We start from the raw sequence: 136429 nt of genomic DNA on the forward strand, positions 1-136429 counted from the left end.
CAGGCCAATGCTCTATCCGCTGAGCCAAACCGGCTATGGCTAGCAGGCTAATTTTTAAGGTGATAATTTTATATGGTCTGTGAATGTTGTTACAAATATCCAAATGGCCCTTGGCAGAAAAAGGATCCCCATCCCTGACTAAATTGTGAGTCTTTCTCAAAGGAGTTCCTTTATCTCACACAGTAGGTGGAAACTGGTAACTCTGTTCCTAGCAAGATAAACTGGCATCCTCCAAATGGCCAAAGTACCTACCACCCAAGTTCCTTTAGCCATTCAATGGGGGCATAGCGCCATCTTGTGGCCATGCTCAAACCACCTGTTAATAGGGTACAATTCCAGCATGTTATGTTAGGAATGAAAAGAACACTATATTCTGTCTACTTTTATTGACTTTTTTCCATACATTTAAAACAAAAATAGCACATGACAATAGCATCTTATCCCAAAGTTTCAACTCAGTTGACTGCCTCAGAGAGGCCATGAGAACTAAGCCACCTTATGCCTCTGAATAACTAACTAAAGATTCAAGTTACATTGCAAGTTCAAGTTTCTGCCCAGCCGAGACACACAGCCAATGATGAAACAACACGTTTCGGACTCCAGGGACTCCAGCTCTCGGCCTGTCTTATTTCTCAGTAGCTCTTCCTCTCTGATTAGGCTGAATCCTCCCGCTGGCTATCCTTCAGGGTGGGTCAAGGCCGAACCAGAGAGAAAAGTGCAGTCTGGCTCCACCATCACTGGCTAACAGCTGGCCAGCTAGGAAATCATCTCCATACAGTCTTTGGCCTCCACCATTTATCTTCCTCTCTCTTCTTCAACACTTGTTGCTATCACTTTTATGTAACAGTGGATTCAATGTTCATTCAGTTGACTGAAGGGTGGTTTGAGCCTGGCATATTTTCCTGAGCTAAAACAGAAGAAAACCAAGTACCTCTGTGGCCTTCCTGCCGTAAGATGAAGTGAAAAAGGGGAAAGCACGACTGAGAAGGGTAGTCCAATCCCCTCCCTGCCCCAGCAGGTTCCTCTGGCACTAGCTCGTGAGGGTACAAGGCAGATATTCTGGGGTCAAGGAGGTATAATGAGGGAAATGCATTTATTTCCCCCTTTTAAACTTCCCTGCTGCCCCCGTCTTTGCCTTCTTCTTAGCGGATCCCTTGGGTTCTGGCTCCTTGCGCTTAGCTGAAGAGAGGGAGCCGGTCACCTTGAAGAAATCTTCCAGGCGGCCCTGGGTGCTGCCTTGGCGACTCTTGTTCAGCCGCTTGACCCCGCTGCGGATTCGCTCCTCCGAGAACTGCTTTTCGCCGCACATGAACTTGACGAGCTCCTCTTCATTTGGCTCACTCCACTTCAGCTCCACGGATTCCGGGTCCAGCACCTCTGGCTCCAGGAACAGCTGCTGGGCCTCCTTGTGGAGCCAATTTTCTGGCACAGGGTACTTGTTGGGATCAAGTCGACGCACAATCTCCTCGATGCTCTTGTGCTTCTGGATGAGGTCCACGGCCCGCTTGGGCCCGATGCCCCGAATGCTCTCACAGTAGTCACTGCCCAGCAGGATGCACAGGTCCACAAACTGCTCCTGGTTCAGGCCCAGCTCCTGCAGAATCCGGCTCAGGTGAAATTCCTGGATGGGCAGCTTCTTGGCCTCGCTGGCGGTCAGGTGCCGCATGAGCACAGGGCTGCCGAAGGTCAGACAATCCATGTCCTCTGTGGCCGCAGCGTAGACTTTGCCAGCCTTCACCAGGGCTGCACAGCTGGCCTCTGCCTCACTGGGGGCATCGAGGTACGGGATGCCCATGAGGCTCAGTAGATGCTTGCACTCATCATTGTGTTGCTTGGTGACCTTCACCAGCCGCTTGGTGAACTTCTCCACATCCTCCTCGGCCCCAGCAGCCTGAGCCTGATGCAGCTGCTTCTCCGCCTCAGCCCGCCGCTCGCTGCGCTTGGCCAGCTCACCTGACTTGAGCTGCGGCGGCTTGCCGTCAAAGACATACACGGGCTTGATGCCATTCTCTATCATGCGGATGGTGCGGTAGAACATGCCCATCAGGTGGCTGGTGGTCTCACCCTCCTCATTCTGCAGCACATCCCCACCCTGGCGAACAGCAATCAGGAACTGATAAATGCTCATGGAGGCATCGATGGCCACCTTGCGGCCAAAGTAGCTTTTGATGTCATTCTCCCGAATGGCACTGGGGGCCACATCAGCAATCAGTTTGGCCAGGCCTTGAATACCCATAGCAGGATGGACAGCTGAAAAAGAAAGGCAAGTAATACAAGGAGGAACTTAAAGGATGAAAAAAAAAAAGGTTGTAATTGGTGCTATCTCAAACAAATTTAACACAACAAAAAGGAAACCAAGTCAGCAGTAGAGAAGATGAAAAGATGAAGAAAACAAGGTTTCCATTGGCCAGAAACTTACAGTCTAGCAAGGAACTCCATTCAATACTAACTAAGGCTTCCTGAGTATAACTAAATTGGGTGCTAAGAGGAATAAGACGCTGTTGAGGTCCTTAAGGGACTTAACATTTTGTGGATAAAGCAGCAACAGGACTAGCATGCAATAGGGGCTAAGCAGATATCTGCATCCGTATCATGCAAATCCAGAGTGTGTCTGGCCCAACTTGAGGAGTCCAGGGACCATAAGGGCAGAACTGAGGCCTGCAGGACCGGCAAATACTGGTTAGGGCCATGGCCGAGCAGCTCAGTTGGTTAGAGCATCATCCAGCTAAGCCAAGGTTGCAGTGCAGGTTCTATCCCTGGTCAGGGCACACACAAGAATCAACCGATGAATGCATCAGTATGTGGAACAAATAGATGTTTCTCCCTCATGCCCTTCTTCTCGCTCTAAAAATTACAAAACAAAACACAACTGGTTAGGCCAGTGGTCGGCAAACTCATTAGTCAACAGAGCCAAATATCAACAGGACAACGATGGAAATTTCTTCTGAGAGCCAAATTTTTTAAACTTAAACTTCTTCTAACGCCACTTCCTCAAAACAGATTCGCCCAGGCCGTGGTATTTTGTGGAAGAGCCACACTCAAGGGGCCAAAGAGCCGCATGTGGCTCGCGAGCCGCAGTTTGCCGACCACAGGGTTAGGCAAAGGAGAGATGAGACAATTACTAAAGCAACCACAATTCTGAATGTGTAAAGTGGTAAAATAAACACTAGATCCATCTTCTTGCCACATGTGAAAACATTTATTCTTTCCCAAATCATTCCTCCGCCTTCCTCCCCTAAGCAGCTGTGATGGTTAGTGTTCTGTGTCCGCTGGTCTAGGCTACAGTATCCAGTTATTTAACCAAACACTAACCCAGGTGTTGCTGTGATGGTATTTTGTAGATGTGGCTCACATGTGTCATCAGTTGACTTTAAGAAAGAGAGATTGCTCTCCACATGGCCGGTGCGTCTCATCCAAGTCATCTGAACAACCTCACCAGCAAAAAACAGGTTTCAGGAAGAAATTCTGCCTTAAGACTGTACCGTTAACTCCCGCCTGAGCTCCCAGCCTGCAGACCTGCCCCTGCAATTTTGGACTTGCCAACCCCTACAATCACCTAAGCCAATTCCTTCAAATAAGTCTCTTTAGGTTGCTCTGATAGGGGCAGAAACAGAAGGCTGGGGAACCAGCCAGAATTGTAAGAAATATTAATCCTGCTCTGTTAGCCGTCACTGTTTTATTCTGAGTAAAGAAGGAGCGTTCTAACCTGGCTGGCGGACGCACTTGGGACCTGGGCGCTCACCAGGAAACGAAGCCCATAGCCCGCCCCCCCGCCCCCCACATCATGGAGATGTACTTTGCTGCAGAAACCAGGATCGCGCGCCCTTTGAAGACCCCAGCCCTTGCATATCACTAAGCTCCCAGCCCTGTTGCATACCTGCAGGCCTTTGCAAACCTCCAGCCTGCTTACCTGCCCAACTGGCTACCTCACCGTGTACCCAATGTAAGCAGCTGGCTTAGGGGGGGCTGCAGAGCAGATTTCTGTGGATGACCTGCTGTGCTCTCCCCATACCGCTCATACATGAGTCAATCCCGTCTCTGCTTAATTGGCTCAAGTAGTGGCAGGCGGCCTGGACCCACGGGCTGTCCGGTTACAGATCCCGGACCCACGGGCTGTCCGGTTACAGATCCCGGACCCACGGGCTGTCCGGTTACAGATCCCGGACCCACGGGCTGTCCGGTTACAGATCCCGGACCCACGGGCTGTCCGGTTACAGATCCCGGACCCACGGGCTGTCCGGTTACAGATCCCGGACCCACGGGCTGTCCGGTTACAGATCCCGGACCCACGGGCTGTCCGGTTACAGATCCCGGACCCACGGGCTGTCCGGTTACAGATCCCGGACCCACGGGCTGTCCGGTTACAGATCCCGGACCCACGGGCTGTCCGGTTACAGATCCACGGGCTATGTACCTATCTGTTCTTTCCCGGAGCACCCTGACGCAGAGAGCAGCCCCGAAGAACGGAGTGATGGGCTTTTCCACACGCAGCACGGACCCCCCTTCCGTGTCCCCGCAGCACCTAGGAGCGCCTGCTTCCACCTCGATGCTGCCGGGAGTTTTAAGTCTTTCCCTCGTCTGCTCGCTCCACCACCACGTCAGGAACGTGCATTCCACGGCTCCCACCCGACCCCAGGCCCTGACCTCCTCGCTCCGCCCAGGGCTGCGTTTCCGGGGTTCAGGCCCCTTCACACCTAAAAAAAAACACCCTCACCATTATTACTATTATTTTTTTGCTCCTTCCATCCAAACCTGTGCTTTCCATCCACTTAAAATTTAAGAGTTTTGTGTGTGTCACTCAACGTCATCCCGTACCCACTGGGGGTCTGCGTCCAACACGCGACGAAATATTCCACCAGGCCTTCAAGTTGCTCCCATTCTTCCCTCCCTTTCGAAACGCCTAAGCGACCCTGAGACACCCCTTCTCACGAAGTGCAAGCACCTGGCCTGGCATCAGACCTTCCATGCGCTGGTTCCCAACCCCCTACAGCCTGGGCCCCGAGGGTGAGCCGGCGACCCTGCGACCCGGCGCAGCACCCAACGGCGGGGTCTGAATGTTACAGAGCGGGGATTTCTGAGCAAGCTTACTACTCCTGGTCCAGCGAGGCCGCGGACCCTGCCCCAGATGGAGCGGTCGGTGCGGACACCAGGCCAGGCCTTGAGATCCGGTCTCACGGCCCCTTCCCAGCACGTAGGCCTTCTTTCCCAGAACACGGTCAGCTTTCTGAAGAACAGGATGACCCTGTGAATAACACGGTCGCCAATGGCATGACGCTGACGTTGCTTGGGAAAAACTGTTTTGTCTCGGTTGCTTGCTCTGCAAAAACAGGATGTGGTTCATGCGCTTAAAAGCGGTCCGCACAAAGGGTCGGGGCTGCCCTCTGGACTCCCTGCGTGGAGAAAGGCAGAGCAGGCGCCCCACATTTTAATTTGGTCTGGACTCCAGGGGTCCTTCACTCAAGCTCGCTGCCCAACACTAAACAAGTGAGGTTTAAAGCTGCGTCTCATCCGGGATCTTAGCCAAAACACACGCGACCCCAGGAGGGGGAGTTACTGTCCTCTTTCTACAAATACGGAGGCTCGGAGCTGGCGCCACGGGCCCTGGTCCCACAGCGGGAAAGTGGCGGGACAGCACTCGCGCCCCGCCCCGCGCGGCAGCCGGCCCCCCGGCAGCATCCAGCGCACAGCAGGCCCCGCCGCTCTCGGGGACGCTCCCCACGGGGTCTCACCTGTTCTTGGGGGCGCGAGGGCTCGGCAGCTAGCGGCTGGTCCGGTGTCGCCCGGCACAGTCCTCAGTCCCGCTCTCGCTTCAGCTCGCCCGCGGGTCCCTCTCGCTCCACCGCCTTCCAAAGCCCGCGCTCCCGTCACGTGACCCGTGACGCACAGCCGCTGCGCACAGCCTCCTGGGAAGCGTAGTGCAGGCCCGACCGCTGGGCCAGCTTCTCTCACGGCAAACAGTCCCGGCAAGGTGAACGGACTCCCTCGGTGACCCTTCCTCACCCTTCTCCACCGTTTGCCCTCACTCCACCCAAAGTCCTCGCTGGCCTCAGCTCCCGCTCCACCCGAAACAGCGGGACTACACGTCCCACCATGCCGCGCGCGCGGGTGCCACTTCCTCTTCCGGCTGAGCAGCGCGCCGGCTCCTGCCGACGTGTTTTTCCGGTGGCGGAGTGGCAGACTACCCAGTGCCCGGCAAAATGGTGAGAGGGGTGAGGGGAGTTTGGAACAGGGCTGTGAGGAGCCCTCGGGGCCCGTCCCACACCCCTTTCTCTCGCAGAGGCCCCGGAGGCCCGGGACCCAGAGAGCGGGAGGCTCCCATATCCTCCCGCTTGGGCTGAGGGGCGGGGAAGGGAAGCCCCTGGCCATGGACTCCTAGGCTGAGGTTTTCATCTCGCCCGTTTTAAGGGGGGCGGGGGGCCGGGTGTGAGGTGCATTTAAAGAAAAATCTCTATTGTTGAAAGTATTACCTATGTCCCCTCTCTCCCCCCATTGACACCCCCCCAGCCCGCCCCCCGCCCCAGGTGCAGTGTTACTATTATCTTGGAGCTTTTCTCTCTTACTTGTGACCAAGCTGTTCTATCTCGACATTCTTCCCCCTGCCGAGCTCGCACTCACGCGACAAAGGCCTTGGGCGCATGTCGCCTTCCCGGGGGAGCACGGCCGACTCCCCTCCCGGCAGGTGGCCTTTCCTGGGCGCTCCCGCCACCTCGGTGCGGGCCTCTGGCCGCGCGTCCTCCTGGACCCCACTGGCACCTGCCACGCCTGCCAGCGACCACCCTCTGACGTGCCTCCAGCCCTGAAACGATGTCTATTCATCTTTGTATTCCCAGTGCCAAACACAGGGCCTGCAAATGGAAGCTCCATAAAAGGCAGCGATTGTCTTTATCGTGTGGGGGGGAGGGGGGGACGTAAATGTTTACCGAATTGAAGTCCAGTGTCTCTTGGAACAACGGGCCCAGTTTACTTCCCTGGAGTTGTTGTGTTCAGGGTTTGAGAAGCAGTGGCTGGCGGGGGACAATGGGAGGCAGCATGGGCACAGAACTGTATGTTCACAGCCCTCGTTCACAGGCATGACCTCATAATCGCCCCTAAACTTTGGGAAGGAAACAAACACCTGTTGAGCCACTAATTCTTTGCCAGGCAGGAGCCGGACGCTTGGACATTTGTCATCTTTCTTGAATCAAATGCACTGCGAGATGACGCGTGCCATTCAGTGGAGACAGAATTTTAACTGGTGTCTTCTGCCTATAGATCCTGAGATTCTGGGATAATATAATGAGAATAATACAGAATGAGAAGTTGAGATCATCCTGAGATTCCAGGATAATACAGTGAGAATAATACAGAATGAGAAGTTGAGATCATCCTGAGATTCCAGGATAATATAATGAGAATAATACAGAATGAGAAGTTGAGATCCTCCTGAGATTCCAGGATAATATAATGAGAATAATACAGAATGAGAAGTTGAGGTCATCCTGAGATTTCAGGATAATATAATGAGAATAATACAGAATGAGAAGTTGAGGTCATCCTGAGATTTCAGGATAATACAGTGAGAATAATACAGAATGAGAAATTGAGATCTGGGTACTAGTTCATGGTCCTCAGATGTGGGGGTCCCTAAAACTCCTAAAATTATAGGCAGACTTATTTTTTTTTTTAGAGAGAGAGAGAGAAACATCAGTTTGTTGTTCCACTTATTTATACATTCATTGGTTGATTCTCCCCACCCCCCCGCCCCATTGGTTGATTCTTATATGTGCCTTGACCAGAGATCGAACCCACAACCTTGGCATATCAGGACAAGACTCTAAGCAATAGAGCCACTCGACAAGGCCAGACTTTTTCTTACATGTGGTTTATCTCAGGCGGGGAGTTCATACGTTTCATTACTTTTTTTTTTTCATAGAGGGCAGCAGCCTCAGAAAATATTAGGGGCCATTCATTGACCCACCGCTAATTAGTCACCTTCTGTGTCCTAGCGCCTGACTCTGAGCCGCCCTTCGGTTTCATAGTGAAATGACAACGTGCCGCCGTAGTTTCAGATGCAATTGCTGTCACCCCCAAACGGCACCACTTGATGTTGGGGAAGGATTGCCACATTCCCCAGGCTGAGGCAGGCCGTAAGCCGTCACAGCAGCGTGAGGCCCCTTGACAGCCCCGCTCGGCCCCCAGGTTGCAGGCGTGGGATTCTTTCCCGGCTCTGATCTCCTGTGTGCCCCCAGGAGCTCGAGGCCATGAGCAGGTACACCAGCCCCGTGAACCCAGCCGTCTTCCCCCACCTGACCGTGGTGCTGTTGGCCATTGGCATGTTCTTCACCGCCTGGTTCTTCGTGTATCCTTGCCACTGGGCAGCGGGTGGGCCGAACTGGTGATGTGGGAAACGGAGGCAGAAACCATGCTGGGCGCACGCGCCCTGCCAGTATTTTCCCGGTGTGGGGACGGGAGGTTGAGGGAAGGCCGTTGACGCTCCCAGGGCAGGTTGTGGCCTTATTTTTCAAGTTCAGGTGAGCTCAGTTCGCTCCTCAGATTCCCAGGACAGGAAGCAGAGGGCCCGGCTGGACTAGAGGAAATACGGGAGTAGATAAAAGTGGTGTCAGGAGGGGTGCCCTCGGGTGCCAGGAGGTCTGAGGACTAGTCTGGCTCCACCGTTTATTTGGGTAAGTGACCTGACCCCTCTGGGCCTCATTTTCTTCCTGGGTGGTGGAGGAATTGCGTGCAGCAGCAGAGCCCGGGCCGCCCTTGGGCCTCTGCCTAGCTGCACCAAGCCAGACACACCTCCCAGAAGTCCACAGCCCATGCCTTTCCCCCGGGGTTGCAGTGGCCACGCTTCCTGCTCCGTGCAGTCCACCCCTTTGCTTCTCCTTAACCGTCCTGCAGGTATGAGGTCACGTCCACCAAGTACACTCGGGACATCTACAAGGAGCTCCTCATCTCCTTGGTGGCCTCGCTCTTCATGGGCTTTGGGGTCCTCTTCCTGCTGCTCTGGGTTGGCATCTACGTATGAGCTCCCACGGGTAAGAGCTGCGACGGTGGGACACTGGAGAATCCTCCCACGCCCACATCCCTGGGGTCCTCGGGCCTGCATGACCCCTTGGTTCACGGAGTCCTGAGTGGATAGGGACACCAGACACATGCGCCTCTTTCCTGCTCCTAATGGGGATTTGAGCCAAGTGCGTGCGACCTACTTTGTCATTCCAAATCCTGGACACCGCCCAGGGCCTCCATCTGGCTTTGGGATGTACTATGTGGGGCTATTCCCAGGGCGGTGCGTTTGCGTTCTTACATTCATGCACCAGCATCTTGGAGAGACTGCTGGGGAGTGGGCCCAAAGGGGGTCAGAGTCTGGGACTTAAAATTTGCTGCAAGGAGTACTGTTTCGATTAGGAATGTTTCGGCCACTGAAATAAACCCTGATTAAGTGAGGAAAGAAAAACGAATAATCCACCAAACAGGTCACGAGAATTGGCTCTGGTGGCTCAGCCTCAATGGCGTGTGCCCCTCAGCCCGTGCCCCGGGAGCACAGGGCTCAGTCAGGGAAGTGGAAATGAGGATCTTTGGTCTCCCTGTGACACCTCTCTCCTCTTTCAGGCTCCAGCCAGGCAGCTGCACTGAACCCTGCTTTTGTAAATTAATTTTTTTACTGTTGCCGGAGGTGTCCCGCCTGCTGCTCACAATAAAGGCAGATGTGTGACCGTCTCGTCGGGTGCTCCTTCTGCGGGTGGAGTGGGTGCTGGTGCCCGGACCTGCCTGACTTCCCCAGTCCGGCCCTTCCCTTTTCTCTCTGCCTTCCCGATGGTTCCTGCTGCTGGGGTGCCCGCTCTCCCTCTGAGGGCCAAGGGGTGTGGGAAGGCTCTCCTGTGGATAGGAAGGGGCAGGCCCACCCCCTTTTGTGGTTTCTCCAGGGACCCACACCAATCAAGTCTGCCCTGGGCCAGCCCCCTGCCCCACATGTAGCCACTCTTCTCTGGGCTGGGAACCCTGGCAGGGCTCAGCTTGTGCTGTAAAGAGGCTTTTCCCGAGGATGCCTACCTTTGACCCTGGCAGGGCAGCAGCAGTTCCCTGGGGTGTGGCCAGGGGAGGGGCCTGCTGCGTCCTGTGCCCAAGCCTGGCTTGAAGCTAAGAAGGACAGTGGGCTGCAACGCATCCATGTGGCGGAGGGACCCCAGAGACTCCGTCCAGGAGGTCCCAGCCCCAGAGGTGACTCCACCTCCCACCAGAACAATCTCAGAGCCGGGGAGGCAAGCGCAGGTACAAACCGCATTTATACATTTATTTATATACGTGCATTTACTTCAGAGGGAAAGAACAGCTCAGGGACAGGGAGCACAGGCCCAGGGCTGCTTCCCTCTGCCCACTCGAGTCAGAGCTGGTCCACGATAAATATGAGTCGAAGCTCAGGGGCGGGAACTGGGAGTTAAGGGGAGGGGGCGCTCTATGCACATGCAGGCTTTTACGGGGGATAAATGAGGGCCGGGGTCTTGTGCATGGAGAAGCCCTATGTACAGCTTGACGTTTGGGGGCGATTTAGCCCAGTGGCTACAGGAATAAAGGCCACGGGAGAGAGGGAGGGAGAGATGGCTGATGGGCCCCAGGTAGGGCACGGAGCCACGGCACCCACTCACCAGCACCGGCCAGGCAGCTGTCTGCTGCCAGCAGGCGGCCCGTCCCCTTCCCCTGAGGCCCTTGCACTTTACTGGGCTTAAGGCGACTTTGGTCCAAGGTTGACCCCCCCTCTAGCAGCTCGGAGCCCCTGCTTGGCCCCAACCCCTGCACTAGGGATCCCCTACCCCAGACGTGGAAACAGCCAGCTGCTAACCGGATTGGGGCTTGCTGTCCAGATGGGCTCCAGGGGGCCGTGGAGGGTCACTTTCCAGTTAAGGACTGAGGGGCCGAAGTCCAAGAACACAACCCCACAGAGGAAGCCCCAGAATCTCATGACAAGGAGCGAGGCTGAGTAGTTTAAAGGCATTCAGGGAGGTTCCCCCCACCGGAGGGGAGGGAACAGAGTAGTCCCAAATAAGGCTGGCCCGCACTGAGAGTGAGAGCCGTGTATATCCTATGTCAGAATGGGGCGGAGCACACAGGAGCGGGTGGCCCGGCATCCCTGCTAGCCCCCTCCCCCTGGTGTCTCCCCATCCTGAGGGTAAGTGCTTTGAGATCACAGCAGAAGGGGGCCCACCCGCAGTTCCTAGACTTTTTCAAGATTCAGGCTCCCCCTCCCCCACAGGCCTCTCATTTCGAGCTGAGAAGGAGAGGTAAGCGAGGGGCAAGGCCTGGTTCCCCAAACGGTGGCAGACCATCACAGAACAAGGACGTGCGGGCAGCCCCGGCCCCATGTCCGAACCGTGTCAGGGCTAAACGATTCCCACGCTCCTTCCACGAGCCCGTGTGGCTCAGAATTGCAGGCACCCACGAAGATGAACTCCGCCCTTGAGAGAAGACTTCTGCCCTCACCTAAGCCCTGCCCTTGATGTGGGGAGACGAGGCCCCCGGCAGACGAGGATGGAGGGAGGGCCGGTCCTGGTGGTCAGGAGCGGGACGGTGTGTCATGGGACCGGTCCGAGCCAGAGTCCTGTCTGCGAGCGTCATCCCAGCGCGCTGGCCCCTCTGGGCTTCCCGTCACCACCCTGCCACCCCGTCCTGGGTTAAGTGCATTTTAGGTTCATCCATAACAGCGGAAGCTCTGCATCCGCCATCTGCCAGGGTGGCTGCTGCCTTGCTGGGGTTCCTGCTCCTCTGCCCAGAGAAGGATGGGCCCGAGACACCACTGCGGGCCTGGGGCCCGGGCCCGCACCACCGGCAGCTCACAGCAACTTCCAGGACACTCCAGAGTCAAGGCGCCGAGGCTTACCTGGCCCACTGGCCCCGCTGGTTCGGCCAGGCACCAGTGTACATGGCACGTGGTCAGTCTCCACCCATCCGGGCTGGCGGCCGCTGCCCTGGCGGGCCCGGAGCCACGCTCAGGGAGAAGAGACCTCCGGGCCAAACTTCAGGCTTCAAGTGCAAGCCCAGCGTAACAGTCAAACCCCAGAAGTCCACCTCCTGGCCACCCCTTGGGGAGCAGCTTCGAGGGTGAGGGCTGTCTGCCCTCCACTGGCGCAGGGTCCCAGCCAAGTCTCAGCGCTGCAGCCGAGCCCCCGCCGATCGCAAAGGCAGGCCGGCCCTCGAGGGCCAAAGGGAGCTCCCGGCCTCGAGTGGGGAGGCAGCGAGGGTGGGCTCCAGGCAGAGCCCCAGGCCCCCCCCTCCCCCCCGCCTCAAGGCCCGGAGCCGGCCCTCCCACCGCCATGTCCGCACAGAGGGCCCTGCGGTGGGAGCCAGGCGTGACCAGCAAGAGCAGCAGCTCCAGTGTGAGACCAGTGTCCCCGGCGGAGGCCAGGCCCAGCTCCGTCGGGGCAGTGCCCGCGGGTGGCGAGCTGGCAGCACAGGCTCCAGTGTAACAACCATCCAGTGTGGGGGCGCCCGGGGCCGGCCCTGGCGGGGGCGCCTGGGGGGCAGCTCAGTCGCACAGGCGGTAGAAGCGGAAGTAGTAGTCCGTGGCCAGCGGGACCGGGGCCTCCGCGCTGCAGTTGGCCTGGCCCTGGGTGGGAGGGCGGAGGGGCTGCATGGGGGGGTTTGGGAGTTGCAAGGGGGGGAGGCACCCCGCCCCCCGCTGACATGTCCTGACACCGCCCCAAGTCCTGCCCTGAGCTCTGCACCCGCACCCCCACCCCCGCCCCATCCCTCCCCCAAGCCCCACAGACACGGGCCTGTGCTCACCGGCAGTGCCACCTGGAAGTGGTAGGTGAAGTCACGGAAGGACAGGATGGTCACTGGCCACTGGTGGGAAGTGCCCTGGAGAAAGGGGAGAGTCAGCACAGGCCCTGCCGCCTTCGTGGCCAGCACGGAGAGCAGCCGCGGCTCCGGCAAGTCTAGGAAGGGAACCGCATCTCTGAGAGATGGGAGGGAGCAGGGTGTGCTCTGGGGCGCGAGGGCAGCCACTCACTGTGCCGAGCACCCACAAGTCCCCGGCTGCCTCCTCCCGTCCCCTACCTTACCTCCTGCCCACGGTGCTCGGGGCACATCCAATAGTTCACTGACCCGCCTTCCTACACCAAGGAGGCGGCGCTGCTGACAGGCCAGGAAACGGTGATTTGCCCCAAACCACACGGTGCAACGTGGCAGAGCTGGACCCCAGACCCAGTGTGCCATGCTCTGTCCCTGGCAGGGCAGCGGGAGGCCCGGCGGGGGCAGCTGGCCCAGCTCCGCCCCGCGCCTCCGGCTTCGCCCCTGCAGTACGTGTGCCCAGGCTGAGCAACGCGTCCACTGAGCGCCCTGCCAGGCTCCCCCCACAGCGTCTCGTGCTGCCCCCCCTGGGGCCGCAGGGCCTGGGCCTCCTGGGCTTCCCCCCATGCAGCTTTCTCTGCACGTCTGTCCCCCACGCCGCCCCGCACAGCACTCTGTCCCCCACGCCGCCCCGCACAGCGCACTCTGTCCCCCACGCCGCCCCGCACAGCACACTCTGTCCCCCACGCCGCCCCGCACAGCGCACTCTGTCCCCCACGCCGCCCCGCACAGCGCACACTGTCCCCCACGCCGCCCCGCACGGGGCCTGTGAGGGGTCCCAGTGCGTGTTTGCGAAGGCTGAGAAGAGCTTCCCTTAACTTGTGCTGAGTCACAGCTGCAGGTCACGGCCAGTGAGGCAGGGTCCCGGCCACTTGCTTCCAGAGCGGGAGGGAGCCGAGGGTCTTCCCCAAATCCAGATGGAGCTGGGCCCCGTCCCCAGCCTGAGCTTGAGGTCCAGGCTCCCAACACACCACGCCCCCCGTCCCCCCTGCCTCCAGACCTCTGCACCTGCTGCTCTCCTCTGCTGGGACTCTGTCCCAGATGGTCCTTCAGGTCTCACTTAAATGAACATGACTTTTTTCAGTGGCTGACCTGACCTGAGACCAGACGAGGTTAGCTCTCCCTGCCATGGGCTCCCAGGGCTCCCTCCCTGTCCCTGTCCCTGCCCCTGTCCCCGCCCCTGTCCCCACCACTGCACCCAAGTTGATCCTCGTGGGGCCATTTTCTTCCTAGCGCTCTGCCAGGGCAGGAACGGATCAGAGCAAGGGACAGAGAGGCTCAGCCGTGCATGGTGCGCACACACACCCTCCCCCACAGAGGCCCAGCCCCCAAGTGTCCCTTGTGGAGATGCCTGCACTCTGGCCCCGCTCCCTCTCCTCACCCATTTGGGGGCCCTGTTGTGCTCTGGGGCCCCCAGCTGCCCCCTACCTGGGTGTCCTGGTGGGTGTGGAGGCTCTGTGGAAAGCCCCCCTCCTCGCACGGCGCCTCCGACCTCAGGCTGCACAGCACCACGGACACGGGGAACGAGGAGCTGCAGGAGGCCCGGGTAGCAGGGAAATGGGTTCCCAGCGCCTCCGCCCAGCCTCCTCCCCGCCAGCCCTCCACTCCACCTCCCTGCCCCGCTGGCCCAGCCACCGAATCCTCACAGCCTGGAAACATGCTAACCGTCAAGGTCCCAGAAGGCTCTCCACCCCTCCCACCCACCATCCTGCACGGTCCTCAGGCCCCTGCGGCGGCAGCCCGTTCTACAGATGAGGAACGGAGGCCCAGGGAAAGTTAGCGGCCAGGGACCGGGGTCTCCCCTCCCCCACGCCGCACTCACTTCATCTGCAGGGTCAGGCTGAGGTGCAGGGGGGTGCTGCCACTGACAGGGATGTGGTAGGTGAAGTTCCCAGGCCTGAAAGGGCAAAGCTGGCTCCTCAGCCCCAGGCCACACCCACAGCCTCACCCCATGGACTCCTTAGCCCCCAGTCTCCCTGGAGCCCCTCGGGCCTAGCCAGGGTCTGCGTCGCCTGGTGGGGGAAGTTCCCGAGTGGAGCAAGGGCTGGCTATGTGGACGGAGGGAGCCTGTCCCTGTGGGGCGGGGAGCCAGCCCACCTGCAGGCACCGCCCGGAGCACAGTACTGGGCGGTGATGGGCATCGCGTTCTCCAGCAGCTGGATGGAGGTGAGGGCAGGCGCCGAGTCTGCAAGGAGAGGCGGGGCTGAGCATCTACCCCTTGGGGTTTCTCGGTCACTTTGAACTTCAATCTCAGCAAGCCACAGCTTCTCAACTTCTTTCCTTTAAGCCACAACACCCGTCAAATGGAGGAACCCGGTTTAACAGCCTCGGCAAGAAAGGGTTCCCCAGCTTTGTCTGCTGCAGGGTTTGGGGTTTGGAAAAACAGAGAGCCAGGCCCCGGAGCCAGGCAGGTTGGAGTCATTCCAGCTCTGCCGCTGACGGGTCACCCGGCCCCTGAGGAGCCACTTCCCTTGTCTACGCCTGTTTCCTCATCTGGAAAATGGGGGCAGTCCCTTCCTTGGGGGAGGGCTGTGAAGATTCAATCGGCGATCCGCAGGCTCCCTGCCGGATCCCTGGCTCCTTGTAATGCTCAGCAGAGGCCTGCTGACTGAGCTGTGCACCCAGACTCGGGTGCCTGGGCTGAAACCGGGCTGGGCTGAGAGGTGTAGGGGACAGGGCAAGTACCTGCTTGGCCCCAGGGCTGAGTGGGCAGGGGGACCCCTCGGCGGGCCCGGCCATGGATTCGGAGGCTGGGGCTGTTCTTGGTTTTGCCCTGCCCCCCCAGGAAGGGGACTGAAGGACTGGCCACAGGCTCCAAGCTCTTTGAATGCTTGGAGTGGCCGATGCCATTGGCTGCCAGGCCCCAGGACTTGGCTCTGATGTTGGTGCCGGGCAGCGGGGCCATCGGGCTGGGGTCTGTGGACAGAACCGGTGCAGGCTCAGAAGAGGGGCTGCCCAGCTGTCTCTACAGCCCCACTGGACTCTGGGTGACCCCATCTGTCTCTTGGTCCCCCCAAGGCGGCCCGCCAGTCTTTTCCAGAGCCTCCTTCTGGGCTCCAGGAGACCCTCCCACCAATGGCCTGTGGGGTCTTCCTCTGGACTCAGTTAAAAAAAAAAAAAAAACCCAACCCCAGCCCTGGCCCCAACAGCCATACCTGAGTGGTTAGTGGAGGGGCTGGGGCTGGGGCTGCGACCATGGCTGGGGTCAAAGCTGGGGCCAAGACTAGGGTGAGTGGCAGGGCCTGGCGTGGGTGAGGAGCAGCAGACGATGGGGCAGGGGGGGCTGGAGCACAGGTCTAAGGTGTGGATGGCCGGTCCTGGGGCTGAGTGGGTCAGGCCGGTGGTAACTGAGGAAGCCAGAGGCTGTATGAGCCGGAGGGGGCAGCAGAACCCCCCCACCCCGCCCCCTGCAGAACACAGCCGCCTCCCCCATCCCACCTGTCCAGATCCGCCCCAGTCACGCACCCAGCAGCAAAGAGGGCCGTGCGCCTGGCAGCCCAGTGGTCACGGGCGACTGTCGGAGCTGAGTGGTCCCAAAGCTCTGGCTGGCCCTGCTGGGGAAGGGTGGGCCGAGCTCAGAGGGGCTGGAGCTGGTGGGGAACCTGGGAGCCCCCGAGAAGCAGGAAGGGCAGGAGGGGGTGGGCGGGGAGGTGGAAAGGAGCAGGAAGAGGGCAGCCGGAGCCAGAGGCGGGAAGGAGGGGCTTGACCCGGACACGTACCATGGGCACATGGCCTCGCTCCCCCCCGGGTGCTGGGGCCGGAGCAGGGCCAGAAGACAGGAAGTGGACACGGCAAAAGAGCTAAGGGCAGCAGAGAGGAAAAGGGGGGCCAGGCGCGATGGAGAGAGAGAAGACACAGTCAGAGACGGCCCAGAGGCTGAGGGTGACAGTGGGCAGACAGAGCCCAAGGTCCCACCCTGGCCCTCCTTCCCTCCACCCCAGTCCAGCCTGGGCCCCGCCGATGCCCTGGACTCTCAGAGGCCCGGCGACCTGGAGGGGCTCTGGGTAGGCCTGAGAGAAACATGGGTTTCCGCAGGGAGTGGAAGACAGCCGCCCCCCTCCAGGGAGGCCCTCCCTCCCCCTCACCAGCCCCCCACGGGCTGAGAGCCTAAGCTGGAACCCCTTAGAGGGGACAGCCTCCGTGGCTCCCCTGACCCCGGGCTGCCCACCACAGCCCCTCCTGAGCTGGCGGCTCAGCAGACACCAGGCCTCCAGGGACATACCCATCGGTCTCTACCAGGTCCTCCTCGGTGCGCAGGCTCAGCACGTACAGCGTGGACATGGACACCACGCTGGGGACCACGGGGAAGGGCCATGGTTAGAGCTGAGCCAGGTCTGGGGCCCTCTCTCTGGGGCAGGGACTGAGCTCCCAGGGGATGTCTGTAACGGGTCTCCCAGCCCCAGGGGGACAGGACAGAATGAGGCAGCCCACCCCCTTCCCCAGGACCTCAGGGACTCTCCCAGGCCACGCCTTCCTCTTCCCCAGGCCACGCCTTCCTCTCCCCCAGGCCACGCCTTCCTCTCCCCCCAGGCCAAGCCTCCCTCTTCCCCCAGGCCTGGGCCCTGCCCCAGCCAGCCTGCAGACAAGTCACCTGAAGGCCATGACCACCACCAGGGCGATGATGGTCCCCTGCAGGAAGCGCTGGCTGACGCAGGCCTGCTCCGGGACTACAGACGGCGGCTGAGGAAAAGGGAAGAAGCAGCAGAGGCCCAGACTTAGGGAGCCCATGGTCTTCCCCACTGGGGTGCTGCTGGAGGTAGGGGTGCAAGGTGGGCTCATTCCCATGGGGGCAGAGGGAGAGGAAGGGAAAGCAGGGCTGGGCGGGCTAGAGGGTCAGTGAGCCTGGAGAGGGACAAGCAGGAAAGGAAGCTGTGGGGAGGGGAGGCCCCGTCAACCTACCTCCCACCCCACCCACCTTACCTTGCTGGCCACCTTGGGGGGCCTCTTCTTGTGGGGGACGCTGCCTGCCCGGCTGAACTGGCTCCCTGTGTGGCTGCAGCAAGAGGGCCAGGGTCAGAGGCGGCCCTGGGGCGCGGGTCTGCCCTCCCCCGCCCTGCGCCCCCACCTGAAGGCGCCGGAGCTGCCGGTGGACTTGAAGCTGTCCAGGCGCCGCAGTTTGGCCAGCTTGTGGCTCCAGCGCTCCAGCTCGTCGATGCGCGTCTCCAGGTTGTCGGTCAGCTTGCACAGCTCCTTCACGGCCCCCACGTTCTCCATGAAGATGCGCTCCTGGCCAGGGCACAGGTCAGTGTTGAGGGCGTCCTGTGCTGCCTCGGGCAGCCTCCCGGCCCGGCACCTGGGGCAGGCCCTCCTGCGGCCTGAACTGCCCTCCCCGCCCCGTCAGAATGCCCGTCGCCCAAGGCCCATGCGCGCCCCTCTCCCCAGGAACAGGGAGCCTCACACGGCAGCTCTTAATGGTGCAGCCGAGGCCAAAACGTGCTGCAGGCTCCTTGGAGCCCAGCCTCTCGCCAGGGCAGTTCCAATGAACCTCGAGATACACCGCGTTTGGGCCGTGCAAGAGCCACGAGAATGACTTGGGGGCCGCTCTGGCTGCCGCCTTCCGCAGAGGGGGAACCCCGGTGAGGTTCCTCTGGCCCCGCCGCTCAGCCAGAGCGGCCCAGCCCACCGCCCCGCAGCCACCCTCTGAGGGCGTGAGAGGGGGCTGGGCCGCTCCTGCTCGGCACTGAGCCAGCCTCCTTGGAGGGGTGACCCGCCTCGCTGCCCCGGGGGCGGCCCAGGCTCCCCCTGGCTGCAGACCTTGTTCACCACCAAGAAGTTCTCGATGGTCTTCCCGTTGGCGAAGACCACGGCGCCCGCGTCCTTCACCGCCTCGGGCAGCACCTCCTTCACCTCCTGGGCGATGACACCTGGGGAGGGCGGGCCAGGTGTGCGTGGAGGGAGGGGCCTCATGGAAGGGGGCGCGGCTGAGGGGCGGCGGGGCGGGGTTCCGGGCGCTAGAGATCTGGGCTCCGAGGAGCCTGGAAGCAGGGGCGCCACCGGCAAGCGTTCGCAGGTGGCGGTTCCAGGGGCCAAGGTGTGGGGCTCCCCTGGCTGGGGGGAGGGGCGGTCCCTGGGAGTGAGAATACCAGGGGAGGGGGCAGGGATGGGGGGGTGAAGGCAGGGTTCATCCAGGGCAGAGGAGCGGGGATCCCCGGGCACGATTCCCCCCACTTCCAGTGTCCAGGCGGGAGGCCCCCGGGGCTGAGGAGGAGTTCCAGGAGTCAAGGGGAGGGTTCCCGGAGGGGTTCCCGGGAGGAGGTTTCTAGAAGACCCGAGCAGCATTCCGAGAGGACGGGGCAGGGTTCCGGGGTTCCGGGTTCCCCGGCTCCAGCCTCAGTGCGCGCAGGCGGGCCTTACCCGTCTCTGGCGCCGAGGCCTCGATGCCCGCGGTGGCGGCGAACTCGGGCTTGTATCTGTAGTGCACCAGGCGCATGCGCGAGATCCTCTTCAGCTGCTCCGTGGTGTCCACCTGCGGGGAGCCAGGCCTGAGCCGGAACCCTCCCTCCTGGCCATCGGGAGCGCCCCGGAGACCAAGAGGCTGCAGGGTGGAGGGGAGACCCTGCTTCCCGGATCCCTGGGTCCTGAGATCCAGGCTCAGCCCCCCCACTTCCCCTGGGAGCTCCCCTGTCCTCACCCCCAGCCCCAGCCCCACCTCCTGCACGTGCTCCTTGGCCCGAAGATCCGACGGGTGCATGAGTGAGCCCATGACCTTGACGTTGCCGTGCACGACCAGCGCCTCATCAGGACGGTCTGTGTTGATGCCCACACGGCCGTGGTGGAAGACTGTGTCGGGGACCTGTGCCCGCTGCCACAGCACGTCACTGTCGCTCTCAAACTGGCCTGGGTTGGAGGCCTAGGCACGTTGGGGTTGGATCCATCAGTGGGGTGGGGGTGGGGAGACCTGCAGCCCCCTGGGAAAGGGGGCACCCCCTCCCCCGCCCCTCCAGCTCCGCCCACGGCTCCTCACCTCACTATGCCTAACCTAAACTGCCCCTCCCATTGTGGCTTGGTTACCTGTGGGACTTCAGGAAGCCCCCAGGCCTGTCCACTTCCACGCTTTAGGAGACACAGGCCCAGAGAGGGTGGGGCCTTGCCCGAGGCCACACAGCCAGGGCCCAGCAGGACCAGCACGGCAGCCCCTGACTCCCCAGGACCCTGGGATTTCTCCCGGGTGCTTTTCTCCCAGCTCTGGGGAGGGGGGACCCCTCAAGCCCCTGGGGGGAGGTGGCCCTCACCCGCACGATGATGCGCTCCGAGATCTGGGCGGCCAGCGTGTAGTTCTGATTCTGTGCGTGGGCCTGGAGGGCCACCACCAGCATGAAGTACCTGCAGCACATCGCAGTCTTAGCGGCCCCATGGCCCTGCCCCCGCCTCTGCCCCCCGCGCCCCCCCCCCCCCAGGTCAGATGCACAGTGCACAGCACTGCCCCCTCCCAGGCTCCAGGCACCCCAGGAAGTGGCATGAACATCCCACCCTAGAGGAGGAACCTGAGTCTCCACTAGGGGGCGGCATTTCCCCAGGGCCCACAGCGAGGCCCTGCAGAGCGGTCCCTGCCCAGGAGCCAGGCTCCTGCGCTCCCATCCTTAGTCAGCCAGGGGCTGAGTTTCAGGTTCCTGGTCCCTATGACGGGTCGGACTGTGGGCGCTGTGCCTGGCATGCCACATGGGCGGGCGGCACCTTCCTGGCCGCTGCCTCAGCAACAGGGGGCTCCGGGGCGGGGTCCGGCCGCTCACCTCTGGTCAGGGTTGGGCTTGCCCTTCTTGCGCATGTTGTTGGCGGTGGTCTCGCTGAAGTGCAAGCGCCCCACAGTCACCTTCGTGACCTGCTCAGGGGGCAGACTGACCCTGCGGAGAAGGGCAGGGTGCTCAGGGGCTGGCAGGCAGGGGGCTGGGAGAGCCAGGCCGCAGGGGGCACCCAGGTATGGGGAGTGGACATTGTGGGTGCCTGCCTAGCCCCCCTCAGCTCCCAAGCCGGCTGCGGGGTCAGCCCTCCCAGAGGCCACCCCCAAGGTCAGACACTCACGTGACCGGGTTGAAGGGCCGCTTGCTTCGATCCGACTGAGACTGCTCGATGTTGATGGACTGGTTCAGGGCCTCTAGCTGGGGAGGAGCAGGGCCAGTGGGCCCTCAGGGCCGGGTTCCCCCCCTGCCCCCCCGGCCTGGCCCCCTTCACCTCTCAGCCCAGTCCGGCCCAGCTCGAGCTCAGGAGGAAACAGAGGCACCGCCTCCCCTCAGCCTGGCTTCCCCATAAACTCGGGTCCCTCTCCCACACAGCCGCACCCCAGACCCCCACCCACACCCCTGCTCCGCCTCTGTGTGCATGCTGGGGCAGACACACTCCACCGTCACCTCATAGCCCCCAGTCCACACCCACACGTCCCCAGCCTGAGCACACCCCAAACCGGCCTCCACAAACACCCTCACACCCAACCCATCACTCCAGCCCCCTCCCATGTCCCCTCGACGCCCCCATAGGACACTGAAGGAGACACACCCTGCCCCCCTCCCTGCCACACCCCCAGGGAGCTCATGGGCTCAGGTTGTGCTGGGGAGGGGTCCTCGGGCGGGGCCTCTAGGTCAAGGTGGGCCTCAGGGCAAGTCTCCTAGGACCGTAGCAGCGGAGTGGACAGTGGACGGTGAAGGCCAGGGAGCAGGCAGCCAGGAGAGGGGGTGGGATGGCGCTGGGAGGGTGGCCCAGACCCGAAGGCCTTTGTGGGCTAAGCTCAGAAGTCAGGGCTTTGCCAGGAGGGCATGTGTGTGTGTGTGTGTGAGTGTGTGAGTGTGTGTGTGTGAGTGTGTGTGAGAGTGTGTGCGTGTGCGTGTTTGTGAGTGTATGTGTGAGTGTGTGTATGAGTGTGTGAGTGTGTGTGTGTATGAGTGTGTGTGAGTGTGTGTGAGTGTGTGTATGTGTGTGTGAGTGTGTGTGTGTGTGTATGAGTGTGTGTGAGTGTGTGTATGTGTGTGTGAGTGTGTGTGTGAGTGTGTGAGTGAGTGTGTGTGAGTGTGTGTGTGAGTGTGTGTATGTGTGTGTGAGTGTGTGTGTGAGTGTGTGTGTGAGTGTGTGTGTGTATGAGTGTGTGTGAGTGTGTGAGAGTGTGTGTGTATGAGTGTGTGTGAATGTGTGTGTGTGTGAGTGTGTGTGTGTGTGTGTGAGTGTGTGTGTGTGTGTGTATGAGTGTGTGTGTGTATGAGTGTGTGTGAGTGTGTGTGTGTGTGAGTGTGTGTGTGTGTGTGAGTGTGTGTGTGTGTGAGTGTGTGTGTGTGTGAGTGTGTGTGTGTGTGAGTGTGTGTGTGTAGGAATGGGGAGTGTCATGCCCGCCTGGGCCTCGGGTGGAGCCCGAGTGGAAGTTGCTGTGGACACGCAGACAAGGAGGGGCATGGCCTTGTCCAGGGAGAGGGGACGGCAGAGTCTGGTGCATGACCAGGTGGGAGCAAGCGGGCCCCTGATTTGGGGCCTGAGCCCCCATTCCTGAGAAGGGAGCCCTGGGGAGGGGGCGTTCATTTCAGGCGCGGTCAGGAGAGGGGGACTTAGCTGGGGACACAGACCTGGGGTCAGGGTGGAGAAGGACACAGGAGCCCCACGGTTCAGGGGCATCCCCAGGGGCAGGACGGAGGCGGGGCGGGGGTGGGCGTGGCGTGAGGGTCCCTCCCTTGGCCGGGCCCCACACCTGCCTTCACGCCGTGCAGCTTCAGGTAGAAGCAGTCGAGGGGCTTGAGGCCCTCGGGCGTCTTCACGAACTTGGGCTCGCCCAGCATGCCGATGTACACCGTCACCTGGAAGTGGTTCTTCTTCTGGCACACGAACGCGTCGTCGCCCACCGAGAAGTTGAAGCCCTTGTCGGCGTCCACGCGGTAGGTGAGCATGGGCCTGGAGCGGGCAGGGCAGGTGCTCACGGGGGCCCCAGCCGGGCCCGGAGCGCCCGCCCCCCCACACGCCGACGGGCCGATTTCCTACCCTGAACCCCAGACCACGGGGCTGCCCCCACTTCTCCGAAATGGAAACTGAGTCCCGGGAGGATTTGGGCTCAGGCCTGCCACCCCCTCAGTTACTATTCTTTCCTCTACGTGCCTGGGACCAACCACCCTGGGGAGGCGGGAAACAGGGCCAGAGACCTGAGCCCCCCAGATGGGAGGGAACTCCTGGGGGGCTTGGTGGCCCCTCACCACACTCGACTCCTCCCCAGAACACTTCCGAAGCCCCCGCCCGCGTGGGAGATGGGCTGAGAGGGGATGGTCTGCAGAGCCTCACTGCGGCTGACAGCTGGTAGCCATGGAAACGGTGGAACCAGGCGCCAGGAGCTGACCCAGCCCCTGCCCACCGGCTCCCTCCGGCCCCCAAACATCCTCATTCTGACTCCTGTATGCCCGGGTGGGGACGAGGGGCACTCTGGGCAGCTGGACCCAGCCTCAGTTTACCCATCTGTTGCTGAGAAAGTGTTCCAAGTCCGTACCCTTTGGGGGACCTCCAGGTGGCAGGCAAGAGCGATTACAGGGTGGCCCGCCCTCACCCAAATCCCTAGGCACAAGCAGTGCCCCCATGCCCGGTGCCTGCCTGGAGGAAGCTGGGCAGGGAGAATGGCTCCAAACAGTGGGAAAAGGACTCTGGGCCTGTACTGTCTACAGGAAGGCCCAGGGCTCCCCGCTTCTCCCTCCCGGGGTTCCGCCCACCTGACTGTGCCAGGGAAACACCCAGGAAGTGCCCGGGCCACACTGGAGCCTCGGCTGCCAGCTTCCTGGCCTTGCGACCTAGGGTGGCAGGGCTGGCACAGAAGTAGGAGTGGGGGTCTGCACCAGGCCATAGGGGCTGGACCCCCAAACACCTCCCCTCAACCCTGGCAGGGTCCCCAGGGCCCCTTCAGCCACGGGAACAACTGGACAGGCCCCCAGGCCTGAGGGCTTCTGGGTGGGAGTCCCACAGAGGCTGGTCTCAGCTGTGACAGACCCTGCCCGGGCCTGGCCCTGTCCAAGCGAGTTGGGGGGGCCACACTTCCGGCCCTCACAGGCCCCCGCGGGAGCGAGGGGAGTCCCAGTGCTCCTGGCCAGGCCGGAAGCTGAGCCAGGTGGGTGCTGAGGAAGGGCTAAGAATCCAGGCAGCCTCTGACCAGGCTCCCCCACCCCCCTGCTCCCCCCCCCCCACCCCATCCCTCCTCCAGGGAGGGTCTGCGGGATGGGCCTTGCTAACACAGCTTCCTGCTACCTTCCAGGAATGCAGCAGGAGGAGGTGGGGGGGGGGCAGGGGGAGGAGCCTGACTCGCCCCTCCCTGGCAGACACCACCTTCCTGAGGAGGCCTCCGGCTGGCCCAGGAGTCTGGAAGCCCCAGCACCAGCCCTAGCTCTGCCCTGAGCCTGTCTGCTCTCCTGCCAGCGGGCCACCTGGCACCCAGCGTGCTCCCAGGCCCTGCTCTAGGCCATGGTGCCAGGATGGGGGGCCCCAGAGGGCCGTGTGGCCAGGAGGGGGGAGGCGCACAGCTCACGCACAGCTCCTTGTAGTTGGCATCGTACAGCGTCGCCCACTTGTTCTGCTGATGTGGTTGCCACTTGATGGACTGGTAGTTGGGGTCCAGGTAGGAGCCACTGAGGCTGTCATTGTCCTGCAGGAGACCTGGAGGGGGGAACGCTATGTGGGCCCTGCGCCCCACTCCCCAACTTGAAGGGCCGCCCCCAGCAGGGCCCCGCAGGCCAGCCATGTACCTGGCGAGGGGGCACCTGGTGGGTGCCAGGGCGGTGTCTGGACCCGGGCGATGCTGAGAGGCAGGGAGCCAGGGCCCGGTGAGAGGGGGCCCTGGGGAGGCCAGGGCGGGGAGGGGGCTCGAGGCGGGTGTGCAGGCAGGGCTGTCACGGTCCCAGGCTCCTGTTTGATCATTCCGTTCAGCATCTGGGCATTGAGGGTGCTGGGGGGCGATTCGGAGTGCTTCCTCTTCTTGGAGGGGTGTGTGGGGAGCCTAGAGGGACAGAGGTGTGCGCCATGGGGGGGCTGGCTCCCCCTGAGCCCCTCCCCCCCGGCAGGGCCCAGCCTCCCTCTCCACCCCGTTTCTGCCGGATATGCCCAGCCCGGAGGACACCTCCTGCAGGAAGACCCCCCGGCTTGGCCTTCGCAGAGCTCCCCATCACGCTGTGCTGTCATTCCCTGGTTCCGTCACCCCGTCCTACCCCCGAATTGTGGAATCCAGATGGCAAGAGCCACACCGGACTTGCCCGCGTGTCCCTATCGCACGGCAAGGGGCCTGGCACATGGGGGGCTCAGAACCGGGGGAGTGAGGAGGCAGGCCTCGGCCCAGGGGGTGTGCGGCCTTTCACCCCACTGTAGCCAGCTCCTTCCACTGTCACCCAGTGTCACCCTGTGACACCCCAAGGGGAGCCTCTGCAGAGCACCCCATGGGCCACAGAGGCAGGAAGGAGCGTTTCTTGGAACAGGGCTGAAATGTGGGGGTGGGGGGGTGCACAGCACCCCTTCTCCCGCTTGACAAAAAAGTTTTGGCAGTGGAATCTTTCCTTGAACTAAATCTCCCAGGATATCACCGTGTAGCCCGGCCAGTGTCGCTCAGGGGTTGAGCGTCGACCTATGAACCAGGAGGTCAGGGTTCGATTCCCAGTCAGGGCACAGGCCCGGGTTGCAGGCTTGGTCCCCAGTGGGGGGCGTGCAGGAGGCAGCCGGTCAATGAGCCTCTCTGATCATTGATGTTTCTCTCTCCCTCTCCCTCTCCCTATTTGAAATCAATAAAGATCTATTTTAAAAAAATCTCAAACTGTAAAACATAAAAAGGCAATTCTGCAGGTTGGAGGCAGACCAGGGAGCTCGGGTCCGCGCCCGGCACCTCCTCCGAGCCGAGGACCCCATGTAGCTGGGAAGTCACTGGTGCTGGGGAACAGCACAGCCCAGGTGCACACCTCTGCTCCGACCTTCCCGGTTCCGTGACCTGGAGCCCAGGTCCCCAGGCGGACAACGGGCGTGGCCTGCCTGCCCCACCAGGCAGTCGTGAGCCCTTGGCCGTGGCTGGAATACCTGCCAGCTTGCTGGGCACAGGCGGACACATGCGCTGACCCCATGTCCTTGGGCCTGAGCCTCCTGCCCTTCCTGGGTTTGCCCTGTCCCCACCTCCACCTCTGTCCTGTCTGCTGCCCCCTGACCCCCCACCTCATCTTCCCACCCGGGGAGGGGGGAGCCCCGTCTTACTCAGCTCCGTGTTGCTGCAGCAGCTGGTGCAGCATCTGGGACTGCTGGGTGTGGTGCAGGTCGGCGGGCACCAGCCCCTGCCCCATGGCAGCGTAGGGGGGCATCGGGGGCTCCGCCTTCATGTACAGGTCTCGCTGTAGGACGGGGTAGTGAGGTGGGGGTGGCGGGGGCGGTGGGGGGCCTGGCAGGTGTCCTGGGGGTGGGGGCAGGTGCTCCAGGCGGGAGGGCCCTCCCATGTGGCACAGGGTCTCGGGGGTGATGGTGCGCAGGAGGTGAGGGTCTGCGGAGAGAAGGGGGCAGGCATCAGACACCTCCCCGGGCACCAGCTCTCCCTGGCCTGGGTCTCCCCATTCCCGCCCCTCCTGGGGGCTGCCCTCCCACCCAGCCCATGTGGGAGGAGGGCTGGGCAGCCCCAAGGCTGGCCACTAGAGGCCTGGGCAGGGAGGCAGGCCTCGGCCCAGCGGGGGTGCGGCCTTTCACCCCACTTTAGCCAGCTCCTTCCCCTGGGCCCGGCTGGGAACCTGCTCCCTGGGGAAGTCCCACATCCCCAGCTCCTCCCTGGGCCCCAGGAAGGAGACTCCGGAGACCCCCAGGGTAGCCCTGTGGCAGCGTCCTCCGGGGGGCAGCCCCCCTACCAGGCTCCGGGCCAGCACCCCGGCCTGAGGGGGGAGGCCAGCTCCCTTTGTTCCAGGAGGCATTCCAGAGATGTCTTTGGTAAGATAAACAGAACTCTTGACCCCTCTCTGGGCGTGGGGAGCCTGCTGGCCGTGATCCTTCTGCCTCTGGCCACCTGGGGGCCACAGCACCCCAGCACCCAGGGCGAGGCGGGCCTGGCGGCTGGTGAGGCCTTCCCAAGCCGTCCACTTACCGCCGAAGGGCGCATCCATGATGGCGCCGGCGGGCAGGCGGTGGCATCGCCGGAGGGACACTCGCTCGGGGCCGGGCCGGGCTCCCCACCCGCCCGCGGGGAACAATGGGCAGTGCCGCCCGGAGTATTTGACCAGCGATAATCTGGCCCGTGGGGCCGCGCGGGGGCCCCCCCCTCCGCACTCCCGCCCGCCCTCCGATAAGGCCGCCCCAACCACTTGCCCCAACCCCGGAGGGGGAGGGCGGTGCCCGCGGGACTCACCGTTCACCTGCGGGGGGGAGTAGGCCTCGGAGCCCGAGTCTGGGGGGGAGTCAGGCAGCGTGCTGCGGGAGAGGGAGGGGTGTCGGGAGGGCAGCTCCTCTGGGGGAGGGCCCAGAGACCCCGAGGTGGAGGCAGCCAGGTCTCCTCACTCCCACCCGCGGGGCATTTCTCTGCACCCGCACCTCGGGGGGCCTGGCAGTTGTTGGGGGGGGGGGGTGTCTTGAGCTCTTGCCCAGCACTGCCTCAGACCTACTGGGCACTTGGGGGCCCGTCACCCCGTCCCTCATGATGGCGTAGGCATTCAGGGCTCTGTCCCCAGGAGAGGGCCCTGCCCTGCCCCCCTTCCTTTGCCCACTGAAGCCCCCACTTCCTGGAAACGCAGGGCCCTGGGCGCTGGGAGGGCCGGGGCTGGCCCACCAGGGCAGGTGTGGGCGGGCAGGGAGCCAGCTCGGCTGGCCTGGCCCTAGTCCTTTCCTGCAGGTTCGCTTTTATCAGCAGTTCGAGCAAAAGAACAAACTCAACCCCGAGAGGTCAGCACGTCCTGCATGAGGCCTGCGCTGGTCAGGGGGGGAGCGTGTGCCCCCCGGGGGTCCAGTTCCCTGGCCATCCCTGGTCCCCAGCTGGGAGAGACTGCCACCGCTGTGCCAGCCACAGGGACACGGCCTGGGCGGACCCCAGGGTGGCCACGCTCCTAGACACGCCACCTGCCCACTCCCACAGCCACGCGAGGAGGCCAGACAGTGCTGAGGGACGGGGGGCCGACCCTCCCTGCGGCCCCCGCTGCTGACCAGGCCCCTCAGCCACGCACCGGCCTCCCCGTTGGCTCCCTGCATCTCCTGACAGCGGCCCTGGGTGTCTCCAGTGGGTCGGGGTCTCTCACACCCTCCGACCCCCGCATCTGAGGCCCCGAGCCCACAGCCCACGAGGCCTTCCTCTCGACTCCTCCTCGGGGCGCTCGTCAGCCCGCCTCGCGGGGGCGCAGGGATGTACGACGCCCTCCCCATCTAGACGCGGACCCACAGCCGGCGGGCCCTGCCTGTCCTGTTTACCTTCTAGAACACAGCCTGGCGGGGCGGGGCAGGAAGGGCCCAGCCAGAGTCCCGGGGTGGCTCTGGGCAAGGCCTGTCCCTCCCACTAGAACCCGAGAGGACCAGCGGAGCTTCCCTCCCGGCAGTTCCTGGGCCGGGGGCGGGGGGGGGGGGGATGCGGGGGGTGAGCTCACACAAACAGGATGGGGTCCAGCAGCGGCACTTCTTACACCTTAGCGCTCCCCCCTCCTCCCGTCCCTTCGGGGTCCGTGGCTTGGCCCTGGCCGCCGGGCCTCCAGGCCTCGAGCCGATGCCTGCCTTCCGCAGCTCAGCCCTGACCCCCAGCTCGCCCCTGCTGTCCAGCCCCTGAGCCCCAGCATGCCTCCCGGTTTCCACAGCACCTGGAGGGGGCATCGGGGCGCACTTACAGAGAAGACACCGGGGCTGACCCAGGGGGTGAGGCCGGGACAGAGCACTCCATTATTTCCCCCCCGAGACAGGGTCCCTGCCCCCGCCTAGGAACCCCAAGACCTGCTCCCAGGCCCTCTGCAGAGCGCACGCGCCCTGACGTCCCCAGGAACAGGTGTCTGGGGCTGCCCTGGCGTCCGGCTGGCTGGGCTGGTGGCCGCCTGGAACCTCATCACAGCCAGACCCAGCGAGCCCCGAGTCAGGCCGTCGCTGGGGACCCTCTGACGTGGGGCGGGAAGGTCTGGGAGGCGGGCTCGGGTGGCGCATCAGGTCCCACACCTGCACATCAGCCAGCTCCCTGCAGCCACAGCAAACGTGGCTGAGCGCACGACGGAGTGGACGGGGCCGGCGCAGTGAGGGGAGTTTGCGTGTCTGCGTATGTGCACATGTGTAGGTGTGTGTGCACATGTGTGTAGGTGGTCCCGTGAATGTAAACAGTTGTGCCCTCTGGTCTCACCCCCTCCTGTCCACTCTCCACACAGCTCTCAGAGATTCTCCTAGCCCCTCCGTCAGCCGCACCCCTCCTCTGCTCAGAGCCCTGCGTCCCTCCTCAGCCCGGCCCTCGTCCTACCTTCCTTACCTGCCCACTGGGCCGCCCGACCACCACGGCCAGGCCTTGGCCAGCTCCTCCCAGGCCCACGGCCACTGGCCCCACGCCCTGCCTGCCCCGGGGCCCTGCTTCTAGCCCACCACACGCTCCCTGCCCTCACTCACCCTGGGGCATAGGGGGCCTTGGGCTCTGCCTTGATGGGGGGCCCAGAGCCCCCCAGGAAGGGCTTGGGAGCGGCGCCCATGCCATTGTTGTTGTTGCAGTTGAGCGGGGCGCTGTAGCTCGGGGGAGGGAGGGGGCCATGGCGCCCCGGGGAGGGTCCACCCCCAGGGGGGCTCAGGTGGAGGACCCCGCTGGAGCCCGGGATGGCCGGCTGCCCGTGGGCGTAGGAGGCGGCACTGGCTGGAGCAGAGATGTCAGGGAAGCAGCTGCGGAGAAGGGGGGAAGCTCAGCGCCAGCCAGGACCCGGGGCCCCACCCGCCAGGCAGGCTGCAGGGGTCAGCCTGTCCCGGGCAGGGCTGTCACCTCCCAGGCAGAGGCGAGGCGGGAGGCAGGGCGGGGGCGGGGGGGGCGGTCCCGGCCACTCACAGGTCGGAGGCGTCCTCCTTGCTGATGTACTCCTCCAGGATGCTGGTGTCGATGTTGGAGGGCTCCAGGCCCCCGCTGAGGTCGTGGCCTGCGGGGAGGGGCAGACGTGAGCCGGGAGGGGTGGGTGCGGCTCCCCGAGACTCCTGGGCCTCTGGGCCCAGCCCTCCAACTCACCCCAGGAGGGGTGTCCTCCCCATTCATGTGCACCCCTGTGGGGCAGAGTCCCTCATCGCCCACCACCTGACACCCCTCCCGGGAGGCACTGACCACCCAGCCCACAGGGCCACCTGGAGTCAACAAGGAGGGGCGGGACCGGAGCGCAGATCAGGACAGACAGCCGCTTGCTGCCCTCCATCCCCCTCCCCAGCGTCCTCACGGGAGCGGGCCCTCCGCTCATCGGCAAAAGGGGGCAATCGTCCCCCTGCCCGTGGGGGCTGTGAGGAACTAGATGCCCAGTGGACGCCCGCCACCCCGGGGCCCTGTCCTGCCCTGCTCAGTAGCCGGTTCCTGCCCTGCTCCTGATGGGCACCCGGGAGGGAGCATGCGGCCTGGTAGGTGGACCACACATCCTGGCGGGGTGGGGGGGCCCATGGGCTGGGGGAGCCTCCTGCACCCCACAGCCCAGCGGGAGAGGCAGTGGGGATCTGAAACAGCAGTGCCCAGCTTACTCCCACTGCACATGCCCCTCACCCTGTAACAGGCTGGGGTGCTTAGCCCCGGTGGTGCATAGGTGAGAGGCGCAGAGAGGGAAGGGCCCTGGCTTCGCAGCGGCAACACGATGGCGGCCTGGGCTGGCTCTCCACCCGCCCTCCCCCGGCCCCCCCCCCCCCCTGCAGGGAGGGCTGCTCCGAAAAGGCGGCCCATGCTCCCTGGCGTTGGCGGGGAGGTGAGGGGAGGCGCTGGCCTCTCCCCTCCCAGGGTCACCTTGCGGGGGGAGCCAGAGGGAGGGGTGATAAGGGGGCTGACGTGGGAGATGCGTCAGCCCCGATAATGGAGGGCGGCCCCACCCACGCTGCTGGCCTGGGCTGGCAGCCCCACTGAGGCAGAGGCACCTCCCACAGGCCCCGGAGCTGCGTCTGGGCTCTGCACCTCACGTCCCCCCGTGGGGAGCCCTGGGAGCTCAGACGGGCCCAGGAACAAACCCTGGCTCGCCGACGCCCCGCTGGGTGACACTGGGCAGGCCACCCCCCCTCCGTGCCTCAGTCTCCTCCCGAGGAAAATGGGGACAGGAACAGCGAACATGTTCCAGGCTCATTTTGAGGGTGAAACCAGTTGAGGGCTGTGGGGCGCCTGGCACAGAGCGGGTGCTCCGCAGACGGAGCGGCTGACCTCACTTCCCATTCCCAGAGGCCTGGGGTCCCCGGGAGCCCCCCGCCCGGCTCCTCCCTGGCCCTGGCCGGCATTCCAGGAATGCTGAGCCCCGCTTAGGTGATTAATGAGGGCTAAGCCCTCCGGGGAGTCACGCGCTGCCTGGGACAGGCCCTCCTGCTGCCCCCCCCCCCCGCCCCGGCTCACCCAGGAACCAGGGACACCCACCGAGCTCGGCCAATGGCCGGCAGGGCCCCATGTGGCCAGGGCAAGAGGACCTAGAACCCCTTCTACACTCTGCCACGCCCCCCCCATCCTTCCCTACTGACCAGAGGTCCATTGACTGAGCACCTACTGTGTGCCAGGCCTGCTTGGAGCCAAATACATGAACAATCACAGGAGCTCATTGCATGCAAGCACCTGCAGGCTGGTCATGGCCGTGCGGCCACCTTCCCCACCTGCGACAGTGACGGTGACCGTGATGGTGACGGGACAGATGGCGACACGATGGCTCGCCTGCCTGCCTGCCTGCCTGCCTGGCCCACACCACGCTCCGTGCTCTGTGGGTTTACCTCCCAGTCAAGTCTGCAGACCTGATGGTATCAGCTTCATTCCCTTCGTCCAGAGAGGGCAAGCCCCAGTGCAGGGGCCTGAGCACAGGGGGAAGGTGTGCTTGGTGCTCACTGAGACCTCCCCGCCATCCTGGGACCCCCACCTGATGGGCGGGGGCGGGGGGCTCGGGGGGGAGGACCAAACACAGGAGATGGAGAGGGAGCGGGCACAGCAGGGCACCCTCCCCCGGGCCGCCCGAAGCTGCAGGTCTGAGGCTGAACTTGGAATCTGCAGTGAATGATGGGGTGACGGAGTCACGGTGTTGCTATTTATAACAGGCCAGGCCCCTCTTTCCCTCCCCCTCTCCCCGGCCAGGAGTGTTCCTAATCACCCCTAATCCTCCTGCCCACCTCCCCCAGGAGAGGGGGGCCGCAGGCAGAGGCATCCTGGGACCCTAACGAGAACCAGATGTGGTTGTGGGGAGGAGAGACCCTCCGTGCCAGGGGCCGGGTGGACGGAGGGGGGAGGAGGGAGCCCCTGGGGCAGGACGGGATGGGGGTGGGCCCGTGGGTCGGAGACAAGATTGAGGTTTGGGGGTTGCTGGGCCTCCCGAGGAACAATGACCCCACATCGTCTCCTTTGCTGGAAGCCCTTGAGGCCGCCTGGTTTGCTCCCCACACAGCCTGCCCGGCCTAAAGGGTCCAGCTTCCAGGCGATGCCCCCCGCCTGCCCCCCGAACCGCGTTACCGATTTCTAACCAAGCATTCCAGGAGGAAAGGGTGGGGGTGGGGATTCCTGAGGCTGGGGTGGAGGCCCCAGGAACCCAGGAGGAAGGCAGGGCCCCTGGGCACTCTTGGGGGTCCCCTTCCCCCATGGTTCCCGAAATAGCCCTGGAATATGGCTGAGCCAACAGCAGATACCTGTCAGCAGGGAGCCGTGCCTCCTGCCGATCTTCCAGACCTCCCTGGGAGGCCGAGAGGCTGCCCCGTCCCACGGCCAGAACATGGTACCACCAGGTCACAGCAGCACCGGCCTCCCCTTCTCCAGCCCTCAGCCACTGCCCATGCTCGCGGCCCAAGGCCTGGCAAGGTCGGCCCTGCCTGCCCACAGCCTCCTCGCCTGCCCAGTTTCCTCGCTGCAACTCTCCATGGTCCTGCCCCTGCCCCCTTCTGGCCCGGGACAAACCTCCCCGCCCGCCCCTGCCCCGCACCTCAGGCCCTTTTCACAAGCCCCAGAGCCCCCTCCTCGGCGCGCTCCAGGTTGGGCTAAAATGGAAGTTCCTCCGAGAGGCCGTCTCTGCCTCCGCCATCCTCCTGAGCGCTGGCCTCCGCCATCCTCCTGACCGCTGGCCTCCGCCATCCTCCTGAGCGCTGGCCTCGCCCATCCTCCTGAGCGCTGGCCTCCGCCATCCTCCTGACCGCTGGCCTCCCCCATCCTCCTGAGCGCTGGCCTCCGCCATCCTCCTGACCGCTGGCCTCCCCCATCCTCCTGAGCGCTGGCCTCCGCCATCCTCCTGACCGCTGGCCTCTCCCATCCTCCTGACCGCTGGCCTCCGCCATCCTCCTGAGCGCTGGCCTCTCCCATCCTCCTGACCGCTGGCCTCGCCCATCCTCCTGAGCGCTGGCCTCTCCCATCCTCCTGACCGCTGGCCTCTCCAATCCTCCTGAGCGCTGGCCTCCCCCATCCTCCTGACCGCTGGCCTCTCCCATCCTCCTGAGCGCTGACCTCTCCCATCCTCCTGAGCGCTGGCCTCCCCCATCCTCCTGACCGCTGGCCTCTCCCATCCTCCTGAGCGCTGGCCTCCGCCATCCTCCTGACCGCTGGCCTCCGCCATCCTCCTGAGCGCTGGCCTCCGCCATCCTCCTGACCGCTGGCCTCTCCCATCCTCCTGAGCGCTGGCCTCTCCCATCCTCCTGAGCGCTGGCCTCCGCCATCCTCCTGAGCGCTGGCCTCTCCCATCCTCCTGACCGCTGGCCTCCGCCATCCTCCTGACCGCTGGCCTCTCCCATCCTCCTGACCGCTGGCCTCTCCAATCCTCCTGACTGCTGGCCTCTCCCATCCTCCTGAGCGCTGGCCTCGCCCATCCTCCTGACCGCTGGCCTCTCCCATCCTCCTGACCGCTGGCCTCTCCCATCCTCCTGAGCGCTGGCCTCGCCCATCCTCCTGACCGCTGGCCTCCGCCATCCTCCTGACCGCTGACCTCTCCCATCCTCCTGACCGCTGACCTCCGCCATCCTCCTGACCGCTGGCCTCCGCCATCCTCCTGACCGCTGGCCTCCGCCATCCTCCTGACCGCTGGCCTCCGCCATCCTCCTGACCGCTGGCCTCTCCAATCCTCCTGACCGCTGGCCTCCCCCATCCTCCTGACCGCTGGCCTCTCCCATCCTCCTGAGCGCTGGCCTCCGCCATCCTCCTGAGCGCTGGCCTCGCCCATCCTCCTGAGCGCTGGCCTCCGCCATCCTCCTGACCGCTGGCCTCCGCCATCCTCCTGACCGCTGGCCTCCGCCATCCTCCTGACCGCTGGCCTCCGCCATCCTCCTGAGCGCTGGCCTCGCCCATCCTCCTGACCGCTGGCCTCGCCCATCCTCCTGACCGCTGGCCTCTGCCATCCTCCTGACCGCTGGCCTCGCCCATCCTCCTGACCGCTGGCCTCCTTTCTCCTCGCTCATCAGGCACAGGCATCACAGGCGGGCGGCGGGTCTGCCCACTCCCACAGCTCTCACTCACCGAGTGGTCACCGCGCCCAACGCCACCACCCACTTGATACGACTCATCCTTAATTCTCATGGCAGCCGTACGGGGCAGGTGGCTTTCTTGTTCTCCACTTTACAGACGAGGAAACGGAGGCTCAGGGAGGATGAATGTCCTGACATCGCTGGCAGATGAGGGAGCTGGGCTGTCTGGGATCTCCGGATCTAAGCCTTCAGCAGGCACGCAATAAATGTGCATGGAACGGACGAGCAAAGTGGCAAGCAGGACCCCGGAGCCAGGCCTGTCTGGGTCTGGGGACCTCCGCCCGGCAGGCCACACTGTGGTGGGAAGCCAGGGCTAGACAGGGCCCCTCCAGGTACCGTCCCTGCCCTGCTGAGCTGTGCACCCCAGATGCTTCTCATTAATTAGGTCCTTTATTACCTGCTTCTAACAGGATCCAGACCTCGGGACGGAGCCCCCGCCCTCCTCTCTCTCCCCTCCTCTAAGGCCACTCAGCTGGCCAGAAGGGGACTGAAGGGACATGAGCCAGGTGCGGGATGAGGGCGGCTGGGGGCCCAGGTGGTCCTCTGCCCTGGACCCCTCCCTTCTCCCCCTCCTCGTGCTCATGCCCACCCCCTCCCCACCAGCTGTGGCCACTGGCTGAGTCTCGGCCATTGTCCTGGGGGACGGGGGAGGGTGGGGACCCGGCACAGTGGGTGGCTTGTGCCCTGCCCACACCCTCCCCCCTGCCCGTCAATGGGGCACTTGTCAATTCATGCCCCAAACATGGCGGAAATCCCGTCAGCCACGTGGCTGCGGGCAGGGCAGGCCAGGGCCTCAGGGTGCTGGCCAGGCCTCGCTCACCTGAACCTGAGGCCCAAGCCTGTCCCCCGCTGAGTGTCCACCCCCGGTGTTGGGATCGGAGGGCCGCCCAGGCCCCAAGCAGTGGCAGGAGGTCAGGGTAGCAGTGGTCAGGAGACTGCCCACCTTGGCATCCCCATGACGCCCTAAAGCAGTGGTCCCCACATGCGGCTCGCGAGCCGCGGTTTGCCGCTCTGTGGACTAATGAGTTTGCCGACCACTGCCCTAAAGGACCCCTGGGGTCGAAGAGGCCTGTCTGCCAAGGGTAGCACCACCCGCGTCAGAGCTGTGTGACCCTCAGCGAGTGACCTGGCCCCCACGGGCCTGGCTTCCTTCTCTGGGACGGTGGGAGGGCGCCTACCCCGGGAGGCCATTCCTCAGTCAGCGGGCAGTGCTGTTCCCATCTCTCTCGGGACCCCATCTCCTTTCCTACCCAGCCATCCCGCTGTCCCCCAGGCCTCTCCCCTCTACTGCAGACTGGCTCCGGGAGCCTCTGAGGGGGACCTGCCCCTTCCCCTGAGCCCCTCTGAGCCCTGGCCAGTCCCATGCTGCTGCGCACAACACAGCCCCGCCGCCAGGCCTTGGTGCTAGCCATCCTGCCCGGGTCAGCCTCGGTGACTGCCTGCCCGCCCCAGCAACCCCTCCTCCACCACCCCAGTCACAGAGGGCCCTGGGGCTAAGGGTTCATCTCCCAGTATGGACGGAGCTAAACTAGTTCACACCGGGACAGGGCTCAGTGGTCTCACCTCCCCGGCTTTGGATTTTCTACCTTTATTAATAGGATCCATGATGACTCTGGTACCTGCTAGCTGCCCCCTGTGACCAGGCTTCTCACTTAAAATGCCTTCAGGTCAGATCCTTGACCTTGGAAGCCACCCTTTGCATCCCTGCGACAGATCCCTTCACCTAGGGCTGAAGGACAAGGATGCAGCTCTTGAGCCATGGCCAGCAGGTCCTTAAATCTAAGCCACCGTTGTCTCTGTTCCCTCCCAACTTCTTGTTAAAAATGCGGGAAGGTCCTGGCTGGTTTGGCTCAGTGGATAGAGCGTCAGCCTGTGGACGGAAGGGTCCCAGGTTCGATTCCAGCCAAGGACACATGCCTGGGTTGTGGGCTCCATCCCCGGTAGGGGGCGTGCAGGAGGCAGCCGATCCATGATTCTCTCTCATCACTGATGTTTCTCTCTCTTTCCGTCTCCCTTCCTCTCTGAAATCAATAAAAATATATTAAAAAAAAAATGCGGGAAGATTCCCGCATTCTGCACCACCCTCCTCCAGGGAACCCGGAGTCTCTGGCTGCCCTTGGGATTTAGCTGTGTCCTCCTCCCCCCGCCGCCACACGGCTGCCACCCTGTCGTCCGGTCGACGCAAGGCTGAACTCACAGTCCCAAGATGCTCCCAAGCCAGGTCCCATGGCACTGACCCCACTGCTGTGACCTGTTCTCGGGGAACCCACGTTAGTCCCCGGGTCCTCTGCTTTGCTCTGCGATCCCCAGCCCTTAGCACCCCATGATGCCCGGGGGGGCCCTTGGAGTCCACAGGGCTGCATTAGTTCCTGCCTGAGGTGCCAGCCCTCTCCCACGGGGACCAGGAAAGGCAGGCCAGAGAAAGGCCCCTCCCCTCAAAGGTGGGACACAGACCCTGCAGCACGGGGTAGGGACAGGTCTCCATCCGTATCCCACACACATGTGCGCACACAAGGGTGTACTCCCAGCCAGGTATCCGCTGGCACGCACATGATTGTGTACATACGAACACACACATATACACGGTGGCACACCCCTCCCACACTGACACACACATGTCCACACCCCAGCATGCTTCATACGCGCTCTTTCATCTCAACAATTATTTGTTGAGCGTCTGCCACGTGCCAGGGACAATGCGAGGCCCTGGAGGCACAGCAGTGAACACGATAAACCAGACCTGCCCACGCGGAGCTGACATTCCAGAGGCAGACTGACATGACAGGTCCGTCAAGTCCATAGCGGTTTAGCAGGTGACAGAGGGAGCGGGGCCAGGGACCGGGAGAGTGGGGAGAAACGGCAATTCTAAGTAGGAAGGTCAGGGCAGGCCTCCCCGGGCAAAGATGACAGTGCAAAGGTCCTGGGGCACGAGCATGCTTGTGCATGTTCACATCTCAGCACACGGCACAGGCGTGTACACTCGTGCACACAAATGCACACGGACCCTAAGGCAGGCCCAGGCCAACACACCTCCCTGTCGTCTCCAGCCGGAGCCAGATCTCACTGAGCAAACTCAGTGTCAAGACCCCCAAGTGCCCTGACAAAGGCAGCCCCTGCCAGGGGGTGGGATCGCCCTCCTCCCACCCAGGCCCCAGGCCCCAGGCCCCATGAGGGAGACCCGCGAGGGAGACCCAGCAGAGGGAGAGGAGAGCACAGGGGCCTGGGAGATGAAGAGGGGAGGGAGGGGAGGCCTCGAGGGAGGGAGGGAGGGAGGGAGGGAGGGAGGGAGGGAGGGCCCTCAAACTCCACAGGGAGATGGAGGCTGTGGCTATGCATTACAGGGGCTGGGGGGACCTAGGTCCGATGGAGGAACTTTCCCACGATGTGGCCTGGAGGAGGGGGGACAGGGTTCCCTGGAGCCCCGGCCCAGAGTCCAGGCCAGTGGGGACCGGGACCTGGGTTTTGCCCTTCCTTCCCTTCCTACTCCAGGCCTTGGCACCCCTGGGGTCTCACTGCTTATGTCATACAACCTTGACCTTCTGAGTGAGGGTTCTGAGGCCCAGAGTTGGGTAAGGGGCTGGGCAGAGTCACCAGCACAGCCATCTGCGCTGATCAGGACCCTCAGCACGGCACCCAGGAGAGGCCCCGCCCTGCCTCGCTCCAGGCTGGCACCCAACTGTGAGTGGCCACAGGCCAGGAGACCCAGGGTCCTGTCCCAGCTCTGCGGCGGCCCCCTGCGTGAGCCTGACACGTCACCTTTCTCTCTGCCTCAGCCACCCTCTGGGAAATGAGAAGATGCCACCAGCCCCTCTCTGAGCTCCAGGGATCCTGGGAAACAACATATGCAAAAAAGACAAAGGACGTCAAGCCCCTCCCCCCGTGCCCGCCAGCCCACCCCCCAAGTTCCAAATCTCTGAGGTGAAGGGTTCGCCAGGAGCCAGGAGCAGGCACCAGGAGCAGGCAGGGCCAGACCTGTCTGGGAGCATGCGCAACAAGGCCGACCCCTCTCCTTGTTAGAAAACGCAGCCCAGCGAGGGTGGGGGCTTTCCCAAGGTGCACAGCACCAGCCAAAGGCCCCAGCCTACCCTGCGGACCAACGAATCCTCCAAGTGAGGCCACGCTAGGGTTACTGGGGGGCCGCACTCCCAATCCAGCCTGACTCTGCGGAGCGTTCCTCTGCCAGGCACTGTCCTAGGCGCCCCCCAGGCCCCCGTGTACCTGATCAAAATGCTGAGAGGCAGGCGCTGGGCCCACAATTGCACCCCCATTTTACAGAGGAGAAAATGGAGGCACAAAGAGGTGTGGAGATAGGCCCCGAGAAGGAGAGCGGTGAGCAGACCCGGGAGCAGACCCCGCAGCTCCCCCAGGGAGGCCTCAGACCGTTACCTCATCTGACCCCTGCCTGCAACCCAGGGGCTACCCCCACGCACTGGCAGCAGGGGCTGGAGACTTTGGGGTGGGAGAGGAGCCCCCCCCCTCCGCCAGGCACACCCGGCTGGGAGGGACACTGAGGCCCAGAGGGGGGCAGTGAGGAGGAGGAAGGTGGAAAGGAAGGGCAGGCGGCTCGTGGGGCGGGGCCGTCCCGTTAATGATTCAGTTAATGATTTCTGCTCCTCCTTATCGGGAGGGCAAAGTCCAAGGGCAGCAGCCAATCAGGGGCCCCGTTGGGCTGTTACCCAGCAGCCTCTGCTGTCAGGGCCCCCCAAGTCCTGTAAGCCCTTGGGAGCCGGGGAGTGGGGGCCAGGTGCCCAGGAGGAGGCCATTCTGCCCAGAGCGGCCTGTCTTTCTCCCCAACAGCCTGCTTGGCCCTGCCTAAGACCCAGGGACCCTCTGCCAGGCCCCGGCTCAGGAGAGGGCCAGGGCCAGGGCCAGCAGGTGGGACACGGCGGCTCCTCTCCCCTAGGCCCTCCTGGAGGGCTGGCTTCCTGGGGTGCCCCCACCCCGCCTTTGTTCACACAGCCATTGTTGCTTCCCTGAGAACACTTCCTGCCCCCCCTCCAACTCCTGTGGTGCTGGGTGTGGGGGACAAGGGGATGAGTCAGCCCCCCCCTTCCCCCTCCAGCTGCACTCAGGACTGAGGGGGGTGGGGCTGGGACAGGAGTCCCCAGGGGCCCTGGGTGGGCCTAGGAGGCAGCTCACCTCATCTCCTTACGAGTCAGGGGTTTGGTCGCCTCCCTCTCCACCTGCTCCTGGGGGCGCAGTACCACCCATCACCCCCCTCCCCTCCCGCCCCAGCTCAGCCCCAGCCTCCCGTCCAGGCGGGATCCTCTCCTACAGTCACCGGTGGTCTCCTCGAGGCCTCCTCCTGCCCTGTGGAGGCCTAAAAGGGCCACCCTCCCTCCCCCACGGCCCTGGTGGCAGGGGAGAGAGCAGGGGCTGGTGTCAGCTCTGCCTCACACTGGCCAACCCCCTTCTGTGGGCCCCTGGGAAAGGGGGACAATGCTAGCCCCACCCAGGGCTGGGTGAAGGGTGGCTCTCCAACCAGGGTCCTGGTGCTCTGGGGGGCGGGGGGCAGGCCCTGTCTCCAGTGTATATATCTCATCAAGAGGACAAAGGCAAAAAAAAGACAAGAGCATCTGTCTGTCTGGCGGCCAAAAAGAGTCCCCTGGGAAGTCCCGTCTCTGGTCCAGCACACCTGCTCGCGCCAGGAGGGCCTGTGGGGCCCAGAGGAGGAGTTGCCAGGCCAGGGCCCCAGCGGGTCCAGAAAGAGGGGAACACTCAGCTCTCACCTCCAGGCCTGGCGGGGCTCAGAGGCTGCGCGGAGGGCCCCCAACCTCTCAGAGGTTCCCCTCGTCTCTGAGGCTTCCTCCACACCCGCCTGCGCTCACTCAAGCCCACGAGCCCCTCAAGTCAGGGCCAGCCCCCTCCTCCTGGGCTGAGACAAGGCTCATCAGAGCCACCCCTCCTGCCTTGTAGGCGGGGGAAGGGGTCCAGAGAGGGTGAGAGTTCCGCACAAGGTCACACAGCTCTCGGTGGCCGAGCCTTCACCAGAGCCTCTAAGGTCCTACTGGGGCCTCTGGCTGCCCTGCCCCGGCCCTAACCAGGCTCTGGGCGTTCCAGGCCCCAGCCGGTCGGTCAAAGCAATGAGCCGCCGCAGCCCTGTTACCTGCTGGGAGCCAGTACATCCTGCCCGGAGGGTGCCCTCTCTGCCGGCCTAGGGGCGACTGGAGCCTCGTTCCAGGGGATTAGCAGGGTGGTCACGGGGGACCCAGCTGTACCAGCCTCGAGGGCCGCCCTGCCCCAGCCTCCCACCCGAGGCCCAAAGCGCCTTAGCCCTCAGCCCACCGCCCCGGGGCGGGCACAGCGTGGCCCACCCACACGGGCAGGACCAGGACATATGCCTGATGTGCCCAGAGCGTGGGCCATGCCAGACGAGGGGCCCCGATGCTCCCCAGAGCAGAAAGCATAGACCCTGCCCCCTATACCCACTGTCCAGGGGAGAGGCCAAGGCCGCACAGGGACCAGGTGAGAACGCAGGTGCCCCAGCCCCGCGTGCGGGAGGACACGCTGTTCCCACACACTCAGACCACGCACGCACGGCACAGGCGCGAAGCTCGGCTCCCACCCCGCCCTTCCACCGAACACCCACGAGCCCGCCCAGGCCCCGCCGCTCCCTGGAGCTCCCTAACACCCACGCTGGGTCCATGCACCACTGCCCACCTGAGTCCCTGCCGGGCCGTCCCCTCCCGCATGGCCCCGGAGACCCCTGCCCTCAGCGCCCACCCCACCTTCCCCGTCTCGGCCTCCGGGAACCCTCTCCCGCCCGGCTCCCTCAGCCCTCCCCACGGGCAGCCCACACCACCCTGCTCCCCACAGACATTCTTGAGTCTCCTCTTATCTCTCCGGAGGGAGCAGCACAGCCTCCCGCCAGTCAGCCGCATGGCTGAGCTGTGGCGTCAGACCCCACCCCCACCCCCCACCCAAAGCCAGGAGGGAAAGTTTGGCTCGGGAGCCAGGGAGCCAGGCCAGCCAGGCCCATCCCTCTGCCAGGGCCCAGAGGCTTGGGGATATCTGCAGGAAGCAAGGGGGCTTGGCCCATGGGCACTAGCGGGCTCAGGGCACCCCTAGTCTCCTCTTCCTGACTCCCCGGGAACCCCCACCCCCCATAAAGCCCGGAAGGCTCCTAAAGAGTGAACAGTGTCTGGGGAGAACGAGACCCCCTGGGGCTGATGGGGGGCCGCCCAGGACTCTCAATGGCCCAACCCCTCCATCTGATCTAGTGAAACGGGACGTGGTGGGGTCCAGGGGTGTCGGAGCGCCCGGCATCCCAGCAGGGGATGCCTGAGGCCTGGGGGCGCCCTTGCCTGGCCTGCTCAGCACGCAGGGCGGGGGGGGGCAGAGGCTGCTGCCCCCAAGTCACCAGAGGGAGAAACTGAGGCAGAGAAGGGCCGTCTTTTCTCCCTCATGGGACCTGGGGTCTGGGCGCTGGGCTTGAAACTGGGGTCCTGATTCCAGGCCCATGGCCCTGGTCACCCCTGCCTCCCAGGGGCAGGTCCACACCCATGGAAGTTTCTGGATCACTGAGTTCTGGGTTCTGAATGCGCTGAGGAGCAGGGTGTAGGCTTAGGGACTGGGGAGAGGCTGGGCTCCCCAAGTTGGTGGAGAGGGTCTGGCCAGATGCTCGGTGAGGGTCTGAGCCCCAGGGTGGGCTGGGACATGCCAGCCTGCACCTCGGCCCCCGCCCCCCTTGGCCCCATCCCTCTTGAACCAGCACCCCCGAGGGGCCCGCTACCCTGGAAACGGAGAGGGGAGGGGTCAGATGCATGAGACCTCCAACACCATTGTGTGTGCGGGAGGGGGGGGAGAGGGGGGGAAAAAGTATTGTAAGGTGTGTGTAGACCCCAGCCCTGGAGGGTCCTGACAGGCTCAAGGTGAGGGGGTGGGGTCAGAGCAGGCAAAGCTCCAGGGACAAGGGGCGGGCAACAGAGTCCTGAGGAGCCTGTGGGGGGCAAGGGGGGGCGGCTGGCAGGATTCAGGTCACAGTTTTGGGAGGGTCTCCGCGTGGAAGTGGCTGGCAGTAGGAACACCAACTCAAGGGGGGTCCCAGCCTAACGGAGAGCATTCCGGGGTGGGGGTGGGGGGTCCAGCCCACTGAGGATGCTGGGGAAGGGGTCCCAGCCCCGAGTAGCCGAGGGGGAGCTACTAAGGGGAACTGCAGCCTTGGGGGAGGGAGCATCCTTGCAGAAGGGGGTGGTGGTCTTGAAGGGGGTCCCAGTCTCAAGGGAGTTAATGGGAAGGTCCCTGGGGTCTGGGCACGGGGCTTGAAACCCAGGCCAGTGGTGGTGTGGGGGGCCAGCTGAAAGGCACCCCAGTGGGCGCGTCTCTAGGCGCTGGTCCCAGCCTCTGGGGGGGGACGCTAGGGGCTGGGGTGCCAGCCTGAGACATGGAAGATTCCAGCAAGTGTTCTGGGGGTCCCGGCCTGGGTGAGGCTCCAGAGAAGCACAGGAGGGGGTCCCCAGACTCTGGGTTGGAGGTATCCGAATTTGGGGGTTGGGGGTGCTGCAGGTCCCGGCAGGCATGAAGGAGGACCGAGCATGGACGGGACACAACTCCAAAGTTGTGTGTTATGGGGCCGGGAGCCGGGAGCCCAGATCAGCGGAGGGGGGCAGTGCAGGGGGCCCCAGCCTAGAGGAGGCGTCCGGGGGTTCCCAGAGGTGAAGGCACAGTCGGGGTCCCAGTCCCCGGGGAGGTGAGAGGGGGTTCCCAGCGCGAGGTGGAGCGCCCCGCCGCGCCCGGTCCCTCACCTTCGAAGAAGCGCTGCAGCGCCTCCGTCTCGTCCACCACCTCCATGGCCGCCTGCCCGCGCGCTCCGCCGGCCCCGCTACAGCCCGGCCCGGGGGCGCGGCATCGCCGGCGCGGCCGCGCGACAGTCCCGGCTCGGCTCCCGCTGCCGTCCCGCCGGCCGCTGCCCGCTCGTCCCCCGTCCCGCGCGGCCCTGGCCCGGCCCCCGCCCTCCCCGCGCGCCCCGCCCGCCCCGCCCGCCGCGCTCTGCGCCCCGCGCCCCCTGCCGGCCGGCCCGCGCCGCAGCCCCCGGGGACGGGACGCGCGGCTCCCCGGCGGCGGGCTAAGGGTCCTTCCCGGGTCGGGGTGCGGGGTGCGGGGTGCGGGCGCCTTGGCTTCGTGGGTGAATGTAAGGGCGTGCGGGCTGGACTGGGGTCGCCGCGGCTGGGGCTGTGTCAGCGGCCACTCCTCGGACGGGGTTGGGGGGCGGGGAGCGGGGATCGCAGGATTCTGAATCAGGTTTTCAGAACCAAACCCCGGAGACACCCTCCCTTTCCTCTCGTTACCCCAGCTCAGCAGCAATGACCACAGCCTGCATTTAGTGAGCAGGTGTGAAGGCCGCCTGTGCTGAGCGCCAAGGAGACGCGGTTCCTGCGTGTCAGAGGAGGAAACTGAGGCTCAGGGCCAGCAAACGGAGGCCCGGGGGCGCTGGCACAGTTTCCTGTGAGGATGGACTCGCCCCTGTGCTGGCCGGTGTGGTAGCCGCTAGCCACGCGTGGCCGCTGGGCAGTGAGATGTGGCTATTGGGGTGGCTGAGGAGCGGGCGTTACCATTTTCTGTCTTTGTAACAGGTTCAGGTTTCGGAAGTCGTGTGTGGCTACAGTGTGGCACAGCACAGGCCTAAGCGTTTCAAGGTAACGAGGTCACCGCCAGCAGCCTTCAGAGCCAGACCCTGCGACCCTGGACGCTGCCCGCGGTCACTGCCGCCCTGAGTGGTAGGCTGAGGCCGGAGGGTTTCCCCCCTGGGGAGTCCTGGGTAAACCCACCTCTCTCACTCCTTCCCTCCACCTTGGGGCACTGCCTCATCTCTCCTGCCCTGCTGCACGGCCCCCCTCCTCACTGATCCCCGCAATCTTTCCAAATCACTTTTTAAAAAACGCAAATCAGATCATGTCACTCCTTTGCCAAAACCCGTGGTTTCCCTAAACCTCTAGCCCCGGTTCCCAAGGCTTCGCCGGGTCTGCCCCGGTCGGGACCACTGACCTCGGCCCCTACCTTTCTCTCCAGGGCCCACTAAGTCTCAGCGGTCAGGTCTCAGCTCCCACAGCACCCCTCTGACCCCCTCCCTCCCGCAGCTGCCCTCAGCGAGGCCTTTCTCTCTCGCCGTGAGAGTTTTATTTGGTGTTTGTTCTGCCTCTAGAACAGGCTCGAGGGTGAGAGATTGTTCTGGCTTGATCGTTGCTGTAGCTTCAGCACGAAGCACATACCTGGCACACAGTAGGTGCTCAATAGATATGAGTTGAATGAATGGACAACAACATTTTCTTTTAAAAAAATATTTTTTAAAATTGATTTCAGAGAGGCAGGGAGAGGGCGAGAGATAGACACATCAGTAATGAGAGAGAATCCTTGATCGGCTGCCTCCTGCACGCCCCACCCTGGGGACCGAGCCCGCAACCTGGGCACGTGCCCTGAGCGGGAATCAAACGGTGACCTCCTGGTTCACAGGTCGACGCTCAACCACTGAGCCACCCATTCCTGCCCGGCTGCAAGTCAGAGCAGAAACACCCGTCCCACCCCACTCTGTCCTACCCCATGCTGTCCCACCCCACTCTGTCCCACCCACACTGTCCCACCCCACGCTGTCCCACCCACTCTGTCCCACCCCACTCTGTCCCACCCACACTGTCCCACCCCACGCTGTCCCACCCACTCTGTCCCACCCCATGCTGCCCCACCCCACGCTGTCCCACCCCACTCTGTCGCACCCCACTCTGTCCCACCCACACTGTCCCACCCCACGCTGTCCCACCCCACTCTGTCGCACCCCACTCTGTCCCACCCACTCTGTCCCACCCCACGCTGCCCCACCCCACGCTGTCCCACCCACACTGTCCCAGCCCACGCTGTCCCACCCCACTCTGTCCCACCCCACGCTGCCGCACCCCACTCTGTCCCACCCCACGCTGTCCCACCCCACTCTGTCCCACCCACACTGTCCCACCCCACGCTGTCCCACCCACTCTGTCCCACCCCACTCTGTCCCACCCACGCTGTCCCACCCCACGCTGTCCCACCCACGCTGTCCCACCCCACGCTGTCCCACCCACGCTGTCCCACCCCACGCTGTCCCACCCACGCTGTCCCACCCACGCTGTCCCACCCCACGCTGTCGCACCCCACGCTGTCCCACCCCACTCTGTCCCACCCCACTCTGTCCCACCCCACGCTGTCCCACCCCACTCTGTCCCACCCCACGCTGTCCCACCCCACTCTGTCCCACCCCACGCTGTCCCACCCCACGCTGTCCCACCCCACGCTGTCGCACCCCACGCTGTCGCACCCCACGCTGTCGCACCCCACGCTGTCCCACCCCACTCTGTCCCACCCACGCTGTCCCACCCCACGCTGTCCCACCCCACGCTGTCCCACCCCACTCTGTCCCACCCCACGCTGTCCCACCCCACGCTGTCCCACCCACGCTGTCCCACCCCACGCTGTCCCACCCACGCTGTCCCACCCCACGCTGTCCCACCCACGCTGTCCCACCCCACCCCACGCTGTCCCACCCCAAACAGAAACTGCGGCCCAGCGGCGGGGAGGATCCTGGGGCAGGCCAGGATACCCGCCTAGCCAGCCTCGAGCTCTCGGCTCTGCCAGCCAGGGGCCCCCAGAGCAGGTGAGTGGGGACGAGCTGGGCCGCCCGGAGGGGCTGGGGTGAGAGCCTGGAAGCTCACCCGCTGCCCCTGCCTCAGTGACCAGCCAGGGGGGAGGGGCGGCCGGTGCCTGAGCCCCAGATGTGGCCCAGTCAGCAAGCCCGTGGTGGCCACTGAGGAGGGTCAATGCCATGACAGTTCTGGGGCTGGGGGAGGGGTGCCAGGCGGTGGGTGCCTCACAATGAGGTTTTGTCCCGGGGGCCGCAGGCTGTTGCGCTTACATATATAGAATGGGGTTTTGCTGGAGGCCCCAGCTGTGTGTGTGCTCCCCCCGCCCCCAGGGCAGGCCCAGGGGGGGAGGCCACACTGAGGCGCCTATTCTTTGGCAGCCGATACACCCCAGCCGATACACTCTCCCTCTGCAGCCTCCCTGAAGACAATTGTTACTCTGCCTCTCCCCACCGGCTCTGCCTCCCCCCCACCGGCTCTGCCTCCCCCCCACCGGCTCTCCCCCACCGGCTCTCCCCCACCGGGCAGGCTTGCCTGCGGCGAAGGAGACACCCCCTACGCAGTGCAATTTTTTTTTTTTTTTTTAAAGAACTTATAGGCCAGGGGTGGGCAAACTTTTTGACTCGAGGGCCACAATGGGTTCTTTTTTTTATTTTTTTATTTTATTGATTTTTTACAGAGAGGAAAGGAGAGGGATAGAGAGTTAGAAACATCGATGAGAGAGAAACATCGATCAGCTGCCTCCTGCACACCTCCTACTGGGGATGTGCCCGCAACCAAGGTACATGCCCTTGACCGGAATCGAACCCAGGACCCCTCGGTCCGCAGGCCGACGCTCTATCCACTGAGCCACACCGGTTTCAGCGTAATTTTAAAAAATGAACTTCTTTTAGGAGTTGCCTGGACCCACGGGAAAGCCAGCCCCTTTGAAAGCCGCCCCACCCACGGGCCTTTCAGCCCTGTCCCACGTGGGGCCAACATGGCCGTCAAAGGGCCGTCCCCCTGACGGAGCCTTGCCCCTGTCTTGGTCATCAAGGGTGGGGTACGGGAAGATGCGCGTGTTTCACTCCCAGCACCCGCCTCCTGAGGCTGGGTCATGGTCTCCGGGGAGCCCTGAGGTTGGACGGGGCAGGACGGAGCCTCCCGTTAATCCCCCGGTTGCTGGCCTGGCTGGGGGTTCAGGCCCTGCCATCTTCTCCGACTCCACGAGGCCACTGAGCAACTGTCCCCAGGGGTTTTCAGCTCTGGGCTTGGGAAAAGGGGTGGCTGGAATGACCCAGGTTTGAGGGCTCAGCCAAGAGTTACAGCTACCATCTCCCAGCTCACCCAGCTGGGGCAGGGCGGGGGGGGGGCGGGGAAGGGGGGAAGGCCAGGGGCTGGGGCTCGTGAGGGCACCCCAGGGAGCCTTGCATCCTTGCATGGAGGAGGGGCCCATCCATGGAGAGGAGTCCCTATCGCACCCTCGCCCCACCCAGCCACAAGGAGTGAGGGACCAAGCACGCGGCGAGGCGCGGCTGGTGCGCTGTCCCTGGTGGCTGGCTCGCCTTCTCCAAGGCCTGCCTCCTGGTCCTTAGAAGCCGCATCTGTAAACCAGCCCGTCATTCCCCCTCACAGTGCAGGCCAAGTACCGGGGAAGTGATGGATCAACGGTATTTTCGACGATTCCAGGTCCAGCCCCAGCGCCCAGCGCTGGCCTCCTGTGGCAGTGGGGCCAGGAGGAGGCAGCGGACAGAAGGCAGGCCTGGGAAAGGGAGGCGGGGACTCAAGGGTTAATGAGTAACCAGTGGGAGGCCAGCCCAGGAGGGGGTGGGGCTCAGTCCACTGGCCAGGCCTCCCTCCCACAGGCCTCCTGGCCTCCATAGGCCCTCCAGCCCCGGCATCCACCCATTTGACAGAGGAAGCCCCAAGGGTGGTGAGGGGGGACCCAGACAGTCAGTGAGGCCAGGGGCACTGCCTCCCTTGACTAGGGTGAGGGCATACCTGGGTCTGGGGGGCCTTAAGCTCTCGCTCACCTTCCTCGCAGGTGAGGCCTTCCGAGCACCCTGAATGGGCACTGGGAGGCAGCGTGCCGCTCCTTCAGGCTCTCCCAGAATTGTCCCTCCTGAGACCCTCCCTACTCCACACTCTGCTGTGTGACCGTGGGCAAGTCACAGCCTCTCTGGCCCCCAGTGGCCCCCACTCTGCCCCACTAATTGAACAGGCGAATTTGCAAACCAAATGAGACTATAGGGTGGGAAGAGCCTCTGAAAACCATTAGGGGAGGGTGGAGGCCGGAGTCCTAGGCTGGGCCGTCTGGGTTCTGGTTCTAGGTCTGACCCACCACCTGAGTGACCTCGAGCAGGTCCTTGCCCTTATCTAGCCTTAGTTTCCTCTTGTGCTCAGAGGCCTGAGTGACACAGGCACTGTTCTATCCCTCTGCGCCCACCTCTCCCCGCCCCCCCCCCCCGCCCCTTGCAAGTAGGGTCACGCTGGACTCAAGGGTCAGGGGTAGGAGGTTGTACCGTGTAAGGAAAAGGAGAAGGTCAAGGTTGGGTCACAGCTTGGCTGGGTCAGTGCCTGGGCCAAACTCTCCCTGGGGGTGAGACTGACTGGAGGAAGAGCGCCACCTGGTGTGTGGAGAGGGCAGGACATGGGGCTGGCAGGAGGCCAAGGTGCCTCCCCTACGGGTCCTGCAGCTGCTGCTCCCCAGGTCCTACTGTCCCGCAGGCAGGATGGGTCGGGTTCCCTGGGCCGGGCCAGGTATTTTGCGTGCTCCCAGGGGAGCCATCAGAAGCGACATGGGGGGGGGTAGCAGTGTCCCCCTCCCTTGCCCTAGCTCTCAGCATTGCGGGGAGCGGGTGGCACTGTCAGACCAGCCTGGCCCTGAGCAGCTTACTTACCCTCTTTGAGCCCCAGACCCTCTGGGGGAGAAAAAGGGGCTAAGAAGCTCCCTCTTCCCAGGGGGTCAGACAGGCCCCTGGCACTCACAGGGCAGGGCCCTCCTGTCTCTCAGCCGCTCGGTGCGGTCCTGGATCAGGGCTTCGGCAGGGCAGCAGCGAGGGCCAGATGTCCCCCCCGTCCCCGCCCCCCGCCACTGACCTCAGCCACAAGCCCCCGCCCCCACCCCCCCGCTGGGAAGAGAGGTCACTCGAGCAGCCAGCGTGCTTCTACATCCAGTTTATACACAGTCTATACAATGTACAGAAACCTTTATATACAGACGTATTTATAGAATAGGCTATATTAATTTGTCTTTCCTTTGTACAGCAATATTAGTTTGGATCTTTCATACATTAGGTACAAAAAAGTCACGGGAGAATGGCACGTGGAGTGCGTGTCGGGGAGGGGGCCCGGCTGCTCGCTATCGATTGCATATGGAGGTCACCGGTCACCCAGGCCCCCGGAGGACAGGCCAGCCGCGTGGCCGGGAGAGCTTGTGCTGCGGGTCTGGGGAACAGGGTGGGGGGGGTCAAGCTGAGCCGAGCTGGGCGGAGGGGGGTGGCTCAGACCCCCCAAGTGTGACGTGGGAGGAGGGCAGAGACACGCAGCGGGCCACCCGTCAGGTGGGGGCAGGGTAGGGGTGGGCTGGCCCCGGAGCATCCAGGGCTGAGTCCGAGTCTGCCCCGGTCCCAAGCCTGTAACCCTGTGTGGCTGCAGCCTTGGGGTGGGGAGTCTGTCCCTGATGGCTCAGTCCTGGGCATAGGTGGGCGCCACGCCCCTTAGAGGTCTCGGGCCCACCTCGGTGGAGGAGGAATGGGAAGGGCAGACCGAAAGGCTCCCGGCGACTGGCCAGGGTGCCCGTGGGAACGTTACTCTGATTTCTGCCTCGTCTGTTTTCACACTCTAAGGGCCACCGAGTCGTCTTGCTTCTGTGAGGGCCTAGGCTATGCCAGCAGCGGGCCTTCAGCAGGGGCAGGGGCAGGGGCAGGGGCGGGAGCCGGGTGAGGAGTTGGAGTCACAGAGGGAGGGAGGCCCAGCTCCCTCCAGGTCTCTGTGCCCGTCGGTCAGGGTGGCCAGGGTCCCAGGGCAGGGTCCGGGCCAGTCCCAGCTGTGAGCGGGGTCAGGGTCGTGGCACAGGCCACAGGTACCAGTGATCATGGGATGGGGAGCCAGGCTGACGGGAGGCCAGGGGTGGGGCCAGAACGGGGGGAGGGTTATGCCTCCGAGGAGACGAAGGCACAGCGGATGTCAGCGCCTTGGCACATGTTTTCCAAATCAGGGGTCAGAGCAGCAGGTGAGACCAGGAGAGAACAGGCGATGTCCAAAACTGAGCTCCCCTGCGTCCCGGCCCCATCGTGGCAGGTGGGGGAGGGGGGGCAGGCAGGCGGGTGGGCACCCCAGCGGCCCCTCCCTCAGGAACGGCGCGCATCCATGCACATGCACCCACGTGTCCCACGCGAGCATGCACAGCCCCCCACTCGGCCTCTGGGAGAAGGCTGGCTCTCCACCTCCCCTGCATCTTCAACCAAAGGGGAGGAAGCGCTCGGGGTGGGGGGGGGGGCTGTGGAGGCCCCAGGCTAAGCCGGGCCAGCCCCAGAGCCCCTGACCCAGCAGTGAGCCGGTGCCACCATGCCCCACTCTTGGTCCCACTTTCTGTCAACAGGACACGGGCGACTGGAAGGAAGAACGCCCAGGCAGGCGAGGGCGCAGGCCAGCGAGGAGGGGGGGCGAGGGGAGTGGAAGGTGTCAGGGCCTGGGCTGCCTAGGCATGGGGGGAGGTGAGGTGGGGGGCCACACGGGACCCTAAAAGGAAGAGGGGTTGGTGTGCCCCTTCCCCCCAGGGCACTAACTCAGCAGCCAGGGGTGCCCTCCATCAGGACCCCAGGGGTAGAGATGGGCTGGGAGGTAAGGAGCAGGCGGGCAGGCCTGGGTGCCCAGGACCCATCCACAGAGGGGTCAGCGTGAGGGACACCGAGGAGAGAAGGGGCGGTCCTGACCCCACCTCCTCCAGGCCCCTCCAGCCGCCCGCCCCGCCCAGAGGGGCTACTGAACACATGATTGAGGAGGTGGGGCTTGCAAGCCCAGGACACACCCTCAGCCCCGCCCAGCAGCTTCTGTAAACATACACAGCACTGCAGGCCCCCGTGGGGGTCGCCCAGGGGCTGGCCAGCAGGCACCAGGTCTGGGGGCGGGGGGGTGGCCAGGACAGATGCCAGCCTGGACCACAGATGAGAATATGTGGGGGAGGGCCGCTCTTCCTCTTGGCCCTGGGAGAGCAGCAGAGGGCAGTGAAGGGCGTCCGTGTCCACTGCCTGTCCTGGAGTAGGGGTGCCAGGAGGCCGCAGGGTGGGCAGGTGGCAGGGCCCCAGGCTCTTCCCCACTCCTCACCCCTCCCCTGTCTGGAGGGCCCAGATGCCAGCTGCCTTGGCTCCGGGGGTCCTAGGCTGAGGTAGGGACATGGACCCCCAGCTCAGCAGCAGTGCCCCAGGCCTGAGGCTAAACTGGCCCCTGGAGCCCGAGGGGCCTCCGGCTCTGGCGCAGGCACAGGCGCTGGGGGGGGGGGAAGGGGGCGCTAGCGTGCCGAGATGGCCAGGTCCTCCTGCTGGGCGGGGCCGGCCCCGCGGCCCGGCGGGGTGGGAGTCCGGATCTTGTCCAGGCTGCTGAGGCTTGTGGGCGTCAGGTCCATGAGCTCCCCCGAGGAGCTGAGCGGGAAGGAGGGCGACAGCGAGATGCCCGAGGAGGGGTCGGCGGAGCCCGCAAAGCGCCGCGGGGGCTTGGGCACCAGGTTGGGCTCGAACTGGGCTCGGAGCAGGATCTCCTGCTGGCTGGGCGACTTGGGGCCCTCGGCGTAGTCGCTGGTGGGGCTCTCGGGCACCACCGTGCAGTACAGGTCCTGGAAAGAGCTGCTCTTGCTGTCCAGGTTGAAGAGGCTGTCGATGAACTCGGCGAACTCCAGCACCTGCGGGCTGGGCGAGTCCCCCAGGCGCCCGTTGTGCAGCGCCAGCTCTCCGCGGGGCGCCGCCCCGCTGCCCCCCTCTTCCTCCCGCTCCTGGGCCGCCACGCTGGGGGGCCGCTCGGGGGTGGCGCCCCCGCTGCCCGGGGCGGCCTCCAGGGGCTGGGTGTCCTGGGAGTGCTTGGACAGGGAGTCGGCGGCCAGCAGCTCGGTGCGGGAGCTCAGGGACGGGTTCTCCTCGGGGATGGTGGGGTCGATGTAGAAGAGGTGGCCCTCGTCGCGCTCCAGCACGGCGTGCAGGCTGGGCGAGCCGCGGATGCTGCGGAAGCCGGAGGAGCGGCGCGAGTCGAAGCTGTACAGGGACTCCGTGTCCGACAGGCTCTCCATGGTGGCCAGCGGCGCCCGCCGCGCCTGCAGCTCGGCCGCCAGCCGCTCCTGCGTGGACAGCAGCAGCAGCTCCACCGGGTCCTGGCGCGCGGCCGCGGCTGCAGCCACTGGGGACAGCAGCCGCCCCTCCGAGAAGCCCTCCAGGCTCATCTCCGACTGGGACTTGCTTCTGCAGAGGGCAGGGCAGGGAGGGGCGAGACTCAGCGGGGTGCAGAGACTGACCCCCCAGCTCCCTGGCTGGAGGGAGCCTCGGGAGGGGTAGAGGGCCAAGTTCATGTAGCCGCTGTTGAACTGTTAGGGGCAGGGACCCTTTCAAAAGAACGACAAAAACTCACGAGAACCCAAGACAGAAAAAGGGCCGATGCTGAGTTGAGCCAGGGCGGGTGCCCTGCTGGCCGGAGGCCCTGGGGAAACCGGTGCTCTGTCACTGCACGGATGGGGGACCCTCTGTGCCCGACCCAGAGCTCTATCCCTTCCCCCTCACACTGGAGTGCCTCCTGCCTCGCCCTCTGCTGGGCGGGGCCCTGGAGCCTCTGGGCCTACACAGGCTGCAGGGAGTGAATGAAGGTGGGGGAAAGGGGGTGCAGCAGTCACAGCCGGGAGAAGGCACACGGCCCCTCCTCTGGGCACGCGCTGCCTCAGGAAATGCGTGGAAGGCGGAAGGCGGGGAGAGATGCTCAGAGACCCCATGGGGCCGGGGATCAGCTGATCACCCTTCTCATCAGCCTCTTGGCCAGATCGGGGCCCTCCCTGGGCAGAAAGGGTCCCAGAGAGGCAGGAGGATCCCCCAAAGAGTGTGACTGTGGGGGGGGGGGGCGTGTCTGGGAGCATGTGTGCACGCTCTGTGTGCACGTAGAGTGTATGCACTAGCTGTCCACCTGTCACCCGCCACGCGTATCTGTGTGACTGGGTCTGGGCACCGGCGCAGTCTGTCATCCCCGAGCAGGGCTGCCTGTCCAAGCATGTCCTCGTGTGTGTGTATCGGCCTCTGTCTTGGTGTGTGTCCTACACGGGACTGTGTCTGCGTGGAGCTGTGTGCGCTGAGCGCTGCCCGTGTCAGCTGCAGTACAAGTGCTTAACCCAGCTGTGGGCAAACTACGGCCCGCGGGCCGGATCCGGCTGTTCTATCCGGTTCTCTTGCTCTCCCCTCTGCTCCTTTACTTTGAATTTATATTAGTTCACACAAACACTCCATCCATGCTTTTGTTCTGGCCCTCCGGTCCAGTTTAAGAACCCATGGTGGCCCTCGAGTCAAAAAGTTTGCTCACCCCTGGCTTAACCACACATGGGTGAGTACATGGGAGGAGGTGGGTGTCCATCTGTCTGGGTCTATATGGGTCTGAGTGAACCTGTGTGCTTGTGACCAGGGGGCCGTGTGTCCTGAGATGCCCACTAGCCCGTGTGGGCTTCAAGATGGCAGGCTGGGGGGCCGTGGCAGCGAGGCAGAGGGACCGGAGCCGAGGGGACAAATTCGCCCCTCCCAGCGTGTGTGTGCAGACTCTGTGAGCACGCGGGCTCGGTCTGTGCACGGGACACCTATGGAAGCACACTCCGGGCCCCGCACACCCCCCCGGGCCAGGGCTGGGTGGAGGGTCACCTGGCGCTGCTGTTCCGGTGGTCTGCGGGGGGCAGCTCCAGGGCGAGGCCGGCAGGCACAGGTGGCCCGGTGGGCAGTGGCTGCTGCTGGAAGATGAGCTCCGGAGTGAGGTCCACCTCGGTGGGGCTCACCATGACCTTGGCAGCAGAGAGCAAGGCCGTCTTCCCCTTGTTGTAGTTCTCCAGCACCTGCGACAGGACGGGAAGCTGGTGGCGGTGGGCAGGTGACGGTCACATGTGGGGTGGGCAGTAGGCCAGGCCGCTCAGGGCTGCGTGAGGCCAGCGGGCCCCACTCTCCCCCCCGCACCCCCCCCCAGGTCCTCCCCGCTCCAGGAAGGCCTGGACTGGCCCTGCGACCGTGCATCGCCCCAGGACCGAGTTTGCCTTCCCTGTGGCCAGCCTTCCGGATGGCGCTGGGCCTGCCCCTGCTTGGCTGTGGGTCAGTGCCCGGTGGCCTCCAGGGCCTCCGCTGCCTTAGGGACAGGTCCCTGGGTGTCTCTTCAGCTCCTCACCACGGGCCACGTGGCCACGTGACAGTGCAGGGTGCAGAGGCCAGGACACGAGCCGGCTCTCGCGCCCCCCCCCCCCCCCACAGCCCTGCTGGGGGTGCAGCTAACTCCTCTGAGCACCCACACCCCCGCCTGCAGCCGGGGGCCGCAGATCCAGCTCGCGGGCGCTGCGGCTGAGGGGGTCCCGCCCGGCGCCCGGCCTTACCTTGTTGAGCCCCTCCATGACCACGTAGGGGAGGTGCTCGTGCAGCATGGCCGGGGAGATGATCACCTCGTTGAAGGCCTTGTTGTCGCCCCAGATGGCGAAATACGTGGGCTCCTCCTGCTCGCAGCAGCTGAGGGGCACCGGTCAGGGAGAAGCTGAGGGGGGCGGCAGCCTGGCCTTGACCCCCTGCCCTGGCTCTGCTCTCTGCCCTGGCTTAGCAGGGGCGGGTGGACCCGGAGGCCTCAGGCCCGCCTGGCCAGCGGGGCTGCGTCCTTGCTCCTGGCTCTTGTCTCGCTCTCAGCACCCCCCGCCACCCCACTCCCAGCCTGGCTAGGAACATGGACCCCCAACAGTGGCCCAGAGAAGCTGACCGTGAGCCTCAGCCCGGCCCCTACACAGCCTTCTACATGCTTGTGACTGGGCCATCCTGCCCCCCCGCCCCCGGCAGGACCCAGCTCACGATCCTGGGCTGGAGGACCCGGGCCCAGCCCTCTATCCGAGCACGGGAGAAGCCAAGTGCTTGCCCAGCCTCTTCTCTCTCCTCCACCCACCCCTGCTCACGGCTGTCCGCCACCTAGTCCCGGAGGTGATGCCACGTGACCACTGAAGTGTGAGCTGGCAGGCCCTCAGGGTGACCCCTCCATGGCATCCACTTTTAAATGGACCAAACGTTGGGGGGGGTGGGTGGTTTGCCCCGGGGAACACGAGAGGAGCCTGGAGTCCTGCTCTGGACCGGCCTTGGTTCTCTTCCAGGGGCCGAGGCTGGGGCATCCCCCACTGTGGGTGCCCTGGGCCATCTGTCTCCCAGCCTCCACGGCCCCTTCCCCGGGAGGACACGGCCCCTGCCCTGGTCACCGCCGCCTCCCGCCGCGGGCCTGGGCGCCGCCTACCAGCACTGCTCCGCGGGGTGGTTGTGAACCACGTGGATGATGCGGCCAGGCGGGTAAAGGGGGGTGCTCGCCGACAGGGCGATGGTCAGGTCGCTGGGGTGAGTCCAGAGCCGCGTGTTGGCCAGGGTGGTCACCTCCACCTCCTCGGGCAGCTCCGACTTGGGGATGCACTTGGTGGCCCCCACAATGATTCGCCACTGCAGGCGGGAGGGGGAGACGGGACAGCTGAGCAGCGACGGCTGGGCGGGCGGGGACGGAGGAGCTCAGAGGGAGGGCTCACAGGTGACAGGTGGGCAGAGGGGAGGGCAGTGCCCACCCGAGGAGGCAGGGTCTGAGCTGGACGGCAGCCGTGACGGCCACAAAGCCGTCAGGGGCAGACGTAGGAATTGTTGAGGTTCCGGGGTGGAAAGGCCCTGGAGGACCAGCCACCCCTGATCTAGCGGGCGGGGAACAGGCCCAGCGAGGGGGAGGCACTTGCCCAGGGTCCCTAAGTCCAGTCCAGCGCACCTGCTGGGCCTGGCTGCCTCGGGCTGGCTCTCAGCCCCGCCTCCAGGCCTGACAAGTGCCCAGGACGGGGTCTAACGGGGACAGCCCACATCCAGCCCCACAAGCGCCTCCAGGCAGACACGGTCACTGAGACTTCACTGCCTGGCCCACCTGGCCCCTGGCCCCCGTCCTGCCTGCCCGAGGGCGAGGGGCACCGAGGCTGGGAAGAGTGCCACCTGGGCTGAGACGGCAAATGGGCTGAGGGCGGGGGGCACAGAGGACCCGCTGGTCCAGGCCGCCCCCTGCCCACCTCGGGGTGCAGCCCCAGCACTCCCACCCTGCCTGGCCAGCCGGCACTGCAAGAGCCCCCGGGTCCCCCGAGACCTGAGGAGGGATGAGGAGGGGCCGGTCACCTCCCTGGGCCGCAGCGGAAAATCGGAGCAAGCTGCACCCGACCCCGGGGGAGCGCCCGCCTGCCGGAGTGGGGGCCACGGGCGGCTTTGGAAGAGGCCTTCCCGCCCCACACGCAGCCTCGGGGCGGGGGCAGCGGGGGGGGCGGCTTTCTCCTGACTCTACTGGTAGGCAGCTCTGCAGGCAGGGGCCGGGACCCAGGACCCGAGGCTGGACTCTGCCTCAGTGACCACTTGTGGTGTGAGCAAAAGCAAGTCCCTTGCCCGCTCATGGCCTCAGTTTCCCTGTGTGCACCAGGCCGGCAGGGGGGAGCTCTGATGACCTGAGGGTCCCGCATGGCCGGGGCCACGGTGCTCTGGGCGGAGGCACAGGCGGGGCACACGTGGCAGACCAGGTGCCCAGAGCCAGGGTGCCCGGTGGGGGCGAGGCAGGGGCAGGGGCTCACCTTGGGCTTGGTGCTCCTCTGCAGGACATCCAGGAGCTGTCTGCGGAAGCCCTCCAGCTGGGACAGGCCGATCCTGGAGAGGAATGAGACGGTCAGCCTGGCCTGGCCCGAGGCCGGGGGCGGCACAGGGGGAGGGGCAGCGGGGGCACATGCCCAGCCGGGAACAGGAAGGCCAGGCTGTCAGGGTCGCAGGGTGGGCGGAGGGCCAGGCCAGGGAAGGGAGGCCAGGCAGGTGGGTCCTCCAGGCTGGGACACCTGAGGGCACGGAAGGGACTCTGGCGCCCCCTCTCCCTTGGGGAGACAGGCATCTGAGGGAGGGAGCCCTGGAGCCCAGGTGAGGCCGGGAGGAGGGAGAACAGCCCAGGCTGAGGGGAGAGGAAGTAGTGACTTGCCTGGGGACAAGGTCTTTGCCCAGAACCACTGCCGTCACGAATTCCTTGGAGTACTCCATGGCGTCCTCGCTGCAAGGGAAGCAGGGGGGGGCTCAGGTGGGGCAGGGGCTCAGGTGGGGTGGGGCCTCAGGTGGGGCAGGGGCTCAGGTGGGCGGGGCCTCAGGTGGGGCGGGGACTCAGGTGGGGCGGGGGCTCAGATGGGCGGGGCCTCAGGTGGGGCGGGGGCTCAGGTGGGGCGGGGGCTCAGGTGGGGTGGGGCCTCAGGTGGGGCAGGGGCTCAGGTGGGCGGGGCCTCAGGTGGGGCGGGGGCTCAGGTGGGGCGGGGCCTCAGGTGGGCGGGGGCTCAGGTGGGGCGGGGCCTCAGGTGGGGCGGGGGCTCAGGTGGGGCGGGCCCTGCCCCAGCACTGTGGGGGGGGATTGTCTAGACCAGGGGTGGGCAAACTTTTTGACTCGAGGGCCACAATGGGTTCTTAAACTGGACCCGAGGGCCGGAACAAAAAAGCATGGATGGAGTGTTTGTGTGAACTAATATAAATTCAAAGTAAAGGAGCGGAGGGGAGAGCAAGAGAACCGGATAGAACAGCCGGATCCGGCCCGCGGGCCGTAGTTTGCCCACGGCTGGCTAGACTCAGTGCCCCCTGGGGAGTGCACAGGGGCCAGGCTGCGCTGTCTGCTCCTGCCCCACCCTTCCTGCCAGCAGGGCTTTGCCCGAGGTAGATCTGGGGTGCCCCTGGCACTTGACAGCCCCCGCCGCTCACCAGGCCCCCACTGACCAGAAGCAACGGCCCATCAGCCCCAGCCCGAGAACCCCGGGCCCGCAGCTCACCTCAGCAGGCCCCCGGGCGGGGAGTAGGCGAAGCACTTGAGGGTTGGGTACTGGGGGCGCAGGAGGAAGGAGAGGATGGCGGCGGTGCCCGCGCCCAGGGAGTGGCCCACCACAATCAGGCCGTAGTGTTTGGTTCCGCGGCCCTGGCGACCGAGAGAAGCTGAGAGCCTGCCCCCACGTGGCGCGCTCGCTGTCCGGCCAGGACCACGCGGCCGGGGCGTCTGCCCAGGGGCCTGGGATGGTGCCTGTGCGGCGGCCGCTGGGGCAGGACGAGCCAAGCTGGGCCCCCAGAGCGACGTCTGGGGAGACTGTCCTAACAAGCCCTCACGCCTCCTTCAGAGCCTGCTCAGCGGCCACCCTTCCTGACTCTCCGGGAGACTTCCCCCGCCCCCGCCCCGGACATGGCACCTGCACGGGGAACGGCCTTGGCGTGAGGTGGCCGCTCCCTGTTGGAAGCATCTGGGCCAGGGGTGGGCCAACTTTTTGACTCGAGGGCCACCATGGGTTCTTAAACTGGACCGGAGGGCCGGAACAAAAGCATGGATGGAGTGTTTGTGTGAACGAATATAAATTCAAAGTAAAGGAGCAGAGGGGAGAGCAAGAGAACCGGACAGAACAGCCGGATCCGGCCCGCGGGCCGTAGTTTGCCCACGGCTGATCTGGGCCCCTGCCCCACCCCGGCGCTCCTCACCAGGTCTCTCCCGAAGGCCTGGGACAGGACCATCTCCTGCTCCAGCTTCTTCTTGATGTACTCAGCCGAGAGGACCATGCCCTGGGTGAGGAGGGACAGAGGTCGGTGCTGGGGGAGGGCTTGGCGGAGAGGGAGGCCCCTCAGCGGCCAGCAAAACCACAGTGACCAGCAGCTCGCGACCCTGTCCTGCCCACTTGCCCCTTTTGGCCTCATGACAACCTGGCTGTTGGGCTGGTGGGCCCTGCACGACGTTGATCCCATCTCACAGACGGGAACACGGAGGCTCAGAAGGGCTGTGTGTCTACAGAAACCAGTGGGATCTCTTCCCAGCTGCCTCCTCCGGCTCTTCTGGGTCAGGACCCAGGCCAGGCAGGACTGTGGGGTCCCGGCCAGGGAGCCCCAATGGACCTTCCAGCAAGCCACACCTCTCTGACCCATCTCTACCAGTGAGCCCAGCCAGCAGGGAGGACCCCACCCCAGCAACAGGACAGGCCCCCGTGCTGGCAGGGGAGAGAGCCGGGGGCCCCGGGGCCCGCGAGGCGGCACCTTGTGTCCCAGCCAGGTGCCGTGGTGGCCCTCCACGGGCAGGCGCTCGGCATCACCGGTCAGGTCCGTCAGGGCGTCCTGGGGAGAGGGGACAGGCACGGGCGGGTTGAGGCCAGGAAGAGGGAAGCGGCATCCCTCAGGGGCTGTGAGGGGTCCCCAGTGGTGGGCAGGGAGCCGCAGGCAGCATACCTTGGGGGACAGGGTTCCCCGAATACTGATCACCACCTTTTTCTTGTCATGGTCCACCGCCACGTAGAAGGGGGTTTCGTACACCTGAAGGGAGGGTGGCTCGTGAGCCTGAGCAGCCCTGGGCTGGGGCCAGACTCAGCAGGTGCCCTAAGCACACGGCCTCCCGGCCAGGGAGTCTGTCTCCACCAGCCACTGGCCCCCCGCCCCCCACAGCCGTCCTGGTAGACCCCTCCCCAGGGCCTTGCTGCTTCCTCCCGGATTCCTTCTCCCGAAGGCTGAGGCTGGGGAGCCCCAACCCCGGGTGTGGGGTTGGGGGTCCACTCCCTAGCCCCAGAGGGGGAGTGGGGCGAAGGCCCACCTCTGTGCTGCCCAGCTAGGGGAGGTCTGCTGCCCGGGGCACAGCGTGGGCCCCCCGGGCCCCTGGCCGCCTGCCCGCAGCCGCCTGGCCCAGCCCGCCGGCCCCTCACCGCGTCGTGGCAGGAGGTGTAGACGATGTCTACCGCCGTCAGGTTCTCGTCCAGGAAGTGGCGCCGGATGGCAATGGCGTTGCAGCCGCAGCAGTTGTCTTCCTCGATGGTGACGCCAGGCGCAAACCGGGGCCGGGAGGGGCACAGGCAGCACCTGGGGGGTGCCAGGGGCTCAGGGCAGGGACCCCGACAGAGCAGTCCCCTCCGTCACCCACTCTGGAACCCGCTCTCACGGCCCCGTCCTCCCAGGCTCCTTGCAAAGTTCCACGGGACAGTCCCAGGCTGTCTCCCCTGGCCTCATTGGCAGCAGCTGACCTGTGCCCCCCGGTTCCGCCCTCCCCGAGGGGCCCGCTCTCCGGGACTACCTCCCCTGCCACAGCCTCCGAGGCCCGTCCCCTCACCGAGGCCCAGGGGTCAGGCTGGCCTCCCCTCCCCTGGCCACGCCAGCTCCGGCAGGGCCTTACCCAGTTTCGGGCTTCGGTGCCACCTGTGCCCACGAGCGCGCCCAGGTGCTCCCATTCCCCGCCCACGGGGTCTCAGCCTCTCCAGGTCCCAGGCCCCGAGGGCTCCCTGCTGTCCCCCAGCCCTGCTGTTCCTCCCTCAGCCCCATGCCTGGGGCCCGGGGTCCCCTCCCCACCTCACAGCCCATGCCCAGTGGTCAGCACAGCGGCTCGCTCCACCTGCAGATCCGCCTTGACTCTGCCCGCTCTCCCTCGCCTCCGCCCCTGCGCCTGCTCCCGCCACCCTGACCTCTGTCTCGGGGTGTCACCCTGGCCTGCCGGTCTCCCTCATCTCCCTCAGCCCCCACCTTCTCAATCGGCGGCCAGAGTGACCCTCTCCGATATAAGTCAGACCAGCCGTGGGTCACTCCACCCCGAGCCAGACAGCGCTGCGCCTCTTGCCCAGGGTAAGAGCCGGGCCCTCCCGGCGGCCGGGGCGCTGCCTCCCACTCCCTGTGGGCACGTGGCCTCCTGGCCGCCCTCGGCCGTGTGCGCTGTGCTCCTGCCTCAGTGTCCCCGCACCCACGGCCCCCTCGGCCTGAAACACTCTCCTGGACCCTGTGTGGCTAGACGCCTCGCTTCCTTCAGGCCTCGGCTGGGATCTTATTTAGGGTGCGGTCCACCCTGGCCCCTCCCCTAGCACAGCCGCCCCGCAGGCGCTCCCAGGCCCGGCGTCCCCACTCATCCGCTCCAACGGGCTCTGCTTCCCGGCTGCGCACTGTCTGGCCTCCCCACAGGCCACCAGGCTTTGCTCAGCGTCAGCGCTGTCTCCGGCACCCAAACAGGGCCGGGGCGCACCTGAGGCTCCCCCCTGGGAAGGGTGTGAGCAGCGGAGCTAGGCACCCAGTGGGGTGCAGCGGCTCCTCAGGCCACCAGAGGGCGCCAGCACCCAGCAGATGAGCCGAGAGCCGGGCGAGCACGTGACGGCGCCTGCCAGCTGTCTGCGATGACAGCTGCGGGTTCATGAAGAAGCCGAAAGCTGAGGATGTTCGTAAGAACGTTTGTCTGCACTCGACCGCTACACGCTCCCCAAGGCGGGGAGGCCTTGCCCAGAAAAGCCGGGTGCAGCCCAGTCTCGGGAGCCACGGTGACCCCCACAGTGCACCCTGAGAGTCCCCACCCCCTGTGCCAGGCCCCAGCCGGGATTCACACCCGGAACTGTGGGATCCCACGGCCACGAGCTTCCCCCCCACAAGGGCTAATGCAGAGCTGGGGCGTCAAGGCCCAGAGAGGGCGCGGAGGAGAAGCAGCGCAGCTTCGGGGCGGGGTGGGGGGCGGGGGGCAGGCCAGGGCCCAGCTACACGGTCCAGCCCTCCGCAGGGGCGGGCCGGGGCAGTACTCACGAGCAGGACCTGGCCAGCTGGCAGAGGCCGCAGGCGGGCTTCCGCATCAGGTACATGGGCCAGCCGTAGGCGGCCAGCGCGAACAGCATGTAGTAGCAGACCTCCTTGTAGCGCAGCATCTCTTGCTGCAGGAGAGGAGGCAGTGGCTGGTGACCTCCTGACCTCACACCGCAGCCTGGGGCCGCACGCTGCAGCCGCCCCTCCCCCCCCGCCCCCCGCCCCCGCCTTGGAGGAGGGACCGCTCCTCCAGATAATTGCATTTTCCTAATTATCTCCGTGCAACCAGGGCACGCACCCTCCCGGGACCTGTCCTGTTGCTCCGGCCTCAGAATGAATGTTTTGGGGACAGAAAAGCACTCGGGGCATCGGGCCGATTTCTGTGCCCCGTTTCCCAGTGAGGGAAGAGGGGGAGGGGAGTGACCAGCACCCCCCCTCGGCAGCCAGGCCCTGGACCCTCTGCTGGGGGTGTCCAGGCCTTGAGCAGCGGGGCCAGCCCTGGATACTAGATGCTGGGTGACCAGACACGTGGCCGACTCTCTAACTTGATGCACTGAGTCACTGGCTTAAAAGGGGCAGGCGGGGAGATTGGCATCTCTCTGGGCAGACTGGCATCTCTCTGGGCAGATTGGCACCTCTCCGGGCAGACTGGCATCTCTCTGGGCAGACTGGCATCTCTGGGCAGACTGGCACTTCTCTGGGCAGACTGGGGTCTCTCTGGGCAGACTGGCACCTCTCTGGGCAGACTGGGGTCTCTCTGGGCAGATTGGCATCTCTCTGGGCAGACTGGCACTTCTCTGGGCAGACTGGGGTCTCTCTGGGCAGACTGGGGTCTCTCTGGGCAGACTGGCACCTCTCTGGGCAGACTGGGGTCTCTCTGGGCAGACTGGCACCTCTCTGGGCAGACTGGGGTCTCTCTGGGCAGACTGGCACCTCTCTGGGCAGACTGGGGTCTCTCTGGGCAGACTGGCATCTCTCTGGGCAGACTGGCACCTCTCTGGGCAGACTGGGGTCTCTCTGGGCAGACTGGCACCTCTCTGGGCAGACTGGGGTCTCTCTGGGCAGACTGGGGTCTCTCTGGGCAGACTGGGGTCTCTCTTGGCAGACTGGCATCTCTCTGGGCAGACTGGCACCTCTCTGGGCAGACTGGCATCTCTCTGGGCAGACTGGCATCTCTCTGGGCAGACTGGCATCTCTCTGGGCAGACTGGGGTCTCTGGAGAAAGGTGCCAGTTGGAACCCATGCCTAAGGCCAGGGCTGTTGCTGTCAGCCCCAAGGGCTGGAGGAGACAGAAGGCACCAGTGTCCCCGCAGAGCAAAGCAGCGCCCGTGCCCTGGCTCCCCCGGGGCTGGGAGACGTCTGCGCGGAGAGGGGGTCAGCGGGGGATGAGTCACCCTGAGCAGCGAGAAAGGTGTCCCTGAGTCAGCGCCCAGAGGCCGGAAGGAGCCTGGGCTCTGTCTGCCCTTCGGGAATGAGCTGGACCCGGTGATCACCCTCCTGCCTCAGAGCCCCCGGCTACGGGGCGGGCGGCGGCCTCTGCCCGGTGCAGGTGGGACCCCAGCACGAGGCCCTCGGGGCCTGCCCCTGCCCCTGGGTGCTGAGCACTGCCAGGCATGGCAGCGGTCACAGGGGACACAGGCCTGCTTTGGGGGGTGGGGCAGACGGAGACCCGAGCTTTCCCAGGGGCTCAGATGCCAGGCTGAGTCCTTTCTAGCAGCATCCAGGCTGGCACCACCGTGTGCTGAGACCCGGTCTCCGATGGCTCGCTTCCCCGCCACCAGAGCTCTAGGCAGAAGGTGTGCCCAGGGGAGCAGGCGCAGGGGTCAGGGACTTGCTTAAGGTCACGGCACCGGGGGCTGGCGCACAGCCAGGTGGCCTGCTTGGGGGGCAGAGCCGGCTGATGGCAGGGACGCCTGTTCCCTGTGCCACACACACTGACTGGCTTCCACCAGAGGCGCTGGGGGAGGGTCTGCTCCTGGAAGCGGGACACCCAGGTGCCACGTCAGCTGCCTTTTATTTTACTTATTTTTTAAATATATTTTTGTTGATTTCAGGGAGAGAGAGAGAGAGAGAAGCACCTATGATGGGAGAGAATCACGGACCGGCTGCCTCCTGCACACCCCACCCTGGGGATCGAGCCCGCAACCTGGGCCTGTGCCCTGACCGGGAATTGAACCGTGAGCTCCTGGTTCACGGGCTGACGCTCCACCGCTGAGCTGTGCCGGTCGGGTCGGGCCAGCTGCCTTTTATGACGACAGCAATGACAGCGACAAGAGGAGCCGCTCCCTCTGGGAAGGGCCGGGCGTCCCGCGCGTGGGGGAGTAGACTCAGCAGCATCAGCGTGGAGGAGGTTCCGGGGGACGGGGGACGGGGGCGGGGCCGCGAGGAGGGGCCCTCTGGGGGCTCAGGGGATCGGGCTGGAGCAGGCGGCCTGCTCGGGTCACTCCAGCAGAGGGCGAGGGGGGCGCGGACAGCGTGGCGTGGGGTGGTTCCGACTCACCGAGTTCTTGAGGTCGAGGTACTTGGTGTTTCTGGTCACGGGCATCCCCGACAGGAAGGCCAGGATGTCATTGTTGGCCTGAAAGACAGGCGTGCGAGGGTGGCTGCGGGGCCCAGTGCTGAGAAGGGGGCGGGCGCCCCGCTCTGCACCCCGCCTGCTTCCCAAGGGCCCGAGCCACGGGTGCGTGGTTTCTAGCTCGCCCGTGGCCTGGCCTGTTTCCTGAAGCCCAGGTCCTGTCCTGTCTCCAGCTGCTTCCCTTCCACTCACAGCGTCATCCCCACCTCTTCCTGGGCACGGCGGGGGCGGGGGGTGGGGATGCAGGAGATGCTGGGAGACCCTCGCTGGGGCTGGTGCCGAGTCCAGGCCGGCGGGGGAGGGGGGGGAGGGGGAACATGTTTTGTAGGAGATGTTGGGAGACATTCCCTGGGGCTGGTGTGTTGGGGGGTTAGGGGGGATGGAGAGGCTGAAGCCAGCGCTGTGTCGTCCATTAGCTCCCAGGGTCGGAAGTCCCTGTGGCAGCCCGGCCTGGGAAGCAGGCCACATGGCCCAGCGGAGGGAGGTGGCTCAAGCAGAGCTGTGAGCGGTGGCTGCAGGCAGGAGTCAGGAAGGAGGGGTGGGAGTTCCAGAGGGTGGCCTCCAGGGCCCCGGAGGAGGAGGGGGGTGCAGCAGCAGGGGCGGCAGGGAGAGGCCTGGGCGGCGGGTGGCGCGGGGAGGCCGCCGGGAGGAGGGCTGGGCGCTCACCTCGTCCAGCACGGCGTTGCGTTTGGCCCGCTGTCGCTGCCGAAGCAGGACCAGGCCAGCAATGATGTCAGAGGGCACGATGTCCAGGTCCCGGAAAAACTCAGCAAAGAGGTAGGCGATTTCCGAGTAGGCATCCTAGGAGGTCCGGGGAGGCGGGCGGGGGCGGGGCAGCAGGAGAGAGGACAGGAGACGGGTGTGACTCCCCGGGCCGGGGTGTCTGCTCGGCCGGCCTGCGCAGTTCGCCCTGGCTCCTGGTGGCACCAGCTGGGCCCGACCCCCGACCCCTGCGGCCCTCTGATGTGAGCCTCGGGGCCTTGCCCTGGCCCCGCAGACAAAGCCTTTGCATCTCCACGACCGGCCCTCCAGTCCCGGCTCCGAGGCACTCATGCCTAGCCCGCACAGGTGCCCCTGGAGTGTCCCCTGCTCTGTCCCCACACACGGGCACCAAGGCCTGAGCAGCCCGCTGCTTCCCCCTCCAGCTTTCTCTCCAGCAGAGAAGCCACACCAAGCCCCCGCCTGCTTCCTCCCCGAGGCTACAGGCTCAGCCTCCCCCCTTCCCCATCCCCCTGCCCCTGACTCCCCTGCACGCCCTGTCCTGGGACCTGGCACGGGACGGCCCTGTGGCTCCTCCTGCCTCACTCTGAGCTGGAGTCCGGAACCTAACCTCGTCCCTAACCGGTGAGAGGCTGTGGTGGCAACCAACGCGGGGCAGCTGGTTTTCTGTCGTGGGGTTTCTCTCTCTGGCACTTGCGAGGAAAGAGAAATCAAGGATTGCAAACTCAAACGCCGAATGGGGCCCAATGGGGCTCCAGCTACGACTCCGCGCCGGCGAGCGGCCACAGCTGCAGACCCACACATACAGACGCTTCCACAAACGCCGCCGGCTTTAAATGCTGGCATCCGGCTCACGTTTTTATTTTTTCAATTGTTACTTTTCAAAAAATATATATTTGTATTGATTCCAGAGAGGAAGGGAGAGGGAGAGAGAGATAGAAACGTTAATGATGAGAGAGCATCATGGATCGGCTGCCTCCTGTCCACCCCACACTGGGGATGGAGCCCACAAGCCGGGCGTGTGCCCTGACCGGGAATCGAACCGTGACCTCCTGGCTCACAGGTTGATGCTCAACCACTGAGCCACACCAGCCCGGCCTATTCAAGTTTCTTTCTTTCTTTTTTTAAATATATTTTATTGATTTTTTACAGAGCGGAAAGGAGAGGGATAGTTAGAAACATCGATGAGAGAGAAACATCGATCAGCTGCCTCCTGCACACCCCCTACTGGGGAAGTGCCCGCAACCAAGGTACATGCCCTTGACCGGAATCGAACCCGAGACCTTTCAGTCCACAGGCCGACGCTCCATCCACTGAGCCAAACTGGCCAGGGCCTATTCAAGTTTTTAAACAACGCAGCACGCCCTGCCCTGGACCTGACCCCGGGCCCCGGCCATGTTCTGCCTTCTCCCCAGCCTCCAGCACCAGCCCTGACCCCACGTGGGCCCCTCGCGGGCTCCCTGCCCTCTGCATGGCCTGCTGTGCACCAGGCGCTGGGCCGTGACCCTCCGACCCCCTAGGCCCGTGGGGGTGCTCCCCACCCATCAGGGAACCTGGGGGGGGGGCGCTTCCTTACACGTCATCCCTCACTCGGCAGCTCCCAGGGGCTGCAGGTGGGAAGAAGCCTGTCAAGGCTTCTGGGGCTTCCGTGGAGCACACCTGCTTCTGCTCGGGGAGGAGGCGCCTCCTGACCTCTGGCCCTGCCTCTAACTAGCTGTGGGACGCTGAGCAAGCCCCCACCTCCCGATCTGCAAATCGAGAGGTGGAAATAGATGATCGCTAAGGGCCCCACCGGAGCTGGCAGCTGGGCCTCAGGACCACCTACCGCTGGCCCGGCCCCCGCCACCCCCCCGCAGCCCCTGCCCCTGGCAGGTCTGCCCTCGGGTTGCTCCTCAGAGCGCCGGGCGGGCGCAAAGGCTGACTGCGTGCCTGGACCGCGCCGAGCACTCCCGGCTCCAGCGGGAGGGCCTTGCGAGGTGCCTGCAGCTGCCCCCGCTGCTTTCCTGTCTCCGGTGGCCTGCTGTTTGAGTATGTCTTCTCCTAAACTAGACTCCGCTCCCGGGGGTCAGTGAAAGATCCTCAAGTCTTTCTGTTCCCTCCGCAGAGCAAGGGGCCAGCTGTTCCCACGCGGGGGGCTCCCAGGAGCAGGGCCGGGCTTAAAACCCAGCTCCTCCTGCCAGCCCTGCCCACCCGCTCTGCCAGCCAGCAGACGGGCCCTTGGCCGCGACCTCCTGGTACTTACTGACTGCGAGTCCTTCGTCCGGGTGCAGCAGAGAAACACTTTGAGCCGGCGCGACCAGCTCGTGGCCTGACCCTCCTCTAACCGGTGCCTGCGAAGGTGGAGAGAGTGTGTGAGGCCCCAGGGCTGGCCCGGCGGACCCAGGGCCCAGACATTATGAACACAGGGTGGCCTGTTCCCAGGACCCCCAGAAGGGCTCCCTGACAGCCAAAGCTGGGTGGCCAGCGTCCCCTGCGGGGACTCCCGCTGGCCTAAGACGGTGCGCCAACGGCCCGGGCAGAATGAACACCACATGCCTTGGGGGCTTCGGAGCTGGGAGCCCCCACCTGTCCCACAGAGCTGCTTCCCCTCAAAAGGATTTCAGCCCAGCTGGCGTGGCTCAGTGGCTGAAGGTCCACCTATGACCCAGGAGGTCACGGTTTAATTGCCGGTCAGGGCACATGCCCGCGTTGTGGGCTTGATCCCCACTAGGGGGCATGTGGGAGGCAGCTGACCTGATGATTCTCATCATTGATGTTTCTATCTCTCCTTCTCCCTTCTTCTCTGAAATCAATAAAAATATATTTTAAGAAAAATTAAATTTAATTTAAAAAAGGGTTTCAGATACATTCTCTGTACTTGGGGGAAGTCTAAGGGCGGAATGAGGCTCTGAACTTCTCGGCCCCTTGGATCTTTCACAGCAGAGGAACAGGCCCAGCCTCCCCTGCACGGCTGGCCTGGACCACTCCCCCCCCCTCCCCGTCCCAGCCCCCAGGTCTGGCAGCTCCGACGGGGAGGCAGACATCCAGGAGTCTGCATCCGAAGGCAGAGCAATGGCCAGTTACCCACGGGGGCCCTTCCAACGCTGGGTGCCCAGAAGTCGGTCTGTTTTGAGCATAAAGAAAACAGATCTGATATTAAAGTGCATCTCCAGGCTGACCAAGAAGGGACTGGCTTCTTTTGTGACATGTGCCCTCCCGCTGGCCCTGTCAGAGCCCGCTGGGAGGTGGCCCAGAGGGGAAGGCGTGGGCCCTCCAGGGGTTAGAAAGGGTGCACGGAGCTGCTGGCCCTGGGACCTGCCAGCCCTGAGGGACTTGGGCAGGCTTACACCCGAAACCAGTGTCCCACCTGCCAGGGGCTCGTTAAAGGGAGAGCATGCTGCCAGGCTGGCTCCCAGGGCATCCTGTGTTTTTAACCCTTTCTAACCTAGCGGGGGTTTCAAAGCTTCGAAGAGAATTTCCTGCTGGGTGTGTCTGTCTCTGGCCGGAGCCAAGTGCTGACCATCCCTGCGCTGCAGTACTTTCTATGTCCACCAGGGGGCAGATGGAGCCGGGGACAGGTTTGGCCTAATGCGGTAAGTTAGGCAGCAGAGGCCAGCCTGGGTGAGAGAGAGATACACCAAATCCAGACTGGAAAAAGTCCACAGACCAGCGCTGCTCCGCCCCGGGACTCACTCAAGTGAAGGAGGACCGATACTCCTTCAGCAAAGATCAAAGGTCAAGGCTCCAGGGAATCACCCACCTCCCAGCCCTCACCAGACGGCACTGGAAGGAGAAAGGGCAGGGGCTTAAACAGCTCCCTGATTTCCGGAAAGTGAATTAACCTGCGGGTGAGCACAGCAGGGCCCGTGTGCACCCCCGAGCCTGGAGGCGGATGAAGGGCGGGCGGGCTTGACAACGGCCCTGCTAGAAACACTGCCGGTTTCAGAGCCGAGGGAGGGTGAGGGAACAGCCCAAGAGGTGGGCACGCCAGCCAAGCCGTGGCCTGCCGCCCAGCCCCACCGAGAGCTGGAGAAGCCGCAACAGGACGGACCTGTGAGCTCCGTGGCCTCCTGCTCGCCTCACAGGCCCAGAGGCCGCAGGAAAAGGCTTTCCAGCCGAAACGACAGCCACTGCCAACCCCCATCTGCAAAGGCCTCGGCTCTCCTGGGCCCCACAGGCAATTACACCGAGTCCCGGAGAGGAGATTTTTATCTGGGGCCCCAGGAGCCCAGAAACCAGGTCAGGTGGGGGCGTGCGCTCAGAGTGAGCACACGGGACGGGACAGGACGGGACGGGCGCTGGCCGCCAGCTGCACTGGGGCCTTGGCTCCAAGGCCTGGCATCTGGGGCTGGGAAGTGGCTGCCCAGGCCTGGGTGTGCCTCTGGCTGCAGGGCTGAGCTGACGTGGAGGGCCCGAGGGAGCGGAACGTGGAGGCAGGAGGGTCGGGCGGAAGATTCCTGCTGAGCTTGGTGCCGGGGCAACCTGCCGCCCTGGCTGAGGGCTCCGACCCCACTGCCCTGGGCTGGAGGTGTAGTGCCAGTCTGTGCCCACCAACCTGACCTGGGCAAGGGACCTGCCTCTGGGACTTCTACTCCCGTCTGCAGAATGGGACTCAGCTGGCCCAGGGTTGGTGGAAGGACGGATGGTGGAGAAGGCAGGGCCTACCTCTTGGCAGAAGCTCCATGAACAGGACCCACCCTGGAAACCCCTCTCTTTTCCTTTCAATAAATACGAATTACTGTGACCCTGGGTGCCCGCCCTCATTCTCTCCCCCACGGCACAGAAACACTGTGTAAAACACACCCCCTCCAGGAAGCCCTCCTTGATTGACCTCCTGCAGCCCCTTAGTCCTCGAGGCAGCCCAGCCTCGTGGGTGAGAGCAAGGGCTCTAAAGCCAGGTTGCCTGGGCTTGGCCCCAGCCCTATCACATACCCGTGGAGTCACATACTCAGGCCAGTCACCTGCCCTCTCGGGCCCAGTCTCGTCCTCTGTGTTATGAGGATGATGGTATCAGCTACCTCCTGGAGCTGTTAGTTCAGCTGTACGCCTGGCTCGGCTGCCACACGCCTCCTGCTATCCCTGTCGCAGTTACTGGCACTGGCCTCAGAGAGAGGACGATGATGGCAGCGGCTCCCACTGACCGAGCGCGAGCTGCATGACCACTTCGTACATATTCTCTCGCTTTTACGTCGCATGACAGCCGCGTGCGGCAGGGACTAGCGTTCGTCCCACTTGATGGGCCAGGGAACTGAGGCAGGGAGAGGCCAAGCCCATGGCTCACGGCCGGCGGCCCCCAGCCCCACCCGAGGTCGCGGCGCAAGTCCCGCCCGCCCCCCGGGCCGCTCACCGGAGGTTGTAGGTCCGCAGGTTGCGCTGCCTCCTCTTGGTGGCCCGCAGCTTGACGAAGGTGCGGCCCGTGGGGTCGAAGACGCAGAGGACGGTGATGCAGACGCTGAGGATGACCACCCAGTTGCAGACGACCATCCCTGCGGGGCAGCGGGAGCACGAGGCGCTGGGACCCCCCCCCCCCCCCCCCGACGCACCAGCTCTAAAGAAGGGACGCTGGAGCCGCCCTGCCCCCCGCTGCCGGGCACCCACCGCAGCGAGCTCAGAGGCCCGGGCTCAGGCTCTGGCCGGGTGGCCGCCCCCTTGCCGGGCCGTGACCCCGAGGCCCATCCTTGGCTCAGAGCGGGCGGCTCTGCAGATGCTGAGGGGCCCTCAACTGCTGCCCCAGGCCAGGGTCCCCGAGGTCGGTGGCAGACCACAGGATGAAGGCCGCGCCCTCACAGCACCGCCCCTTCCTCCCCGTGGAGCCCCAGCTCCTCTGAGGCCTGTCCCCCCGCGCTCGGGGCGCTGACGTACCGAGGGTGACGTTCTTGGCGGTGAGGTCGTTGCAGGAGGTGTAGTACTGAGTGAGCCAGACGATGCCCACGATGGCGTAGATGAACTCGATCACCAGGATGGCTGGAAGACAGCAGGCCCGGCTGAAGGAACCTCGGCCCGGCCCTCCCACCACGGGGCCCCAGCCAGCTGCCCGGCGGGGGCAGGGGACCCCCCACCACCGCCTGCCCACAGGCCTCACGAGGAAGAGACTCAGGCAGCGTGGCTGTCTGCTCCGCTCGCCCTGCTGTAAGGTGGCCTCAGGCCTCGATGCTCCAGAGAAGGAGACTGGAAAGGCGGGTGGCGAAGAGGCGTTGCCCTGCCCTTTCAGGATTTCAGAATTACTCCCCTGGACTCTGGAATCAGACGTATCTTAGGCAGGTCACCTAGTGACTAGGTCTATCCGAGCCTCTGTTTCCTCATCTGTAAAATGGGTGAGCAGGGCTACTGCCTCACTGTGTGAGAACCAGATGAGTGTTCATTGCAGGGAAGCTGCTATTTCCCCAGGAAGAGGCCTCTGGCGCCTGCGGCAGGAGGAGGCAGCCCTGCAGCCGGCCGCTCGAGGCACCCTGCTCAGGGCGCTGAGCCCCGGCTGAGACGGGGTTGGGGGGCGGGAGGGGGGCGTGGATCGGCACTGGGAGCTCCAGGTGGTGTGCAGGAGGAGGAGGAAGATGGCAGGCAGCTCCAGCCAGCTCTGCAGGCAGCGCAGTGTGGCAACTACGCCCAGGCTTTGGAGCCAGGCAGCCTGGGGTCAAATCTCAGCTCTGACCCCTGTACCCGGAGGTGTGCCCCCGCGGGAGTGGGGGAGCCGCCGGCCCAAACCCTCGTCTGTAAAAGGAGACTAACCCTAGCTCCTCCGGAGTAAACCTGAGGGAAGGGCTCACAGTTCATAGACTGTTCGCCAGGGACGAAGAGGGAGCCCAGGAGAGGGACAGGGGCGGGGGGCGGGGGTCTCCTGGGAACTGGCTGGTCCAGGCCCCCCGAGGGCTTTTCCCAGGACGGGTGTTTGGGGAGGATCCCAAAGCCACCGAAGAGACGCCTGGACCAGGCCGGGGACTTCTCTGTGAAGGCCAGAGAGCAAGTCCTCCAGCTTTGGGGTCCTATGGCCGCCGCTCCACTCCGCTCCGCCGCTGTCCCTCGGAAGCAGCCGGAGACAAGAGGCACGGAAATGAGCGAGTGTGGCTGGGCCCCCGTAAAACGTTATTGGCCAGAACAGACGGCAGGCTGGGCGTGGCCCTCAGGCCGGGGTCTGGCCTAGAGCGTCAGCCCCGCAGCCTGCTGGGCCCCCCGCACGTGCCCGCGGACGCCGGCTGCCCACGGCGCACAGGACGAGGGTGCGGGCGGGGCGTCCGGAGCAGCCCCCCACCGCGCGGGCGGCCCTTACCCAGGCGCACGTAGAGCACGTACTGCATGGACTCGCGGGGCTCCGTGTAGAGGATGCCGCCGCGCATGCTCAGCCAGATGATGGCCATCTCGGCGATCATGCAGCTCAGCAGGATGCCGAGGTAGCCGCGGCCGTGGTCCACCAGGTTCAGGGAGCAGGCCTCGTGCGGGCTGTAGACCAGGCCGAAGAGCACCACGGACAGGATCACAAACCTGGGACACGCGTGTGAGAGGGCTGGCAGCCTGCACACTCCCGGGCCCTGCCCGGCCTGGGCGCGGCGGGGCGGGAGCCCTGTCCACCCTGCGCCCAGTGCCTCTGAGGACCGAGGACAGAGAGCCCGGCCTCCGGCCCCGGGAGACGGCGGCCGCCCGCCCAGTGCTGGGCTCAGGGCCGGAGGGGGCCCGGGGGGGGGTGCTCCCCATGCCCTGTGCGGGTGTGCCCTAAGGGGTGTAGGTCTCAAGCACCTCCTGTTGGGGGCTGGGAGCAGGGCAGGTCAGCACAGAGGCTGGGAAGCCCCCTCCTCCCCTTTCTCCTCCCCCGTGCGGCGTGGCCCGAGCCTCACCAGGTGGTGTGCAGGAGGAAGAGGAAGATGGCCGGCAGCACGAGGTCGTCGCTGCCCACAGACCAGCGCCGCCGGAACACCACGATCCCGGGCATGGCTGGCAGCTCTGCGGAGGCTCAGCAGGCCTGGCGCTCACCTCCTGAAAGAGAGCAGAGGGCCCTGTGGCTGCCTGGCCCCCCCAGCACCCAGGGCCCCCAGCACCCAGGGCCCCCGGCACCCAGGGCCCCCAGCACCCAGGGCCCCCAGCACCCAGGGCCCCCACAGCACCCAGGGCCCCCCAGCACCCAGGGCCGCCCGGCACCCAGGGCCCCACAGCACCCAGGGCCCCCCAGCACCCAGGGCCCCCACAGCACCCAGGGCCCCCACAGCACCCAGGGCCCCCCAGCACCCAGGGCCGCCCGGCACCCAGGGCCCCACAGCACCCAGGGCCCCCCAGCACCCAGGGCCCCCACAGCACCCAGGGCCCCCACAGCACCCAGGGCCCCCCAGCACCCAGGGCCGCCCGGCACCCAGGGCCCCACAGCACCCAGGGCCCCCCAGCACCCACGGCCACCCGGCACCCAGGGCCCCCCGGCACCCAGGGCCACCCGGCACCCAGGACCCCCCGGCACCCAGGGTCACCACAGCACCAGGCCCCCCCTAGTACCCAGGGCCCCCACAGCACCCAGGGCCCCCCGGCACCCAGGGCCTCCCGGCACCCACGGCCCCCTGGCACCCAGGGTCACCACAGCACCAGGGCCCCCAGCACCCAGGGCCCCCGGCACCCAGGGCCCCCCAGCACCCAGGGGCCACCACACTCTGGCCAGGTGTGCCCAGCGACACAGGCCTCTCTTCCGCTCCCCCGCCCCAGCCCAGAGCCTTCCAGCCCCCCGAGATGCTGACCCCCCTCTGGGCAGGACCCACCTCTGCCCCGTCCACCCCCAGAGCCAGCATAAAGGACCTCAGCAGCCAGACGGGCTTCGCTCCTGAGGGCCCTGCAGCCTGAGACTGGCACTTGCCCCTCCCGGCACCCAGGACCCCCTGGGGTGACCCCAACAGTAACTGCTCAGCCCCATGCAAGGCCTGGGCTCACCCCCTGCCTCCCCTGCACGAGACCAGGAAGCTCCCCAGCCCTGACCTGGCCCCATGCTCGCCGTTCCGGGGTGGGGTGGGGGCTACCCAGGTCAAGCATGAGACGGGCAGGGCAGATCGCAGGCTGAAGGCCTTGGGCGGGGGCAAGCGTGGAGGTGGGAGTGCCCAGCACACAGTAGGTGCTCAGTAAACAGACGCTGAATTAGGTCTTCCGTTTCTTCCTTTGCCGGAGCCCTGTGAGCATGCTCCATGACTCGGTTTTGCACCACCAGAAAGAACTGCCACCCTCAGCCTCCCCTCTTGGTGGGGAAGGACATGGTTGAGATTCGGGGTCAAGAGCACGCCTGAGGCACCCAGCACCTCTGCTGGGGGGGCGGCGGCTGAGCCCTGCAGGGCAACCCACCCTCCCATGCCCACCCTGAGCCAAGCAGCCTTCACTGCCCGGTCCTAACTCTGAAGTTAGAGTTCAAATTAGCGAGGGACGCTCAGGAGGAGCACCCAGGAATCCGGGCCCCATCCCTAGGGCCGGGGGAACCAGGGTGGGGGAACAGCTGGAAGGCTCCCAAGGGGGCTGGTCCAGGGGCTCCGAGGAGGGACTCCAGGGTGGCCCTGCGTCCAACTGTGCAGGGCAACCCCCGCTGCAGAGGGCCGGGTGCCCCGCTGGCGGGCGGACAGCTGCCCCGGCCACAGAGGCTTACATGGCACCTGATCCTCTCCCCGTGGCGGCTCCTGGGAAAACGAGTCTCCTCGGAGACCAGCATCACTCAGGAAGGAAGCGGGCAAGTCTCCCCCAGCGGACGGACACAGCCCTCGGGGTGGGCCGGGGGGAGCGGGGCCGCCGCGTGGCCAGCCCAGCAGGTCCCCATCTCCCTGCCGGTGCAGCCACTTCATCCAGCTGCTGCAGGCGGCTGCAGGCGAGCGGGCGGCGGGCCGGCTGGCGGGCTCGCTGCTGGGGTCGTGCCTACTCCTCCCCCCACCCTCAGGAAGTGACATCATCCCCCTCTCTACAAGGAGGAGCCGGAGCGCGGATTCTGGGAAGCAGGGAGAAGGATGGGGAGCACAGAGCCACGAGGTGGGGAGGCCGGGGGGGCCGGGGGCCAGGGCTCCAGTGGTGTGTCTGTGACACGTGGCCGGCAGCACCGGCTTTGGTTAGAAAGGACTGGAGCGGAGGGGCTGGGACACCGGGGGTGGCAGCAAGGCCAGGGTCTGACACAGCTGCCCACAGCTGGGGTCTGCCACCCGTCCTCCACAGCCCCGCTGGGTCTTCGGTGGAGTGTGGGGTGGGGCTCAGGGCCCCCCTCACTCAAAAGGAAGGACTGGGAGGGCTGGGGCCAGCAGGAGCCAGGGCCTCCCAGCAGGCGCTCTAGCTCCACCCCCTGCTCTAATCAGGACGGCTCTGGTGGAGGGAGGACCCCTCACCCCCCAACCCCCTGGCAGCACCAGCAGCTGAAGGTGAGGGCCCGCCCCTGCTAGCAGCCCAGAACTTCCTGTCCTCAGGTGTGCCCCGGAGACCCTTCCCAACTGCCTCTCGCCCCTCCCTCCACCTTGTGGAGTCCAGAATGATGAACATTCCTTAAAGTCACACACACCATCCTCGCACCCCTCTCGAACTCACACGCAGCCCCACGCGTGCACACGGCCACGGCCTCCCTGCACTCGGGTGGGAGAAGCAGGGCCAGCCTGGCTCCTGTCTCTGCACAGGTGGCTGAAGGTCTGTGAGCCTCTCCCCGGCCTGAGGGCCCAGGGCCAGGGCCAGGGCCCACCAGACCACGTGGAGCCCGTGGGTGCCCTGTTACAGACCTGGGGCCGCGCCCTGCCCCTCTGGCCCGCACCTGGGGACAGCTGCAGAATCCCACACACAGGCCTCCTGGCCTTGAACCCAGGCGCCACCACCCACGAATGTGTCACTTACTAGTCGTGACTCAGTTTCCTCATCTGTCGCTTATCCCACCTGCTAAACGTTCTGGTGAGGACCCCCCGGGAGACGTTCCGAGAGGCCCTGGCCGCGCTGGCAAATGCCAGCGCCCGTCCCAGGGTCTCAGCGGGGGAGGGGGAGGGGGAGGGGAGGCCGAGGGAGAGCGCGAAACCCTGCGGGGCAGCTGCCCCTCCCCTGCCCGGGCCAGAGACTCTCCAGCTGGTCACCCACAGGCCGTGGCCCGGGTGCGGGCGCCGGGCCTGTGCTGCTGCCGGGGAGGCGGGGACAAGGCCGGGCCCTACAGATCCGAGCGTCTCAGGGCTGCTGTTTTTAAGGGCCTGAAAGGCGTCCTTTCTCTGGAGACCCCGGCTCTTCACAATGCGGGCCTGTTCCCCGCTGGGGATGTGATTTCATCTGGAGGAAATGTCTCAGGAGGGGGCGGGGGGGCAGAGGCTGCTTCCTGGTCTGGGGCTGCCACGCACCATCTGGCTCTCCTCGCCCGCCCGGGGCACAGGGTCGGTGCCCTCCAACAACCTCAGCGGGCGGGCACTCAGCCTCCCCCTCCTAACCCCGGGCCAGTGGCACTTCCAGGGCAGGCACGGTGGCCCCTCCGTGCCCCTGGCTGAGCCCCCAGCCCAGGCGAGTAGGAGTGAGGTGCCAGGAGCCCCCTCACAAGGATGGGATGCCTGGAGCGGCCCCCTCCACCAAGGCCAACCTCCCCGATGGGGACTCGGGCCCTGGGTTAAGTGTGAACCACTCTGGGAGTTCCTCTTCCTACAAATGCAGTCTTCCTAAAACGCACACGAGCTTCCCCCACTTTTCAAACCGCCCAGCCCCGTGGCCTGCGGGGGGAGTCCAAGCCCCCAGGCCCTGGCTAAGGGCCGCCATCACCTGCTGGCAGGCTGTGCAGTCCCGGGCAGGTGCCTTGCCCTCTCTGAGTCCTGGAGCTGGAAAATACTCCCCAACCAATGGGGCCAGACCCCAGCACAGGTCCTGCCCTCAGCCAGCGGGTTCCTGGCTGGGGCGGTGCTCCAGCCCCTCACACGGCCCCACCCCCTTTCCGGGCTGCCCCCCAGCTTGCTGCTCCCTACAGTCACCTCTTTGGAGGGTTCTGTGCTTTGTTTACCCAGTTCCTCTGCCGGGGAAAACCCTACACGTCTTTCTAGACGCGCCAAGGGTCACCTCCTCTTTGAAACCCTCCCTGACAGCCCCCAGGCTGAACAGGCTGCCCCTATGGGGTCCCAGGACCCTCACTCCAGTGCAGCCCTGGACTCGCTGTCTTACGGGAAACTCGCCCGTTCTTGCTGCCCACTCCTGCCCCAGTGCGGCCGAGGGTCCCTGGGGGCCAGGGCCTCGCACGTCCTTCATCCTCACACCCGCTCTCGGGCCCCTGGAGTGTGAGCACACCCAACCTCCCAGCCGGCCCCTCTGCTCCTAAGCAGCCTCCCTCGGCTGCCCTGCACCCCCTCCTCGCCCTGACGCATCCCCCAGGCCCCCTGAGGCACTCCCTTCCTGGATTAAGGGTCCCCCTTCGCTCACACTCTTGGCTCTTGGGGAACACGCCACCCAGTGCCTCCCCAGCCTGCTCAGGGCGACCACCTGCCGCCTCGGGCTGCCCTAGGGCTTCGGTGTCCTCCTCCGCAAAGTGGGGTGACACCCCCCACCCGGAAGGCTGTAGGGAGAACTGGCCGCGATGATGTTCCCGGCTGGCAGACCCCAAGCCTCTGTTTGCGGTGACCGTCACTGACAGAACTCTGAGACGCCCTGTCAGGGGGACCTGTGACCGGATGCTGGGGCCTGAGGTGCTGCCCGCTCACGACCGGCTCTGCCTGAGGGAGGCCTGGACTGAGCAGATGTAAGTCCTGCCTGGGAAACACCCCCTCCCCGGGGGCTTGGGGACTGCTGGCTAAAGCACCCTCGTCCCCTCATCCCAAGGTCCCCTTGTGCTTGGCCCTGGGAACAGATTTCAGGGAGAAAAGCCCTTTGGCAGTGGGTCCCAGCCGCCAGGGACCGAGAGGTCGCGGGGAGGGCAGAGGGCGTGGCTCTGTCCTCCCTCCAGATGGCCCCGCACAGGGTTCTGGCCACGGGGGAGACGGCAGGCCCCCTGGCTCGCCTGCAGTCCCCGGGGCCCACGGGGACAGGCTGCTGTGCAGCTGGGAGAGACCCCAACAGAGCCCCTGCCAGCTTCCAGGTCAGCCCAGGACATTTCCCACCGGGGCCCGGGGCGGGGCTGGAGGGGGCGTCTGAAGGGATGACTGCCAGGTGCAGGCCACAGGGATGTGTCTGACATCAGCCGCGAGCCTCCTGGGTCCCAGCCCTTCCATCCTCACAGCAGCGACGCCGTGCAGCGTCACTCTCACGCCACACGCTCTAAATACGGACTGTGGCCCTCGCCCGTGTGGCTCCGTGGATAGAGCGTTGGCCTGTGGACTGAAGTGTCCTGGGTTTGATTCCCGGTCAGGGCACATGGCTGGGTTGCGGGCTCCATCCCCAATAGGGGGCGTGCAGGAGGCAGCCATTCAATGACTCTCTCTCATCACTGATGTTTCTATCCCTCCCTCCCTCTCCCTTCCTCTCTGAAATCAATAAAAATATATTAAAACTAGAGGCCCGGTGCACAAAAATTCGTGCACTCGGCGGGGGCTGGGGGGGGTGTCCATCAGCCCGGCCTGCACCCTCTCACAATCCGGGACCCCTCGGGTAGGGTTCCTAGGCCTGGCCTGAGATCAGGGCCCCCCACAGCTGCCACTGCTTGCCATCTGTGCAGCGCTGCCCCCCCCTACCCGTGGCCTCCCTCTGCAGGAGACAGGCTGGGGTGCAATGGCTTGGCTGGCCTGGGCCTCCCTCTTTCTTTGCTTGGGGGCACGGCCAGCCCTGCAAGGGGCCGTCTGCCTACCTGATCACCCCAAACCACTCTGCCTGCCTGCCTGATTGCCCCTAACTGCTGGTCTGCCTACCTGATCACCCCCTAATCACTCTGCCTACCTGATCTCCCCTAACCACTCTGCCTGCCTACTTGATCACCCCTAACTGCTAGCCTGCCTACCTGATCTCCCCTAACACTTGCCTACCTACCTGATCACCCCTAACCACTCTGCCTGCCTGCCTGATTGCCCCTTACCGCTTGCTTGGGGGTGGGGCCAGCACTGACTTCTGGTTGGTCAGCCTCTGGTCGGTACGACCCAGGGTTTTTATACATTAGAATAATAAATAAACACATACATACATAAATAAAAACAGACCGTGTCTGAGTCCTGGCTCTCCACTCACCGGCTGCATGGCCGCCGGCACATTCCTTAACCTCTGTGCCTCGGGCCTTGTTTCCAGAATGGGACTAAGACAGCCTCGGCCTCGGAACGGGCGTGAGGGTTAAAGGTCACATACGTAAGGCAGCACCTGCCACGCGGGCAGTGCCCAGCAACGCCGGCTCGTCCATGTGGCTACTATTGAAGGATGAGGGGACCGAGGCCCGGAGGCTCCGGCCCGACCTCCCGAAGAGCAGGGGGCTGAGCAGGAGGCACAGGGATGCCCCCCCGCCGAACGCAGGAATGCCAGAGGGGCCTCAGAAACCGCCAGCCACCCCCTCGTAGGCATGAGGAAACCGAGCCCCAGAAGGCCCCAGAGGCCCGGCTTTCCCTGCCGAGAGTCCCCGAGGCCCCGAGCCGCCCAGCGCCTCCCTCCCCCGCCCGCCCAGCCCCCCTCCCCCCGCACACCCACTCGACTCCCCGAGAGACACACCATGAACAGTGTCACCCCAGGGAGCCTGCGCTGGGATCCGCTCTCTCACGCTCTCGAAGACGCATGGCTCTCTCAGAAGGAAGCCGGCAGCATCCACGCGCTCCCTCGCCGGCGATCAATCTGCAAGAAGGCAGCGCGTTGGGGCGGTTCAGCCACCTGCGCCGGCTCCCGCCTCCGGCCAGGCAGCTCCCCATGCCCATTGCGCTGTAGCCCAGCCTCCAGGCCCAAGTCCACCTTCGGGGGGGGGGGGGGGCCGGGCCCCTGCCTGCTGCGGCCGATGACCCGGCCAGGTCTAGCCACGCCCTAGAGCTGTCAGTCCCCGACCAAGAGCAGTGTCCCCAGGCCAGAGAGTGGCCGCCCGGCCTGGCCTCAGTTTCCTCTTCTGAGGGAGGAGGCGCTGGGGCTGATGGAGGCTCGTCCTCCTGTGAGTTATCAAACGTTAGTGTTTGTTTGTCCCCACAGCATACGGCTGTGTGCGCCTGGTAAGAACCACAAACAAGGAGAAGGGAGAGTGTTAATGTGAAAATCAATGAATCTCAGGACAGAAACTCAGCAATTAAGGCAGAAGGTTGGGGGGTCCATTGGAACCTATTGCGCACGGGCAGGACAGAAAGGGGGTGCTTGAAGTGCACCTGAAACTCTCAGCAGATCCGGGCTTCCTGGCGGCCAAAGGGAAATGGGAAAGTGGGGGGTCTGCAGGGCTCTTTCAGCTGGGGGGGGGGTGTTCTGAGCCTTGCTGCCCTGAGGGGAGGGCCCAGAACTCCATCCCCAGGATGAATGCGATTCCACGGAAAGCTCCCAAAATGGTGGCAGCGACAGGCCCTGCTGCCTGCTGGGCCCCCTCGGCCCGTCTGAGTCCGAGTGTTTCTGTGCTGGGGGGGGGGGGTGCATCTAACGGAGGGGGGATTGACCGCAGTGAGCTGGGCCCCCTCGGCCCGTCTGAGTCCGAGTGTTTCTGTGCTGGGGGGTGGGGGTGCATCTAACGGAGGGGGGATTGGGCCCTGGGCAGGCGGTGGGGTGAGTGCATCTAACGGAGGGGGGATTGACCGCAGTGAGCTGGGCCCCGGGCAGCTTGCTGGGCAAGTGGTGGCCCTTGGAGGCCACCCCAGCTGAGTGGGCTCACCAACAGGCCCTGCTGGCCCACGTGGGTGGGCAGATGGCTCCTCTCTCTTCAGCAGCGTCCAGGGCGCCGGCCTCGCTGGGGTCGAGCCCCTGTCTTGCACTTCTTAGCGGCACGGCTGGTGACCTCTCTCCGAGGGAGGGGCTCACACACCGTGGGTCCCAGGGGGATGGGGGTGGGGGACAGCTCAGCCCACCTGTAAGTTGGGGACCCTGACCTTGTGCCACCTGTGCACCGGTCAGTTACCCACCATGCCCTGGGCCATGTCGAAGCCCTTCCCAAACGGGTCACTCCATCCCGGTAACCGCTCCGTGGCCGGCACTGCTCGCACCCTATTTCACAGACGGGGTGCAGGGAGCGCCTGGTCACACAGCCTGGTCGGAGCCTGTGTCTTAACCACTGCACGCTGCCTCTGGGGAGCAGGGGGCAGCGAAGTGCCTGCTTCTGAGCCCCTGCATGGGTTTCAAGCACCCCCTGTGGCGTGAGGAGGCGGGCCGGATGGGGAGCTGGGGGAGTGTGGGTGTCCTGCCATTCTGCAGGAGGGAGACTGAGCCCAGGGGACCCCACGGTGTGTCACGCGGTGACGGGCTGTGGAGCCGGGAGAGAGCGCAGAGTGAAACTCTCCGAGGGGTGCTACCCCGGCCTCACCGAGAGAGAAACTGAGGCTCAGACGGGGGCAATGTTTGCCCAAAAATCCCGTGGCAAAGGCTAGGGCGGAGCCGGGACTTCCACTTGAGAAGCCTCTGCCGGGAGGCTGGCTGCAGGCCCACACGTGCCGACAAGGCCCGCCCGTCCCCCCTCCCCGATCGCCCTTCCCCTCCCGGGTCGGTGCTCCGCTCAGAGGCTGCGCTCTGCAAGCCACAGGAAGGGAGGAGGCTGCGAGGGAGGCGACAGAAAGAACGCAGGCGTGGGCCGGGGCCACATGTGCCACCAGCCTGTGCCCGGGCGCGTGCAGCCGAGTGAGGGGCCGAAAGCTGTCGCTTTTCTCGCATCAGCTGTGCCCGAGCAGAAGGCAGAAGGCGAGCCTGCCCGCGGCCGGGGCCGGATTTCAGCTACGGACGGGCCCTCACGCACCCAGGCCGGGGGCTGCGGCCGTGCGCCCGGTGTGGCCCGCGCAGGAGGCGACGCCCCTCCCACATGCTGCCCGCCGCCCCCAGGGTCTCGGACGCACAAGCAGCTTCCCCACAATCCCCGCCAGGATGGCCTGGAAGCCCGGGAGACCCCTCCTGCGTCCCTCACGACAACCCTGTGGAGGGTATGGCTGTTCCCACATCACAGATGGGAAAACTGAGACGCCGAGAGGTCATATAACCTAGCGGGTGAGGGCCAAGTCAGGCCCCGGAGCCAGGTGTCTCCGCGTGCTTGCTGGCCAGAGCCCCCCCTCACAAACGAGCAACCTGCGGGCCGGGCCCCAAGTCCCGAGGGGAGGACGAAAGGGAGGAGCCTCGACTCCCGGGACCATGCCTGCGGCCGCCCTGGGCACAGCACAGAAACAGCTCCAGCAATTCATCTGTCACCTGCTTGTTTTTTTTGTTTGTTTTTTTTTGTTTTTTTTAAAATATATTTTATTGATATTTTACAGAAAGGAAGGGAGAGGGACAGAGAGCCAGAAACATCGATGAGAGAGAAACATCCATCAGCTGCCTCCTGCACACCCCCTACTGGGGATGTGCCCGCAGCCAAGGTACATGCCCCTGACCGGAATCGAACCCGGGACCCCTCAGTCCGCAGGCCGACGCTCTATCCACTGAGCCAAACCGGTTTCGGCAACACCTGCTTGTTTTTAAACAATGCTTCTACAGCATCACTACACGCTAGGGACTGCAGCAAGCCGCTCGTGGGTATCACCTCCTTCAATCCTTCTACAACCCTACGTGGCAAGTGCTGTTCGTATTCCCTTTTTTTAAAAAATATATATATATATATATTTTATTGATATTTTACAGAGAGCAAGGGAGAGGGAGAGAGAGCTAGAAACATCGATGAGAGAGAAACATCCATCAGCTGCCTCCTGCACACCTCCCACTGGGGATGTGCCCGCAACCAAGGTACATGCCCCTGACCGGAATCGAACCCGGGACCCTTCCGTCCGCAGGCCGACGCTCTATCCCCTGAGCCACACCGGTTTCGGCCGTATTCCCTTTTTACTGTTGAGAAAACGAAAGCGCAGACAAGGTAAGGGACCCGCCCAAGGTCGCAGCCAGTGAGCAGCAGAGCCGGCCCGTGGGACGCCTCGGTGCCCCTCGTCCAATGACCCCTTCCCCTGACGCTCCAGCTTTGCGTCTCACGCGGCCTATTTCCCACTCGTCCACAACGAGTAGAGCTCGCCATCGGCCACTGGCCCTGCCACGGCCACCAGCCAACTCCCCAGGAATCAATTGGGGCCTTTTGTTTCCTGCCGCTTGCTCCGGAGGGCGGCCGGCTGCCGGGGAGGAGGAGGAAGGGCCGAGGGCGGGCGGCGGGACCTGCCCTGGCAGCCAGGCTGGGCCCTCCCGGCCCCAGAGCCTCCGTCCGGGGGTTACCCCGGGCACGCTCAATGGGGCTGGCATGGACCTGGTTCTGATAGCAGAAGGGGTTCCCTGGTCCTGCCAGGCCAGGTGTGGTTCCTGAATTCCCCTTGGAGGCCGTTTGTTTTCCTGAACGAGGAACGGGCCTTGTCCCTCACTCACGCTGTACGGGAGGGCAGAGGTGCCCTGGCACAGCGCAGAGGGCACTGCCCGGCCACCTGAGTCTCCCAGCCCCGGACCATTGCATCCTGCCTGGCGTGGGGAGGGCGCGGGCAGGCGCGGGCAGGCACCCGTGCTGTGTTTGCTTCTCTTCGGGCCGCGTCCTCTCTGTGCCGCCGCCGCCCGTGGTCTTCTCCTGTCCCCTGGTGCCCTAACACGTCCTGACCCCCATCTTCCCGGGAACCTTTCCTCTCTTGGATTCTCAGACCCGGACGGGGTGGCCATCCCAGGCACTCACTGCTGTCTTTCCTCGGCCCTGGAGTGGGGCGGCCCCGGGTTCGAGTCTGGGTCCCTTACTGCTAGTTGTCTGTGACCTTCACTTCTCGGAGCCTCAGTTTCCTCATCTGCAAAATGGGACAATGAGGGTACCCACTTCATGGGGAGTCATGGGAAGTAAATGAAACAATGCACAGCAAACACTCAGCTCACAGGAAAGTATTAGCGGCATCACTGTTATTTATTAATCATCTCTCCTGGGGGGCGGGGGGCGCGCAGACCTTTTCCTCGCCGCACGGAGCCCCTGCCCGGAGGTATGGCAGCGGCACTAATCTCTATGATCGGAGTCACCGCTCCCTGACAGAAAGGCTCTCTGTCTGCCTCTGGTGACCAGGCTGACCCACGCCTGCCTTCACCCTGGCCTCACCCTGGCCTCACCCTGCCTTCACCCTGGCCTCACCCTGGCCGACCTGCACAACGTCCTGACCTACCTTCTCGGGCAGGGACGGCCTCATCTCCTAGGAGCCCACCTGGCCGGCCGAGGCCCCACCCGCCTGCGTCTTTAATCCACACGAGCCAGTGAGACGGGAGTCACCTTCCCACAGGCCGGCCCAGACCACGGAGCTCCGGCACAAGGCCATGTGCGCCTGCCAGCATGCCCCACACCTGTCTGTGTCTCTGAGTTTCGGGGTGTCAATGCGGGCCCCTTCCCCGCCCAACCTCTGCATGCTCCGAGGGGCAGAGGCCCACTGCGTGTGGCCATCTGTCTAGTCCAGCATCCTTCCCCCACTGCCAGCTTCCCCAGGGCCTCTGCTGTCCTGCCAGCACCTGCGGGGAGCCCCCCGCCCCCGGGCCCCCCCACCTGGCAGGCAGTGCGTCTGCAGTTCTCGCAGCTTCCCCAGAGGAGGCAACACCTCCTGGAGGAATTGGCACCTTCGACTTCATTAGGGCCCCTAACGAGGCCGTTAATGAGGATGCTACATGGGCACAGCTAGCCGGAAGCCTCCCCTGGGGAAGCCCTACCCCCACGCCCAGCGTACCCTGTGCCATCAGGGCCCGGTCCTGTTGCGCCTCCGCGGGGTGCTGGCTGGGCCTCGGGGTCTGGCCCGCGCTGGGGAAGGTGCCTCCCGGGCTCCGGAAGGCTGCATGTGCCTCGGGTCCGCGGAGGGGCCGCCTGGCCGGGCAGCACGGCCATCTAGGGCACAGGCCCGCCGCCCGGGCTATCGGGTTTCACGCTGACCATTCCCTGGGCATCGCAGAAGCAGGGAGGGATCGAGTGACTTCGTAACGCGAGCTCCTTCCCAGGGGAGGAGGTCTGCGGTTCCCGGATGTGACAGGAAGGGCGAGCATCCTGTGTCCCCACGGCCATGGGTGGAGGTGGGCACGCGGGCCCGGCCCCGCCCTTGGTGGCCACTCTCGCCTGTGCCCCAGGAGTCAGTGTTTTGAGGATGTCGGTGCTCCTCAAAGCGGGTTCCTGGGGAACCCCGGGGCACTCCAGGGGAGGGGTGATGGCCATAGCTGAGGCGGGCAGGTGTCGGTCAGAGCCGCTGTCACCGGTTGCGCTCACTGGCGGTCCCTGTGACACTGAGTTTAACGAAACAGCCTCCGTACGTAACCGTGGCCGAGAGGCGCTGGACGGGCTGGCCGCTCAGGCCCATTCCGGCCTGACGTTTAGAGTTGCACCTGCTGTTGTAGTTCAGGTTGGCTGACGAGAGCCGGCGCGACACGTGTCTCCTGGCCTGAGTCACACGGCAAAGGGTCATAGGAAACACCGAGTCAGGAGCGTGGGGACCGGCGGCCAGGGACTGACTGTCACTAGGACCACCCCGTGCCCTCCCACCCCCTGAACAGGACCGGCTGGCCCCAGCACAGCCAGCACAGGCTCCGAGAAGGGTGGGGCTCAGAGGCCCTCTGCCACCGGGGCGGGGGGGGGGAGGGGAGACAGTGCAGGCCCAGCTTTTTCCTTGTGCCTCTGTTCCGCACATGGGCCGGCCTTCAAAGGACGGCGGAGAGGCCGCGTTCGAGGCCGAACCGGCTACCGCTTCCCCTTCTCTCTAAACGGATGGTGACGGCAGCGCCTCCCGGCGGCGGTGGCAGCGGGGCTGCCCCGAGGACACAGCAGCTCCAAGCGGCAAAGTGCCGAGCGCAGGGGCCGGGCAGCGGGGGCCGGAGCACGGGTTACCGGACACACGCGTGACACTTGTAATTAATAAATCCCTCCTGAGAGCACGTGACGGCTCCCCGATGCTCTTTAAATAAGGGTTAAAGCTCTGACCACTGGCCGCAAAGCGCGCCACTCACCGCTGCCCCGCTGGTCCCCGCAGCAGGCGGGCCCACATCCCGTTCCCATCTGGCCTCCTACCTGCTCCCCAGGCAGGCAACCCGGCTTTCCCGGTCCAGGGGCTCCCACTTCAGGGGCTCCCCCCCCCCCCGGGAAGCTGGGGTCCGTCCCGCACGGCCTTAGGCCCCAGCCCTGGCAGGCCCACTCCCCGCGCCCTCCTGTGCACCTGCCTCAGAGGCTCTGCTACATGCAGGCTCCCACAGAGAAACCCTTGGCCTCCCTGCTTCCTTCCCACTCAGAAGGGCGGGGAGCGGGGGCCTGGAGGACTTGGGAACAGAGACTTGAAAAGGGGGGACGAGGAAGGGAGCCCAGGCCCCCACGATGGGGAAAGCCCATCAGGCCCCTGAGGAGCCATCCTCCGCCTGTTCGTGCCTCGACAGGAGCGCGGGGCCACTCGGCTCTGGTCGGTAAAGGCTGACCTTGCGCTCGCGTTTGCCTGGCGTCACCTTCCGTCCCAGAGGCTCACCCCCATGGCTCGGGGCCCAGCGCTGTCATGCTGCCCCGTCTTCCCAGCCTGTCCCCTGGTGGGGCAGAGGGTGGAGCCGCGGCCACAGGCCCCGCACAGTCCCGCGGACCACGGGCTGGGGTGCTGCCCTCCAGCCCCGAGTGGCACTGGAGGAGGTAACAGGTTTTTGGCAGCAGCTCCCCCCAGCCAGCCTGGGGCAGGTGCCCGCGGCCCCATTAAGTGCGCCCCGCGGCCCCATTAAGTGCCTGCAGGCTTTCCGCTCACCCCTGTGGCTCCAGGGCATGAACCTCTCAGCAAGAGCAGACGGCGCCACGGAGCGAGGGCACAGCCCGGGCGCCGGGTGCTAATGGGATGCCCACGGGGGCCGAGGAGACAGACAAGGTCCTGGCCAGACTGGCTGAGGCAGAGGCGCCTGCAGGCAGAAGGTGGCACCTGGCCTCCTCCGGGGCCTGGCGAAGCCGCGTGACGGCACCTGCTGTCTCGGCGCGAGTGGGGTGAGGGCGTCGGCGAGAGCCGGGGGACCTGCGGGGCTGCCTACGCCGCAGCCCCTGCTGGCTGCTCCACCCTCGCTGGCCGCTGGCTGCTATAAATACCACGCCTGCGTCTGGAAGCTGCAGGAGGTGACCTAGAATTGTGGGCTCTGGGGCCCCCTGGGTGCCCCTCCCTGCCCGTGTCAGACCAAGCCTGCCTGACCAGAATACCCCTGTGCCTGCCAGGCCCCCCGCACCGGGCGGCCGTGGCCAGGAAGGCTCAGCACCAAGGCAGACGCTGCGGGTCCGACCCCCCAGTCTCCTCCGAAGGGCACTTCCACCGGCTCGGGCACGTGCTGGGACGCAGGGTCCCTGGCAGCCACAGCCGGGCCGGCCTGCAGAGGACAGTCGCCCAGGGCTGTGGGCTTGGCCCTGGCCGCCCACGCAGCCTCCTCCAGCTCGACCGCAGGGAGGGGAAGCTCCAAGCCACCGATCCTCCTCCCTCCCCCGCCTCCTCAGCCCCTGGTCCCCGCTAGAGGCGACCTGGTTTCCAAACTTGTCATCTCCCGAGCAGCCTCCCTGGGATGTACTCCACTTTGACAGAGGCCGGCGAGGGTGCTGGGCAGCTGTTCCTTCTAGGGGCCGGCTGCCGAGTGAGCCCTCCCTCCTCCGGAGACCCAGACAGGCCCAGGCCCCCCCAGGCTCGGGCTGGTCTGGCCTGGGAGGTGACCCTGGCAGGGTAAGGACGCCGGCCATCCCCTGCGGCCAGGGATTGGGTGCAGGCTTCCGACTTCGGGCAGGGCCGGGGTCTGAGAGGAGAAACGGCTGGAAACAGCTGCGGGGCGGGCCCCGGTGGTGGGAGCACAGGTGAGGTCCAGTTAACACTAATGTGCGCACGCAGCCGCTCTCCAGCCATCCGACACATAGCACAGTGCCCGCTCCGCACCAGGGGTCCCAGCAGTAAATGAGAGCGATGAGGCAGCCCTCACGGAGCCCAGAGGCTGAGAGAGAGGCTTCGAGCTCACCCTCAGACAACAATGAACAATCCGGTGATGTGTGCTCGGCAGGGGGTCCCATCAGAGCCTGAGTGGGGAGGGGAGGGGAGCTGCCTGAAGATGGGGAGCAGGCGCTGAGACCTGAAGGATAAGCGAGCAAAGAGCCACCTCAGTGGGAGGGTGTGGGAGGGCCTGGGAGGACGGAGCGAGGACCAGACCAGCCGGCAGGCAGAGGAGGGCCCGGGCGGACAGGCTGGGGCGGGGGGGCCTGAGAGTCCGGGGTCTGAGCTTCGCCCCGAGGACAACTGGAAACTGCGGGCCAAGGCGGGCAGCAGGGTGGAGAGAAGTGGGGGCTCAGACCGAGACGGGCAGGCGATGGTGACAGGTGGGCAGGCAGCGAGGGAGAGGGCGCTGGCAAGGACGCTGCACCCAGGGGCCCTGCCGCTGGACAGGCCGAGGGGCCGCGCTGGCGTCTGCCCTGGTGCCCTGAGAGGCCAGGGCCCCCAGGCTCCTGGAGCACCCCCTGCAGGCAGGGCCCTGGCTCACCCCATCCTGGGGGGGGGACGCCGTGAGAACGTGCTCCCCCAGAGTTCCAGTTCAGCCCGATCTCGCCCTCAGACGTCCGGCAGCCACCCGTTCAGGGGTGGTCCTCGGGCTCTGCCCCCACAGCCGAGGGGTCCCCATAATGAGCTCCAGGCTGGAGGCATTGGCCCTGAACACCGAACTCCCTTCGCTTATTGCCACCAGCTCTGCCCGTGAACGTGACCACCGAGGCACCGGAGCCCAGCGGGGATCGCAGAGCTGATGCAAACCCAGGCGGGAGGGGCTGGAGCTGGGACGGAGGGGGTCCCTGTCTGCTGTCACCGCACCCCCATTTCCAGTCACCCCACCGAGTTCCCTGCTTACATCACACCCCTCTGTGGGCCAGCCCGCCGCCTGCCGCCGCCGCCTGGCTCACCACCTCCATCCCGCACCTGCCCTCGCACAGGCCAGGGTCCTGCCTCAGCCCCGCCCGCAGGCCTCCGTCCCCGCCTCACGTGGCCGGCTCTCTGCTGTCACTGGTTTCTCGCCTCACGCCTCACGGCGGCCCTGTGACCTGCTGCTGGACCAGGGGCCGGCCTCCACCACCTCCCCAGGCGCCACCTGACACTCTCGGCTTGTCCAGGTGCTTCCTGTGCCCCCAGGGGTGGCTGCAGGGCAGGGGACCCGCCTGCCTTCTTCCCTGCTGTGTCCTCAGGACCAGCAGGTCAGGTGCCCACTGGGTCTGTCTGAGGGGCCATGTCTGAGCAGAGCCTGGGGGCCGGGGTCCTGACTCCTGTCCTGGGCCCTTTCCACGCCTCTGCTGCCCCAGGCCCCATCCGCGCCCCATCCGCGCCCCATCCACATCCCATCCGCGCCCCATCCACACCCCATCTGGGCCCCACCTACACCCCACCACATCCCATCCAGGCCCCATCCGAGCCCCATCTGGGCCCCACCCACACCCCATCCGCACACAATCCGGGCCCCACCCACACCCTATCCGCACCCCATCCGGGACCCATCCACGCCCCATCCGCACCCCATCCATGCCCCATCCACACCCCATTCACGCGCCATCCACGCCCCATCCACACCCCATTCGCGCCCCATCCACGCCCCAACCACACCCCATTCGTGCCCCATTCGCGCCCCATTCGTGCCCCATCCACGCCCTATCCACGCCCCATTCGCGCCCAGCTGCACTGCTCTCTTGCAGCACTGCCACCCACGGAGCTTCGCGGGCGCCCGGCCACCGTGCTGTGGGTGAGGCAAGGGAGAAGTAGGGTGTCTTCACCTCACTGAGGGGGAAACGGTGGCAGGAAAGGGGTGTGGGGTGCTTTGCCTGGGGTGACACAGTGAGCAGCGGGGCCCGGACCGTGACCGGTCATCCGGGAGGTCCTGCCGCCTGAGGGGCTCCTGCTGGCCCCAGCCCGCGCCCTGGTTCCCCGCACCTGTAGGAGGGTGGCCCGTGTCCACCTCCCGAAAGCGCGCTGCTGCGGGGAGGGAGGCCTCCCTGGGAGAGCACACGGGGCCTGCTCCAGGCACAGCCGGCTCTCCAGCCTCCCGTGCACCAGGTACAGCCGGCTCTCCAGCCTCCCCTGTGCCAGGTACAGCCGGCTCTCCAGCCTCCCCTGCGCCAGGCACAGCCGGCTCTCCAGCCTCCCCTGCGCCAGGGCGCCCCGTGGGGCCCGCGGCCTCTCCCTGCGCCAGGGCGCCCCGTGGGGCCCGCGACCTCAGCGAGGTTCGGCCAGGCTGTGGGTAAGAAGAAAGGAAGGGCCTGGGAAAGTGACTTCCCATCAGAGCCCCGTGTCTTCACCCTAAGATACGGGTGTGGCCAGCGATGTCGGGTTCCCCTGAGGTTCACTCTGTCCCCCCTGGATGCCCAGCGTGCCAGGTCTCCATCCTCTGCCTCGGGAACACCATCTCACGAAGGCCCAGAGACACGGACGTCACCGCTGCGGCCGCCGGGGGGTAGGGGGGGCAGATGGGCAGGAAACGGCCCAGTGTCTTAAGGGCACCGACTTGAACCAAGTTCAAAACCCAGCCCCTCACGGACTTGCCCGTGACCTCGGGAGTCTCTGCGCCTCGGCTCCTCTCCGGACCATGGAGCCAGGCCCCGTGGCTGCCCCCCGGGCTGCGGGCGGGGCACTTGGTCCAGGGCCTGTCCTCCAGGCCCTTCCTCCCATGACCCTGATGTGCTCTCTGCCAACTTCCTAGGCCTGCGAGGAGGACAAACAGGACACGCGGAGGCTCCGCGGGAGGAAAGCTCTGGAAAAGCCTCAGCAGTGAGATCACTTCCCTTGAGGACGGAGCCTGGGCTTCCATACTCCTGCCCCCGCGGCCGCGCCCAGATCCGCCAGCTTCCCTCCTCCTCCCGCTCCCACCTGCACAGCCAGGGGCCGGGGAGAGCAGGTGGCACCGAGGCACGCCACCCCAGCATCTTCCTACCAGGGGCCGAGGGCCGGGGGCGGGCTGGACCGTGAGGGCTGGAATCCAGACCGCGGCCTGCTCCCTGGCAGCCCTCAGGGCCCGGAGGCCACATGAGATCATGTCTGGGAAGGGCCAGAGCTCCGCAGAGAGCACAGGCAGAGGGGCCGCGGGGGACGAGTATGCATCCCCGCGCTCATCCATCAGCGCCTCGGTTTCCTGCGGGGCAGACTGGGCACGCGTGGGGCTTGGTGCCGGGGGGGGGCCCGGGTTTGTACTGGGCTTGGCCACTGCTAGGTGTGGACGAGACACGGCCTCTTGGGGCCCCCATTCCTGTGAAAGGGGATCAGCAACACCTCAGTGACGCTGGTTAACGCGCGGCACAAACAGGAGCGTCTTCACCCGCAGAGCGGAACGCTGAGGCCACCAGCCCCACAGCGTCACTGCGCGGAGTGACCGCTGGGTGCCCCCTGCTGCCGGGACCGGAGGCCGAGCACGGGGCTGGCTCACTGCTGCCCAGGCCTGCAGGCGCGGGTCCACCCCAGGTCCGCATTCACCCCTGACCGGCAGCAGGAGGGAGGCTTGGGGGCCCGGCGGCCACAGGGACTTGAACCAGAGACCGTCCTCAGGAGATCAGCGCTCCCTCCTTCCATCTCTATCTCGCTCCGGCGCGGAGGTGCTGGCGGCCCTGGGCCCCACCTGAAGCCAGAGGCCCCCTCGCCAGGCCAGGCTGCCTCCCCAGCCCACGGCCAGCTCCCGAGGGCCAGCATGGGAGCGACCAGGCAGTCCCGGCAGCTGTGCCCAGGCCTGAGCGATGACAGGCTCTAGGCTGCCCTCTGTCTACAGAGCTCTTCGCCCCTGGAGGGCACGGCCTGCCTCTTGGCGACAGCCTGCTTGTCCCCGCAGCTGGTCTGACATCCACCAAGTGGTGGAGAGACCACACCAGCGCAGGGAGTGTGCGGAAGACTGCGGTGCAGAGCAGGGTGGACACCTTGTGATCCCTCGCCCTCCCAGCCCAGAGCCACTCAGCGATGCTAACTGACCGCAGGGGGCGCTGCGGGGGGGGGGCGGAGGTGCCGTCCCTGCCCAGCGAACGCAGGCCTCTCCCTGAGCGTCCCGTCCATCCTCTCCCCTGGATGCCAGGTCCCCTCGGCCTCCGTTCACCTAATCAGCTCCCATCCGCCCTGAGGGCCAGGCCCAGGGCCTCCGGGAGCTGGCAGCACCTTCCCTGGCCAGTGCCTGGCCACGCAGCGGAGAGCTCCGTGGACCCGGGAGAGGATGCTAGAGGCCACTCCCAGGAGGGCAGGCCGAGGGGCCAGGGGCCGAGAGGAAACGGTCAAGTCCCCGGGGCTGATTCATCTGAAAGAGGGTGGCGGGAGGGGCAAGCAGTAGGGCTGGGAGGGGCGGGCCACGGACAGATCCAGGAAAGGAAGCGACAGATGAGCCTGGGCTGGGCCGTGCGCTCCTCCGCCCCTGGCCACACAAAAGTCCCATTGATGCCGCCCCGCACCCCCACGCCCCGGGGCCAGTGCCCAACACAGGCTCTGGGGACTCCATGCTCCAGCCGGCCATCCAGCTGCCGCGGCCACTGCTGCTCTGGCACGCCAGGCACGCCAGGCTCGGCGCTGCAGTCACATGCCCTGCGTGGGCGAAGCCCGGCTCTGCTGGGGCAGCACGGGGGACCACAGGGTGGGGCCCTTACGGGCAGCCCGGCCCGCCTTAGTACCAGCGGGAAGCCCCAAAGCAGGGGCCCACCTGCCTGCCACCCTGGGCCAGCCCCACCCATCTCCCTGGAGGGCAAGTCCTTGGGCAAACAAGGGGCCGGGCTCCGGAGGCGCAGCAAACGCAGGACTGAGAAGAGCAAACACCACAGGACAGCACTCAGCTGCTGGGTGGCCTTTCCGGCAGCTGCCACGGGGCCCCGGGGGGGGGGGGGGGCGCGGGGGCCCGACTTGGCCTTCCCACTCCCTCCGCCCCTCAGGGAGGAGCCTGAGTGTGAGCGGAGGGGGGGCAGCGATGGAGAATAGGCATAAGTCTGTGCGTAAGTGGGGGCTTAAGTCCTCAGGGCGCCAGGTTTCCAGGCTTGGGGGCCGCCCCCACCCCTGCACTGAGCTCCTCTGGGGACAGGGCATGTGCCCCTGCCGGAGGCTGCTGGGAGGGTCAGGCCAACCTGGGCCTGGCGCCTCTGTTTGGCCACGTCCTGGCTGGCGACTCTGAACAAGTCTGGGGACCCTGGGGTCAGGGATGCCCACGTGGGTGGCCCTTGCAAAGGTTAAGTGGGACGGGGCCCGTGTGGGAACAGTGCAGAGCTTGGCCTGATGGCGGTCTCCATGCACGGATGGATGGATGCTCTGTCCAGAGCCGCACAGATGAGGGGTGGGGCCGGGGCAGGGCACAGCACGGGGCAGCCCTGTGGGAGTGGGCACCACACCCTCCCAGGGCATGTTCACTCAGCGGCTCTGTGGCCCCTGGCCCTGCCCCCAGGGGAGACTTCTGAGCTGCGGCTGCACCAGGAGGGGCTGCTCCACCAGCAAGAGTTACTCCACCAGCAGCGGCTACTCCAGCTGGCCCCAAACCCGAGGCAGCCATGAGCCAGGACCTAGAATGCTCTCCAGCTGAGAAAGGCCATGCCTCATGGGCCCCGTGCAGGGTGTCTGCTTCAGGCTGACCCCGCCCCTCATGCAGCCAGAGGGCCGTGTCCCTTCCTCGAAGACCCCACCCTGGGGTGGGACCGGCTGATGAGGCAGCACGGCCTCGAGCTGCTCCGCTGCACGCCACAGCCAGCGCTCTGCATGCCTCAGTGCCTCCGCCTGGGCGGTCTCTGCACAGAAAGCCTTTCGAACGCTTGCTCTCCGGGGAACTCCTCAGCCTCCAAAAGCCGGCCAACCCTCCATTCCTGCCCAGGAGCCCTGGTTCCCCGCTGGCCTGGGCTCCCCGAGGGCGGGGCCCTGGTTCCCCGCTGGCCTGGGCTCCCCGAGGGCAGGGCCCTGGTTCCCCGCTGGCCTGGGCTCCCCGAGGGCAGGGCCCTGGTTCCCCGCTGGCCTGGGCTCCCCGAGGGCAGGGCCCTAATTCCCCGCTGGCCTGGGCTCCCCGAGGGCAGGGCGGCACCCTGCCCGTGCCATTGGAAGCCTGCACAGTGCCCGGTGCCTAGCAGCTGCTCAAGAAATGCCAACCAGGCCCTGGGACCGGCTCCTTGTTCCTGTGAGATCGGGAGGCTGGCCCGTCGGGCCAAAGAGACGCGTGTGGGAACCGGGCAGGACGGAGCTGCCCTGACGAGGCAGGTGGGGCTCGAGGTCTTCTCTCCTTTGCCAACTGCCCGCAGCCCGAGCACCCAGCCTCACCAGGCCCAGGCGGCGCCGGGGCCGGCCCGCGGCCTCCCCATCTCCAAAGGCAGATCCACAGTGAACAGGAGGGCGGGCCCAGGGAAGTGCCACCGGAACTGCAGGGAGAAAGGGCGTTGCGCTGCCATCTGCTGCGAACAAGATGTTTGCAGAACACGCACTCCTCAGCTCTGAGGTCTCCCAGCCAACTCGTGGAGGGTGGGCCGCCCCTCCGCAGATGGGAGCTGGCGGCTCAGCCAAGCCTGGGCGGTGCCAGGGCCTCTCCTGCCCACCCAGACCCCTGTGCTCCGCTTCTCAAGCAGACATGCCAGGAGGCCAGCCTAGGCCGTGAGCCTCATTGCCTCTTTCAGGAAGCCCCCCACAGGCTCTGAGGAGCCGGCTCCACGATAATGATGATGATAACACACATAAGGGTGATAATAAAGGTAACCCACCACCTGCCAGAAGGCCCTGAACCAGGAACTTCCAGCCATGACCTCCCCGTCATTGCCCAGGGAGGCGGGAGGAGGGAGGAGGGAGGGGGGAGGATAGAGGAGGGAGGGGGGAGGATAGAGGAGGGAGGGGGGAGGATAGAGGAGGGAGAGGGAGGGGGAGGGAGGAGGGAAGAGGGAGGGGGGAGGATAGAGGAGGGAGGAGGGAGGAGGGAAGAGGGAGGAGGGAGGAGGGAGGAGGGAGGAGGGAGGAGGGAGGAGGGAGGAGGGAAGAGGGAGGAGGGAGGAGGGAGGAGGGAAGAGGGAGGAGGGAGGAGAAGCCACTGGGGCCCATCAGGAGAAGGTGCTAGTCCAGGGGTGGGCAAACTTTTTGACTCGAGGGCCACAGTGGGTTCTTAAACTGGACCGGAGGGCCGGAACAAAAGGATGGATGGAGTGTTTGTGTGAACTAATATAAATTCAAAGTAAAGGAGCGGAGGGGAGAGCAAGAGAACCGGATAGAACCGCCGGATCCGGCCCGCGGGCCGTAGTTTGCCCAAGGCTGTGCTAGGCCCTCCTCTGTCCCCTCGAGCTGGGGGGTCCGTAAACCGCAGGAGAACACCCAGGTGGGAAGGAACCATCTGGGCCTCGGAGTCACACATGCTCATTTTAGGGCAGAAGGTGAAAGCCAAGGAGGCAGACGCCAGGCCCAGGCCCCAGCGGCTCCTGCGCAGGGCTGTCCCCGGTCCCTTAAAGACAGTCCGCCCCTGGAGGACTGAGGCGTGTGGGCCCTGCCAGGAGGGCTATTCCTCGCCCACGCCGCCTGTTCGAGCTGCCACTCAGGACCCACCGTCAGCCTCAGCACTCCTGACCGCAGCAGTGGGCCAGCTGAGAGCCGGGAGGGAGAGGGCCTGCCCTCTTGGCTGGGCCCCCAGTCCCGTCACTCAGAGGCCGGGCCCACGGGCCACATTCCTGCCCCAGCTGCCCTGGCCTGTGCCTGCTCCTGGAGGGATCGGTGTGGCCGATGGGGCCAGACATGCTTGCAGGGGGTCAGGCCGCCTCCTCATCGGAGACCCGGGAGCTGCCCTGGGGCACCCGCCAACAGAAACAGGCCGGGAGGGTGGGGAGGGGCTGAGAAGTCTGCCGGCCATGACCTAGCCACTCAGGGTCCCAGTGTCCCCCGGGGGGGCTGCCGGCCCCTGCTATTCCCGCCTGAAGGGGTCAGGGCGACTCTCCCTCCCACTGGCAACAGGAAGGCAGGGCCTCAGGCGACCACCCAGAACTGTACACCCCGCCGCTCTCCCACTCCGGGTGCCCACACAGCTCTGCTGCCGCCTCCGCAGGCCTGCCTGCAGCCTGCATCCACATCGCTGTCTGCTCGTCCTCCCCAGCCCCACTCCATCGCCACGACACCCCCACCCTGCTGCCGGCTCCTGGGCGCCCAAGCTGCACAGGCGGGTGTGAATTCCTCCAGGGGAAGAGCCCACGGTTGTTCCTTTCCCCAGGGGCCCTGGGCCCCACTTCCTGCCTCGCAGCCCCCCACAGCGTGGCCCTGTCTGTGGACCAGGGGATCAATGGCTTCTCTGTTCTCTGGAGGGAAAGCACTTCACCCTGGGTGGGGGCTCCGCCGGGGAGACAGGGAGCAGCCCTCGGTGCTCAGGCCCCGTGTTGAGAAGCGGGGTGCTGTGCTGGGTGGCGAGCCAGTCTCTGGAGGGGGAGACTAAAAAGCTCTGTGGGCCCTGCTCCCAGCCAGCCTGGGCCCCTCGGCCCCCTCCCGGCCTCTGGGCCTCCCTCCCTGGGAGTCCTGTCGCCACGCAGACACCTTCACAGCCACTCCTGCCTCGCTGAGCGCAGCCAGGCCGGTGAGTCAGCGGGGAATCCCGGCACCACCGCTGGGTGACAGTTCCGCTGACACCTACGGAGTGGGGTGCCCGGCCCCTCCCAGCGGAGGGTGAGAGAAACACCCGCTCCCCCACCCCCATTTCCTGCTCCCTGCGAGGGGGCCTGGCAGTGGGAGTGGGAGGAGCCCTGGGAGAGGCTGCGGCAGGGCCTGCGCCTGCTTCTGCGGCCTCTCTGGGCCTCCGGCCTGACCCTTGTCCGTGGGGGAGGTGGGAGCATGTCCACCACGGCCGCCCGCTCTTGCCCAGCGACCGTCACCCCGGAGCCTCCGTGCCCCCAGGGCCTCTGTCACCCTCTGTCTCCGGCCCAGGCACCCCCACTACATGCTGCTCTGCACCCCAGGAAGCACTGGGTCAAGGTCCTCCCTGTGAGGAGGGAGGAGGGCAGGCCAGAAGGGGACTGGCCTGAAAGCCTGCAAGGGGGCAGAAAGGACAGACAAAGGCTGCTCCCAACAGGACATCCTGTCCCTTCAGAATCCCAGCCAGGTCCCCACAAACCCGCCAGACCGGTTAGCGGCCACCTCACTGCTGCAGCTGCCTGGGGGAGGGGGGGGGAGGGGGGGAGGGGGCCTGTGGGATCCCACTGGTGGCAGAGGACCGCTGGTCTGTCTCCCGGGACTGGACGGCCTGCTGAGTGCCACCACCCATGACTCCGTCCCCTACAGCCTGACTCCGGCCCAGGTAGGACGCCCTTCTAGGTGTAGGTGAGGAGTGAGGGGAGGCTGGGTGTCTGGCGCGCCTCACCCACTGCCTCAGGTGGGCTCCAAGGCCGGGGCAGAGCAGGCCGGATCTGGGAGTTCCAGCCCAGGGTCCAGGCGCACTCACAGGATTGGAAGGAGGACCTCCTGGGGATGTCAGTGAAGACTGACATCACGGCCCATCCTGGAGAGCTCACAGCACAGAGTGACCGGGAGACCCTTCCTCGGGCCAGAGCGCAGAGCGATGACTCCGAGATCCCACGGCCCCGACAGCTGCTCAGCCCAGGCAGATGGAGAAGGCTGCCCTTAGGGCACTGACGGCTGAGCAGGAGTTGACTACCCGGAGAAAGCACGGCTCACTTGTTCTGTTCTCCCTCCTCCTCCCACCCCTACACAAAAGCCCCTCAGGACCCGGAGGCAGGTGCACCTGTGCATGGACCTGCCGGGACCAGGAGGCAGGTGCACCTGTGCATGGGCCTGTCGGGACCAGAGGCAGGTGCACCTGTGCATGGACCTGCCGGGACCCGGAGGCAGGTGCACCTGTGCATGGGCCTGTCAGGACCGGGAGGCCGGTGCACCTGTGCATGGGCCTGCCGGGACCCGGAGGCAGGTGCACCTGTGCATGGACCTGCCGGGACCAGGAGGCAGGTGCACCTGTGCATGGGCCTGTCGGGACCAGAGGCAGGTGCACCTGTGCATGGACCTGCCGGGACCCGGAGGCAGGTGCACCTGTGCATGGGCCTGTCAGGACCGGGAGGCAGGTGCACCTGTGCATGGGCCTGCCGGGACCCGGAGGCAGGTGCACCTGTGCACGGACCTGTCGGGACCGGGAGGCAGGTGCACCTGTGCATGGACCTGTCGGGACCTGGAGGCAGGTGCACCTGTGCATGGACCTGTCGGGACCCGGAGGCAGGTGCACCTGTGCATGGGCCTGTCGGGACCAGAGGCAGGTGCACCTGTGCATGGACCTGCCGGGACCCGGAGGCAGGTGCACCTGTGCATGGGCCTGTCAGGACCGGGAGGCAGGTGCACCTGTGCATGGGCCTGCCGGGACCCGGAGGCAGGTGCACCTGTGCACGGACCTGTCGGGACCGGGAGGCAGGTGCACCTGTGCATGGGCCTGTCGGGGACCCAGAGGCAGGTGCACCTGTGCATGGGCCTGTCAGGACCCGGAAGCAGGTGCACCTGTGCATGGGTGTGTCAGGACCGGGAGGCAGGTGCACCTATGCATGGACCTGCTGGGGACCCGGAGGCAGGTGCACCTGTGCATGGACCTGTCAGGACCCGGAGGCAGGTGCACCTGTGCATGGGTGTGTCGGGACCTGGAGGCAGGTGCACCTGTGCATGGGCCTGCCGGGGGGGGGGGGGGGGGGGAGACCCGGAGGCAGGTGCACCTGTGCATGGACCTGTCAGGACCGGGAGGCAGGTGCACCTGTGCATGGGCCTGTCAGGACCCGGAGGCAGGTGCACCTGTGCATGGGCCTGATCCCGGCCAGCACAGAGGCCTGCCCCCTCTCCTCGGCTCTCTCGGGCTCTGTGCTGAGCACATCCATTCCCTCCCAGCTCCTGCCTCTGGGTTGCTGGCAACGCTGGCTTCTGTGGAGTCCCTGGGCCAGGACAATACACACTCATGAGTACCCAGAGGGCCGTCTGGCTATTTCCGCGGCATCACAGGTAGACACGTGCTTGGTGTTACCTGGGCAGGTATCCAGAGCCCCTCCGAGTTCAGGTTTGAAATGCCCCTCTCTATGGTTCAGGCAAGGAAGGTGTTTGGGGAACAGACCCAGAAGCCCATCCATTATTTAGAAAGAAGACTGAAAAGACGTGACCACACAAATCCCCTGGGGTTTATGGAAATGGCTTGAATGGTTACCCCTCCTTGCCTCCTCCCCCTCCCCCAACTGAACCACTCCTTGGCAAACAGCAGCTCCAGGCTGTAGCTCAGGGCTGCTGAGGCTGAGGGAAATGGGGTCTCGGCCACAAAGCCAGGCAGGGGGCCTGGGACAGAGGCCGCTCTGGGCAGAAGATGAAAAGCAGACACCTACCCACCGGCTGCGCCAAGAGTTCACGGGAGGCCAGGATCAGATCCAGGAACGGGTGCCCTCCGGCCCCCCACTATCGGTGGCTTCGTTTCATTCCCCTGCACCTGGCGCCTCCTGTGCTCCGGCCCGCCCCCCTTCACCTTGCTCGGAGGGCCCTGCCCTGAGCAGCTGTCTCTGCATACACTCTTGCCAGGCAGCGGGGACAGACAGGCGGGCTCTTCCTGGACAGCACAAATAGCTGCCAGTGGTCTGCAGACTCATCAGTCCACAGAGCCAGATATCAACAGGACAACGACGGACATTTCTTTGGAGAGCCGAATTTTTTAAACTTAAACTTCTTCTAACGCCACTTCTTCAAAATAGACTCGCCCAGGCCGTGGTATTTTGTGGAAGAGCCACACTCCAGGGGCCAAAGAGCCGCATGTGGCTCGCGAGTCGCAGTTTGCCGACCACGGGCTTAGACCACCCGGCAAGAGGGGCCGGATGGGAAGGTAGGCGACGCCCCAGAGATTAAAGCTAGAAGGGCCCAGGGGAACCCAGAGCTCAAGGCTCCCTGATTCCCTGAATTTTAGAGATGAAGACCCTAAGCCAGCCGTGGGCAAACTACGGCCCGCGGGCCGGATCCGGCTGTTCTATCCGGTTCTCTTGCTCTCCCCTCCGCTCCTTTACTTTGAATTTATATTAGTTCACACAAACACTCCATCCATGCTTTTGTTCCCGCCCTCCGGTCCAGTTTAAGAACCCATTGTGGCCCTCCAGTCAAAAAGTTTGCCCACCCCTGCTAAGCGCAGAGAGAGACACGGACAAGCCCAAGGTCACACAGCCGTGGGCCCTGCCCTGGGCTGCTTTCTGAGCCTCGTTCAGTCAACCACCACCTCCGAGCAATCCTCTGAGGCTAGCCTCTGGAAAGGAGGTTCAGGCACCTAGGGGACGCCCTGATGGAAACTGAACTCCGCCCCCAGAGGCTAGCGAGCTCGGGGGCTCCCCATCCTTCGGCTGCCCGCCCCCCGCCCCCCACGCTTTCCTCTGTTGTTAAAGGCGGGAGGGACACAGTCTAACGGCCATCACCCGGGAAGACTCAATGCAGAGAGGAAGGAGACGAGTGGGGGAAACAGTGTGAGGGACTGGGGAGCGGCAGGCACAGCCGGGAGGTGGGGGAGACCAGGGGGAAGGTCACCCCACCCGGCAGGTCGAGCGAGAGGAGCACGGTCTGGGAGCCTGGGCCTGCCACCGGCCCCTGCGACCTGACACGTTCAGCTATCCTGCCTTTTCCTTCCCATTTCTCCTTAGAAAACAGACACCCGGGGAGAATGGAGAGAGCGCGAGAAAGGGAAAGAAAATAGAAAACGCCCAGGACCCCTCCAGGAAACGATGAACCATTCACATCTGTCCGGCCTTTCTCTTCCTCTGTCCAAACACGGGGTCAGCCCGCGCCTCGCGCTCCATTTCACTGCGCTCGAGAAGGTCACCATTTCCCTCCATTGAACGTTTTCCAGCCCCATCTTCCCCCGTGACCGTGGAGCTGTCCCTGTGCCTGGCCTGCGTGAGTGTACGCGACCGGTTCCCTGCTGGTGGCCGTTAGACTGTGTCCCTCTTCTCGCTGAGAACATTCCAGCAGCTGGGGGACCCCAGGCAGCACCGTGCTGGAGCCTGGGGCTCCTGACGCCTGCGCCCATCTGCACCCCCAGAGGCAAAGCTTTATGCGAAAGTTGGGGCGGGGAGTACGGAGTGGGCCCTGCCCTCAGCTCTCAAGCAGTGACTGACTCCCAGGGACTCTCACACGCGAAGGGATAAATGCAGATTCCTAGGCCCCGCCCAGAAATTCTGGCTGGCTGGGTCCAAGGTCAGGCCCAGGAACCTGTATTTATTATTATTATTATTGTTATTGATTTCAGAGCAGAAGAAAGAGGGAGAGAGACAGAAACATCCATGATGAGAGAGAATCATGGACGGGCTGCCTCCTGCAAGTCCCCCACTGGGGATCGAGCCCACAACCCGGGCATGTGCCCTTGACCGGAATCGAACCTGGGACCTTTCAGTTCGCAGGCCGACGCTCTACCCACTGAGCCACACCGGCTAGAGCAGAACCTGCAGACTGAGCGAGTCCCACCTCAGCCAACGCCAGGAGATCCGGGTGCTGGGGACACCGCCCACATTCAGAGGCCGGGCTCCCGGACGGGCCTGCAGGGCTTCTCCCGAGTGAGCAGAGCGGTCCAGCTGCAGGTTCCTGGGCTCCGTCCCCAGAGCTTCTGATTCAGGCTGGGGACACCCAGAGGTTCTGATTCGGGCCGGGGACACCCAGAGGTTCTGATTCGGGCTGGGGACACCCAGAGGTTCTGATTCGGGCTGGGGACACCCAGAGGTTCTGATTCGGGCTGGGGACACCCAGAGGTTCTGATTCAGGCCGGGGGCTCCCAGAGCTTCTGATTCGGGCCGGGGGCTCTCAGAGGTTCTGATTCGGGCCGGGGACACCCAGAGCTTCTGATTCGGGCCGGGGACACCCAGAGGTTCTGATTCGGGCCGGGGACACCCAGAGGTTCCGATTCGGGCGGGGGACACCCAGAGGTTCTGATTCGGGCCGGGGACACCCAGAGGTTCTGATTCGGGCCGGGGACACCCAGAGCTTCTGATTCGGGCCGGGGACACCCAGAGGTTCTGATTCGGGCCGGGGACACCCAGAGCTTCTGATTCAGGCCGGGGGCTCTCAGAGGTTCTGATTCGGGCCGGGGACACCCAGAGCTTCTGATTCGGGCCGGGGACACCCAGAGGTTCTGATTCGGGCCGGGGACACCCAGAGGTTCTGATTCGGGCCGGGGACACCCAGAGGTTCTGATTCGGGCCGGGGACACCCAGAGGTTCTGATTCGGGCCGGGGACACCCAGAGCTTCTGATTCGGGCCGGGGGCTCCCAGAGCTTCTGATTCGGGCCGGGGGCTCTCAGAGGTTCTGATTCGGGCCGGGGACACCCAGAGGTTCTGATTCGGGCCGGGGGCACCCAGAGGTTCTGATTCGGGCCGGGGACACCCAGAGCTTCTGATTCGGGCCGGGGACACCCAGAGGTTCTGATTCGGGCCGGGGACACCCAGAGGTTCTGATTCGGGCCGGGGGCTCCCAGAGCTTCTGATTCGGGCCGGGGGCTCTCAGAGGTTCTGATTCGGGCCGGGGACACCCAGAGGTTCTGATTCGGGCCGGGGGCACCCAGAGGTTCTGATTCGGGCCGGGGGCACCCAGAGGTTCTGATTCGGGCCGGGGGCACCCAGAGCTTCTGATTCGGGCCGGGGACACCCAGAGGTTCTGATTCGGGCCGGGGACACCCAGAGGTTCTGATTCGGGCTGGGGACACCCAGAGGTTCTGAATCGGGCTGGGGACACCCAGAGGTTCTGATTCGGGCTGGGGACACCCAGAGCTTCTGATTTGGGCTGGGGCACCCTAAGGTTCCGTATCTCTAACCCGTTCTCAGGTGTCGCTGCTGTACTGGCTCATGGCCCACACTTGGGAACATGGAACTCAACTCACGTGGGCACCATGGACAGGTGTGGGCAGGTGGGCACTTCGATGGATAATCAGCCAGAACTGAGTTAGCTCTTCCTATGCCTCAAACACTGCCCCGGCCACCAAGGTGTGGCCTGTGGGCCACGTCACCGGGAGCTGACCTGGGCCCCTGCCTGAGCGGAATCGGCATCGGTAAGTCCCCAGGTGACCTGTGTCCCCATTAAAGAAGCACTAGGCTGCGTCCTTGACACGCATCATCCCTGCCGTCCCCCCACTTCCCGCCCCCCCCCGCCCCTCACGCTCCCAGAGCAGCTCAACGACTCCTCTGAGGACTCGGGTGGGCACTGCCGCCGAGAGGCTGAAGGACTCGCCAGTAGGAGCTGCCACAGGAAGCCATGGGTCCAGCTCAGAGCCTGAGCGCCTCCCCCCTGCCTCTCCCCCTCCCCCCCCCCCCGCATCACAACGCTCCCCAAAAGCCACTCCTCCAGGTGGGCTCCAGCGCGCCACTTCACTGAGATCTAGGAGGCCGGGGCTGGCTGGCCAGATGCTCACCCGGCTGGCTGTGCCCACGCCTCCCTCCCGGCCCAGGCCCACTCGTCCCGGGAACAGACAGGGCACAGGGCCTGGGGGTCGCGCCTCCGGAGCCCGCAGGCTCTGCGGACGCAGCCGGGGCAGGAAGTGGGAACCGGGAACTGGGGCAGAGCAACCGGAGCCCGGTTGGTCTGAGGACATTCTTTTCTCGCAGCCAGACGCAGGTCCGCGTGCCTCCTGGAAGGAAGCAGAGAATGGCTGGGCTGGCCGACCAGCCGCCCCTTTCAACCTCCCAGCCGCTGCCACTTGCAATTACGACTTCAGAGGCGCCTATAATTTATACATCCCAGGACGCACCGCTCCAGCTGCTTTATGATGGAGTTCACTGCCCCACGGGGCTCAAACTTCCATCAAGTGCTGAGCAGATGGTGGGCTGTGTGCCCGGCTGAGTTACCGCCGCCGGGAGCCCGCTCAATGGGTTCACCTGCAGGAGGGAGGGGCCGGCTCTCTAAGGGGCCGAGAGCAGGGCCCGCCGTTAGCCAGCTATTAGACTGTGCAGCGAGCAGGCTGGCAGCAAGGGGTACAACCCGCCGCCCGGCAGGACTGGCGGGGGCAGGTGGGGGGAGAGGAGCCAGCGGCGTGCGCCTGAAAGCCAGCTGCCGAGGCCGGACAGGTGCGGGGTCCGAGGAGGTGGCCCCAAGCCACCGGCGGGCCTGTGTGTGGATGATGACCCACCTCCCGGGCGGGGGAGGCCGTTCCTCTCAGCAACAGGGCCCTTCCTTCGGGAGGAACCTGTCCTCCCTGTGATTTGCAGGGTCTGCAGACCCGACCCAAGGGGGGGGACCGAGAAGGAAGACGCCCGAGAGCAGAGGCCAGACAGTGAGGGCCTGCGTCCCAGCCTGCCAGCCGCACGTACGTGGCTCCTTGCAGGTTCCTTCGGTTCTCCAGGGAAGCTGAGGTCCTGGCCGGCCTTCTGCTATAGAACCCGAATGCCTGCCTCGTCGGGGGGGGTGGGCACCGCCTGGGCACAGAGCCCAGAGCCCGGCGAGTGCCCACGGAGCCGGAGCTGTCACTACTCTTGGCGTTAGAGGAGTTACTACGCACCGAGCACCGAGGGCGAGGCGAACGCCAGGGAGAGCCCGCGGGCGTTGCTGTTGTTACCTTGTGCACCGTCTGTCACCTGTCAGCCATCCCCGGGGATCCCCCGAGGGCCAAGGGGGAATTTTTGCTATTCCCAGCCCAGGCGCTGAGCTGAGGGCCAGCGTGCTGGACGAACCCTGGGAAGGAGGGCAGGGGCTGGGAGTGGCAGGGCTGCCCTCTCTCCACAGTCGGGCTCCTGCCCAAGGAAGGTGCCAGCGGAAGGCCGTTCATTTCAGAGGTCCCCGACCCAAACAACCTCTGAGAAAAACTCCCTGACTTCCAGGAGGATGTGGCTGTTTCCTGGCCCTGGGGCTGGGGCCGACTCCGGCCTTCTCCTCCGCATGTCCTTGGACCCGGGACCTCAGGCCTCAGCGGGGGCTCTGTGCCCCACAGGCCGGGTTCCCGTGGCCGCCAGCCAGGCCCCCTTGGCGGCGCTGGCCGGCCGCCTTCTGCAGCCACCGGGGCAGCTGCCCTGACCGGCGGGGACTAGAGAGGACGGGCGGGGGTCTGGATTGGCCAAGGATGCCGGGGTTCCTGGCTGTGAGCACACGTCCTGACCCCTTCTGGCCATGCACCATCGGACCCACAGGCCATCTTCCCACGGGCACAGGAGGGTCAGAGAGTCTCCGAGGAAAGACAGTGGCTTCCCCCAAAGGCCTCAGGGGAGGAAAAGGTGGACAAAGAGAAGGCAGCCAGTGGAAGACGTGCCAGAGGGAAGGAGACCAAAGGAGCTGGGGAGCAGGGGTCGGCCTCCGGGAGGGCTGGGCAGGAAGGAAGGGGGAAGATGCCAGAGGGCACTGCCAGCCTGAGAAGAGGCCAGAAGCTGGAGGGAGGCCCAGGGCCAGCCTGCCTGGCTGCAGCGGAGACGCGGCCTGGGAAAGGGAGGGCTCTTAGCTCAGCCCCGGCCGGGGTTAAAGAGCAGCGTCACGAGAAGTAACCCCGGGATTAATAACAGCCGGTAACACGTCTTCAGAGCCTGCCTGCGTGTTCCTGGCACTGGGCGGGACTTCCGGGGGGTGTCTCCCCTGATGGCCAGTGTGCCACATCCTGTTAGATCCCCACTTCACCGACGAGGAAGCTGAGGCGCCGGGAGGTTAAGTGATTGCCAAGCAGCAGTGGGCTCCGGCGACGCCCTGTCTCCATGCTACAGGCCACGCCTGCAGGCCTTGCCAGGCTGGGTTTAGAGAGAGGGAGAGCGACCCAGAAGAGGCGGATCAGAGGGACCCGAGGGGTCTGGTCCTGGAGGCACGGTCCTGAGTGGGCGGGGCGGGCAGGTGCTGCCTGCAGGAGGCACCTGGGCGTGACTGGCCCTGAGACGGGAAAGGCCACGGAGTCCCTGCGCTGCGGGGCCCAGGGCGGCCGGAAACTGCAGCGGGACAGCTGTCCAGGCGGCGTGGGCTGGGGCTGCCGTGGGAGCGGCCGCAGGGCGGGCGGAGGGCCTGACGTCACCCCGCCTGCTGAAGGCGGGAACTTGGGAAGCGAAACAAAACATCACCGAACAGCAGCCTGGCCACCGATTCCCAGCGGCCATGCCGGGCGGGCCTCGCCCCCATCGGCGGTCTGCGACCTCTACCCTCTTCTCCGGGGCCGGGCCGGGGATTGGGGGTGGGGTCCCCGGCAGCAAGCGTCCTGCCCCCCAGGCCCAGCTCTGCGCAGAAGCGCACTTGGAGTGAAGCTGATGGGAAGGCAGCGGCTCCCCAGCCAGCGCCCTGGGAATGCTGCCACAGAGCGGCCGACAGCCTCCCCCCGCCCTCCGGAGCAGCAGCCGCGGCTCACCCTTCACCAGGCTCTCCGTGCGTCCGGAGGGACGAGGGGATGTCCTGCGGCGGCTGCGTGGTGAGCTGCCCTTCCTCACCAAACCCAGCCTGGACCCACCTAGTCAGGCTGCCCAGGCGAGTGGGGGAGAGAGGTGTGCGGGGCCCACAACCCCAGGCCGGGCCCTTGTACTCCCCCCACCCCCAAGGCCGCAGAGCAGGAGGGACGGCCTCCAGGCGCTGGCCAGCCAACGGGGTACCGGGCTGGGGCCGGGCACTCACTCTAGGGACCTCCTGCCCAGGTCTGGGTGCAACAGGGTGGGTCCTCGAGTGCGTCCTTGCCACCTGGCAAGCCACGGGCCCACTGGCCTGTCCGGGCGGGTCAGAGGGCAGACGCAGCTCCTGGCCCAGGTTCAGATGCCTGAGCATCCGTGCCCTTCACGCCAGCTCTGGAATCTCCTACGCAAACAGCTCTAGTCCTCGATCAGCAGCGTCCCCCATCGCGTCCCTTGGAGCCCGGGGACAGGCAGTGCGGGGGGGGGGGGGGGTGGAGAACAAGCATCGTTGTTGCTGTTACACAAACAGGGCGCAGAGAGGCTGAGCGACTCATCTGAAGTCGCCCAGCAGAGCCAGGGCCGGAATCCGGGCCCAGCACCCTCACCTGCCTCGTTGTCTCCCTAAAATCACCGTCCTGTGTGAGTGGGCACGCCTGGTCCCCACAGCAAAGGAGGGGGCCCTGCGCAGACCAGCACTTCAGGCCAGAATGGGGAAAGCTGGGCAACTACACAGACATCTGATGAACACACAGGCCCCAGGAGACGGAGAGGGAAGGGGATACAGACCAGCACCCTAAACCTCGCGGCTGCTGGGCTCCAAAGCCTGGCCCTGCCACCTGGAGCCGAGTGCCTAGAGCTCGTTCCTCAACCTCGTCTGTCAAATGGGCTCGTGTGTCCCGCCTCTCGGGCTGGTTACGAGCACTCAGTGAGCTAACGTGTGCGCGGCGCCTGGCATCGGTGTTCAGTAAGTGCTCTTTTGCCATTATTGTTCGTCTTCCGTGAGGATGTGGCTGAGTGAGGGGAACGAGCCACCAACATTTAACAACACACACACCCTCGGGGGCACGGGTGCTGTGCCCCCCCCCACCGTGTCAGAGAGGACAGTCCTGGAAGGCAGTGCAGGGCATCATGGGAAAGGTGGGCTGTGTGGGGCCTGGAGGAGAGGCGGGGCTTCAAACCCTGGCTTCCCACCTACCTGCCTGTCACTGGGCAGGTGGCTCGCCTCTCTGAGCCTCCCGGAGGACCCGGGCTGGCAGGGGCTGGAGGGCGGCCTGCTGCAGGCATAAGGGAGCCCCTCTGTCCTGGGCTGGGTTAGTTCCTCCTCGTTCGCCACACGGAAACAGTTGTTACCACTGCGCTATTGTGTGGCCGAGCAAAGCCTCCCGGAGACAGGCACGTTGGGGCCTTCCCAGATCCGCAGAGCTGAAAGGGTTTGGCAGAAGCCTGGGCGCAGGCCTCTGTCCTGGGGGGGGGGGGGGGTGGCGGGGGGCAGAGGGGCAGCCCGCAGAGCTCACGCCTCACCGGCCTCCCAGCGGGAGCAGCCGTGTGCTGGGAGGTGCAGGGTGGATGGTACATAACGAAGGGACATCAATAATAGATTAACCTCAAGGAAGTCCAGGAACATCCATCATAAATTAATTAATGGCTCAGCAGAGGCAACGGCAAAGGGGCCTCTTCAGGTTGAACGCCTCACCTTACACAGCCCAGGCCCCCCTCCCCTCCCCGCAGCTCCAGGTGGAGGAGTCCGCTTCCCAAACGCAGGTGGAGGCCAGCCCTGTTCCCCCGCCCACCCCCCAGCTCGCCCACCCCTCCAGCTCGCCCACCCCCCAGCTCGCCCACCCCCCCAGCTCGCCCACCCCCCAGCTTGCCCACCCCCCCAGCTCCCCCACCCACCCCCCAGCTCGCCCACCCCCCAGCTCGCCCACCCCCCAAGCTCGCCCACCCCCCCAGCTCGCCCACCCCCCAGCTCGCCCACCCCCCAGCTCGCCCACCCCCCCAGCTCGCCCACCACCCCAGCTCGGAGAGCGCGCAGGTGCTGAGAGGGTTTTGATCAAACCTCCCAGAATAGTAACCTGGGCTGAACTCAGGCAGGCGGCGTTTCAAGGGGTCATGTGGGGAGGAAATGATCAAGCGCCTGGAAGAAGTGTGAGGACTCGGGGACCCCTGAGCAGGTCCTTGGGGATGACAACGGCCTTGCAGGCAGCGCGATCCACCTCCTGGGGATGCCTGAGAGCCCCCACCCCACGCCCACTCCCAGCCTGGACCGCGAGGAGGCCCGGCCACTGAAAAGTCAAGTGTGAGCAATGCATCCCGGGTGGGGCTCCGAGGCTGCTGCTCCCGCTCAGGCCCTCCCTCCTGGCCCCGCTGCACGCCCGCCTCTTACCGACCCAACGACAAATCTCGTCGTGGCTCCCACCTCACCCCCATAACCATCCAAGTTGGTCTCTTCCCTTCCCTCCCCAGGGAGGCTACTGCCCAGCGTCAAGCCCCCTCACCCGCGCCTGCCCTAGCTGCCAGCTGGCCTGCCCCTCCTGTCCCCTGGCACCCCCTGGCACCGTGCCCTCAGGACACTCCAGTGACTGCCCATGTTCTCCACACACCACATGGCCCTGCAGGCGTGCCTCTCGGGGACCCAGCTCCAACCACTTGTGCAATCTTAGCTCTCATTGCTCCCATTTCCGGCACCCAGAGCTCCTCCAGACCACAAATGGTCGAGCTGGCTTCCCCAGACACGCCCCCCCGCCCCCCCACATTGCTCCGCGTCCTCTACAGACACCTGCACGGCCCAGGCTGAAGGCATCACGCCCCCGTCTCCCCCGAGCTCCCTCATCCCAGTCACTAGCCTCCTCTGACCTGCGGCGGCTCTGCCTCTGGAAACTGCACACAGACCGTGTGCCCTCCTCGCATCTTTTCAACAGGCGGTGCGCTCCCCGAGGGCAGGAGCTACAGCTGGTCGGCGCCGGAATGTCCCGTTCGTCGCCATGGCCCCCACGGGTACCGACCCTCGGCAGGTGCTCACGAAATAGGTATCCGCCTGGCTGGTGTGGCCCAGTGGTTGAGAGGTGACCCAATGAACCAAGAGGTCACCGGTTTGATTCCCAGTCAGGGCACCTACCCGGGTTGTGAGTTCAATCGCCAGTAGGGGGCGTGCAGGAGGCATCCAAGCGATATTTCTCTCTCATTGATGTTTCTATCTCTCTAGTCCTCTCCCTTCCTCTCTCTAAAAAATCAATAAAAACATTTTTTTTTAAAAGAAGTATCTGAGTGGAACCATTCCCCAGGGACAGACGTTATTCTACGGACGGATCTGTAAGATCCCGTCCGTGCGGAGGGCAGGGTGCAGGGAAGCTCCCCACATGGAGAAGGGGCGTGGCCGACCGCATCTTCCCTGCAACGCACGCAGGTCACCGGGTCACCGCTTTTCCGGCTGCTCTCGCCAGGATCTCCGCCCTCACCAGGCACGGCCGTTAGGCCGCGGCAGTCTTACAACCACCCAGGTGGGAGGTTTTACTGTCCCATTTCACAGGTGAGGAAACTGAGGAGCCAAAGGCACCGGGACTCAGATCGGGGTCTGTTTGACTCCAGAATCCCACGTGGTAATGCCCTTGGGCTCCAATGCCACCTCCTGTCACCCCAGGGGCCTGTCCCCCGCTGAATACCAGGGCGGGGGGAGGCGTGAGGAGGCACGTGGGGCAGGCACACGTGTACGTGTTTGAGAGCCACGCCTCCAGCCTGGCCTTCCTTCCGAGGACACTGAGGAAGCAGAAAGGCCCCTCTTGTAAGAACCACAACGGGAGAAGTGAAATCCGCTCCCACCGTTCTCTCTGCCAGCCCAGCAGCGCCCCCTCCGCACACCCACGGACACCAGGCCAGCCAGACACAGAAGCCCACCCGTCCCCACACCGCCAGGCGCTCCACACCCCCGCAGCCCTCGCTTCCCACAGACACACTTACGGGCACACGTGGCTTCGCACACGTGCAATCCCCGGGCACCCCTTTGGCGGGCACGGCTCCACGCCTACTCGTCTCAACCGCGATCTTGTGGGGGCTTGGACGCTCCTGCCAAACACCCTCACCTGTGGCCACACGGCCCCACTCCACGTCAGCGTCCCGGACCCCCTGCCCCAGCGGCCAGAAGTCCCCCGGGTCAGGCGGTTTCCGGGGTCTTCCTGGCCTGCACACACGCTCCCCCGTCCAGCCAGCCCAGGCCAGGATCTCCAAGGAAAGAAGAAAATCAAGATAGATCGCCCTGACCACTGGGGAGGTAACCACATCCTCCAGGTCCTGGGCTGGCGGTTCTGAGATTCGTCTTCCCCTGACCACACACTCTCTGATATTTCCCCCGGCGCCACTTGCCCGGCCACGGGAGTGTAATGTAAAGCTCTTCCAGGAAGCAATGGAACTCAGGTGGGGCGCCCGACCAACAGGTGATGAAGCCCTGAGGCCCCCCTCTGGTCCCAGCGGGAGGGCGGGGGGGGGAGTGGCTTCTGCTGACAGGCGTGCCTCCAGCCGTGGCGGGCGGTCCGGCGCTCTCAGCTCTGGTCCCGAGGCCTCTGTCCGGAGAGGCCCGATCCCCGGCACCTGCAGCGGAGCAGCCGGCCACCGTGACTTATGAGCCGAGGAAGGAAAGACTGCCAGGAGCTGAGATAAGCAACTTCTGGAGAAACACGGACTGGGAACAGGACTGAAACAAGTCTCGGCTCGAGCGCTGCTGGCCCTCGATGTCCACCCCGTGGAACTCCCCCGCCTAGCACCCGTGCACGAAGGGAGCAGTCACTCGGCCGAGGCCCCGAGGCCCCCAACCCCGAGGACTCGGACGCAGGCTGCGCTCCGCTCTTGGGCACAGAGGGCCAGCTCCTCCTCTCTGAGCGGCCGCAGCCACCACCCAGCTCTGCGGTGCAGAGTCCCGGAACCCCAGGCAGATGGCAAGGGGTGGCTGCAAAGGGTCCTGGCGCCCCAAACCATCAGGCTGAGCCACAACTCAGAACAAACAGGTGGAGGCGTAGAGGAGGGGAGCTGCGGGGCCTGAACGCTGGCCATTCCCTGCAGGGCGGTCTGAAGCTTCCTCTCAAGGGGCTTACACTTAGGAGAGCCGTCCAGGCAGGAACGGAAGTGCTGGCAGCTCCCGAGGAGGCAGAGAAAGGCGCTGCGGGGCGTGTGCGGGACAGAGCTCCCAGCCCCGCCGCCCACACCGGGACCAATGGCCCAGGAAGCGCTTGCAAGGCCAGGCGGGGCCCAGGCGGCAGCCACCGGGCAGGGCGAGGCCCACAGCGTGGAAACGCCAGCCTGGCGGGGCCGTGTTCCCTTCTGGCCCTTGGCTGGACACTGCGGCCTGGCCACGGGGCAGGCACTCGGCCGTGGGGAGCAGGCTTGGGAAACGGCTGCTGGCCGAGGCAGACACCACGTGGGAAGCTCAAGGAGGGGCTGAGATGAACAGGCTCGCAGGGCAAAGCCTCCCGCAGGTCAGGTCTGCAGTCTGCTGTCCGGCGAGGGCCCTGCTGGCAGGAGGCACGGCAGTCGGCAGCCCCGCTCAGCTTCCGGACCCGGGAAGGCCCTTCGGATGGCAGTGGGCCCACGCCGGGAACTCGTGCCCCACCTGTCGGCCCTCAAGGACCCCTCTGAGGGTGCCCCTCGCCCCTTCTCCTTGCCCACATGTCCGAGGGCATTCCCCCAGGCTCCCCAGTCGCCCTGCCATCCGGCCTCAGTCTCCCTCATGGGCCCACGCAGCCCGAGCCCACCTGGGGGCTCTGACCCACTTTGCGTTCCTCAGGCCACAGTCTCCAAACTGCTGACGCGGCTGCTCCCCACCCCCACCCTCCGAACCCAGAGCCAAAGGGAATTCTCAGGAGAAAAACGCTCATTTCCAAGTCCCCCTCCCACACGGGTACCCCAGATCTGTCAGCACAGACACCTCCAAGCCCTGCGTGGACCCGGAAAGGCACGCCTGCAGCTGAGCCAGGGCCTCCTCCGGCTCCCGCCACTCCCACAGGACCCCACGGTGGCTGCCGCCACGCTCGGGACTCAGCCGCTGACTCACACCGTCCACAGATCCCACTTGTCCCCACCAGAGCCTGTACACGCCGGGCCTCTAATTCCCTAAGACAAGTTCTCGATCTCCCGGCTGCTTCCTCCCCAGTCACATCCTACACCTCCATTCCCCACCCCGGGCTCTTTACCTGACGAGAACCCCGATCCCTGCGCAGCGGTCGCTGTCTGCGAAGGGTTTTCACGTGCGCCGTCCCCATCCCACCCCTAGGACCCCCTGCGACAGAACCCTGGGAGGGGGAGTCACCTGCTCAAGGTCGCACCGCCGAGACTGGAAGTCCAGTTTCCTGGCTCCAAGTGCACTGGACGGTGCCCCAGCTTCAAGCAACCTCAGGAGCACCTTCAAGCACCCACCTTAGCAAGGGAGCCACCACCTCCACCTTGGTGCCCCACACCCTCAACATCATCTTTCTGGGCTCCTCAAGGCCTCCCCCACACTCAGCCCAAGCTCCCCTCATTTATCCTTCTACCCAATTCCACTTCCCCCGGGGGACCACAGAGACCTAAAGATTCCCTCCACCCCCTAAGACGTCCCTGCGGGGGGAGGGGGGTGCCTGCGAGTTGCCCCTCTGTGAAGTACGACCCAGTGACCCTCCCCTGAAGCTTCCCGAAGGCCTCGGGGGACAGACACGGTGCCGGCACACGCCCAGGGCTACAGACGCATCTTTCAAGCGTGGCCCCAATGATGCTCTGGCCCCAAAGGCTTCTAAGCATCCAAGAAGACAGGCAACTCCCAGACACCCTGGACGAACCATCCACCGAGAAGGCTGGGCCTGCGACCGCAGACAGATGGGTGCCACGCCCCTCCCAGCCCGTGGACACAGGTCGCCCCTCGGCCCTGTATGTTTCCCACTGTCGGTGCATGGATAGGGATCGCTGCTGAGACCCCCCCCCCCCGCACCTCCCTTCTTCTCCGAAGATGGATCCAGATTCATGAGCCCAGGTTACTGCCAGGACCTGGACAGACCTCAGCCTGGGCCGCTATCAGGGACCTCGCGGTAGACGCATGTCCTGCTCTCTCTCTCTTACGGCCGTTATAAGGGACACCAGCCTTCACCCAGGCGTCTGCCTTCCCCCGTCCAGTGTCCCCAGCAGGCGTGAAGGGGCCTGGTGGCAGAGGCACTGCCCTTCTTCATCCCCAGCGTGGGAGGACTGCTCGTCCCCTTCCCATCCATCCACCTGGCTCTGAGGGCCACGGGTTCTCCCGCCCAGGGTCAGGCAGCCCCCTGCACCGCGCTGTGCCAAGGCCCTTTCTCACGGCCGCCAAGAGCCCCTGTCATGCTGGGGACACCATGCTCCAAGCCCCAGATGCCATCTCTCCAGACCATGCCAAGGCCGGAGCAATCCACTCGCCAGCAATGGCAGCACTTCCTCCTCCCCTGGCCAGGGGCTCCCCCGGAGCCTGGAAATCAGTCCAAGTGCTGTGCCCACCACCTACCTGCGCACAGGGCTGCGCCGCCCCGCACCTGGGCGGCCACCATCGCACCAGGGTGGCGGCGAGTCTCCTGACAGCTGTGCCCGAAAAACCACGCTGCCTGTGCCAGACCCACACTGCCCACGCCCGTGCCACGGGTGTCACCATCCCCACGCCGGCGCCAGGGGCTCCGCGGAGCCCACACCTGCCATGGGCGCGCGTGGCAGCTGCGCCTCCGCCCGCGGACCCGTCGGGCCGGCCACCGCGCGCCCCAGACACTGCGCCTCCGGCCACGCCGCTCGCACCGCGCCCGCGCCCGCGCCCGCCGGGGGGGCCCCCCTTACCTCCCGCCCTCCGCAGAGCTCGGCCCGCCGCCGCCGCCGCAGCCGCCGCCACCTCCATCCTGGGCTCCCCGAGGCCCCGATTCACTAACGCCGCTTCCGCAGGGCGCCGGCGCCGGCGCGGAGGCCGCCTCCGCCCCCCGGGGGACACCGCGTCCTTTACGTAAACCCCACTCCGCCGCCAGCGGTGACCATGGCGACGACCGTGGGGCGGCAGCGCCCCCTTGTGCCAGGGAGGGGAGCGGCGCCGAGGCCGGAGCTGGTGCAGCCTTCCCCCTGCGCCGCCCTGCGCGTGGGGGCGGTGGGCGCCTGGCTCCCGCCCCGGGCGCGGGCTCCGTGGGCGGCCGGGAGGGGCAGGACGGGCCGCGCTGCCTGCGGGGAAGGGAGCCGCCTCGGTCCCCCTCCTTCAGACCCCGCGTGACCGGGCTTAGCGTGGGAGAAGCAAAAAAGCAAGTAGGATCGCTGGAGGACTGGTTCATGGGGGCGGGCTGGGGGGGACGGGACCGGTTCCACCTCCCCGGGTGACTGAGAGCTCCTGGAGGGGATGGAGCAGGTCACTGTGTCCTCCCCGCACCTCCCCCCACCCCGCCCCATGGAACCCAGCAGGGTGCCGGGCATTCCAAGGGGCACTGGGTCCATTTTGGATTCCTGGTCAAGGCAGAAAATCGCCCGTCCTGTTCCTCTCCACACACGGCCATTCATTCAGGCTGCAAGGCACACCTTCCCTGAGCGCCGCTCCGAGCAGGGAGTGCTGCGTGGGGTCCCCACGCGGGATGTGCTTCACCTGGGGGAGAGGTGGACGGGGAGCTCAGTCCACGGGCACTAGACCATCACAAGGCGGGCGCCTGTGGGAGGCGCTGCGGAGCTTTTCCTGGGCGGAAGGGCGCTTCATCACCCCACTGCCCACCCAGCTGGTCTCCCAGGTGGAAGAGACCTTCGTCAGAGGCAGAAAGGGGGTCGCCTGTGTCTGCAGGGGAAGTGCCGCTGAACGTTCTCTGGACCCTGTGGTCACCCCAGCTTGGTGCAAACTGGGAGCCACCCGACGTGGCGCAGGAGCGGCTGAGTGCAAGGCGCCTGGGACCGGGTCTCAGCCGGAGACATACCGGGGCCCAGAGCTGCCTTCCTGTCTCTGGGAGAAGCCCCGGAGCTACTTCTGAAGGAGCTCTGTGTCACCTGTGGGGATTTTGATGTCAAACTGCCGCTTCCATACAAAAAGAAAATGGGGGTGAGAGTCCAGACAAATACTGGGTGGGGCCCCTCAGGGGATTCAGGGAAGAGCTGAGCCCTCCCCCCACCTGGGGTCCCCCGAGGCTCAAACGACTGACAGTAGCGTTAGCAGTTTAGGGACCGTCTTTCCAGGTCATTGCAATTAACCGGAATCGAGACATGTCCCTTGGTCCAAAGGTTTCAATCCCCAGAAGGAGAACCTTGACCCTGGCCAGGTGGTTCCATTGGTTAGAGCATCAGCCAGCAACACCAAGGCTGCAGGTTCAATGCCACATACGGGAAGCAAGCAACGAATGCACAAACAGCACATTGATCCCCCCTCCTTCCTCTCTCTCTCTCTCTCTCTCTCTCTCTCTCTCTCTCGTTTCCTCCATCTCTCTAAAATCAATCAATCAATAAAAGATTTTATAAAAAGCCCTCGCCGACTTGGCTCAGTGGATAGAGCGTCAGCCTGCAGACTGAAGGGTCCCAGGTTCGATTCCAGCCAAGGGCACATGCCTGGGTTGCGGGCTCGATCCCCAGTAGGGGGTGTGCAGGAGGCAGCCGATCCGTGATTCTGATTCTCTCTCATCATTGATGTTTCTATCTCTCTCTCCTTCTCCCTTCCTCTCTGAAATCAATAAAGAAATATATTTTTTAAAAAAAGATTTTATAAAAAGAACCTTAATGGCCCAGCGTGGGCCGGGGTCAATCAGCTACGGCCAGGGGAGGGGGTGCCATGTAATACAAACATGGCGGCCCATTCCTGCGGGAGGGAGGGGAGTTCTCAGAGGAGGAACCGCGAGTGGAACAGCCAGTCCAGAAACGGTCTACTCCACTCCTCCCCGTAGCTGCCCCGTACACACAAATTCACAGTACCCCCCCCCCCCGCTCCACACACACACGCACACACACACACACACACACACGCACACACCTCCTTCTATTCAACCAACGTTGTCCTCACCAAACGCGTTCCAGGGCTTCCTGTTCAGTCTTGATGTCGTGTTCGAGGTCCAAGGCCGAGACCTTCGAGGGGATGTTTATGTCTCCTCCGCTTCTATGGTGATCCCATCTGGGCCTTTAACGACTGAATTAAAAGGTACGTTCAACCAGCAACAAGATGGCCTTGGAACTCTTACTACTCCGAGGGTGGCCTTGGCACCAGCCAGGACCTTGTTAAAAACACAGAATCGGAAGGGGGCGGTTGATGAGGGTCTGGGGCCGATAAAGGGTGGTAAGGACGTTGACTTGGGGTGGTGAACACACAACACGACGTACAGGTGATGTGTGACAGAATCGCACACCTGAAACACACATCATTTCGTTAACCGATGTCACCCCAATCAATCCAATAAAAAATCTTTGAGCATGGCACTGCGCATTATCATTAAAAAAGAGGGAGGGAAATGCAGATTCTCAGGCCCGAGAATCTCAACAGGCTAACAAGATCCCCGGGCGATGCGTATGCTCGCTAACGTTTGAGAAGCAGGGCTAGTCTAAGTATTGGGGGGAGGGAAGGGGGAAGTATGAGAAGTGCTTTTAAATTGGGATAATTCCTGTTTAAAAAGAAAAGGGGGGCGCGGGCCGGTGTGGCTCCATTGGTTAGGCGCTGTCCCACACACCAAAAGGTTGCCCGTTTGCTTCCCGGTCTGGGTACCTGCCCAGGTTGCAGGCTGATTCCTGGTAGCGGGTGTGCAGGAGGCCGCCGACTGAGGTGGCATTTTCACATCGATGTCTCTCTCTCTCTCTCTCTCTCTACCTCCCTCTCCCTTCCTCTCTCTCTAAAAATCAATAAAAAATATATATATTTTTTTAAATACATTTTATTGCTATTTCACAGAGAGGAAGGGAGAGGGATAGAGAGCTAGAAACATCGATGAGAGAGAAACATCCATCAGCTGCCTCCTGCACACCTCCCACTGGGGATGTGCCCGCAACCAAGGTACATGCCCTTGACCGGAATCGAACCCGGGACCTTTCAGTCCGCAGGCCAACGCTCTATCCACTGAGCCAAACCGGTTTCGGCAATAAAAAATATTTTAAAAAGAAAATGAAAAGGGAGAGGGGTTCATTATTTCCTCTTTAGCAACTGCAGTCACCCGCAAGGACGTACACGTAGAGGCTGCCCTCTTTACTTTTGCAACTGGCCCCACACTCTTAAAGGGTGTGGGTGACTTCCCTCCTCTAACCGCCTTCCAAGCGCCACGGGCCTGCGGCCTGCATCTCCCTTGGCCGGGATTCTTTGCCCTGTGGACTGACCTGAGTCTGAGTCTTCCTCCTGGAGGGTCTGAGCCAGGGGTCCTCAAACTTTTTAAACGGGGGGCCAGTTCACGGTCCCTCAGACCGTGGGAGGGCCGGACTATAGTTTAAAAAAAAACAACTATGAACAAATTCCTATGCGCACTGCGGGCCCGGGACGCGTCGGCTGCTAAGCAGGACAGGCAGCGGCACCCGGCGGGCCGGATCCATGTCCTCGGCGGGCCGCATGTGGCCCGCGGGCCGTCGTTTGAGGACGCCTGGCTCTGGGCCATCGGGCATCCTGGCTGTAAAGCATCGTAGCGGGTGTCCACCTACAGTTACCCCTGGGCGCCATCATGTAGGGGCTACTCCATGGGGACCCTGGTCCCACCCCTCCTGTCTGGTGTGTGTGTGTGTGATCTGAGGATCCCCCGATGGCCCGGTGGCCGTCTGTTCCCCATTCAGTGGAACCCTGTGGTGCCTCCTGGGGGACATGTCCCTCCGGTCAGTTCCAACATCGTCAACCCCGGCGCTGCCCGAACGGGAAGCAGACGGCAGGCGCTCTGAGCCACTTCAGAAGACGCGTACTGGCACGGTGTCTGGTTGAGAGCACACGGCACCCTCTTTGCTCCAAGGCCATGCCGCCCTTCCCTCCCAGTGCTTCTGTCGGGGTTTGGCCACGTGTCTTGGGGGACAGCCACCGGCACTGTGAGCAGACGGAGGCGGAGGGCAAGAGTGAGGGCGGCAGAACGGGTGGCAAGCTTAGGCTGGTCCCGGTCCAGCTGCCCGGCTATGTTCCCTCAGCCCAGTGCCAAAGTCCCAGCCTGGCCTCAGTTTCCCTCCGGGTCCCAGTGGGGCTAATAACACAGCCCCTCCTCCCAGGGGGGCTGTGTGGATTAACTAATTAACGAGTGTGACGGCGTCTGCTGCCACAGAGGCGCTGATTAACTGCCGAGTGTTGTTATTAGAGCGACGGAGGGTGTGTGACAGGCAGTGTCGGCTGGAGGCAGATCTGCTCCCCTCGCCGCCTCCCCATCCCCTTCCTCCGTCTGCCCCACGCTCTGCAAGCTGAGCATTCTGCAAGAGGAAACCCAAGATGATTTCGGGCACCCGCAACGCAGCGGCGTAACTTTTGCGCACATTCCCGGTCCCGGAATGTGAGTCAGGGCCGAGCTGCGCGGCGGAATCTGCGGGTGACAGCTGGCACAGCTGTGCCCTGCCCCCGACGCTGGGCTCCCAGCAGCTGTGGAATGGGGTGGTTGGGCCAGTGATTGCATCAGGGTGAAGCTCGCTGCCAAAAGACAACTGCAGAATTCCTGAGCTGGGCACTCCCCCCTCCCGCCGCGGCTGCATTGCCCTGTGGTCCTGGGATTGAGTGGCAGCTCGAGGGAGGGAGAGGCTTGGGACTGGGGGTGGGGGTAGGGTGGGGGGGTGGGAATGGAAAGCTGCAGGGCTTTGAAGTCTAAAGTGTCTGCTCATGGCCGCGGGAGATCCGATGGCTGTATTTTAGCTTGGTGGCAGGGAATAGGATAACTGGATGAAGTCACAGCTAGAATCCCGAGAGGCCCCTGCGTGAGAGTGAATGCGACTCCCTGCAGCCACTGTGAGCTGCCGCCCAGACCCGTGGGCTGGGTCCCCATCCCAGAGGGTTGTCAGGTGTGGGCTCCCACCCCGAGTCCTGGGACCGCTCAGTTCCCCGATAAGCCTGCCTCTGACAACCACGGGGAATGTTGCTCACCCAAACAGCACAGACGCAGCCTGCGTGGGGAGGCGAGGCGGGAGGAGAGCTCTGGGGGCCGAGTTGTCAGGCGCCCACGGGCAGAGACCTAGCCAGTTTCTGAGGTCTAGGAAATGCACGTGACTCCGGGCGGGGCACCTGGAGCCAACTCTGGACCTAGGGGCACCCCCGGCAGGATGTGAGCCCTCTCCCTCTGAACAGGCTGCTCGCCCTGCCTCCCTGCTGCTCCCGCTGTGAGATGCAGGGGTGGGTCCCAGGGACAAACAACCTGGAAGTGGGGGCTGGACCGCATGGCTGTGCAGCAGCCCCCCGGGAGGTGCTGAGGCCTGTGCTAGAGGCAGCTGTTCCCTCCCGCAGAGGGCACCCTACAAGCTCACACCTCTAACCTGACTGAGCACAGTTCCCAGGGTCTCAGCAGATCTGGGTGGTGGTGGGTGATCGCGGTGGGTGATTGCTAGGAGAGGTGGGTGCTGGTGTTTGGGTGGTGGTGACGGGCAGGGACAGGAAGAGGACGGGTGGCTCTGGGAGGGGTATCCATTCCTGCCTCATCCTCCGTTCACCTGGGTCTCGCCAGGACCTTCACCGCAGTGCCCAGAGGATTGGGGGATGCCCGCATCTCATTAAACGGGCCTATTTGTGAGTGTCTGCTCCCCGATGGGCATTGTAGGGACCAGGGTTTCTCCTCCGGGCACTGGGGAGCTACAGAAGCGTAAGCGCCTGTCTCAGGGGAAGCTCGTGGGGTGACTGCCTAGTGCGATTCATCTGCACTTTCTAGACAGCCGTACCGAGAATAGGGTCTGTCCCCCTGAGGGTGCTTATCTATCCACTCACCCATCCACTCAATCTTCCACCTGCCTCTTCACCCACTCGTTCATTCACCCACTCATTCAGCCACTCGCACATCCTTCCACCCAGTCTGTCCATTACCCACCTACCTTCCCATACGCCATTCATCCATCCACTATTCCTCCATCCACTCACCCATCCATCCATCCACCATTCCTCCATCTACCCATCCATCCATCCATCCATCCATCCAGCCACCATTCCTCCATCTACCCATCCATCCATCCATCCATCCATCTGTCCATCTATCCATTCATCCATCCACCTATTTATCCATCAACTCTTTCATCCATCCATCCACCCATTTATCTGACATATATCCTAAATCATGTCTTACTGATTCTTCCTCCAAAATACCTTTGAAACCACCCAAGTCCAGGGCACCCTTTCCTCTCTTCAGGGCAACTGCTCTCACTTCTCAGCTATTTTTCACCCAACAGATTATATCATGTCATGGCCTAAAACCTTGCTGGGGTTTCTTATCCTATATAATAAAGAGGTAATATGCAAATTGACCATCATGCCCTCACAAGATGGCTGCCTATGACCAGGCCAGCAGGGGGGTTAGTGAGGACAACCAAACAACTAAACAAGCAGACTGTGTGAAGTGACCAGGCCGGCAGGGGGGTTAGTGAGGATGACCAAACAACTGAACAAGCAGGCTGCATGGGGCAACCAGGCCAGCAGGGGGGTTAGTGAGGAGTGACCAGGCTGGTGGAGGAGGGCAGTTGGGGGCGACCAGGCCAGCAATGGGGGAAGTTAGGGGCAATCAGGCCATTGGGGGGGGGCAGTAAAAGGCAACCAGGCCAGCAGGGGGAGCAGTTAGGGGCGACCAGGCCAGCAGGGGGGTGGTGCAGTTGGGGGCAACCAGGCCGGTAGAAGGGGGCAGCTGGGAATGACCAGGCCAGCGGCGGGGGGGGGGGCAGTTAGAAGCGACCAGACCAGCAGGGGGGGACAGTTAGGGGCGATCAGGCCAGCAGGGGGGGCAATTAGGGGCAATCAGGAAGGCAGGCAGGTGAGCGATTAGGAGCCAGCGGTCCAGGATTGTGAGAGGGATGTCTGACTGCCAGACCCAATCCTTGGGATCAGGCCTAAACCGGCAGTCGGACATCCCCCGAGGGTCCCGGATTGGAGAGGGTGCAGGCTGGGCTGAGGGGACCGCCCCCTCCCATGCATGAATTTCATGCACCCGGCCTCTAGTTGCTCTTAATAAGATACAGACCCAATTGTTTTTGTAATGTATACAGTGAAACATACAGCTTGATGAATGTCTATATGCGTGTATCCCTGTGACCACACCCAGATGAAGACACAGAACATTTCCGGTACTCTGTGCCCTTCACAGTCAACACCCACCCTCAGGAGTAATCACCACTTGAACTTCTATGCCATCGATTCGTCTTGTCTGTTCCTGAACTCCCTGGATAGATGCTTAGGAGCGGAATTGCTGGGACGTTGAATGGGCTTAAGATTCCAATTCTTCTCATAGTCTCTACCATCCAGCATGTCCAATGTGTCCACCCCCATCTCAGGCCAGTCTCTGCTCTGCCCTCCATGCTCCAGCCACGTCAGCCACGCCAGACACACTGTCCTCAGAGGTCTCCTTTGTGTGTGCTGTTCCCTCTGCTGGATGCCCCGCCCCCCCTTTACATATCCATTCCCAGGATACTCCCTCAAGGACGGAGGTCAGGTTCCCTCTCGATGGTGTGCTTTCCACGCATTCACTTACCAAGGTCTGCTGTGTAACATATTCCCTCAAGTGCTTGAGTTTGCCTATCCCCCCACCCCATCCCCAAACCAGAAGCTCCATGGGGGCGGGGACTGGGTCACCATTGTGTCCTCGGTACTTAGCCCTCATCCTGGCCCATTGTAGGCCCACAGCGGCTACCTGCTCGATGTCACACAAGCGCTCTCTGCTTGGTAGGGAGGGGGAGGTGTTGTCTGGGTACCGTGAGGCTGTTGGAGCGGAGGAGCTGGGGAAGGAGCCGAGGAAGAGAGGCGTGAGAGCAGCACACACCCTGGAGCGCAGCAGGCCCGGGTCCTGCCCTGGGCTTCCGGCTCATTCACCAGCGTCTCCAGGGCAAGGAGGCTCTCCAAAGCTCCTTCTCCGGATCGCACCGCGGGAGGGACATGCTGATCTCTGAGAGAGAGGCCCTCTTTCCTTCACAGACGGCTCTGGGTGCCTTTCCAGGGACCCGTGAGTCACGCGCTGCGGCCCTGGAGTCGGCCCGCCCGGCCGAGGTGGGAGGGGCAGCGTGTCCTGAGGAGACCAAGATTCGGGGAGGGGCCGTGAGCTGGGTGCCCTGACACGTTAGAGTCAGAGCTGGGACCTGACAGGGGCTCTGACGCCCACCCAGCTCTGGGACGGGCAGGGCTGCCGGATTTAGTAGATGAAACAGCAACAGCGGAATGCCCGATTCAATTTGCATTTAAGTAATTTTAAAATTCAGTTTCCCTGGGCGCCCTGGTTTTTATCTGGCGATCCTGGGGGGAGGGGTTGGGGGGGGGCCTCGGAGATGTGTCAATGCCTGGCCACCAAGCCGGCCTTTCTGGCCTCGAGTCCTCCTGCTGTTGGGAACGCAGCCTTTGTCCCCCTGGGCAGGGCTGGCCACCCTCTGACCTACTTGGCCCCCACGAATCACCCTCCTTGGCCTTGAGCAGCCACAGCGGCATCTCTGGGGTTAGACTCCGGCCTCGGGGGGTTCCAGCCCACAGCTGAGGCTGAGAACCGTGGTGAGACCTGCTTCTTTGCTGCCTTCCCCTCCTGAGGAGCCCTGGGGCCTCCGAGGCCCCCTTTTGCAAACCGCCCTGCCGCGGGCCCCCTGCCCCGGCCCCTCTCGGCCCTTCCTGATCGATTCTGAGGAGTTTGGATTCAGAGAACGACAGTGTCTGTCTATCCCAGGCCGACAGGGAAACAGAGGTGGGAGTCCCCGTCGGCATCCCTGTGCCCCCCCATGTCCTGACCGCCCACAGGCGATGGCATCTGGAGCGCTGGGGGGAGCCCGCTGGGTCAGGGTCAAGGCCAGGCAGAAAGCAGGCTGCTTCGTGAGCCCAGTCCTGGAGGCCAGGCCCGACCTATCCCCCCCGCTCCTCTCCTCCACCCCACACAGTCAGTGCCGCTCCTCCCCACGAGACTCGGCCCCCCGAGGGCGAGAGACGGGTCTGTCTTCTGCGTCCCCACCGTGTGGCTGGCATCTGGAGCCGGGGCTCAGTGAATACCTGTGCAATCAGTGGGTGACTCTGTCGCAATCCTGAACTCCAGCCGCACCCTCTCACAGGGAAGGCAACGGAGGCACAGAGAGGGCGAGGGCCCTGCCCCGGTGCACAGCATGGTGGCGGCAGAGTTCCCACCGAAACCCAAGGCTCTGATCCCCAAACCAGGGCTCCCCCTGTTGGTGCCTGCCCCCTCCCTCAGCCTTGTTGTGAGCCATCAGCTTCTCTTCCTGCCCCTGCAGACTCTCTCCCTCTTCCCAGAGCTTCACTTTCCGGAAGGGTCCGGGTGACCCTGGCCGTGCACGGGGACCGGGCAAAGGTGGCAGGAGAGCTCTCTTCTGTGCAGACGCCGGCAGTCCCCCGGGCCAGAGCCTCCTCACCCAATACCCCGCAGGGTCTGCGGGAGCCAGGGCTGCTTCTGCTCTGACAGGCCGGGAGGATGGACTTTGCCCTGTCTGCCAGGGCCTGCGTTGCCACCAGGCACCGAGCCTGCCTCTTCCTGGGCCAGTCACGACTCCGAAGGTCCCCAGGAGGATTCGGAGTCACGTGGAGCCGGTTCTCGAGTCTAATCACCCCACTTTTCTGACGGCGAGACCCTCTTTGAGGCTCGTTTCCTGGTCAGAAAAAAGGGTTAAATGATATTGCCCTGGCGGGGCAGGGGCAAGGATTCTAGGCATGGCCCTTGGCACATATTAGGTCCTCAGCCCAAGTGTTTCCCTGAGCCTTTAACCTGGGGCATTTTTGTTTGTTTGTTTGTTTTTATATTTTTATTGATTTCAGAGGGAGAGGGAGAGAGAGAAACATCCATGATGAGAGAGAATCACTGATCGGCTCTCTCCTGCACGCCCCCCACTGGGGATGGAGCCCACAACCTGGGCACGTGCCCTGACCGGGAATCAAACCGTGACCTCCTGGTTCCTAGGTCGATGCTCAACCCCTGAGCTGTGCCACGAGGCTCCTGGGTTTTGGTGCCCTTCTAAGCTGAGCGTGAGCGTAGTGAGCAGACACTGAAGGCTGGTCCCTGACTGGACCAACCCCAGCAGCCACAGCATCTGCGGGTGAGTCAGAGGCGGCCTTTTGGTAAATTCGTGGATGACGACGGCTTCCTAATGGCTCCAAAGGGACCGAGCGCCTTATGGGGACTCCCCAGCCTCTGACGTCATGTCCGGAAGGGCCAGCAAGCACTGGCACCCGGGCACGGGGCAGGTTTGCGATGGGAGTTCCCGGGACAGCAGACCTGGGGTGGGCAGGACCAGACAGGCGGCTGTGGGCGGGGCGGAGCCAGGAAACCGGGGCGGCCTAGGTGCTCAGGCACCCTTTTCTGAGTAGATAAAAGAATGTGTGGGAGATAAAATACATAGAACATAAAGCTAACCACTCTAAGTGTACAGCTCAGTGGCGTTAAGCTCATGCACATCGTTGTGCAACCATTTTCCACACTTTTTCATCATCCCATCCTAAAACTCTGGCCCATAAACAAGAGCTCCCCATTCCCTCCTCACCCCCCCCCCCCCGTTCCCCATAACTACCGTGCGACTTCTGTCTGTGAGTTTGACTGTTCCGGGAACCTCTTGCAGGTGGCGAAGGGGTTCAGAACAGTGACCCCCAGGGATGCCACGCTGGCATGTGGGTTACTTTGAGCTGAAGATGATCCATCAATCAATACACTACGGGCTCGCATGAAACTTTTACCAGGGGTCCTCAAACGACGGCCCGCGGGCCACATGCGGCCCGCCGAGGACATGGATCCGGCCCGCCGGGGGCCGCTGCCTGTCCTGCTTAGCAGCCGACGCGTCCCGGGCCCGCAGTGCGCATAGGAATTTGTTCATGGGTTTTTTTTAAAAACTCTAGTCCGGCCCTCCCACGGTCTGAGGGACAGTGAACTGGCCCCCTGTTTAAAAAGTTTGAGGACCCCTGGTTAGCTGTCCCTGAGAAAATTCAAATTGGGGCCTTGCCCGTAAGAGTTATCACCGGAAATAATTCCTTGTGAGCTGTCTGTAGGGCAGGGCGAACTTCTAATGACTGGACATCTGCTCTTACCGTCTGCAAAAGACCTTCCTCCCGTCTGAAGCACAAACTCCTCATTTCCCTTTCCGTCCCGGAGCCTCTCACGCACGTAGGGTTCCCATACGTACATATGTAACGGGGTTGGGGGTTGCTCTTGTTAACGGGTCTCATGCAGGTTTAAGGAATGGACCATCCAGAAGAGCCTACAGGGAGAGAGGAAGCTCTCTGCCTCACCCAGGGGAATCGCACCATATTGGTCCTTCAGTGCCCAGCTTGTTTCACTTAGCACGCTGTCGTCAGGATCCTCCACGGTGTGGCGTCTGTCAGAATTCCATCCCCTTTTAAGGCTGAAGAATAGTCCATCCTATGTACGCACCCCATTTCACCTCTCAGGGGGCATCAGGGTTGTTTGTACCTTTGGTGATAATGATGATTGACAATAATAATAATACTATCTAATAAAAGAGTAATATGCAAATTGACTGTCACTCCAACACACAAGATGGCCACCCCCATGTGCACACAAGATGGCCACCACAAGATGGTCTGCAGGGGAGGGCAGTTAGGGGTGACTGGGCTGGCAGGGGAGGGCAGTTGGGGGGGACCCAGGCCTGCAGGGGAGGGCGGTTGGGAGGGACCAGGCCTTCAAGGGAGGGAAGTTGGGGGTGACTGGGCCAGCAGAGGAGGGCAGTTGGGGGAGACCAGGCCTGCAGGGAAGGACAGTTGGGGGGGGACCCAGGCCTGCAGGGGAGGGCAGTTGGGGGGACCAGGCCAGCAGGGGAGGGCAGTTGGGAGGGACCAGGCCTTCAAGGGAGGGCAGTTGGGGGTGACCGGGCCGGCAGGGGAGGGCAGTTGGGGGGGACCCAGGCCTGCAGGGGAGGGCAGTTGGGAGGGACCAGGCCTACAGGGGAGGGCAGTTGGGGACAACCAGGCCTACAGGGGAGGGCAGTTGGGGACAACCAGGCCTGCAGGGGAGGGCAGTTGGGAGGGACCAGGCCTGCAGGGGAGGGCAGTTGGGGACAACCAGGCCTGCAGGGGAGGGCAGTTGAGGGGACCAGGCCTGCAGGGGAGGACAGTTAGGGGTGACCAGGCTGGCAGTGGAGGGCAGTTAGGGGTGACCAGGCCAGCAGGGGAGGGCAGTTAGGGGCAATCGGGCCGGCAGGGGAGCAGTTAGCCATCGATCAGGCTGGCAGGAGAGTGGTTAGGGGGTGATCAGGCTGGCAGGCAGAAGTGGTTAGGGGCAATCAGGCAGGCAGGCAGGCAAGCATTTGGGAGCCAGCAGTCCTGGATTGTGAGAGGGATGTCGGACATGCAGACATCCCTCAAGGGGTCCCAGATTGGAGAGGGTGCAGGCTGGGCTGAGGGACACACCCCACCTCATGCATGAATTTCGTGCACCCAGCCTCTAGTAATAATAATAATAATAATAATAATAATAATAAATGCTATGAACATGAGTGTACAAATATTTATCAAGTCCCTGCTTTCTTTTTTTTTAATTTTAGTTTAAATATGTTTTTATTGATTTCAGAGAGGAAGGGAGAGGGAGAGAGAGAGATAGAAACATCCGTGATGAGAGAGAATCATGGATCGGCTGCCTCCTGCACGCCCCCTACTGGGGACTGAGCCTGCAACCCGGGCCTGTGCCCTGACCGGGAATGGAACCGTGACCTCCCGGTTCACAGGTTGATGCTCAACCACGGAGCCACGCCGGTCGGGCTGTCAAGTCCGTGCTTTCAATTATTTTGGGCATATATCCATGTTGTTAAAAGATAAACCGAGGTATATTAACACGTTAAAGCGTTTAAGCAAAAACTTTATTCGCATCACACAGCACGCAGTGCAGCCGACGGGAAGGAGCTCAGAAGAGCTGCACAGAGTGAAGGACTTGGGAGAACAGGGAGTCGGACTAAGAAAGAAGCCTTTGCTTCCCGGCTCTCTCAGGCCGAGGACCGAGCTGGTGCTGATCGGCCACTCCCGACCGACTGACTGGTTTAAGCTTCCATTTCCGGGAGAGCCAAGACCGTGGGCGCGTTAGATCTCGGTTCAGTGACGTGGGGCTTGGCGCAGGCAAATCCACGTTGGGCCAGTTGTTGTGTTGTAACACCCGGAAGTGGCCTGGCTGGGTCACATGGTAATTTTGTGTTTGCGTCTTTGAGGAATCTCTAGACCAGCCGTGGGCAAACTACGGCCCGCGGGCCGGATCCGGCGGTTCTATCCGGTTCTCTTGCTCTCCCCTCCGCTCCTTTACTTTGAATTGATATTAGTTCACACAAACACTCCATCCATGCTTTTGTTCCGACCCTCCGGTCCAGTTTAAGAACCCACGGTGGCCCTCAAGTCAAAGAGTTTGCCCACCCCTGCTCTACACGGTTTTCTTCCTTTCCTTTCCTTTCCCATCCCGTTTCCCACAGGGGCTGTGCCTTTTACATTCCCCCCAGCAGTGCGCGAGGGCTTCCGTTCCTCCATACCCAGGCCAACGCTTGCTAAGTGCTGTTGGTTTACGGTCGGTAACAGTCACCCTAACGAGTGTGAAGGTGTGTCCCATCCCGGTCTCGAGCTGGATTCCCCGATGATCAGCAATCTGGCCTCTTTGGAGTAGGTTTTAATTTTTTTATCGCGGCAAAGGTTGCCTACTCATTCTAGGTGTGTACCGCCGGTTTAATGGACCAATCCACTGGGTAGCCACCATCCCGATCAACATTTAGAACATTCCAGCACCCCGGAAGCGTTGTGGTGCCCTCTCCCAATCAGGGCTCCCCGCAGGAAACCACCGTTCCGACGTGGAGCAGCACGGAGAATGGAACCCGTGCTAGAATTTCAAATAAATGGACTCATAGAGTATTCGTGATTGGCTTCTCTCACTCACTGCTACGTCTGTGAGGTTCATCCACGTCATGGCGTGTAGCAGTAACTCACTCCTTTCTCATGGCTGTGTAGTATTCTGTCACATGGCTATACCACAATCTGTTAGGATTAATCACACACAATTGCTAATTTGAACCTTTTTTAAAAAATATATTTTATTGATTTTTTACAGAGAGGAAGGGAGAGGGATAGAGAGCTAGAAACATCGATGAGAGAGAAACATCGATCAGCTGCCTCCTGCACACCTCCTACTGGGGATGTGCCCGCAACCAAGGTACGTGCCCTTGACCGGAATCGAACCTGGGACCCTTCAGTCCACAGGCCGACGCTCTATCCACTGAGCCAAACCGGTTTCGGCTGAACCTTTTTTTAAATCTCCCCCAAAAAGACCATTTCCTACGGCTCAACCTAATGTTTATCCATTCTATAGATGACCATTTTGGTGGATTTCTTGGTGAGTGTGTGCATGGCCCATGCCATTGAGTATATTCCTAGGGATAGAGTTGCTGGGTCGTAGGGCACATGTATGTTAGGTGCGGTCAGTTCTTCCAGTTTTACAAAGTATTTTACCAGTTTACCCTCCCACTAACCACGTATGAGAGGTCCAGTGGCTCCACATCCTCGCCAACATTTGGCGTGTCGTTCCTTTCCGTTTTAGCCAAGTTTCCAGCCGCTTTCTGAGGTTATGTCTCCACTCGATTCCATCCCCCCCACACTGTGGTGGCTCAATTGGTGGGGGCCAACTGCTCTGGGCTGGCCCCCCGCCTGCAGGCACCTCTCTATGGGCTGCACAGAGGTCAGGTAACTGCCCCGGGGTTGCGGGGCGGGGGGGTGGGGGTGCGGCGAGCTGATCGAAGCTCTCCCACATGGAGTCACTCCATAATGAGTGTGCAATGTGGTGACTCATAAGAAATATCTCTTTGGTCATTCAGATGACTAAATTATTTCTCAGCTATTTGTCTCCATCCGGGGCTCCTGGCTTACAAACCCCCACGACCTTGGCACCCCCTTTGCCGTCAGAGCGATGGGAGATCCTGTGTGACAGTCCTCGGCCTTTGGTCCGTTCAGATCCCAGAAGGTGACATGTGCGTCCTGTTATTCATAACAAGTCCCTTTGCACCACAGCGGGGTTTATGGTGACGAGGTGACTTTGGGAAAGCACCTACAGATGGGGGCTGGTTGCCGGGGGAACTGACCGTGAGTAGAGGGCTGGAACTTTCAGCCTCACCCCCGCCCCCCCCCCCCCGATTTCCAGGGAGAGGGACTGGAGGTTGAACCCATCACACCCGGCCAACAGTTTAATCACCTGTCTACTACGCCACGAAGCCTCCATAAAACGGGGAGCGCGGGGTTGGGACAACCCCCCGTTGGGGAGCCGGAGCGCTTCCACGGAGCAGGGCCAGGTCCCAGGCCCCACGCGGACAGAGCGCCTTTGCTGGGCTCCTCGCTGGCTGTCTCTCTTCCCCTGGCCGTTGTCTCATCTCCTCTCTAATATCCGTTGTAATAAACCGGTAACGGGGTGAGTAGACGGGTCGCCCCAGTTCTGTGGGCGATTCTAGCCAACGGATTGAACCCAAGGAGGGGTGTTGGGGACCTCTGATGGATAACCAGTCGGTCAGAAGCACAGGTGACACCCTGGGTGTGGGACTGGCATCGGAAGTGGGGGGCAGTCTTGGGGGACCGAGCCCTCAACCTGAGCGATCTGATTCTGTTCCCAGACACCCTGTGGGTGTAGGAGAACTGCTTGTTGGTATGGGGATCCCCGCCCCCCCACACACATGCGCATTAGAATTAGGTCCAAGGGACCCAACATAGTGTGGCATTAGGACCAAGTCAACACCTCTCTTCAGAAGCTATAGCGACAGGGAGCAGGTGACATGGGTCGGGTCGGGCTGCTGTGGGGTTCCTGGGCCTCCCAGTGGGGCCATTTGGGGCCTGGGGGTTGTGTCGCTGAGGCCCCACCTGCCCCCTGTGCTTTTCCTGGTCCCACCTCTGCCCTTGACCCAGCATGGCCTGTAGGCTCCCCAAGCATTGTGCCCATTGGTCTCCACATATGTGATGTTCTTCAAACACATGTGATGCCACTGTGATCAGTGACATTCACATTCACTGAACTCACAGCAGTCTTTGGTGTGTTACCTTCTCACCAATGAATACGTGAAAACACACACACACAGCTATTACCAGATGGGCGGGAATAGGTCAAACTGTGAAATGGAGGAATGAAGAAAACGAGGTGCAGATGGGTCCTGGGGGTCCCCTAAATGAGGGGGGTGGGGTGCTTCGAGCCTTCGTCCTGCCTGCCATCCCCCGCCCTCAAAGGTCCCGTTGAAATGGCTGCACTCCCCCCTCTTTGCACCGGGTTGTCTCTGGGGATCGCCCGTGGATGCGTACAGCCTCCCGGGACCCGAGTCCAGTCCTCTGCACCTCGCCCAGGTCCCACCTGCTGCTGGGGGGGTGAGCCGGGCCTGTGCCGTGGGGTGAGCCGGGCCTGTGCCGTGGGGTGAGCCGAGCCTGTGCCGTGGGGTGAGCCGGGCCTGTGCCGTGGGGTGAGCCGGGCCCGTGCCGTGGGGTGAGCCGGGCCTGTGCCGTGGGGTGAGCCGGGGCCTGTGCCGTGGGGTGAGCCGGGCCTGTGCCGTGGGGTGCGCCGGGCTGCCAGGTTCGAAGCCCGGTGCTGTCATTGGCGGATGAGCTGACTGACCTTGGGCAAGGTCACTGTTCCTCCGGGCTCCGGTTTTCTCATTAAAAAATGAGACAAGTGTGGCCTCCTCTGCGAGCGGGGTGAAGGTCACCTGAGTCGAGGTGGTGGCCGCGAGGGCACGAGCATCATGTGGATTGATCCCCCGCCGGGATTCTGGGGGAGGTTCGGGGACAGAGGAGGTGAGAGCCCCGCCTCAGAACAATCTGCAGCTGAACCGCGGACCTCACCACGTCCCGCATCTCTCGTCCATCCCAACAGAGCAAATGCGTCACCAGCCAGCTGTCGCCTCCGGCCGGCCTGACGCCATTGCTTGGGGCTGGGACTGGCCCCCCAGGTCCACAGCCTCCCCGCCTCCTCTCAGCCACAGGAACGGCATTGGGTCGCAATTGCTGTCCTTATACCAGAGGCTCTGGGACAATGATGCTCAATGAGGCCCTTTACAGAGTCGGGGGAACCTGCAAAGGCATTTTCCCTGTCACAATGGTGTGTGTGTGTGTGTGTGTGTGTGTGTGTGTGTGCGTGTAACCTGTTTACATGTAAACACACAGTAATTTATTTTTTATTTTTATTGATTTCAGAAAAGAAGGGAGAGGAAGAGAGAGATAGAAACACCCATGACGAGAGAACATCGATCAGCTGCCTCCTGCACGCCCCCCACTGGGGATCGAGCCCGCACCCAGGCATGTGCCCTTGACCGGAATCGAACCTGGGACCCTGCAGTCCACAGGCCAATGCTCTACCCACTGAGCCAAACCAGCCAGGGCCACACAGTAATTTTTTCCTGCTTTTCACACACACACAGTTTCCCAGGAGGGTGACTATTCTGTCCACCAAATTGGTTGTGCCTGGAGTTCTGCCAAGACCTGTTGCCCATTTCACGTCACCAGCAGCAACACGCTCTCGGGTCTGAGGCCGCGGCAGGCGCATCTGGCGGCTGCCTCCCAGGCCATCCTGGTCACGGAGGTCCCACCTCTGGGCGCCAGGATCGGGGCACGTCCGCCGTCTCCCCCCGACTCCTGCTGTCGTCGGCTTGTGCGTGTTAAGTCTTTTATTATTTTTTTAAAATATATTTTATTGATTTTTTTACAGAGAGGAAGGGAGAGGGATAGAGAGTTAGAAACATCGATGAGAGAGAAACATCCATCAGCTGCCTCCTGCACACCTCCCACTGGGGATGTGCCCGCAACCAAGGTACATGCCCTTGACCGGGATCGAACCTGGGACCCTTGAGTCTGCAGGCCAATGCTCTATCCACTGAGCCAAACCAGTTAGGGAAGTCTTTTATTTTTTAAAAAAAAATATATTTGTATTGATTTCAGAGAGGAAAGAAGTGGGGGAGAGAGAGAGAGAGAAACATCAATGAGGAGAGAGAATCATGGATCAGCTGCCTCCTGCACGCCCCACACTGGGCATCGAGCCCACAACCCGGGCCTGTGCCCTGACCGGGCATCGAACTGTGACCTCCGGGTTCATAGGTCCACGCTCCACCACTGAGCCACGCCGGCTGGGCCATGTTCAGTCTTTATTATTTTATTACAAATTACTTTCCGTTTATGGCCAGGATGTTACATTGATTTTTTCAGTCTGTGGGATTATCTATGAATTTCAGCTCAGCGTGGCGAAGGGGCGGGGTGTGGGCCGGGCTCAGGGGCCCGCCTTGGCACAGCCGAGAAACCCGCTCCTGAGCTCCCGCCGCCAGGCGTGACCTGCTTCTGGAATGACATTCTCGGCTCCAATGTGGAGCTGCTGTCACTTGTGCTTTTGAACTGCTCTGCTCCTGCCCCTCCGAGGGCTCTGGGCTCCCAACCCTGCTGGCCGCCTCCTCCCAGCTGCTGCCTCCCTGATCGGTCCCCCCAGAGTGGCCCCGAGACATGCCCCCAGCATACGACGTGACTGTGCCACAGCGGGACCTGGAACCTTCTCATGCTCACGTCGGGGCCCTCAGCCCGGCCCGCGGGCCCCGGAGCTCGCCTCGCCTTGGCCCCTCTTCCCCTCCCATTCGGCCTCCGGCCCCCATGACATGCCCACGCTGCTCCCTGTCTGGACCCCCAGGCCCCCCTGCCACCCGCACTCGGCTCCCTGTGTGTCTCCTCTTCAGGGGGAACTCGGGCAACCAGGAGGTCAGGGTTCGATTCCCGGTCAGGGCACAGCCCGGGTTGCGGGCTCGGTCCCCAGAGGGGTGTGTGCAGGAGGCAGCCGATCCATGATTCTCTCTCATTGTTGATGTTTCTCTCTCTCTCCCTCTCCCTTCCTCTCTGAGGTCAATAAAAAATAAAAAAAAAAATAAAGAGAACACGCCTCTTCCCCATCCGAGTTTGGAACCAACTGAGAGAGACACACACAGCAGCCAGCCAGCCAGACAGACAGACAGACCAAAACATCTCCCTGTGGCTGCCCTGAGAGCAGTGGCCATGTGGGTTTCCTGCTAGCCCTCCCTTGAACTTGGCATTCACCCACCGAGATCACCCAGGCCAGGCCCAAGTGGGGCTGTGGGAGGCTCCCGACCGACAGGCAGGGGCACACAGTGGGGGCTTCCAAAGAGGAGGGCCTGGGCGGGGCTGGCCCAAGGGCTCCTCCCCCAGGGGGCCAGCAGGTGAGTCACTGCTCTGCCGGAGCAGGAGGGAGGGAGCGCCGAGAGAGAGCTGGAGAGGTGCTGTAATTCGATGGACATCCCTCTACACAGAGGCATTATGGGAGGGAAAGGGAGGAGGGAGGGGGAGGAGGAACGGGGGAGGGAGAGAAGGAAGAAAGAGGGAGGAAGGGGGAGGAGCTGAGAGAAGAAGGGAGGGGAGAGGGAGGGAGGGAAGTAGCGAGGGAGGGAGGAAGGAGGAGGAAGGGAGGGAGGAAAGAAGTGAGGGAGGGGGAGGGAAGAAGGGAGGAGAGAGGGAGAGAGGGATGAAGGGAGGGAGAAGGGAGGACTGAGGGAGGGAGGGAGGGGGAGGAAGGAAGGGGAGAAGGGGGAAGAGAGGGAGGGAGAAGGGAGGGCTGAGGGAGGGAGGGGGAGGACAGAGGGGAGAAGGGGGAAGAGAGGGAGGGGGTGAAAGGGAGGGAGAAGGGAGGGCTAAGGGAGGGAGGGGAGGGGGAGGATGGAGGGGAGAAGGGGGAAGAGAGGGAGAGAAGGAGGGAGGGCTGAGGGGAGGGAGGGAGGGGGAGGAGGGAGGGGGAGGACGGAGGGGAGAAGGGGGAAGAGAGGGAGTGGGGAGGGAGGGAAACTGAGGAGACACCGCATCCAGTTGTGTTGGTGGCAGGCGCCGGTGGGGCAGGAGCCGGGGAGGAGACTGAGGCAGCGGTCAGGGGGCTGGGGCCCAGGCGGGAGCCCCTCTAATTTAAAAGGACCTTCGGCTCTCCTCCCGCCGCCGGGGAAGGCGGAGCACACTGAATAGCAAACACAGGACCCCCGGGAGCCACTGCAAACCCGTGCTGCCTGTCCTCCCGGAGCCTCCTGGGCGGGTGAGTCTTCACCCAAACCAGGTCCTTGTGTCCTTGCTGCACTGCGGTCCGCTGTCTTCTCCGTCACCCATCCCGGCCCCTGCGTGCCAGCCCCTCCACGTCCAGGGCGCAGCCTCCCTCCCGCCCCGACGCCCGCTCTGTGCCTCACTGGCTGCGGGTGCGGCAGGGCGCCTGGCGGGAGGCCCCAGGCCCGTGTGGCCCGGTAGGCCCCCTCCTGTGACCGTGATCCGTGAGGCGGAACAGGTGGCCTTGTGCAACGTTCCACCGCCAGGACTCTCTCCTTGGTTCTCCTGCGAGGTTGGCTCCTGGGCCCCCCGGCTCCAGGGAAACTTGAGTGGCAGGTGTTTGGGGTGAGGCTGCCTCGTAGGAGACGCTGCTCCATCACCAGGCATCGCCCCGGGAGCCACTCACAGCTCGTGAGTGACGCCCAGTGAGGCCGACCCCTTCTTCCAGGGCCAGGCCCAGGGTCTTCCAAGCAGACGGGCCCTCTGAGCGCCTTGCTCTCTCCTCCGGACGCAGACCCCAGCCCCCCGCTCCCCCCCCCCCCCCCGGCCGGTGGGCAGAGCGCCCTCTCCCTCGGGGCCCCTGGGGAGCTTCTGCTCAGCCTCGGGCGCGGGACCTGTCACTCGTCTCCAGGACACCGAGGCTCCGTGTGGCTAGTGCCCAGAGCTGGGGCATACCCGGTCTGTCTCCAGGTCCTGTCCCCCTCCACCGGCTGGGCTCTGCCCGCCCCTCTCCATCGGGGGAGGCCTGGGCGCCTCTGGCCCTGGAGTCCTCCGGGCCCAGCCTGTGGGTCAAGCCTGGGGCACGCCCTTGCTCTGGGCGGGGCCAGGAGGACACAGCTGCCCGGTCCCCAGAATGCACCAGCTCAGCAGGGCTCGGGGTTCCCTCTGGGAACGAGGGGCCCTTTGCAGGTCGTGAAGGGCGGAGGGGGGCTCTGGGCTCAGGAGGCCGCTGTGGCTGCCGAGGCTCCCGGCTCTCCTGCGCAGACACCCGCCTGGAGTTGGTTGGGAACTGGGTGTTGGAGACTCTGCAGAGCAGCCGGCTCTGGGACACACGGTCGGACGTGGCAGAGCGAGGGTTTGAATGCCGGACCCAGCTCCCCAGCCCAGGGCCCCTCCCGCTGCACCCCATCTCCCCAGACCATCCTGGGGAGGGCCCCGCTCACCGCAGGCCTGGAGAGGTGGGGAGAGCCCCGGGGAAGGAATCTAGCCCCAGGCCAGCCCCTCCCAGCAGCCGGGCCCCTCAGTCCTCCACCAACGCCCCGCAGCACCGACGTGGGGGACCCAGAGGTAAAAAACGGTTTGGAACCGGGTGGAATTGTTTTCATACCTGGGCTCGGTGACTCAGCCGCTGTGTAACCTCGGACAAGCCTCTTGACCTCTCTTCACCCCCACATCCCCGTGATAAGGCTCGCATTTGCTTTGTCGAGAGAGGAAATGCACGCTGAGTGCTTCATACTCGGGGCCTCCTGCATACCCCCTCCTGGGGACCGAGCCAGCAACCCGGGCACATGCCCTTGACCGGAATCGAACCCGGGACCCTTCAGTCCGCAGGCCGACGCTCTACCCACTGAGCAACACCGGCCAGGGTATCTCAGGGGTGCTCTCTGCCGGGCTCCGCACTAGGCACTTCACACAAATTCACTTGTGCCATCGGCCCGACGGAGGTGGGGACTCTTATTACCGTTCTCCTGGCACAGAGGGGGTCCCCGAGGCCCAGAGGGGTTAAGCGACCCGTCCGAGGCCACCCAGCATGTCAGTGGTAGAGCTGGGTTTCCAACCCAGCAGGTTCCAGAATAACCTGTTCTGTGGCCACTGTGCCCAGACCAAGGCCTGGCCGTCCCCCCCCACCCTCCGTGCTGCCACCGGCTCTCTGTGTGGACACCCCTCCCCCTGGTGCTGGGCCCCTAATGGCCCTGGGACCAATGTCCACGGCGCAGTCGGAGAAGGTGTGTCAGGCAGCGGGGGCTCGGCTCCTCCTGGGCCCCACGGGAGGCACAGCCGTCACCTGGGACCTGTTCCCCAGGGGCTACGGCAGACCAGCCAGGAAACAAGCTCAGCCCTGCTGACCGCACACCCCCTGGCGAAGCGAGTCGCGTGACCAAGCTCGAGGTCAAGAGCAGGGAGTGAGTGCACTTGGCCCCCCAGGAGGCCGCGGCCGAGGGGCGCCGCTG

General features: G+C 64.3%; 4 protein-coding genes across 25 annotated transcripts; 1 reads left to right on the forward strand and 3 right to left on the reverse strand.

The window, feature by feature from the left end:
* Positions 1-369: 369 nt before the first annotated feature.
* FEN1 (flap structure-specific endonuclease 1) lies at positions 370-6837 on the reverse strand. 2 transcript variants are annotated; one of them, XM_080688014.1, is made up of 2 exons: positions 6561-6837; positions 370-2250 (listed from the first exon to the last, which is right to left on the reverse strand). In XM_080688014.1, the coding sequence occupies exon 2, from the start codon at positions 2234-2236 to the stop codon at positions 1094-1096; it is 1143 nt and encodes a 380-aa protein (XP_080544140.1). In that variant the 5' UTR covers positions 2237-2250; positions 6561-6837; the 3' UTR covers positions 370-1093. The 2 variants fall into 2 exon arrangements, with proteins under 2 accessions (XP_080544140.1, XP_080544141.1); XM_080688015.1 differs by lacking the exon at positions 6561-6837 and adding an exon at positions 5730-5861.
* On the forward strand, positions 6082-9702 carry TMEM258 (transmembrane protein 258). Of its 2 annotated transcripts, none has more exons than XM_080688016.1 (4): positions 6082-6200; positions 8229-8338; positions 8884-9020; positions 9595-9702. In XM_080688016.1, the coding sequence occupies exons 1-3, from the start codon at positions 6198-6200 to the stop codon at positions 9008-9010; spliced, it is 240 nt and encodes a 79-aa protein (XP_080544142.1). In that variant the 5' UTR covers positions 6082-6197; the 3' UTR covers positions 9011-9020; positions 9595-9702. The 2 variants fall into 2 exon arrangements, with proteins under 2 accessions (XP_080544142.1, XP_080544143.1); XM_080688017.1 differs by having other exon boundaries at positions 6116-6200; positions 7986-8338.
* A 548-nt stretch (positions 9703-10250) lies between these two features.
* MYRF (myelin regulatory factor) lies at positions 10251-43279 on the reverse strand. Of its 11 annotated transcripts, none has more exons than XM_080642358.1 (27): positions 43101-43279; positions 29762-29849; positions 29338-29601; positions 27128-27189; positions 25999-26278; positions 24516-24766; positions 24303-24426; positions 22497-22692; positions 20848-20924; positions 20559-20669; positions 20061-20151; positions 19478-19678; positions 19183-19294; positions 18583-18692; positions 17894-18054; positions 17749-17821; positions 17420-17508; positions 17051-17119; positions 16548-16628; positions 16294-16379; positions 15984-16175; positions 15514-15744; positions 14926-15013; positions 14651-14725; positions 14257-14359; positions 12763-12837; positions 10251-12583 (listed from the first exon to the last, which is right to left on the reverse strand). In XM_080642358.1, exons 1-27 carry the CDS (start codon positions 43144-43146, stop codon positions 12503-12505), a joined length of 3417 nt encoding a protein of 1138 aa, XP_080498484.1. In that variant the 5' UTR covers positions 43147-43279; the 3' UTR covers positions 10251-12502. The 11 variants fall into 11 exon arrangements, with proteins under 11 accessions (XP_080498484.1, XP_080498483.1, XP_080498488.1 ...); XM_080642357.1 differs by having other exon boundaries at positions 16294-16382; XM_080642362.1 differs by having other exon boundaries at positions 10251-12604; positions 16294-16382.
* An 8036-nt stretch (positions 43280-51315) lies between these two features.
* Positions 51316-114223, reverse strand: DAGLA (diacylglycerol lipase alpha). Of its 10 annotated transcripts, none has more exons than XM_080642592.1 (21): positions 113987-114223; positions 79539-79658; positions 72815-72953; positions 72276-72464; positions 70851-70952; positions 70336-70440; positions 67252-67339; positions 64956-65090; positions 64215-64292; positions 61718-61842; positions 59875-60028; positions 59408-59491; positions 59219-59296; positions 58673-58753; positions 57982-58124; positions 57156-57224; positions 56764-56836; positions 55422-55618; positions 54532-54661; positions 53819-54006; positions 51316-52390 (listed from the first exon to the last, which is right to left on the reverse strand). In XM_080642592.1, exons 3-21 carry the CDS (start codon positions 72907-72909, stop codon positions 51454-51456), a joined length of 3051 nt encoding a protein of 1016 aa, XP_080498718.1. In that variant the 5' UTR covers positions 72910-72953; positions 79539-79658; positions 113987-114223; the 3' UTR covers positions 51316-51453. The 10 variants fall into 10 exon arrangements, with proteins under 10 accessions (XP_080498718.1, XP_080498726.1, XP_080498717.1 ...); XM_080642600.1 differs by having other exon boundaries at positions 70336-70474; positions 72253-72422; positions 113987-114222; XM_080642591.1 differs by having other exon boundaries at positions 70336-70474; positions 72253-72464; positions 113987-114222.
* Between the last annotated feature and the right edge of the window lie 22206 nt (positions 114224-136429).

Source organism: Plecotus auritus (assembly GCF_963455305.1).
Source record: "Plecotus auritus genome assembly, chromosome: 9".
Classification (NCBI taxonomy): Eukaryota; Metazoa; Chordata; class Mammalia; order Chiroptera; family Vespertilionidae; genus Plecotus; species Plecotus auritus.

Coding starts and splice junctions, on each gene's coding strand:
- FEN1 (XM_080688014.1), bottom strand. CDS start 2,236: ATGGGTATTCAAGGCCTGGCCAAACTGATTGCTGATGTGGCCCCCAGT.
- TMEM258 (XM_080688016.1), top strand. Junction 8,339..8,883: donor TTCACCGCCTGGTTCTTCGT/GTATCCTTGCCA, acceptor ACCGTCCTGCAG/GTATGAGGTCACGTCCACCA.
- MYRF (XM_080642356.1), bottom strand. CDS start 32,626: ATGTTCTGGCCGTGGGACGGGGCAGCCTCTCGGCCTCCCAGGGAGGTC. Junction 24,767..25,998: donor CTGCAGCAACACGGAGCTGA/GTAAGACGGGGC, acceptor CTGTCCCTCTAG/GCTCCCCACACACCCCTCCA. Junction 16,176..16,293: donor ACGGCCCTCTTTGCTGCTGG/GTGCGTGACTGG, acceptor TGGCTTCCTCAG/TTACCACCGGCCTGACCCAC.
- DAGLA (XM_080642597.1), bottom strand. CDS start 72,909: ATGCCCGGGATCGTGGTGTTCCGGCGGCGCTGGTCTGTGGGCAGCGAC. Junction 58,125..58,672: donor AGGCCTTCGGGAGAGACCTG/GTGAGGAGCGCC, acceptor CTCGGTCGCCAG/GGCCGCGGAACCAAACACTA. Junction 57,225..57,981: donor CCGCCCGGGGGCCTGCTGAG/GTGAGCTGCGGG, acceptor CTTCCCTTGCAG/CGAGGACGCCATGGAGTACT.